General features: G+C 38.2%; 4 protein-coding genes across 12 annotated transcripts; 1 reads left to right on the forward strand and 3 right to left on the reverse strand.

Annotated features, from left to right (window-relative positions):
* Window positions 1–13,542: 13,542 nt before the first annotated feature.
* On the reverse strand, window positions 13,543–20,030 carry LOC118804032 (toll-interleukin 1 receptor (TIR) domain containing adaptor protein). Of its 2 annotated transcripts, XM_036564637.1 has the most exons (4): window positions 19,991–20,030; window positions 17,154–17,202; window positions 15,308–15,955; window positions 13,543–13,980 (listed from the first exon to the last, which is right to left on the reverse strand). In XM_036564637.1, coding segments are annotated over exons 2-4 (681 nt in total). In that variant the 5' UTR covers window positions 17,185–17,202; window positions 19,991–20,030; the 3' UTR covers window positions 13,543–13,978. The 2 variants fall into 2 exon arrangements, with proteins under 2 accessions (XP_036420530.1, XP_036420529.1); XM_036564636.1 differs by lacking the exon at window positions 13,543–13,980 and having other exon boundaries at window positions 15,248–15,955.
* Window positions 20,031–24,567: 4,537 nt separating this feature from the next.
* On the forward strand, window positions 24,568–43,511 carry srpra (SRP receptor subunit alpha). Its single transcript, XM_036564623.1, has 14 exons — window positions 24,568–24,864; window positions 25,899–25,982; window positions 26,114–26,277; window positions 26,968–27,125; window positions 29,573–29,732; window positions 29,925–30,075; window positions 30,287–30,417; window positions 32,093–32,208; window positions 32,848–32,934; window positions 34,863–35,035; window positions 35,995–36,208; window positions 41,355–41,518; window positions 42,400–42,498; window positions 42,640–43,511. The coding sequence occupies exons 1-14, from the start codon at window positions 24,742–24,744 to the stop codon at window positions 42,766–42,768; spliced, it is 1,953 nt and encodes a 650-aa protein (XP_036420516.1). The 5' UTR covers window positions 24,568–24,741; the 3' UTR covers window positions 42,769–43,511.
* Window positions 43,512–45,523: 2,012 nt separating this feature from the next.
* fam118b (family with sequence similarity 118 member B) lies at window positions 45,524–69,736 on the reverse strand. 7 transcript variants are annotated; one of them, XM_036564629.1, is made up of 9 exons: window positions 68,549–68,729; window positions 68,330–68,405; window positions 67,023–67,112; window positions 66,199–66,451; window positions 54,975–55,202; window positions 50,787–50,915; window positions 49,396–49,693; window positions 48,243–48,308; window positions 45,524–46,214 (listed from the first exon to the last, which is right to left on the reverse strand). In XM_036564629.1, exons 3-9 carry the CDS (start codon window positions 67,103–67,105, stop codon window positions 46,201–46,203), a joined length of 1,071 nt encoding a protein of 356 aa, XP_036420522.1. In that variant the 5' UTR covers window positions 67,106–67,112; window positions 68,330–68,405; window positions 68,549–68,729; the 3' UTR covers window positions 45,524–46,200. The 7 variants fall into 7 exon arrangements, with proteins under 7 accessions (XP_036420522.1, XP_036420519.1, XP_036420527.1 ...); XM_036564626.1 differs by lacking the exons at window positions 68,330–68,405; window positions 68,549–68,729 and adding an exon at window positions 69,488–69,736; XM_036564634.1 differs by lacking the exons at window positions 68,330–68,405; window positions 68,549–68,729 and adding an exon at window positions 68,736–68,762.
* Window positions 69,737–70,150: 414 nt separating this feature from the next.
* On the reverse strand, window positions 70,151–91,347 carry ilvbl (ilvB (bacterial acetolactate synthase)-like). Of its 2 annotated transcripts, none has more exons than XM_036564624.1 (15): window positions 90,897–91,347; window positions 87,904–88,105; window positions 86,334–86,461; window positions 84,365–84,503; window positions 84,114–84,225; window positions 83,712–83,811; window positions 81,082–81,179; window positions 77,070–77,206; window positions 76,761–76,895; window positions 76,401–76,515; window positions 76,011–76,192; window positions 71,945–72,015; window positions 71,712–71,783; window positions 71,341–71,446; window positions 70,151–70,884 (listed from the first exon to the last, which is right to left on the reverse strand). In XM_036564624.1, the coding sequence occupies exons 1-15, from the start codon at window positions 90,996–90,998 to the stop codon at window positions 70,706–70,708; spliced, it is 1,878 nt and encodes a 625-aa protein (XP_036420517.1). In that variant the 5' UTR covers window positions 90,999–91,347; the 3' UTR covers window positions 70,151–70,705. The 2 variants fall into 2 exon arrangements, with proteins under 2 accessions (XP_036420517.1, XP_036420518.1); XM_036564625.1 differs by having other exon boundaries at window positions 76,023–76,192; window positions 90,897–91,346.
* Window positions 91,348–114,953: the final 23,606 nt, after the last annotated feature.

Here is a 114,953-nt window from a genome sequence, read left to right on the forward strand (position 1 = left end):
TGTAACGAACACTCAGGGAGAATCGGACTCCATTTCCCAGAATACTCTGGGAGATCACGTGACTTCGGACAATGTCTCACGCACCTGTCAACGATCAAAGTCTCCTGAGTATTGACCTGTTTCACCTGTGCTGTATCATGTGATCTGTTAGCTTAGTATTTAAGCCCGGGCTGTAGGTAGAATCAGTGCGAGGTATTGTTTCCCAGCAAACTTACTGAGCGTTTATTCTATATGTGTGTTTCTGATTATCCGACCTTTGCTTCGTCCTTTGATTTGCCTCTTTGCCTGCCCCCTTTGTACCATTGCCCTGTTTTTTTGATCTGTGTTTTTGGAACTTGCTTGCTTGTTTTTTCGACCACGTCTTTTGCCTTGTCCCTTTGGTTCTGTTCGCCTGGTGTTATGATCACCATTGTGATCCTACTCCACTATTTGGTTTTGACCCCTGCATGTGTATTGACAACGAGCCTGCCTAGCGATAATAAAACCTTTTTCACTCCTTCAATCCGCATGCGTCTGGATACTGCTGTTTGGTTACAGAATACCTCGCCTTTCATGCAGATGGCGGATTCGGAAGCCTTTCAAAAGGCTCTGAGTGAACAAGGACAGCTACTCGGTCGACACCAGCATGTTCTGTCTGGAGTGACTCAATCCCTTGAGTCACTCGCTCATCAACAAGCTGAACAGCAGGCGATGTTGGCCCAGTTGGTTGAGAGTGTAAAGGGCTTGACTGGGCAAATACAAGCCATGAACCTCACGGAAGCAGCAACTAACGCCGGACTGTTAACCACTACTGAGGACACTACCATGGCCGTATTTCCGGTTAGTAAGCCTGATAAATCGGTGGAGACCCAGATAAATGTCGAGGCTTTTTACTTCAATGCTCTGTTTATTTTGACAATTCACCACCTAGCTCTGATCAAGCTAAGATTTCGTTTATAGTGTCAAGATTAGCTGATAAAGCTCTTGAATGGGCCACTGCCAGCTGGAGTCAGATACACCGCCTGTCGTATGCTCAGTTCATTAAAGAATTTAAAACTGTGTTTGATCACCCCTACGAGGGTAAGATAAGCGGAGAATTGCTATCTAAGTTACGTCAAGGAAATCGGTCAGTGGTTGAATACTCCCTTGAATTTCGCACTCTCGCGGCAAGCAGTGGATGGAATGAGGCAGCTCTACTGGTAACTTTTCGCCAGGGACTGAACGCCGAGATCTTGAGTGAACTAGCCAGTAAAGACGATGATTTAACTCTCGATCAACTAATCACCCTAGCTATAAAGTTAGACCATCTCCTGCACCACCGTGTTAAGCTTAAAGGAGAGAGAACCAGCCGAAGACCGATCTCTCGACTCCGCCTCACGCCAGAGACTGTAGAATCGACTGAGCCTATGCAGTGTGATTCATCCAGGCTGTCACAAGAGGAAAGAATGCACCGAATGACCAATCACCTCTGCTTGTACTGTGGGAAGGCGGGACATCAAGTACGCGAGTGTCGAGCCAGACCACAACAAAGCAAGGCGCCGACCCCTGGACAGCACGTGGAGTGCCCACAAAGGGGTTGGTTTCTAAATCTGTTCTGTTACCCATCATTATATACTGTCATCCCGAATCTCTTGTTGTTTCAGCGTTGATCAATTCCGGGGCAGAAGGAAATTTTATTAACGCTAAACTGGTGGAGCAGATGAAGATTCCGGTGGAGAGGCTCCAGAACGCACTTAAAGTGGCCGCGTTAGACGGAGGACCAGTGGGCGTCGGCTCCATCTCCCAGGTCACCACACCTCTTCAAGTGCAGACAAATGCCCTCCATAAGGAGAACTTATCTTTCCTGGTTTTAGAACAATCCGAATTCGAAGTAATACTAGGTCTCCCGTGGTTAGAGAGGCATAACCTGACCATTTCATGGCTTGAACACACCATTACTAAATGGTCAGATTACTGTAAACACTCCTGCATGACACCCCCTTCTCTGTCTGTTTTATCCACCTCAATTGAAAGCCCCAACGCAGATGACACCTTTGTCATTCCCCCTGAGTATTTAGACCTTAAAGAGGTATTTAACAAACAGAAAGCTACTGAGCTACCCCCTCATAGACCCTATGATTGTGCAATTGAACTTATAGAAGATCCTGTTTTCCCAAAATCCCGAGTCTACCCTTTGACCCAAGAAGAGCAGAAGGCTCTCGACGTGTATATTCAGGAAGCCCTTGACCAAGGGTTTATTCGGCCCTCTACTTCCCCTATTGCCTCTAGTTTTTTCTTTATTAAAAAGAAAGATGGTGGACTCCGCCCTTGCATCGACTACAGAGCCCTTAATCAGATTTCTAAGCCCTACCCCTTTCCACTTCCTTTGGTTCCGGTAGCATTAGAACAACTCCAAGGGGCCAAGTTTTTCTCTAAACTAGACCTGCGCAGTGCATATAATCTTATAAGGATAAAAGAGGGAGATGAGTGGAAGACGGCCTTCGTGACCACCAGGGGGCACTACGAATATCAAGTGATGCCATTCGGACTCTCTATCGCCCCCTCGGTGTTCCAAGCATTCATTAATGATGTACTGAGAGACATGCTGGGACAGTACGTTATCGCGTACCTCGACGATATTCTTGTGTATTCCCCCAACTTTGAGAGTCATGTCATACATGTCTGCTCAGTTCTTCAGTGCCTTCTGGACAATAATTTGTTTTTGAAAGGTGAAAAATGTGAATTCCATTTACAATCGATATCATTCTTGGGGTATATCATAAGTCAGCAAGGGGTTATCATGGATGATCATAAAGTCGATGCAGTAGTTCAGTGGCCCACACCCAATTCGGTGAAAGAACTCCAAAGATTTTTGGGTTTCGCCAACTTTTATTGGCGTTTCATTAGAAACTTCAGTAGCATCGCAACCCCTCTGACGTCACTGTTGAAAGGAACACCCAAAAAGATCACCTGGAACGCACAGGCAGAGAAAGCCTTCCAGGAACTCAAAGAAGCATTTACTACTGCTCCCATTCTGCAACACCCTGATCCAACCCAACCATTTATAGTTGAAGTGGATGCCTCAGAAACCGGGGTGGGAGCAGTCCTGTCACAGAGAACTGGGTTGCCTCAAAAGCTCTATCCCATAGCATTTTAATCGCATAAACTGTCACCAGCAGAGAAAAATTATGGTATAGGGGACAGAGAACTACTGGCTGTTAAATTGGCTTTAGAGGAATGGCGACATTGGTTAGAGGGAGCGAACTACCCTTTCACGGTGTTAACAGATCATAAGAATCTTGAATACCTTCGTAATGCGAAAAGGCTAAATGCGCGACAAGCCAGATGGTCCTTGTTTTTCTCACGCTTCCATTTTAACATCACCTATAGACCTGGCTCTCGAAACACCAAGGCGGACGCCCTATCCAGAATTCACCAAGAGGATAGCTCCTCAGCAGAATCAAAGGTCCCGGAACGCATTCTGCCCCCAGAGGTTGTGGTGTCCTCGATTCGATGGGAGGTGGATGAAGAGAGAGAGCACTGACAGGTATAGAGGTCCCCAGCCAATGCCCTCCACAGAAATTATATGTACCAGAGTCCTTCCGTGACCAACTCATAACCTGGGCTCATTCAGCACTAACCTCTGGACATCCAGGTGAGACTCGAACTCACAATCTACTTGCACAATGTTATTGGTGGGAAACTATAGTTAAGGATATTTATACATTTGTGTCCTCATGTTCAGTCTGCTCTCAATGCAAGACACCTAAGACTTTGCCAGCAGGAAAATTAATGCCCTTACCTGTACCTAATAGACCCTGGTCCCACATAGCCGTAGACTTTGTCACAGATTTACCCGAATCACAAGGACATACCACAATTCTCACGGTGGTAGATAGATTCTCACGAGGAGTGAGATTTGTACCATTCACTGCACTCCCAAGTGCTTTTCAGACTGCTCAAGCGCTATTCCAACACGTATTTCGTATTTTCGGGATACCTGAGGATATCGTGTCTGACAGGGGGCCCCAATTCACATCCCAAGTCTGGGCAGCATTCTTTGAGCACATCGGGGTTTCCGTTAGTCTCTCATCCGGGTACCATCCGCAATCCAACGGTCAGTGTGAACGCGTAAATCAAGAACTAGGCAAATTCTTAAGACTGTTTTGTCATGAGAACCCTTCGGACTGGTACAAGTATTTAGTATGGGTGGAAATAGCCCAGAACTCTCTAACTAGTTCTGTCACAGGTATGACTCCATTCCAGTGCACACTAGGTTATCAACCACCCCTAGCTCCCTGGACAGGCGTTCAGACGGATGTGCCTTCAGTGGATGACTAGATGACCAGGAGTGAGCAGGTGTGGGAGGGGACACACCAGCGCATCGAGACTGCACTACAACGTCACAAGGAACAAGCCGACAGACATCGAGGTCCAACCCCTGAATATCAGCCTGGAGACCGAGTGTGGCTGGCTACTAAGGATTTTCGCATCAATGAGGGAAGTTGTAGAAAACTCCAGCCCAAGTATATTGGGACATTTAAGATAGTCAAGAGAATAAATGATGTTACATACAGACTAGAATTACCCCCACGTTTTCGTGTATCGCGCTCATTCCATGTCTCTCTCCTTAAACCCGTTATTACAGGACCTCTGGACGAGGCCACACCAGACGTTCCTCACACCCCACCGGTGGAGATAGATGGGGCACCAGTATATGCTGTTCGTCGGTTGCTGGACTCCAGAAGACGCAGTGGGCTTCTGCAATACCTGGTGGATTGGGAGGGATATGACCCAGAGGAGCAATGTTGGGTGTCGGCTCAAGATGTGCTGGATCCAGCGCTTGTAGCAGACTTTCACAGTCGACACCCGGAGAAGCCTGCTCCTCGCCCCAGGGGTCGGCCATGTAAGAGGCTGACCAGTTCCCTACCAGTCCGACTGCAAGGGTCCCAGGAGGAGGGTTCCTTGGTCCAGCGCCGCGAAGATTCTGGTTCAGCCCCTGTTCGCAGATCCGGTGGTGGTCGTAGAGGTCGTCCTGGTCGTCCTCGTACCGAGGCCCACCCGGACTCTTTGGGGGGAGGTACTGTCACGCATGTAACGAACACTCAGGGAGAATCGGACTCCATTTCCCAGAATACTCTGGGAGATCACGTGACTTCGGACAATGTCTCACGCACCTGTCAACGATCAAAGTCTCCTGAGTATTGACCTGTTTCACCTGTGCTGTATCATGTGATCTGTTAGCTTAGTATTTAAGCCCGGGCTGTAGGTAGAATCAGTGCGAGGTATTGTTTCCCAGCAAACTTACTGAGCGTTTATTCTATATGTGTGTTTCTGATTATCCGACCTTTGCTTCGTCCTTTGATTTGCCTCTTTGCACCATTGCCCTGTTTTTTTGATCTGTGTTTTTGGAACTTGCTTGCTTGTTTTTTCGACCACGTCTTTTGCCTTGTCCCTTTGGTTCTGTTCGCCTGGTGTTATGATCACCATTGTGATCCTACTCCACTATTTGGTTTTGACCCCTGCATGTGTATTGACAACGAGCCTGCCTAGCGATAATAAAACCTTTTTCACTCCTTCAATCCGCATGCGTCTGGATACTGCTGTTTGGTTACAGAATACCTCGCCTTTCGTGCAGATGGCGGATTCGGAAGCCTTTCAAAAGGCTCTGAGTGAACAAGGACAGCTACTCGGTCGACACCAGCATGTTCTGTCTGGAGTGACTCAATCCCTTGAGTCACTCGCTCATCAACAAGCTGAACAGCAGGCGATGTTGGCCCAGTTGGTTGAGAGTGTAAAGGGCTTGACTGGGCAAATACAAGCCATGAACCTCACGGAAGCAGCAACTAACGCCGGACTGTTAACCACTACTGAGGACACTACCATGGCCGTATTTCCGGTTAGTAAGCCTGATAAATCGGTGGAGACCCAGATAAATGTCGAGGCTTTTTACTTCAATGCTCTGTTTATTTTGACAATTCACCACCTAGCTCTGATCAAGCTAAGATTTCGTTTATAGTGTCAAGATTAGCTGATAAAGCTCTTGAATGGGCCACTGCCAGCTGGAGTCAGATACACCGCCTGTCGTATGCTCAGTTCATTAAAGAATTTAAAACTGTGTTTGATCACCCTTACGAGGGTAAGATAAGCGGAGAATTGCTATCTAAGTTACGTCAAGGAAATCGGTCAGTGGTTGAATACTCCCTTGAATTTCGCACTCTCGCGGCAAGCAGTGGATGGAATGAGGCAGCTCTACTGGTAACTTTTCGCCAGGGACTGAACGCCGAGATCTTGAGTGAACTAGCCAGTAAAGACGATGATTTAACTCTCGATCAACTAATCACCCTAGCTATAAAGTTAGACCATCTCCTGCACCACCGTGTTAAGCTTAAAGGAGAGAGAACCAGCCGAAGACCGATCTCTCGACTCCGCCTCACGCCAGAGACTGTAGAATCGACTGAGCCTATGCAGTGTGATTCATCCAGGCTGTCACAAGAGGAAAGAATGCACCGAATGACCAATCACCTCTGCTTGTACTGTGGGAAGGCGGGACATCAAGTACGCGAGTGTCGAGCCAGACCACAACAAAGCAAGGCGCCGACCCCTGGACAGCACGTGGAGTGCCCACAAAGGGGTTGGTTTCTAAATCTGTTCTGTTACCCATCATTATATACTGTCATCCCGAATCTCTTGTTGTTTCAGCGTTGATCAATTCCAGGGCAGAAGGAAATTTTATTAACGCTAAACTGGTGGAGCAGATGAAGATTCCGGTGGAGAGGCTCCAGAACGCACTTAAAGTGGCCGCGTTAGACGGAGGACCAGTGGGCGTCGGCTCCATCTCCCAGGTCACCACACCTCTTCAAGTGCAGACAAATGCCCTCCATAAGGAGAACTTATCTTTCCTGGTTTTAGAACAATCCGAATTCGAAGTAATACTAGGTCTCCCGTGGTTAGAGAAGCATAACCCGACCATTTCATGGCTTGAACACACCATTACTAAATGGTCAGATTACTGTAAACACTCCTGCATGACACCCCCTTCTCTGTCTGTTTTATCCACCTCAATTGAAAGCCCCAACGCAGATGACACCTTTGTCATTCCCCCTGAGTATTTAGACCTTAAAGAGGTATTTAACAAACAGAAAGCTACTGAGCTACCCCCTCATAGACCCTATGATTGTGCAATTGAACTTATAGAAGATCCTGTTTTCCCAAAATCCCGAGTCTACCCTTTGACCCAAGAAGAGCAGAAGGCTCTCGACGTGTATATTCAGGAAGCCCTTGACCAAGGGTTTATTCGGCCCTCTACTTCCCCTATTGCCTCTAGTTTTTTCTTTATTAAAAAGAAAGATGGTGGACTCCGCCCTTGCATCGACTACAGAGCCCTTAATCAGATTTCTAAGCCCTACCCCTTTCCACTTCCTTTGGTTCCGGTAGCATTAGAACAACTCCAAGGGGCCAAGTTTTTCTCTAAACTAGACCTGCGCAGTGCATATAATCTTATAAGGATAAAAGAGGGAGATGAGTGGAAGACGGCCTTCGTGACCACCAGGGGGCACTACGAATATCAAGTGATGCCATTCAGACTCTCTATCGCCCCCTCGGTGTTCCAAGCATTCATTAATGATGTACTGAGAGACATGCTGGGACAGTACATTATCGCATACCTCGACGATATTCTTGTGTATTCCCCCAACTTTGAGAGTCATGTCATACATGTCCGCTCAGTTCTTCAGTGCCTTCTGGACAATAATTTGTTTTTAAAAGGCGAAAAATGTGAATTCCATTTACAATCGATATCATTCTTGGGGTATATCATAAGTCAGCAAGGGGTTATCATGGATGATCATAAAGTCGATGCAGTAGTTCAGTGGCCCACACCCAATTCGGTGAAAGAACTCCAAAGATTTTTGGGTTTCGCCAACTTTTATTGGCGTTTCATTAGAAACTTCAGTAGCATCGCAACCCCTCTGACGTCACTGTTGAAAGGAACACCCAAAAAGATCACCTGGAACGCACAGGCAGAGAAAGCCTTCCAGGAACTCAAAGAAGCATTTACTACTGCTCCCATTCTGCAACACCCTGATCCAACCCAACCATTTATAGTCGAAGTGGATGCCTCAGAAACCGGGGTGGGAGCAGTCCTGTCACAGAGAACTGGGTCACCTCAAAAGCTCTATCCCATAGCATTTTATTCGCATAAACTGTCACCAGCAGAGAAAAATTATGGTATAGGGGACAGAGAACTACTGGCTGTTAAATTGGCTTTAGAGGAATGGCGACATTGGTTAGAGGAAGCGAACTACCCTTTCACGGTGTTAACAGATCATAAGAATCTTGAATACCTTCGTAATGTGAAAAGGCTAAATGCACGACAACCCAGATGGTCCTTGTTTTTCTCACGCTTCCATTTTAACATCACCTATAGACCTGGCTCTCGAAACACCAAGGCGGACGCCCTATCCAGAATTCACCAAGAGGATAGCTCCTCAGCAGAATCAAAGGTCCCAGAACGCATTCTGCCCCCAGAGGTTGTGGTGTCCTCGATTCGATGGGAGGTGGATGAAGAGATAGAAAGAGCACTGACAGGTATAGAGGTCCCCAGCCAATGCCCTCCACAGAAATTATATGTACCAGAGTCCTTCCGTGACCAACTCATAACCTGGGCTCATTCAGCACTAACCTCTGGACATCCAGGTGAGACTCGAACTCACAATCTACTTGCACAATGTTATTGGTGGGAAACTATAGTTAAGGATATTTATACATTTGTGTCCTCATGTTCAGTCTGCTCTCAATGCAAGACACCTAAGACTTTGCCAGCAGGAAAATTAATGCCCTTACCTGTACCTAATAGACCCTGGTCCCACATAGCCGTAGACTTTGTCACAGATTTACCCGAATCACAAGGACATACCACAATTCTCACGGTGGTAGATAGATTCTCACGAGGAGTGAGATTTGTACCATTCACTGCACTCCCAAGTGCTTTTCAGACTGCTCAAGCGCTATTCCAACACGTATTTCGTATTTTCGGGATACCTGAGGATATCGTGTCTGACAGGGGGCCCCAATTCACATCCCAAGTCTGGGCAGCATTCTTTGAGCACATCGGGGTTTCCGTTAGTCTCTCATCCGGGTACCATCCGCAATCCAACGGTCAGTGTGAACGCGTAAATCAAGAACTAGGCAAATTCTTAAGACTGTTTTGTCATGAGAACCCTTCGGACTGGTACAAGTATTTAGTATGGGTGGAAATAGCCCAGAACTCTCTAACTAGTTCTGTCACAGGTATGACTCCATTCCAGTGCACACTAGGTTATCAACCACCCCTAGCTCCCTGGACAGGCGTTCAGACGGATGTGCCTTCAGTGGATGACTAGATGACCAGGAGTGAGCAGGTGTGGGAGGGGACACACCAGCGCATCGAGACTGCACTACAACGTCACAAGGAACAAGCCGACAGACATCGAGGTCCAACCCCTGAATATCAGCCTGGAGACCGAGTGTGGCTGGCTACTAAGGATTTTCGCATCAATGAGGGAAGTTGTAGAAAACTCCAGCCCAAGTATATTGGGACATTTAAGATAGTCAAGAGAATAAATGATGTTACATACAGACTAGAATTACCCCCACGTTTTCGTGTATCGCGCTCATTCCATGTCTCTCTCCTTAAACCCGTTATTACAGGACCTCTGGACGAGGCCACACCAGACGTTCCTCACACCCCACCGGTGGAGATAGATGGGGCACCAGTATATGCTGTTCGTCGGTTGCTGGACTCCAGAAGACGCAGTGGGCTTCTGCAATACCTGGTGGATTGGGAGGGATATGACCCAGAGGAGCAATGTTGGGTGTCGGCTCAAGATGTGCTGGATCCAGCGCTTGTAGCAGACTTTCACAGTCGACACCCGGAGAAGCCTGCTCCTCGCCCCAGGGGTCGGCCATGTAAGAGGCTGACCAGTTCCCTACCAGTCCGACTGCAAGGGTCCCAGGAGGAGGGTTCCTTGGTCCAGCGCCGCGAAGATTCTGGTTCAGCCCCTGTTCGCAGATCCGGTGGTGGTCGTAGAGGTCGTCCTGGTCGTCCTCGTACCGAGGCCCACCCGGACTCTTTGGGGGGAGGTACTGTCACGCATGTAACGAACACTCAGGGAGAATCGGACTCCATTTCCCAGAATACTCTGGGAGATCACGTGACTTCGGACAATGTCTCACGCACCTGTCAACGATCAAAGTCTCCTGAGTATTGACCTGTTTCACCTGTGCTGTATCATGTGATCTGTTAGCTTAGTATTTAAGCCCGGGCTGTAGGTAGAATCAGTGCGAGGTATTGTTTCCCAGCAAACTTACTGAGCGTTTATTCTATATGTGTGTTTCTGATTATCCGACCTTTGCTTCGTCCTTTGATTTGCCTCTTTGCCTGCCCCCTTTGTACCGTTGCCCTGTCTTTTTGATCTGTGTTTTTGGAACTTGCTTGCTTGTTTTTTCGACCACATCTTTTGCCTTGTCCCTTTGGTTCTGTTCGCCTGGTGTTATGATCAGGTGCTGGAATGTAACTGCTGCAGTATTTAAGATAGAACAGAAAATCTGAATGAGAAGCAAATCTCAGCTTTGTGGGGAGGTATAGATTGATAGTAGCACTACCAGTCAACAAGCTTCAATTGGTTTTATGAATTGATGTTATTGTTCTATTGAAAATAACTAGGATTGATATATAATTACTTACCATCAGGTCAGTAAGTCCTGCACCATAGGTGGCCATTATGATTTCTGAGCAGGCTGACTAAACAATGACAGATAACCTGAACCCCATCATGTGACCTACATACTAATACCAGACAAGACTTTTGATAAATGCTAACTTTATTGGGAGAAAACCTTCAATCATGTCCCCCACAGGATGTTAAAAATTTTGTATCTTCTGGTGCATGTTGCCTGTTTTATAGTTAAACAGGTCGATTATTTAGACAGTACAGGGCTGACGAGCACTAAGAAAAGCATGTTCTGATGTTGAACTCCTTTGGTCTTTGGTTCAGACCATCATAAAAATGCGCACCCAGAAGTGAACTGAATCACAGAGATCGATTTTTTGCGGACTATAGTTAATTTGTTTGGTGCGGACCTGAAGTACAGGTGGAGTGCTCACCAGTCAAACTAAAGAAAAAGTTTGATTGGTCTGCACAAAGTAAAGTAGGCCTAGTGGTAAAATGCAAGTGAAAGAAAACCTTGTGTGTCCTTGAATACTGAATTAGGGCACCGAGTGAAGTAGGTGTGGACATGTTGAACTTTTTCATTGGTTCAGTCAGTTTTGACAGGTGTGCAACAAATGAACAGTGGTCCAGTTCACTTCCAAATGAACCCTGCTTCAGTTCACTGCAGTGTATGTATTGCATCATCGACCTATTTGGTTACGTGTCAAATGAACAAATGAACAAACCAATCATAAAGAAGCCGATATCATGTAAGGTTTATTATTACTGCTTTGATTGTGATGCACATAGACTTTAGGTATGAAGTTAATTTTGTGCCAAAAGTTTCAAATAAAATAATACATCCACAAGCAAAATATTATGTATCAAAATGTCCACAATATGTTGCAGATATAAATAACAAAACTTAAATTCATTTTTTTTTAATTACTGCTCATTTTGACTCATTCAAATGAATTTATTTATTTTTGCCAGTCTTTGCTTTAATTTTTTATTTGCTTATTGTGCTGATATATTTTTTGCTTGTGGACTCGCTCTTTTGCTTCTATGTTTTTCTTACTTTTGAATTTTGATATTTTTTAACAGGGAGAAGCTCTTAGAAGAGGATGTTCACCTGCACTCTCTATTGGTCAACTGAGTGACAGGTCTTCTGAACATGTTGCCACGCCATCAGTGTTTATTAGCCCTGCTTCTTGCGACCTACCGCTCCAAATAGTCTCAACTATTCCTTACCTTAAAACACCTGCTTGAGTTCATCAACTGATCAGGAGCCCTGATCAAGCCCTACATGAGCCAAACAGGTGCGCTAGGTCATGGAAGTCTGCGTTGCTGTGGGTCAAGAGAAATAAAGTAGCACTGGCATAAACACAGTGAAGAATGGAGAAAACCACTGATAACTGCCAGCTATGAGTTATTGCTGCTGTGAGATAGCTGATAGACGGTAGTGTTTAATTACTACAAAAGGGAAATAAGTCGATATGCCATGGTTGGCCGTTGTGTTCTGAGGGTTATAAAGGCTGCTCAGTCAGTCTTTTTTTGTTTCTACCCAACAAAGTGCCCTGTGTCAATCAATGAAACAGGCTTTCCCTGATCAGAGTGCTGCTGCTCCAAATCACTGTCTTCATATTAATGCTGTAAACTAACTTTAGATACACTATATTGCCAAAAGTATTCACTCACCCATCCAAATCATTGAATTCAGGTGTTCCAATCACTTCCATGGCCACAGGTATATAAAACCAAGCACCTAGGCATGCAGACTGCATCAACAAACATTTGTGAAAGAATGGGTCATTCTCAGGAGCTCAGTGAATTCCAGCGTGGTACTGTGATAGGATGCCACCTTTACAACAAGTCCAGTCATGAAAAATTATAACAAAGTGGAAGCCATTGGGAACGACAGCAACTCAGCCACGAAGTAGTAGACCACGTAAAATGACAGAGCGGGGTCAACGGATGCTGAGGCGCATAGTGCGCAGAGGTCGCCAACTTTCTGCAGAGTCAATCGCTACAGACCTCCAAACTTCATATGGCCTTCAGATTAGCTCAAGAACAGTGCATAGAGAGCTTCATGGATTGGGTTTCCATGGCCGAGCAGCTGCATCCAAGCCTTACATCACCAAGCGCAATGCAAATCATCAAATGCAGTGGTGTAAAGCACGCCGCCACTGGACTCTAGAGCAGTAGAGACGTGTTCTCTGGAGTGACAAATCACGCTTCTCCGTCTGGCAATCCGGTGAACGAGTCTGGGTTTGGCAGTTGCCAGGAGAACTTGTCTGATTGCCGGTACTTGTCTGATTGCATTGTGTCAAGTGTAAAGTTTGGTGGAGGGGGGATTATGGTGTGGGGGTGTTTTTCAGGAGTTTGGGCTCGGCCCCTTAGTTCCGGTGAAAGGAACTCTTAATGCTTCAGCAGACCAAGAGATTTTGGACAATTTCATGCTCCCAACTTAGTGGGAACAGTTTGGGGATGGCCCCTTCCTGTTCCAGCATGACTGCGCACCAGTGCACAAAGCAAGGTCCATAAAGACATGGATGAGCGAGTTTGGTGTGAAAGAACTTGACTGGCCTGCACAGAGTCCTGAGCTCAACCTGATAGAACACCTTTGGGATGAATTAGAGCGGAGACTGCGAGCCAGGCCTTCTTGTCCAACATCAGTGTCTGACCTCACAAATGCACTTCTGGAGGAATGGTCAAAAATTCCCATAAACACACTCCTAAACCTTGTGGAAAGCCTTCCCAGAAGAGTTGAAGCTGTTATAGCTGCAAAGCCCATATTAAACCCTATGGATTAAGAATGGGATTTCACTCAAGTTCAAATGCATGTGAAGGCAGATGAGCAAATACTTTTGGCAATATAGTGTATTTAAGCAGTTTAGTTTCATTACCAGTATGGCAAGTCTAGTTAGCCCTTTAGTGAGCACTGCCAGGCTAGCTAGTGCTAGCATCTGCAAACTGACAAACATTGTTTATTCATAAACAACTAAGTTTAAATTCTTCAAGCCCAAAATAACAGTTATATAATTTTACAAAGGTCAACACAGGCCCCATAAACCTGTGTTACATTAATAGCTTAAAAGGGATATGACATACAGTGTTCATAACATTCAAAATGGCAGTACAATGCTGGACCTAAACAGAGACATTATAAATGAGTCCCATAAGCACTTTGACCTGAAGCAGCATTCAGTACAACGTGTTCCACCATGCTGAGGTTTATGCTGAATGGCAACGTGTTCAGAAGACCTGTCACTCCAAATCGGTTGACCAATAGAAAGTGCAGGTGATCGCCCTCCTCCAAGACCCACTCCTTCTAAAAAGGGTGAAAAGTCAGAACCAATAGAAAAATTTCAGAAGCAAAATAAATGTTTCAGCAAAATCAGCAAATAGAAACAAATTAAGCAAAAGTGACACAATGAGTAATACATTTATATCAGAATGGGTGAAATGAGTAGAAATCTTTTTAAAAAAATAAGTCTGATTTAACTTTCACTATTTGTATTTGCAACAAATGTGGACATTTTAATACTCCATATTTTGCTTGTGCATTTTATAATTTTATTTGAAACTTTTGGTACAAAATTAACTCCATAGTTAAACATCTCATTTTTATGCAAAGTATTGGAGCTCAAATGTTGGGCAGTAACAGAGCACTTGTGTCCCTGCAAACATCCTTATTCATACGAATAAACAAACACCGGTGTGTAATTTGGTGCACTTCAGTCACTGCCGTGTGAAACCAACCAAACCAAATCAAAAAGAATAATAAAAAAAACTTAATTTCAGACTTTAGCAAATGAACTAGGTGTGAAAAGAGACTTGATATTCAATCTTATTCGCACTGAATTGAGCGTGTAGCTAGACTATGGGTCAGGGACTGTTACCACCAACCCCAGCCCCTCTCTAACCCCCGGTGTTCACATATTGTCACTGCAACAGCACTGTGAAAAAGTCCTATGCAACATTGGTGCAGCATTCAAGAGATCTCTCACGAGAACTGCGTAAGGCTTTTACAGCCCCACGTCACACACCAACAACTATGGGTCTGCAGCCAACTATCACAATGATTAAATATGCTCTCTGCTATAAGACACAGCTAGCTCTGTGTTCCCAGCATGGACATCATGGCAAGGGCTGCAAAAGGACTGAAGAAGACGTTGTCAGAGGAAGCAAGGGAGAGAAAAAGAGAGATTGACTGGGCAAAAGACCAGACAAGTGTAAATCTCAGACAGCTGGCTTACATGTCTTGTGTTGTGGCGCTTGCTTGATGTTTTGCTGAGCAAGCTACGTTAGCCCATTTTGACAGAGGGTTAACCGCTAACAAGACATCTCAATGTGATGTTAGCAAACTTGCTAGAAAAACTTTCACTTCTGATCTTTTCCTGTTCTTTATCCATCAGCTTGTCAACAAATGCACATGTAAAGCTGTCCATGAAGAGGGCTCAAAGCGCATTTTATGTTTATAACTGGTTTAAAAGTGAATTACACTCCACAATTGTAGGGGGACCCCAGTAGCAAAAAATACCAATTCTTGCATAAAGCTGCTTTAAGCCATACACCAGCTGCGAACAAAGGAGGTGGTAGTGAACAACTATCAAATAAATAACTGCCACTCTAATAAAAAAAAAAAGAATTCTTACACTGAAGAACCGTTCTGTACACCTGAGCGTAGCCAGCCTCATGGTTCCTGTTCAGGTCCACAGTGTAGAAGAATCGCAGTTCGTGTGGAATCTCTGAAATGTGCATGTCCAAGACAGCAGGGATGATCCTCTGAGACATAAGCCCTTCACAGATGACCTGATGCATCTGGTACAAGCACCAGTCATCCTGCAGGAAGTTTGGACTGATTAGCAGCACCCAGCAGTGGCTGGACTGGACAGCCTTACAAAGTTCAGTGGAAACAGCACCACCCAGTGGACAGTCACGTGTTTGCAAGTAACAGCGAAGCCCCCTGGAAGGAGACTCCAGGAAAGAGACCAAAGCGTGTGCCTGGGAAATGTTTTTTTCACTGTGGCACACACACACATCATATCTGCAGGTCAAACGAAATGGAGCCTTGAGAGCAGGAGGGAATGGCTTCGCTGAACCCTGAGAGGAACATGTACAATAGGAGAGGGAATGCACACTCAGTGCAGTGGAGTTGCAGTCTGTATGTGTAACAGCGTCATAGGATGAATTTACACTGGATGATTTCACACCGGAAGAGGACTCATTGTTCTGGACGTGTTTTCCTCTGTGATCTGAAATAGACTCATTTTTCGGTTTTGTAAAGTACTGATGAAACCAGCCTAAATGTGAGAAGAAAAGTAAACACATAGTAAGCAAATACATAGGATACATAGATGAATAAGATGAATTTTAGACTATGACATCACACAGAAAACTGACACACTAACTCAAGAATGCTACCACATGCACACAGCGTTCAGTGCTGCTATGTTGCTATGAGTGTTGCTATGTATATAAGGAGAGTACACTCAGTGGCCTCTTTATTAGGTACAAAACATCCAGTATTTGGCCAAATGTATGTGGACACTCGTCCTAATGATTGAGTTCAGGTGTTTCAGCTACACCCATTGCTAAGTGGTGTAAAAAAAAAAAATCGAACATCAGCAGCTCAGCCACAAAGCAGCAGACTACGCAAACTCACAGAGCAGGGCTGCTGAGTGCTGAAGCATGTAGCGCATATCCCTATCACCTACCCTCTGTTGCATCACGCATTACAGTGTTTGAATTTGCCTCTGGAAGTTACATCCAATTGTGTGTCGGAAGTTAATAAAATGGATTTCCATGGCCAAGCAGCTGCAGACAAGCCAAAGTTCACTATGTGCAATGGCAAACATTGGCTGGAGTGGTGTAAACATACTTCCACTGGATTCTGGAGCAGTGGAAATGTGTTCTGCGAAGTGATGAATCACACTTCACTAACTGGCAGACTGACTTATGAATCTGGGTTTGGCAGATGCCAGGAAAACTCTACCTGCTAGAATGCATAGTGCCTACAGTAAAGTTTGGTGGAGGAGGCATAATAGTCTGGGGCTGTTTTTCATTGTTTTTTTTTCACTAGTGCTTGTTTGACTGAATGGGCACAAATACACATACACACTCCAAAATCTCATGGAAGGACTGGAGGCTGTTAGAGCCACAAAAAAGTGGGGGAACACCTCCATATTAATGCTCATGATCTTGGAATGGGATATCCAATAAACTCATATAGGTGTGATGGTCAGGTGTCTACATGCACTTGGCCAAAACAAGCAGGGAATAAAGTTGATGGTCTAAAATACAGTATCAGTTGATATCTGTGTAGTAAAGTGCATCAAATTTCACACATGTTAATGTCTGAAATGTACTACATTTCTCAAATAGATTGAATGGGTAAAAATATTTAAGAACATTAATATTGATATTTTTTTATATCCATGTCACATGTGTAATAAAGACGAATCTATAAATTGCATAGTATGTAATAGAACAATAACTTACCAAAAATCCTACTACCATTTTTTGTCTCCATCCTCCCCAGTTCTTTCCTCTGTAAAGAACAATTGTGGCTTGTATTAGCATTGACTTCACATCAGATCTATCAGGAGATCTAGGAGATTCTAGCACTAATCTTTGCTTGGAAACTCATTAGTTCAACTGATAAACAGTCTTTGGACAAAATGTGAGTTTGAAAGGAATATCTATACTAAGTTGATGTTTTTTCTCTGCATTTCCTATATTTTCTCTGCAATACCTATCCATCGCCTTAACTACTCAACACAAACAGACTGATTTATTATTCGTTTTCAGTTAAAAAAAAAAAAAATCACCTAAAAGTACTCCCAGAGTGTTACATAGAGGATGTGTTCATGTTTTCTCGTTAGATAAGATGTCTCTGATCTCCCTACATCCATTCCAACAATTTTTGCCATACTTGATTAGTTTGCCTTTATATCAGGCTATAAATTGAATTTTAATAAAAGAGACCAATATCCCTTATTGCACTGGCGAGTTCTCTTATTAAAATCTCTTTGCTTGTTTTCGTTAAAAAATATTTTGAGAATATGGCATAAATTCCAATGATATTTTGGGTTGCAAGCATTCCCTACCATGGCCCCAGTCCTCCCCAGGTTTTTGTTTATTTGTTTCAATGCAAACCAATCTTTCTGCCCCAGAATCATTCTGCCCTTTTTCATAAGCTTGATTTTTTAATTTTGAAATTCATGTGGGATAAAAAAAACTCCAAGAATACATAGACAGCTTTTACAAAGACCAATACGATACAAAATTGGTTGCAACACAACCCCCATTCAACATCCCCTGCTTGGCTTTGGCTTCTAGACCAATATCCCTTATTGCACTGGCGAGTTCTCTTATTAAAATCTCTTTGCTTGTTTTCGTTAAAAAATATTTTGAGAATATGGAATAAATTCCAATGATATTTTGGGCTGCAAGCATTCCCTACCATGGCCCCAGTAGTAGCAAATCTTATATGTCCTTCTTCCCTGGCAGATGGTGCATTTACTGTTTGGTACAATTTGGGTAGACATTTAAAGATTTATATATTGAAAATACATTTGCATCCTTTTAACAGCTAGTTGCTAAATTCTCTCTCTCCCTTAGAACCATTTCTTCAGATATTTACAAATTTGCAGTTTTTTCACAGTTTCCTAATTTACCCACTGACAATCCTTTGGACATATTCTAAATACAATTAATTTCTACAAAGGGTTTAATTTTGTCTCTTTATTAACAGGTCCATTCTTTACGATTAGTTTCTCTTCAGACTATTACATTTCTTTGGCAAGCACTGCTAGGAGAGGACATTCCAAATTACTCTGGGATGGTGCACTTGAGAAGGTCCATCAATCTTCTATTTGTACAAAGCATGGTCTCATGCAATGTAAAATAATACATCGATTTCATTTTACTAAAGTCAGACTCCAATATCTACAACAATATAGATTCTACATATGATAGATGTCACCAAGCTCCAGCAACCCATTGCATACATCTTGGTCCTGCCCCTCTTTCTATTCATACCGGACAGAAATATTCAAATTGTTAGGAGATATAATAGGAAAACCCATTATGCCAAATGCCATGATTGTCTTGTTTGGTGTGATTCCCCTATTAGTATTCCTGTCATCTTTGGAAGCTTCAAATAAATAAATAAACAAAAATTAAAAAATGAGACAAACAGTCTTCCAGTATAAGTAATACACAGATCATGCCCAAATGTGCAGACATTCAATAAGATGTCAATATCAACCATGGAAGCGAGTTGAGTTGAAGTCCCCTCATCAATTTTATATGTTTGCAGTCCTGTGGCCTCACAGATCAGACATGATGATGTTAATCACTTGACTAAATTCAGTAAAGATTGCGGATCCAAAGTCTGTGAGACTGGAGGCCACAGGTCTGGATATTTGGATTGGACATGGTCAATTAGTTAAAGTTGTGCAAAGATTCTTGCTCAACTTTGGGTTGTTTTGCTTGCTATCTTGCTGATGAATGCCCAACTAGCCATGATCGTGATGGAATGGGATGGCTCTAAAGTAAGCTATAATAGCCACAGCTAAGATTGCCATGAACTAGGTTAAAATATATCACTAACTTTATGACCAGTAATGCCACAATCACCTCAATCACCTCATTGCATTCCTAGCTCATTTTTATACCTTAGCACTTTAATACAAGTCTGATGTCAATATTGTTTTTAATAAATAATAAGTTTTTGCTCTTGCTGCATTCTAGAAGTAAATGGTACTTGGATCCAAATATTTCATATTTTGACTCATCATTCCATAGTTTTTGTGGCCCAGGTAAGTCTCTTTCTTCAAGCTAGTAAACTAGGGAACCTCAAACTTTTATCATTTTTAAAACTTTTAAACCCAATTAAATGAAACCCCATCTTTGGGTGACCACTTAAATTGACAAGTTTTCCATTTGCACATAAATTGAAAGTTTTTATGCAATTCACTTTTTATTATTTCATTACAGAAGAGAAGTTTACCCAAATTGAAGCATGGAAACCCTTGGTTTCAACTATTCGACTTGCACTGTTTCTAAAAGTCTCAAATTATGGCTAGGGAAAAATATTAACACCAAAACACTCTTAAGAAGTGAGTTTTTACTCGTGCCATTTTACTCGTGCCCGCGCATGACTGCACATGTTAAACGTATCAGTTGAAGACTCCATTTACACAACATCACACTAAAACAACCACAACACGACACGCAACATATGACATATGACCTGACATTACATGATACACAAATACAAAATGAGTAAACGACAACAACTATGAAACTCAACACAGTTGCTGAGTACTTACACTTGCAGATTGCAGTGATATGAAATCAAGGAAGAGACTGAAATATTTCACGGAAACCTAAATATAAAAGCAGAAGTGACGTTACAGTATCATGACTTCTCCTTTCTATTTGTCAGTTCTCTTCTATAGACACATGGGAAACCAACTCACTAATATATTAAACATTTATTTGCTCATTTAAAGACGCAGTCAGAATGTTTCACAGTTGTCAAAGAATAGTCATGGCTAACCAGATCTATTCTTGGAAGTGAGAGCCCAGAATGAAAAACATAAATTAAAAACATGTAGTCACAGCAACTTAACATTCAACAAATGGAATTTCCCCATTCTTTCCATGACAACACAGGCCTGGTGAGTGTTGCACAAACATGTTGACTTGTGCATTACAGGGGTCGTTTTCTGTTTAAACTGAATGGTTAATGTTAAGGAAAGCAAATAATTAAATTAAGACATTGCCAGCAACCACTTCTACTACAACACTGCTTTAAAAAAACAGAACAGCTTCCAAGTTATGAAGGACAGGTTTAAAGTAACTCCTATAGAAATGTTCCATTAGCACATGCATGCCCTTGAGATGTGATGGTTTGCATGATTTGCACTGTCCTTGTTCACTAAAACCTTGCAGCTTTTATAAAATTAAATCTTAAAATGAAAAGATGCTTTACATAAAAGGAAAATGTATGTATGTTGTATAAATGTATTCTGTTTGGATTCTTTCCTTTATATTAATGAAGAAGTATTATATATTTTCAAGTCCAATGTATGTGTAGGGTAAATTGTTGACATAATGCAAATGTACACTCTATGTACGTGGGATGTGTCATTGCATAATAATATGATTTCATTTTAAACGAGCTTGGGCCCAGAGAAGGTGGCAGCGTTTCTGGATAACGTGTATATACGGTTTCTTCTTTGCATTTTAGACTTTTAACTACAACAAACTTTCATAGACCTTCATTTCCACTATAGAATCATATCTGTTTTTAATGCAGTGCCACTAGAGGGCTCAAAGATCATGGCAAGCAAATACTGGTTCTTGTCCCTTGCATCTTTTAATGTTATTATGTACTATAGATGATGAAAATCAGAAGTTCTTTGCCATTTTACATTGAGAAGTGTTATTCTTGAATTGTTGCACTATTTGCTCACACAGTCTTTCACAGAGTGATGAATTCCTCCTCATCTTTACTTCTAAAAGACTCGCGTCTCTGGGATGCTCTTTTTATACCCAGTCGTGTTACTGACCTGTTGCCAATTAACCCCTAGATGTTTTTTAAGCTTTACACAACTTTACCAGCCTTTTTTGCTCCCGTCCCAACTTTTTTGGAACGTGTTTTTGGCATCAAATTCAAAATGGGCATATATTTCTCAGTTTTAACATTTGATATGTCGTCGTTGTACTATTTTCAATGAAATATACGCTTTACCTGATTGCATTTAATTTTTATTTACATTTTGCACAGCGTCCCAACTTTTTTGGAAATGGGGTAGTATATATATAACAATATATATACCCCATTTCCATATGTGTATATATATATATATATATATATATACAAATTATACCTACAAATTAATTATATAATATTCTTTAATCTTATTTTTATTATGACTAAAGCAAAACTATACATTATCCATGCAGAGATTCAGGGTCAGTACAATCCATGATAAATCTATATACATCCTTTCAGAACTTTTTTGCGTAGATGCAGTGCTTGAACAAGTGTAGAAGAGTTTCTGGGTTACAGAAAGAACAGCTGACATCCTTTCCTTTATTTTATTGGTTGTCAGATATTTTGAAGATTAATGTCTATATATTTTTCCAATCAAGATTTTTCACAACACAATTCCCTTATGTAACTGCATAAGGATTAGAAATGATATCTTTCTGAAACAGCCTATAAATATCCCTATGAAACCCACGCAAACTCAGGGAGAACGTGCAAACTCCACACAGAAAGGACCTAATATATTAAACAGTCAAACCCAGGCCCTTCTTGCTGTGAGGCGACAGCACTACCCGCGGTGCCACCGTGCAGCCCCATTTACTTTACTACTTTGTTAAACTTTCTAACACAAATCTACTAATACATACTGTTAATACAATCTACTAATACATACTGAGTTGACTAACACAAATCTACTAGTACATACTGTTAATACAATCTACTAATACATACTGAGTCTACTAACACAAATCTACTAATACATACTGTTAATACAATCTACTAATACATACTGAGTCTTGTGCCCAAGAAGCTTCCCAGCATTCTTAGTGGTTTTGTTAATTTCTATTAACTACCTCTCAGTCTGTCTCATCACCTAAGCTGCTTATACTCCTGGGTTGGGGGGGTGCTGGAGCCTATCCCAGCGCTCATTTGGGAGAAGGCAAGAAACACCCTGGACAGGTTGCCAGTCCATCAAAGGGCATTAATTAACTCTTAATATTCTTATTTACAAGTATAATTCTCTTTACAAAATGTTATTCTTGTATTATACTATACTCTCATGTTAAATGTGAAGTTTGAATGCACTGTACATGTAAATGAAACTTCTGATTCACTTCATGACCGTAAATGGTTCCAGCACATCTGCTAAAATAGCTGATAGATGAGAATAGCAGGTTCTTATGTCAGAGTGTCTTGCTCAAGCAACATAACACAAGCCTCACAGAGACACAAAAGCCAAAGAACTATTATTTCTAGGTGTTAGGAATATATTCTTAAGCAAAATTAAAAAGATTCAAATTTGATTATTGGAAGTCTATCTGTATCCCTTTAATCATTTCATCACAACTCAGTGGTTGGAATTGGCCACTGAATAGAGGCTAAACTTGCAGACAGAGCAGTGGGGTGTTAATCTCTAATCTTACAGTTCTCTTATTGCAAAAAAAAAGCAAAACGTTTACTGAAATGCCTTCTCTTTTCCCCTCTGTGCTTATTTGTCTTATGTGTGAATTACAGTTGATTTCAGTCTGAGCTGTGTCCTACCTCAAAAACGCTTTAAATCAACTTACCCATTCTACTTTTTACAGTGTTGTTTACATAAGCCAAAGAAAATAATCACAATGCAAAAAAACTACAGAGCAAATAACTTTTACTATTCATAGATTTACATAAAGTAGTGGATTTTAAATGTAATGTAAAAATGTAATCACTATATTTTAGAAAATTGTAAGTTCACTACTGTGTAAATAGATACTTTGGTTCAACTTTTGAGAGATTGAGACAACACAGTGTAGTGTTGAGTCTACAGTGAGACACTACGTGTGATCTTGCACATCTGGTCACTACTCCACACCTAGTCACTTTACTTCAGTACCAATATATGGACATATTTATTCAGTATTGCTGTTACCTGTGCCTCCTTGTACATTCATTATTGCACTGCCTTTTTTTTTATCTCAGGATAGATTTTATTGCATGTTTTTGTATATTTCTACTTGTATATATGTCTGTAGATAGGTTTTTTGTATATATTCTTCTTTTTATATTGCATCACCCTTATTATTATAACTGTCCTGTGTTGTGTGCCAGTAGAAGCTAAATTTCCTCCGGGATCAACAAAGTATCTATGTATCTATGTATCTATCTATTCATCTATCTATCTATCTATCTATCTATGTATCTATCTATCTATATGAACTAGAGATTATCATGAACACAGACAGAGATCCTTCTTCATATATATAAAGAATAATACAAGCATATATGAACACAGTGAAGTCATTTATTAAGAAATTTTCTAGGCTGTCAGACCACTTTTTTTTTGTTTTTAGAAGACGTTAAATATATAACAATAGAAATTATGACATTTCATACTGATTCTTCTGTAGCCTACCTTTTTCAATTCTTGGAAATCAGAAAAATAATCAATATAATTTAGCACGTTTTTTGTGCATTATTGAGCAAAACGCCACTAAGTATTTAAGACATTTTTTGTCAGATTTTATCAGTAATTTCAAACATGTTTTTGAAACGGCATCTTTACCTTAAGTTTCAAGTATTTTGATCTCTCCCCATTCAAAGAGAAACACATGAAATTTAGGATTTGTAAAACAAAGCCAAATCATTTTGGACTGCTAACCAACTGGGAGTTTTTCTGCATTTATGTATGTTCAGTACTTTGATAATAACGTTTGTGCATAAGATTGTGCATGTATAAGTGTATGGGCGAACAGTGGTTCATTTCCTGTCCTGCGTCAGCCGCTACGTGGTGTATTATGCAGTGTATTTGGTTTTGAACGCACCCCTTCTGTGACGTTCTGAATCGTACAAATGATTAACAATTAAGCCATCAGTGCTAGAAAAAATGTAAGCGAAATAAGAAAAAACGTATGGGGTATCATATATAAATGACGACTAAGAGGTAGAAATCTATAGACTTTGCAATATTTAAGGCTTTACAGTTCACAATTAGTTTTCTTGAGTCATGTCAGTGAATGTATATAACGAACCATTTCTATTTTAAACTGTAAACAATAGGTTTAGTTTTTACTTATTTGTATTTATGAATATGAAATTTTCGCCTTTCTCTGATACGGTAGTGGCTTCGCAGGAAGAGCAGGAAGAGAACGTCATTTCCTGGTTTTGCTACTGACGTGTATAACGTAGAGTTGTGGCAGCTGCTGCCGCTGGTAGTGGTTTGAATAGACCTATAAAGTTTAGGGCACGTTTATTTTGTACTACTTTTTGCCATTTTTAGTGTTTGCTTCGCTTTTGAAAGTATTAAGCTAAGTCTGGGATTGGGAGATGTTGGACTTCTTCGCCATCTTTAGTAAGGGGGGCATAGTGTTGTGGTGTTTTCAGGGCGCTGGGGTTTCTGAGTCTTTCGCAGGCCCTGTGAACGCTCTCATCCGCTCAGTAATTCTTCAGGTAAGAAAGACCGTCACATGCGATTAAAGTGGATAAATGATGTCATTGTTATCTGGTAAATAAGTACTGCTTCCCTCATCTCTTTGTCATAGCTAGCATATTAGACAAGCGTGTCTTTTAAATAGAATTTCTTCAATTAGCTGATCAATGAACAGAAGGCTCTGCATTAATTCGTTTAGGAAATTCAAGTTTAAATATTAAATTCTTTGTTCTGATTGCCACGTGTCGCTAGCAGAGAGAAAATTAACCTTCTTGGTCGGTTAGCCATCACTTGCCTTGTGACGTAAGTAGTAGTAGTGAGCTGCAAGGGGTGGGCAATATGGAAAAATGTAATCCACACTTAAAGACATTTTCACAATGTGCGATGTGCATCAAATTTGATTTTTTCTAAGGTTTGGTAAGTTGGAATAGACAAAAAAAGTAGTGTCACGTTGCTGTCATAAAGTGTTTTACATTCAGAACTGCACTAAATCCCAATTAAACAGGCCTAATATTGCTCTCTTTATAAACATATAAACAGGCGGTTAGTCAATGTTCTTTAAGTCCTGACGACATACACGATATGCTCAGAAAAGCATACTGTAAAAGTAACGTGACGCATTTATTATGATACAGGTAAATGTTGTCATGCTGCCCACCCTTACTGATAGCTTACAATTTCAGTTTATTACAAAGAGGTGTAGGTGCTTGTTGCAATAAAAGAACTGGCGGCCGATGTCTTTAATGTTTATATCTGCCGATGATAATACTTAAACAAGATCAGCAAATTAAGTATGAGTATTTTTTTCACAATTTAAGGGACTGGTTAAAATGATTTTTTTCTTTACAAAAATGGAAATATATAAAAAAGGAAGAGCTGTATATGCAGTACATAAACTAAGAATGTTAGTCTTACTGTGTAGCTGTTTGAGTGCACACGTAGATTCTTTTTCCATAGTGACTTGAATGGTTTAGATTCAACACTGTTGGTTATCTTATGTCCAAGTTTAGGATGTGATGGTCTTCTAATGTACAGTTAATGTTTCCACTTGCAGGAGCGCACTGGAAACAGTTCCTTCACTCATAATGCTCTGAGTCTTAAGTACAAGCTGGACAACGAGTTTGAGCTTGTGTTTGTAGTAAGTGTTTTATTGCCTGGCAAGGGATTTACAGCATTACAGTAATATGAAAGCTATGTCTGTCTGCAATTGTATCCATTATTTTAGAGCTTCGCGCTTTAAAACTTGGTCTTGTGGTTCTCCTAATTTAGGTGGGATTTCAAAAAATCCTGACACTCACATATGTGGACAAGTTCATAGATGATGTTCAGCTTCACTTCAGAGATCGCTATAAAAATGAGTTGGGGCAGAAGGGTGCGCTTAAGTTCTTGATCAATCATTTTGAGTTTGAGGATGACTTCAACAGGCTTCTACGGTAAGTCTCTTTTGAGGATTAGAAAGCATGCAGGTTGGTCATCATCATTAATATAATTCAGCTGGCACTTCAGGGGCGGTATTACAAAAACATCCTAACTTTGAAATCTTATCTGTGTAGTCACCATGATCATTTAAGTTAGAACTGAATTTAGGACAATAGCTATTACAGAAGTACGTTTCCCAAGTTCATTATCTTATCCTAATTCCAGTTTTACAAAAGTATCCTAACTTGACAATTTCCTAAATACTCCCCTAACTTTAGGCTAACACCAAAGATGTCCTAACATCAGTTTTAAACTTCCGTTTCTATTATTTGATGTTCTCTTGAAAATGCAGTGTTATCGTATTTAGGACACAGTGACAAATAGCATAATGATCATTAGCAAATTTGTGTAATAGTGTTATTCATATAGCAAACTTTGTGTTAGTAACTTACATTTTAATTACATTTTAGGATTTGTTTCCATAATATAAATTTGTGAAATATCTGGAGCTGGTTAGATATTTAACTTGACAATAGGATTGGTGTTAGGAAGTTTCTGTAATATGGCTACAAGACACAATTAATTTTGTTCATTTTAATTATTTTAATTGAACTGGAGAATTGCTCACGGAAAATTTTAAGATGCCTTTGAAAATACATGATATTATTGTCAATGATCTAATTTATTTGAGTGTTTGTGTGTAGTGAGGCAGAAGGTGGAAGCATAGCTAGACCTCAAAAGCCAATGAGGACTTACAATGAGTCCCAGAAGTCTCAGAAAACTGTGAAGTCTATGATTGAAACAAAAGGAGGAGATAAAGGCAAAGACCAGACTGGCAAGAAGAATAAACAAGCAAAAAAAGGTGAGGTTAACATCCAGTATTTGCACATACTTCACTGACCTGTGCTGTGCTGCAGCAGTGTTACTTCCACAGTAAGAATCTGATTTTTGTATAGTGTAGCCCATAAAGGACCAGTTTACATAAAGTTGCTAATTTTGTCTTATGAAGAAAGGTAGTTAGGAAGTTAGAATTAGAATAAGAATTATTTTTATTTGGCAGTACATGTTGTGTATGTGGAATTATCTTTGACACATGATTGTACAAAGACACAGTACGTCAGGGTTCACAAACAAATAGATTTGGAATAATAACAATACGTAATTGATTGTTGAACTATTAATTGAATGTTGAGCTACTGTTTGGAACTAGTGTAGATGAGTGTTCTGCAGAGTGCTTCAGCACAGGAGAATGTGGATGGGCCCATCTGTCTTCACTGTTCATGTATTTATTAATTGTTTAAAGTGACTGTAAAATATGGAGGCGCATCCAATCAGGGGTATTGTTTAAAACCACAATCATCCAAAAATCTTTGCCCAGTTCCACTGTTCAACTCAGCTCAGGATCAATGGCCAGGAGAGACAGGACTATTTCACAGGCTGAAGAAAAATGCACAGTAAACAATAGGGATGCATCAAATAACAGTTTTTTCAGACTGACTACACATTTATAGTACTCACCAATACTATGCCCAGTACCATAATGAATTACCTATTCATTTATTAAGTATTTGTTTCTTTAAATGAGTGGAACGTATCTTAGTTAAATCCTTAAAATTGATCTGATTTTAAATGACATGCATTAGCTAGCTATGCTACATTAGTTACGTTGGATCGAGTTGCGTTGCAGTGGAGAAGAGTGGGTTTTGTTCCACTCCAGAAAAACACTTCTGTACTTCAGCACTACTTCTGTAACACAGTGAGAGCATCATTAGAGGTTTATGGATAGGGGTGGGTAAACCTGTACTAGGGGAGTCTGAGGGCGAGACAGAAAATGTATCAAAAAATGGGCATTTGGTCAAATTGGCACACAGTAGATCTGTCTCTTCATAGTTTGTATAAAGCGCTGAGTGAGTATGACTTAAACAGTGATATTCATCCACTTACAGCAGACACAGATCAAGCAAAGTTCTAAAGTCAAGCAGCGACCTTCAACGGAGCTGCTGCTTCTTAATTTCCATATACAGGTTGAGGAATTGAGGGATCTAAAATTGTGTTATGATGACACTATTTGACCTTTTCACTGACAATAACTTACTGTAAAGCAATGTGTGGCAAATACTGTTGTCATTGTTACCAAATACTGAAGAGACATACAAAAACAGAGAATATAAACAGCTGTCAATTATGCTTTTGCCATAAAGACATTTTCAGGGTTGGGATAGCTACTGAAAAATTAGTAGTTAGCTACTTTGTAGCTACTTTTCCAGTATTTGTAGCTAGCTACAATTTAGCTACTTTTCCAGAAAAAGTAGTGGCTACTTTTTAGCTACTTTTTGAAAAGTAGTGCGCTACTTTTTAGCTATTTTCAAAACGCAATTGTCAGAATGTTTGTGAATCTCCACCTGACACACCAAACAAGCCCAACTAAAAGTGTGAACAAGGAACTGCATTTAATCCTGTGCCAGAAAGAAACAATTGAAAAGCTGCAAATATACAAAAAGATCACCAAAAAGTAAGTTTAAGTGTAACCAACAATAAAACTTACACAACCAAAGGTGTGATATCCAACAAAAATTTTGACTAAGTAAAGGCAAAGTCAATCATTCCAGGTTTTTTCTAGCAAAAATCAACAAAAATAACAGCATACAAACTAAACAATTTTGTGCAAAGCGTTGTCAACTGCTCCAATTTGAACATTTCAGCAAGATGTACAGACATGATATTCAGTCCTTTGTTAAACTTCAGCAACACTTTAGCCTCAAAGTTCTCATCAGTGACCCTGGCTTTGGGGTGAGAATCAGGCCTGTGCAACTAAATAATCTCTCCACTGCTGCAGAGCTGTTGCAGCTCCACAGCAGAACTAGATTTTTAGGTAAAATAACATAATCCTCCTTTGCTGTAAAATTGTTATAGCACAGTTCTAACACAGTTTTCACAATAAATGGTCTTAAATGCTGGAGTTAATTAAACAACCTTTAACGCTGAAAACTGATGCGGAGACTGCTGGTCACGCAGCAACGCAGATAACACAATGGCAAAGAGAAAGATTTAAGACGAACATCAGTAATTTGGAGATGATTGGACTTGCTATAGTAGTTCAACACAGTGAGGGCTTGAAGAACTTAGCCATGGTTCCAAAACAGAACGGCAAATTGAGAAAGCAGGCCTTGTTTGTGAGCACTTGAGCATGTTAGCCATGATAACACACTTAAGTGATTCTGTTGTGTGTGTATGTGTGCGTGTTTGTGCGCGCATGTTTTATTTTTATTATTATTATTATTATTATTATTTTTTTTTTTAATTAATAAGCTGAAGCAGGTGATGGGGAACAGGCCAAGTCTAGTTCTCAGAGCATCTCTAAGAAAGCTGTGGAGAATGGGAACCAGAGCCTGTCACAAGAGGAGATCATTCAGAGAAGGAAAGATGAGTTCATCCGCAGGCAAACGAGTGGAAGAGCAGAAAAGACTAAGTGCATATTTTAAGTTTATTTGGAACATAAATGACTGCATATTGTTGCTCTTTTTTTTTTAAAAAAAAGTCAACATGGCTCTATTCTCTAATGTGTTACAGGTTCTCTGGAAGTGATTGTTAAACCATACATAAAGCATGTAAAGAACTCTGTAAAGAAATATGCTCAGTTTTACTGTGTTATTGTTGACAGTAAGTCCCCTAAGCCTCAGAAGCCAAAGAAAAAGGAGAATAGAGTTTGGGAGATGGGTGGTACCAGCAGCAAGAATCTAGACTACAGTGAAAACAATAGCAATGGTTCCCATAGCAGCCAGGGCCAAGATAATGAGGCTCCAGCTGAACCAGTACGTATACATTTTTATCTAGAAAATAAAATGCTCTTTTAAACTCTTTTAATAAAAAAATTCTTATTTGTGCTTTAGACTTGATTTGCCCCTGATGTTTTGAATGTGAATATGTCTTGTTACGTGACTGATTTGACACTTTCCCCAAAGAAAAGGCAGATGAGTGCTCGGTGTACATTTAATTTAATTCAGAGATCATGTTCTTTTCCAGCAAATTCAGGTTGACTCTATGAAGGGCGACCTGCGTGATGTGGATTATGACTCCTCAGAGGAAGTGGAAGAGGAAGAGGAAGAAGAAGAAGTGGAGGAGAGAGTAGTAGCTGCTAATATCAGCAGGAAAGGGTGAGACATTCTGGTTAGAGAACCTGTCTGTTTGAAAAAGGTGGCATTCGATAGCTGAAGCCTCAGTAAAGCCATTGTTGTGGTTTTTTTTTTATTTTTTTATTTATTTATTTTTTTTATAAATAAATGTGTTAATGGACATATACTACATTTTTTTCCTTCAAATTTATATAACCAATGGAAAAGCAGTAGGAGTTCCATTTAACTCAGAGATCATGTTCTTTCCCAGCAAATCCAGGTTTGGTATCAGTAGATCTTCACAGCCAGGATATGTTTTGAATATTGACGGTTTCTTCTGCCAAAGAAGTAATTCCACTCGAAGTGGTGTGTTACTGCTGTTTAGCAAGTAGTGACCAACAGAATGAAAAGGGGGGTTGTTAAAAAAAAAAAAGAAGAAAACAAAAAAACATGCTGTTTTCAGATACAACATGTAGAATGCTTTAGGCAACATTTTATGGCCTATTTTGGTTTTGAGGGGCTAAAAATCTGATAACCAACAATCTAAAAGTCATTGGGTCTGGATGCATTATTTCACAGGAAAAAATCATAATGAAAACTAAGCATTGTTGTGCACTCTGAGACTATATATGTGAGATATGAGATAATATGATTGAGCCAAGTAAATGAGAACCTGCTTAAGATCTTCAGGAAGACAGTGCAGATGTTAACCTCCTAAAATCTACATGATTCACATGAAAGACGTTTTGTATTGAGATTAACCACTTTAGCCTGTATTATTATTATATAGTTACACAGAGAGTGTCTCATATTGAGCAGTGGTGTAACTGTTTAGGGTTTTGCTCTATCATCGGCAGATTGCGAGATCAAATCCCAGCATTGCGGCCACCAAATAAAATCATTAATGGAACAGAGCATCAGTACTTTAGGTTGCTAATATTAGACAGGTAATTTTCTTGAAACCGCCTCAAAGAAGTTTTAAATATTTGAGTGTCATAAGCGTCCCACAAAATAAAAATGTTTGTATTATTTAGTAGATCAGTTAGCGCACTGTATGGTATGGCAAAAAATTTGTGGAGGTCATTTTTGTTGTATAAGTTAAAAAAAAAAACAACAGCTGTCAGTGTGTTGGGGTAATAAGATAAAATTGCAAAACACTATTTTGCGAAACATACTTTTTAAATAATTGCCTTTAAAACACTTAGGTTGGCAACAGTATGCAAATTGTGATAAGTCCAAAAAAAAAAAAAATTATTTATATCATTATTTATATCATTATTTACAGAGATATCATCAAACCTTACTTTGTTGCGGTAGTGAATGTGGTCACGTAAATTGGAAAATATTACTAAAACATATTTAAAACCAATGAAATATTGAAGTTTATTATTAATTATTCAACCAGACATCATTGTTTGGATATCCAAAAAGATAGAAAAGTTTTAGTCATTTTACATGTTTTCAAGTTTAGTGTCAGTATTTGTCATGCTCGTGAGAATAACCCAGGCTTTATAAGCAACCAATCCTATATATCAGTCAGGCCTAATTGTTGTATAAAGAGACAGAAATTTCTTGTGGCAAAAGTCACAGAGGGCACCTTTTTTGTTTTGATTTTGATTTGTTGCAGGCCCAGTCAGAGTAGCTATAGAATGCATGTGAGTATTTGTTGAAGCTCGACAAAACCAAGGGTTTTAATGTGTGTATTATGCTTTCACAGAGGCAGAAAGGGTTTTGGTGGCATGTTTGGAATGCTGAAAGGGCTAGTTGGCTCCAAGACTCTAACTCAGCAGGATATGGAGCCAATCCTAGAGAAGATGAAGGATCACCTGATTGGTACACCAACTCTTCTTCACTACACAACACATGACTTTAAAAACTATCACGTACTCAGTAATGCATTGAAAGAGGTGTAATGCGACAGTATGTTTATGTAGTTCCTTTGTCTTAACAGCCATTGTCAGCAGTTTTGTGTGTTAGTGATGATGGACCAAAATCCTTCCAGCAGAATTTTCATAATAAGATAGTGGAGTGATTATCAGTTTGAACCCTTCTTCTAATAGTTAAAAAAATCATTTTGGTCAGCTGGATGAAGATTCTACCTTTAAATGTAATGGCCTTAATGCCTTACAGCAAAAACCCTCTGAATAAAACATAGAAATGTCACCATATAAACACAGAAATTTATGTAATTTTTATTAACATATATATGTATATATAAACCAAATTTCTTTACAAATGCATATACATTTTATATACATTCTTAAAAATATCATTTTCATTCAAATTTCATCACATTCCTACCAGTTTTCATAATACAAGTTGTATCTTGGTTTGGGTTTGCTTTGAGTCTTGGTTTGAGCGTTGTTTTATACAAAGAGCATAATTTTTTCTTGTAAAAAGAGCATCAAATTTTATTTGCAAGCAGGGTCAACACTTTTTTAATGCAAGATATTTACAAATTTTATTTTTAAGCTAAGAATGTAGCAGCCGACATTGCCTCTCAGCTGTGTGATTCTGTGGCCAAGAAACTGGAAGGGAAGGTCATGGGCACTTTCACCAGTGAGTACACCTACAAGATTTGTCTGTTCCTATTCTGCTAAATACGACAAACATAATCCATTTCACTTGCATGCACAGTTGCATAATGTACATAATGGTCCATTTTTCTAGGGATTCATTGATACCGTTTTTTCATTTTGTGTACATAATTTTTAGTACTCATCTATACCGAGCCCAATACCATGCTGAGTAACCTACTTAGAATTAAGTAGTTGTGTATTAAGTAGAGTGTAAATGTGTGCAATCTTAACGGTTAAATCGTTAAATTTTGCTAATTTTAAATTAGGTGCATTAGCTAGCTGTGCTATATTATTTAACATTATCTTGGATCGAGTAGTGCTGTAGTGGAGATGAGTGGGTTTTGTTCCACATCAGAAAAGCACATCTGTACAGTGGTAGTTCTGTAGATTTAATCTGTATCTTACAACAACAGTCTCTGTAGCTCGGTGACAGCAGGAGTCACATCCAAGGAGTGCACATGTGGAGTTTTGGGTGTTCTCGGAGTCCTGGCTGGTTGAGCTGTAGCTAAATGCCCTCTAAAACCAGACATACACTGTGTGATTTTAGAAATCTTCTTCAGTGAGCCTGTATGTTTGAATGTTGTTGACCACGTAGGGACAAAGCCTACGATTTATATACTCAGACTGTACTAAACGTATGTGCACAATTTCAAATAAAGTTGTTTCTTTCAAAATAACTCGGTGTGCGCCGAGGACTGCTGAAGAACTGAGCAGCTTCTAACACTGTGCGCTGAAACTAAACGGTAATGTAGAGGTGATGTAGCTACACAGTAGAACAATACGGTCTCTCTGTGTGTAAGTGTTTATACTTAACAATTCTGTTCGGTCAAACGGAGTATTGTCGGCATAAAAGGATTTTGGTAGCAAGTGTCGACTTTTTTCCGTCTCTGTTTCGCTAGCTTTTGTGTATCCACTTGTACTGGGGATCTGGGGAACCAGCTGTGATTTTGTGTTTAAAACAGTCTAAAATCACCTAGTTATGTCTGGTGCGAATAGACCAAGGCGGAATGTTTGAAGTGATTGATGGCTTTGTATCCGACTCTCACAGAGTCAGTAACACTTATACATATACATATACATAAGCTGCAATCCATTCCACAGGGTCCCTAAGCAGTACTGTTATGTTCCCTACACACTTCAGTGCTGGTTGTCGGTTAAGGGAACTGGAGTTGATAAATATCTTCATTCGGAATGTCCTGAAGCGTCATAATCTTCAGGAGACCTGCATTAACTGTTGCGTAAACTTTTCTGCAGCTTCCTGCGAAGTGATAAACCGTTGTTTACTACTCACTATACAGTTTGAAGGTCCATCAATGTGTGAATCACTTCTGATCTTTATGCACATAAAAATGAAATAAACCCTCCACAACACAGTGAGAGGGATGAGGCTGAAGTCAGCTTCCTATAGCCAGCTTCTTGTTTAAATTTTCCTGTTCCACCTTAATTGGTGCAGCAGTTCTAGTGTGGTGCCCAAGGTTGCCCCATTTAAGGTGGAATATGCAAATTCAAATAAGCGTTCTCTCCGTTATATAACCCTATCCCAGGATTTTTGAAATTGTGTAATTTTTGACAGTATTTTGCTGCCGCTCTGTAATGGTACTGAATGCAGTCCAGCAGCAATGTTGACTGCCCCAAAACTGCAGCGCTGTTGACGTGCCTGGCTGAACCGAATGCAGAGTCTATGTATGTACATCTAAGGGGTATGCTTGTGTAACGTCACACGGTATCAGCGGGTATCAGAATGTTGGTATTGGTGTGTTTTATAAGTACAAGTAAATGAGCACGATATCGGCCCGATAGTATCGGTATCGATGTATCCCTACTCCCTAGTCTCTCTTTCAATCTTTCTCCTCATTTCTGTTTTGTTTCTCTTTCTATCTCTCTCCTTTACTGCCACTCTCTCTTTAGCTGTGGCCTCTACAGTGAAACAGGCTCTGCAGGAATCTCTGGTGCAGATCTTACAGCCAAAGCGGCGAGTAGACATTCTGAGAGATGTACTAGAGGCGCGTGCTCAGCTCAAGCCCTTTGTCATTACCTTCTGTGGGGTCAATGGAGTCGGCAAATCCACCAACCTCGCTAAGGTCAGACCATCATGGCTACTGTTTCAGCAGGGCTGTTCTTGTCTTTATTTCATCACATTAATTCAAGACAAAGCAGATGAGATTTGTTTTGGCCAGTAACATTACCGCAAGGAAATGTCTCAGTATACGCATCTGAACATCAGAGCCTTTTTTTCAGCAAACAAAGGACAAAGGTGCTATGAATATTGATTGAAAGGCTCTATTTAACCCTAAAACTTAACCTACATGCTGAGCTCCAGACTTGAGTCTACAAGCTAAAAAGCCTCAGTCCATATGGCACCTTTCTCTAGAAACTCATTTCAGTGCAACTAACTAAAGAATTACCAAACCATAGCAAGAAAAAAAGCACTTAGCTTGCAAATGTTTTATTATTCATGCTATGGTTTGGTAATATTTTCTAAAGGTTAAATAAAACACACTTTACCAGCCTATGAAAGGTTAAAGCTGTATTGGACATGGACTATAAAAGAAAACACAAATTACAAGACATATGATTTACTTTTGTGCATGGAATCTTATCTGCAATTCCCAATCCAAATTCTGATCTCCTCGTTCACAGTAAGTCAAAAATCGGATATGTGCCACTTTAACCTGATAATGTGCATGTCGCCAAAGTTGTTACACTAGATTGACACAGATAAAGACAGTATACACTTTTCCCAGCTGACAAAAACTTTGTCTTACAGGATCTTACCAGAAATAAATGCCCATTTGGGTTTTAAACATAAACCATCTGCTTTGTTCATAGGGTTTTAAGCAAAATATGTGCTGATTGGAAGCTAAAACATTGCTTTCCTGCTTTTAGTGAAGTGGCCTCAAGATTGGTGGGTTATCAAACTCGTGGTTTAGCAGAAAATTACCTTAATCTTAAGATAAATAAAAATCACTGAACTGGACAGTTTGATTGTACCGATAAAACAAATTTTCTGTGAACACAATTACATGTGATATCTGTACAGATTTCCTACTGGCTGATTGAGAATGGCTTCACTGTGCTGATTGCTGCATGTGATACGTTTCGCGCGGGTGCAGTGGAGCAGCTGCGGACGCACCAGCGACGGCTCAACTCGCTGCACCCACCAGAACAGCATGGAGGTCGCCCTGTTGTCCAGCTGTTTGAAAAAGGTTATGGCAAGGACGCTGCTGGCATTGCAATGGAGGCTATTGCCTATGGTAACACTTCACTACACACTTTTGGTAAATTGAGTGTCACAGTAGATTGTAGTGGATAGTAGATATTGACATAAAGGAATATTGCTTTTCTTTTTTAGCGATATAAATTGAACACAATGAGCTTCTATGATAATGCCCATTAAATATCGATGATGCCAAGATGTTTGTTTTTAGGTTTCAGATTGTATTCTGTGCACTTTACTCATGGTATCCAGGACCTAACAGTTAACTGCAGTACTGTGGAAAAGTCAGAGACTTGAAGAAAGTCATTGGGAGGAAAATGTGAAAAAACAAACCTGAATTTTTTGAGTTCAAAAAATTAAAAGATGTAGAGGAAAATGGGATCCGGTCCGTGAATCATTAGGTCAACTGATTTTCATTCAAAAGCAGTATTGAAACCATGGGTCAATTGTTGTTTTTGGTTGTTATGGTCAGTGGAAAAATCAAGAAATAGCTTCACAGACTAATCGTAAAATCAAATAACAAACTAACAACAATTGAATAAATGGTTGTATTTTACTTATCCAAATGTAAAAATTTCTATCACTTTAACCGGAAATGAATGTGCAGAGCACACATATGGTTGCAGAAGCTTGGGAATCAGGCAGTCACGCTTAAAATTTATAAAGGCAGGAAAGATCTGGCAGGAGTGTTGAGAAGATAAGCCTAGTTCTGACAATTTGGGAGGCTGTATGACGTTTTTATAGGTGTTTGTATATTTGATGTAGCTTTGTTCTTTCAGCAAAATAATGACAGACCCCTCCCCACTCCAGGACCCTGCCATTAAACAGTGAAATGAAACAGAAATGAAAGTCACGTTGTGATGTCATAAATTAGTACTGTAGTGTTACGTCATCGGAGGTAAACGGAAAGGAGGTGCGTTATGCTTTGCCACTCACCTCACCTGTATGTGCCTTTTCTGCTGGTGTAAATAAAAAGCACTTCTTGTAGCAGAATTATGGCCTAGTGTCCATATGCGTGTGACATGTGCGTGATATTTATGTGCATGGAAAGGGGAGTCGGGATTCTGCACAACACCATCAAAATAATTCTTAAATTTGAGTGGCCCAGCAGCTGGTGTGGCAAGCACAAAGCCCGCAGTTAAATTTTGGGTGTCCAGTTTCTTCTCCATTTTTTAATTGTTTCATTGTTTTGCAGATGGACCATAGCTATGCACGTCAAATATACATACACTTACACAAAACGTAATAGCCCATAGCCTACCAATATGACAGAACATTTTGAATCTTTGAATCTTCGCTTTCAGGCTTGAATTTCAGAAATGTATAAACTAACTTTGTACTTGCTATGATGTTTTGGTTGCTTTTGCTGTAGGTAATAAAACAGAGCGTTTACAGCCTATAAATGGCTTCTTATTAAAACAATAACATGGCTAAGGCTTAAAAACCTACTTTTGCGAACTAGTCCTACAGTTTTCACCCTATCCTCATGTTTTTGGTGTCAAAAAATTCAGGAAAGCCTGAACCTCAATAATTGTCGAGCACATTTTTAATTTTGTAAACAATATGGCTGCCATATGCAAATGAATCCTTCTGGAAAAATCAAAATAATTCTTATTTAATTGAAAAATCTATAACTCGAGAATCCTTCAGCCAAAAAATTTGAAACTTGACATTATTCCTAATGAGACTCTGAGGACGCCTATCAATTTTTGTGCGCATAGGTCATTAGGGGGCGCTGTAAATGCTACATAGCTGTTTCTCAGCATCCGTACATCCGATCAAGTTGAAACTTTGCAAGTACTGTCTATTCCAAAGACTATAAGTGAATCTTTAAGGACACTTCGAAATAGTTAAATTTATGGCCGCCATCAGCCAATAAGCTTTCAGCAGACTTTTGACAGGCTTACCACTGGCCAATCCTCATGATAATTAACAGCTATCTCTATCTCACCACCTTCTAACAACCTGTGAAGTTTAAAAATATTTGGCCACTGGGGGGGCGCTATTAATGAAAATCACATATCTTGTACAGATTTTCATTTTTGGTCAAAAACCTTAGATGACCTCGTGTAGTGCAGTGCTCCAAACAATTTTGTCATTACAAGTGTATTAAAAAAGTGCATAGTTTTTTTCAATCGTTAACTGTTTGAAAATAGCACTTTTCGAACTAGTCCGTGGACTTTTAAGCTACCTTCTCAAAACTGGTCTAGAAATACTCTGTAGCCTCTGTAGGTAAATAATTATCCAGCACATTTTCAGTTTTTTGCTCATTGTGGTCTCCCTCCAGCAGTTAATCATTGCGGCCATGGCACTGCTAGCTTAAATTGCTATAGCTCATCAGTCATTGGTCCGATCATCTCAAAATTGTAAAGGTTTCTATAAATTGAGACTCTGATGGGATTTTGATCGAATTTGATCCTGATTGGCCCATAGGGGAGTGCTTTAGCACTCAAAAACTCCTAAAATCTTTAAAAATGTTAGTACAACAATACTACAAAGTTTACAGATAAATAAGAGGTGTCGTTTGATTCAATTCACTCATTTGAATAAATTTATAATTACATGTTATGTCATCAATGTGACTCCTTCTTTGTTATTTTGAATTATTCATTCAAAGACTACAGCTTATTATCCCAAGGTCAAAAGGTCAATCTGAACAAAACTCAGTGAACATCTTTGATGAAGGTCCCTGATCAATTTTCATAACATGTGGAGACCTTGTGACCAATTCTGACCCACTTTCACGGAGGTCCTTTTTGCTAAAAGTTCCCTTATGAGTGCATTGGGTCTCATTATGTCATGCTTATCAAAGGCTTTAACATGGAGAAACAAAATACTTTGCAAACACAACAAAGACAGAAATTTTACCATTACTCATGTATTTCTTCAAACCTTTGTAGATCAGTAAATTGAAGTGTAAACATATATTAGGTTTAAAACCCCCTGATCATTGTTCATGACAAATGAAGGCCTGTTGATAAACTCAGACTTCTTTTCAGCCTCTCTGCCTCGAGGGCCCCTTATTAGGCCTATTTGGCTCAAAGTGTATGAGAGCTTCTTGTGCTTATGCGTTTTTGGACCCGCTCGCGGCTATATTTCTTCTTCTTCTTCTTCTTATTATTATTATTATTATTGTTGTTTTTTTATTATTATTTTTATTACTAGGCTATTAATGATAATAATAATAGTAGGCTTTATTTTAAAATTTTTATTAACTTTCATGTAACCACAATATCAAAACCATTTACACTTTCATTCAGAAGGCACTGCAGCAAGGCTTCTTTTGTTTAACAAGCAAAACCACAGTGGGGGGGTTTTGCTTGTTAAACATTTCATGATACATTGAATATTTTCCCAAGGAATCATAGTTTGTTCATTCTGAGGTTGGACCTTGACACTCTCTATTTGGATTGGATTCGTTTTACATGAGGAAGCAGGGAAATGCCAGTTTACTTCAGGACATCTGTAATGTTTATGACCGATTCACACAGGATTAGAAATCTGGGTATAAATGACAGAAATGGGAGTGGCTTCTTGATGTATGCACCACCTTTACTCCAAAAAGAGTAGAAAATGTGTTAAAACATTTAAATTAGCCATTATTTTGTTTACTCTAATCTTTTAATAAAGATGCACTGGTACCACTATTTCACTTCCGATACGGACACCTGATCCTTAAGTATCGGCCAATATCGAGTACCGATACTGATACTAACTCTATCTAACCTAACTTACCTGTAGTCCTAATATTTATACAATTACATTTTTAAAATATTTTATTTTGGTAAAATCTATGTTCGCATCACAAATAAAACACACTCAGCTTGTCTACATGCCATTTACTTGTTAATTTATATTTATTAGGTGCTTAACTTATTTTGGTTTATTTACTGCCTATATTTAGTATATAGTTAATAATAAGAACCATGTCTCACAACTTGGGTAAATGTAAAATATTGTGCAAAACAGTTAAAAACAGAACTGCATAGTATAAATGTTGTTTGACATCCAAATTTCTCAAGTCATTTGTCTTTTACGTGCGTTTTGTTCTGAGTGTCAATTCAGTAAATATCACCGTCATTCACGCTGTCAGTATTAGTGACTTTCAGAGTTTTTTCTGGCTTGGTTGAAGTGACGGGTAACGAGACACCGCTGCAGAGTGATACATCTGGCGAACAGAGGCGCACCGCAGGCGGGGTTAGTGGACGCCCAGGCCCAGCTTGCAGGCTTCTATGCTAAAGGCTAAATCGAGGCTAAAGGCTATCATTACACCAAGAGTCCGGTGGTTCTTTCCACTCCCTCAGTAACATTAACTCAGACTGTAAGTGACCACACAGCGGCAGATGAGCAATTCTTGAAAGAAGCAGCTCCACTAGTGTGTTTTTCTCACTAAATGCTGCCATTATAGGTTTTGCCATGAGCAATTTTACTGCTGCTTGTTGTCCCACTTTGCCGACATGGTGTTATGTTTTGTCTACTGCCATACATGCACACATCGGAAGTTGTTTCAGTCATAGGTATCGGTATCCACATCAGCATCATATACTGTGTTTAAGTGTAGTATACAGTATTAGTAGTAGTAGTATCGGTGCAACACTACTATTTAACTTGCTGTCTGAAGTGAATGCTCATTAGCTTGGAAATTCACAAAAGTCAACTTTACCACATAAAATCAAACTTCTTTCTACCTATTCGGAGTTGTACACGTGTACAGTAATGTTACATATCGGCTTAATTGTAGCCACAGAGAACACAAATAAATGCTTCTTTGAGTGCCTCCATACTTAAGAAACTCCTTTTCTGCAGAATACAATAGCATTTTCAACACTGACATGTTGATTCACATTGGATAAATATAACCTGAGGTTCTTTCTACTGTTCATTTTATAAGATAAAAGGCGCTGGAATCTTGACTGAAGTGGGAGCATGCAGTCTGCAAAACATGACTGATGTAACGTTTGGATAGAATCACTGAGGAACTCACTGGGTGCATTACCCCACTTCCTCATGTAAAACTAATCCTGTCCAAAAAGGGCTTTAGTATTTTGTGTCAGACGTATTGCCACAGACAAGACAAAATCCCAAGGAGCCACTTACCAACTTAACTCAGTATTTTGAACGGCAGTAAAATTTTAAATATACCCTTTAACATTTATATTTATGATTCTCTTTGTCTCTCTCAGCCCGTAACCAGTGTTTTGATGTTGTGCTGGTTGACACGGCTGGACGTATGCAGGATAACGCCCCACTGATGACTGCTTTGGCTAAGCTTATTGCTGTCAATACCCCAGACCTGGTGCTTTTTGTAGGAGAGGCCCTGGTGGGCAATGAGGCTGTGGATCAGCTGGTAAGCTCTGCATTCTTTCCATGATGAATTTGTATGTGTAATTGCAAGAGGTTGCTTTTCAGAACATAGTCCGGGTATTGCCAGTAGAAAGGACCGTCTTATAGAACAGTCGTTTTCTGTCCCAATACTGGGAACTCACTGCCCTTTACAGTTTCAGGTGTCCTGTGTCAAAGTCATGGAGAGCTTCATAATTACCAGATCAGGTGTTTGGGGCAAGAAATAGTTGAAACTGCAGGGCAGTGTAGCCCCCTCACCCCCTGGTGGTGGTGGTGTCAGTAGATGCCTTAATGCCTTTCCACATCTGACGTAGGTTACTGTTATTAAATGATCCTCAATGAGCTGTTTATATGTGCACTTCACATCCTTGAAGCTCACGAATGGCATAGCTGTCTGTTTGGTCTGTTGTTTAGGAAATTGAATCCTTATGCTGCTGGGAGTCTTTACTTAAAGGGCCCCTATTCTACATTCTTCTTGTATGTTTTTTTTTTATGAAAACAATATATGACCACTTATGTCTGTGGGCTTATATACTAAAACAGTAGACAATGATTTTTACATGACCGTTTACCAGCCTCGCTTTACAAACAGGCTGTTTGTTACTAGGCCTTTAATACTGATGTATCGTCGTCATTGGAACAAAACCTTGTTTCTCCATTTTGGTTGTTATTTTTTTTTTTTTCCATCACATAACTTGAAAATGCCAGCTGATGTTCACATTGTCTTGGAATTTTATGGCAAACAGACCAACAGTAATGGTCCAAAATGAGACAGAATAAAATTGTTACACAAAGTTGAAAAAATTACAATTCAGAAATTCAGATTTGTGTTTAAAATGTTAAATCTTGTTAGTGAATAATTTGTGTTCTAAAATGTGTCTGTAGGTTAAATTTAACCAGGCACTGGCTGATCATTCCATGTCTGATCACCCAAGGCTCATCGACGGCATTGTTCTCACCAAGTTTGACACCATTGATGACAAGGTAGGAGCTTTCCTTATATTACTACATATATATATGTCTGCGCATTTATTTGCTCACTTTATAATCTTAATATGTTTGCATGTGAACAAAAGATTTTGTGAGGGAACAGACTGATGCCTTTTATTTGTATGTTCTCTGTAGGTTGGTGCTGCAATTTCCATGACCTACATCACAGGTCAGCCTATTGTTTTCGTGGGTACTGGACAGACATACAGTGACTTGCGCAGCCTCAACGCCCGAGCTGTAGTGAACGCACTTATGAAGGCCTGAATGCCCACTGACTCAAGCCAAAGTCCTCACTTGGATCTGGTTCTGGATAGCCAATATTGTCCTCCTATTTGTCCTCCCAACCATGGAACAAATCTTTTGAAATGATCAAAGTTTCAACCTTCGTTGCTGAATTGCCTGCAAAATGCTATTTAGTATAGTTTGGCACATAATTCAGTTGAAGTCATTGATAGACTTGTGACTGAAAAGGCACAACTCTTACCTAGACTCTGTACAGGTATTACTATTAATGAATCAGTTGTTTCCTCTAAAAACTCGAATATAACCATTCTTTCAGATTAGGTAAATTCAAGTTACATTTAAGATTTTTGTTCACTAGGGGAAAATAATGAATTGTTTTCGGAAGTTTAAATGTGACCGATGTGATGAGTTACAGGGTCATTTGACATTGCATTGCTCCAGGACCAGACCCAGTGTAAGCAGTGTAGTGCCTGACATGCTTACATAGCCAACAGAAACCAGTGCTTATGAAAATCCCACCACTGCTAATTGCCTGCCTCCATTCCATTCTGTTAATTACAACATTCAAGTCTTGACTCTCTTGCACACAGATGAGCTTTATTCAGTATGCAAAAGGAAACTCTCGATTTTTATCAAGTTTATCAGAAAGATCATTATTTCTGTGGGCAGGGCAGCCGAAGTGTTTCCCTCGTTATGTGGTCTGTCCCAAACGTAGAGATATGGATCAAATATAAAGGAATAATAAAGGAAATCTAATATATTAAGTGTTTTTTCTGTTGCTCTTCATTTGTTACATTTTCAGTCTGATGTTATTACTGCACAATTATACTTTGTATTTTTGGTTTAGTTGCTGAGATTGTTGAAGGGTATGATGGTAATTTTTGTGCCCTTGGAAAACTGCCCCCAGAGACCTCAGCTAAAAGTAAACTTCTGTTACCATAGTGCCTATGCCATATTCAGTAACTTGTCGCATTGCAATGTGGTGGGTGTGTTATGCTTTCTGGTACATTGCAATTGGGCTTGTAAACATGGGAAAACCTGCCATACATTTCAGCCCTCTTGCTCTAAATGCCATCTTCCCTCTCCAACTCCTAGTAAAGCACAAGTGATCCACGTGAGTGTCTAGCCTGAAAGAGCCCTTTAGGTGGAATTTGAAAGGTGATCTCCAGCAAAAATGTTATGTTTTCAAAGGACAGAGCTGCTACTATTATTCATATACTTATTTTCATATTATAGTAAGAAAAATTCAGGCATATTAGAGAATTTGACAGAAAGATGGAACGGTTTGCTGTACAAAGTGACCAGACAAGGTGTCAAACATTTATTTCTGGATAAATGCACAGAGCTTTGTAGCTGCTGTTTAACTGTGGAAGATGACACTTGCTATAGATTGCCCTCCCTTCGGTGCATCTCTTAACAGGCCCACATCATGGAAATTTTAAGTTTAATAAAGTTATTAGTTTGTTATAAACAAAAGTTTGATTTAGTATGTAAACACTGAGTTTCAAATGTATCCTTCACTCCCTGGTCCGTATGGTCCATGTATGGAAACTAAGCTGCAAAAGTCATGAAAACCATTTGCATGAATCCACCCATTCATTCTACATTGGTTAGCCCTGAGGAGTGTTTCAGCCTGGACTGCTTTTTCTGTGAGACACAAAATCAGGCAATCAGAACAAATCTTATTTACATATAAACTCTTAAAAGCATGGTAACAAAAAATAGTACTTAATTCTAAGAGACAGGTTGAAAATGGAAGTGTAGGAATTATGACTTTTTGGTAAATATAATACACGTTATTGGTGGACCTTGGGGGATACAAAAGAAATGTAGCATATGGGCCTTTTAAGATTTGTAGACAGAGTCACAACCCTAGTTATTTTTCTGTCTCTATTCATAATTTGCCAAATTACAGTGGAAGGACTAGAGAGCAACACAACACAGAAATGAGAATGTGTAACATTTCCTAAATAAAGCTGCTAAGAATGTTTAATGACTACTTGTTTTCAATTCCATTAACATTTTTTGTGACTTCAGTCACACCTTCAACATGTGGTTGAAGTATGAAATTATTAGTATTTGACTATATGACTGCAGGAAGGGAGAAAGCTTGATAACTGGGTGGTTTGCTCCATAAAGAGTGACTCACACTTCAACTGAACATAACATGGCCTGTAATTCAGGCTTCTCGGAGCAAGAGTGCTGATCTTGGAATAGATTTTTCTCCTACCACTTTACTGACTGATGGAAAGAGATCCAAGATCAGCATTCTTACCCTCAGAAGCCGCATGAGCACAAGCTGTGAGGCTTGTAAAATGCAAATTTACGTGCTTCACTTTTCTGCTAGTTTAAAGTCAACCTGAAATCAAAACTGAACTCTCTTACCTTGTTACTCCAAGTCTGTTCATATCATTTAAAAGATGACATTTGTTTTTCTGTAATCTTCCATCAAATGTATCAACTTTAAAACGCTCTTACGATTATGTCATTATGCACCCAGCAGATGGGGAAAAATGATATGCTGTGATAGCATGTTTTACTTCCTCCTCCCAATATTCCTACTTACCCATTATCAAAGAAAAACACATATTAGCTCAGTGACCCTTTCAGTGTGTCACTGTACACAAGGAAAATGCATTAGGATTTCAGATTCACATAACTAACCACATATAACCTTGTTTGGACCAATGCTGTTTTCCCCAAATAATCATTCAGTATTGTGTGGTACCAAACAAAAGACTTTATTTTAAAACAGCGCTTATAAATAACTAAAATCAACAAAAACAACAAAGACATAGTAAAAATACAAAAGATTTATGAAGAACTCTTTACAACTTCTTTCTTTCATCCCTAAAGGAGTGGTCTAGCACTTGGTTGTCATAAAATAATTTGTTTAATGATCACAATGACTCAGCTGTCAGTGATGAATTTTTGAAGTTTTTTTTTTTCTTCTTTTTTTTTAACTCTCACTTTATCTCATGAAGTTTACGTGATCTTCTGTTATGTGATCAAGTTAAGGCCTGAGAACCATATACATTCAGTTATACTGCTCATTTAATTCAGCCAAACACAAACAATTTCAAGATTTTCCATGGGTGTGTGAGAAACATGTATGGATACGTTTTCAAGGTATTTGTTATGAGAAGAAAATTCTGGATTTCAAAGTATATTGTGAAACTACTTTAATTACTCTCACTCTTGCCTTCTAGGTGGGCAGGGATTGCTAAATGATACTGAACAGGATCTTCCACCTCTCATCCCATCTCTGCTTCTTTTACATCAAAACTCAGTGCACAGAGGGTCGTGGCATCTTTTCCTTTTTACCTGACAACAAGCAGTATAGCTAGTGAGTCTGAAGTCTGTTGTTGATGAGGAACCAGCAACACCAGACAAGACTGGAGGGGTCAGCTGAACTCTGTGACATTGCTGTGTCTTGACTGAGATCCTAGGCTGTCATGAGTTGTAATCTAGACAGAGAAAAAGGTAAAGCCACATTTAGAGAGCCACATCCAGTAAAACCTCAGTTCACTGCAAGCCACAATACAAAAAGTATTATCCTAAAGGGAAGAAGCCTTTATGTTTAAACAGTTTAAAGAATAAAAAAAGAAAACAAAGACGTTTTGGTGTATTCAAGTGGTTCTGCAGGCAACAAAGGGAGCAAATACAGTAAACCAAAAGAGCAGAAAATTATTTTAGAATATATACTACCATTCAAAAGTTTGGAACCACTTGTCATATTAATCATTTTTCTTATTTTATTCAATAATATCACATGTTGAATGAAATACTATAAGCTAGACACCAAATGGCATTTTAAGATGTTTTATTCAATATTTTTGGGAACATCAAAAACTTTTAGATACTTTTATATATAGTAATACACTGTAATATCCACTGTAATAAAATCCATTAGTATTGTCCATTATTGGTCAAATTAGTTGAATGGTTAAACTAACAAATAATATTTATACATAAAATATACAAAATAATCAAATTAGTTAAAGCTTATAAAGCTGTAGTGCAGCATTATATTACTAGAGACAGGAGAAAATCAGCTCCACTCTTGTTTCAGATCTGAAAAAAAGAATCCACCGGCGTTTTTCCATCCTTCTGCTATGAGAAGACAACTCAACACTGCTGGTCTGAAAGGATATGCAGCTGTCAAGAAACCATTACCGAGAAAAGGAAATTTACTAAAAAGAAGAACATTTGCAAATCAAACAAATAACCTGCTCGCATTGTCAGAACAATGGACTGGCCAGCAAAAAGCCTAACATCACTGAATATTTTGGGGGTTACTAGGGGTAGAAAATTCAAACAACTTTGAAGACTGAACTAACAAATAGTGGACACACTAAATACCGAAAAAAATTATATTTAGCTGTTCAGGCTTCTGTGCCTCAATTCTTCATGGCAAGGATTCCACAAATTGTTGGAAACCTTCCTTTGAGATTCTCTGGTCCATACAGACATGACTGTATGGACCAGATTTAAGATTTTTCAGTTGCACTTTAATGCTGTGAATCTCCTGTTCTTCCACATCATTCAGGCATTCTGTTGGATTCAGATCTGGTGACTGGGAAGGCCACTGAAGAACACTGAACTCATTGTCATGTTCACGACAGGGATGCACATGGTCACCACCTCCATATTCCTAGACTGTTCACTGTTGGGTCAATGGATTCATGCTGTTGGCACCAAATTCTAACACTACCATCTGTGTGCCTCTGAAATCAAGAATCTTCAGAGCAGGCAATGTTTTTTCAGTTTTGGTGTGCCCAGTGCAGCCTCAGCTTTCTGTTCTTAGCTGACAGAAGTGGAACTCGATGTGGTTTTCTGCTGTTGTAGTCTATCCACCTCAAGGTTTGACGTGTTATCCATTCTGTGATGCTTTTCTGCTTACCATAATTGTACAGAGTGGTTATTTGGGTTACCATAGCCTTTTTGTCAGCTCAAACCAGTCTGGCCATTCTCCATTGACCTCACATCAAGGCGTTTCCATCTGCAGATCTGCCATTCACTTGATGTTCTATATTGCACAATTATGTGTAAACTCTAGGGGCTGTTGTGCGTGAAAATTCCAGGAGATCAGCAGTTATAAAAATACTCAAACCAGTCTGTCTGGCACCATCCATCATGCCATGGACAAAAATCACTGAGATCACATTTTTCCCTGTTCTGATACCAGATGTGAACATTATCTGAAGCTACTGGCCCATATCTGCATGATTTTATGCACTGCACTGCTGTCACACGACTGGCTGATTAGATAATTGCATGAAAGAGCAGTGTTCCTAATAAAGTGCCTTATATATAATAAATGAATATTGTTACTTAATGGTAATTTTAATTGGATGTGAAATAAATGAAGGGCTGTCTGTGACTTTTGCACAATACTAGTTTTATATTATTGAAAACAATGATTCCAAATTTTTGAACTGCAAATCCGAGCCTCTGAATGGTAGTGAACATCAGATAACATAAAAAACCCTAACCTTGTAGGAAATTTTTCTGTGTACTAAAGCCATTTTGGTTTTCCTCTAGGTCTCGTATTGGAGATCCTGTGAGAATCAGAACATAGTTAATCTACCAGCACACAACATAATCATGTTCACTCAATTTCTAAAACACTGGTGTACATGTTCAGGTCTGGCATTTTCCTTCTCTAACACATCTGATTGAATTCAAGAACTTAATTAGGTGTGTTAATTAGAAGAGTTTTTACCATAGATAAGTGTGTTGCTAGACATGACACAAAGCAGGCTGAACTTACTATAATGCAGGGCTTTGAACGACTCATCGCTTTTATAAAATGGTGATAAAATACATTATGATAAAATATACCAACATTTAATAAATATTATTAATAATGTATTCATGTTAATAGCAATAACCAATTATTCTGCTAAGCAATGTCATTTGTTAAAAGGCCCATATCCTACATTTTTCTAGTATTTTATTCTTTTCCCCTGGAACCTATTTATAACATTTGTGTAGGTTTTTGTACCAAAAACAGTCTTCGTTCATTTTTACATGACCATGCTTTCTTTATCCCTATGAAGAGAGTTTTTGTTACTGTGCATTTAAGAATTATATATGTAAATGAGCTATGCTCTGATTGGTCACCCTGTGCTGGGCTTCATTCAAGAAGCAGTCCAGGCTGAAATACCCCTTCTAACTAACATTAAGGGGTGGAGCTAAACTGCTACAGGCTGAATAGGTGGACAGGGTGACAAAAACATGAATTCTTATTAGTCTGAACAGTCATTTTCCATACAGATTGAATGGACTGTGAAGTGAATGGTTTGTTTTGAAACTTTAACAATGTCTACATACTACATCAAGTATTTTATTTAAAAATGACAAGGAATATTTGGTTTCCTATTAAATTGATGATTTTACAATATACTATGTTTGCATAACTTTTCTTGATATATCTACATCATTCTTTGTGATTTTTAATAATTTTAATTAAATCAACTGATGCGTGCAAGCAAGTCTGTGTGTGTGTGTGTACATATTATTTGACTCAGTCAGTCAGATTTTAGAAAAAGGACTATTCATTTTATAACATTTTGCACCAATGTCGTTCTAATGTGACTTTTACATCTTGCTTTAGCAAAGCAGAAACATATCATTTGTGCTCACCACAGCCATTGGTCACCACGTCCCTGTTGCAGATCTCATTGGCCAAACGCTCAAAGTATTCGGGCAGGTCGGCATACTCATTACCATAAGAGATGACCTTAATGCCCTTGTCAAGCATATTGTCACGGAGCTTTTTGAACTCTCCAACATCCTCTCTGCGCACCAGCATGAAATGCTCCAGATCAGACTTGTGTTTGACTGCCTCTAGAAACAGTGCCTGGAAGGTGGTGTCATCAACTGTCCGTCCACAGCCCAAGAATACAAATGATTTAGTTTCATACAGCTTCTGGATCTCCCTCTTTAGGACAAAAAACAATACAGTTATTGCTGACCAAAAGTGACCATAACCTCAGTAAAATCGTCCAAAATGACCTTCTAAATAGGGTGACCAGACCATAACTGTTCAGTCACAAGACAGCAGAACTGTGTTTGTGCAACAAGACACCCCACAAGGGGCATAAATTAGTTTGTCCAATCATGTTGATTTAATATTAGACAGCATTTGCATCATTATAGAATATGTATGTTGAGTTCCCTGAAAGAAATCTAATGCATTACTTTAACTTAAGCTTCTAGCAAATTGCACACAGCAAATAGCACACAGTGAAAACATTTCAGTGCAAAAATGTCTATTTCTCTTAGCTACGTTTAACGTTTTTGGGGAAAAAAAAACAACAAAAAAAACACAAAATGTACCATAATGTTTGCACAGGCCACATTTATTTTTATATTTTCCTTATATATAAAAGGATATCATCTAGAAGGCAGCACATGTTGCTGCAAAATGAGTTTTTATCTTTCACTGTTAATGCCTTCACAGATGTTAAAAGTTACCTGTGCAATGGGCACTAATACATCCCCATACCATGACAGACCAGGACAGTATTCCTGGGCCTGTATGGTTCATCTAACAAGCACGCCGGTTTTGCCATTTTTAGCGGAGTGATAAGCCTCAACCCATCATTCCTCATAAAGCACTAGGCCTTTGACAGATGCACCTTTTATATCCAAGCATAATTGCATCACCTGTTTAATGCTTTTTTAACATTTCCCTACATTCCTATTAAAACTGTCCCTCACAACTCTATGTGTTGAATGTCTTGAATGCGTTGCAGACATTAATTTCAGAACAAGTCTCTAACCAAACAGGTCAAAGTGGATCACTGCTTACTGTCACATACTGTCCCCAACAAAGCAAATGCTCCGTGTTCAAACCAAACCTGCCAAATATACATATGCCTTAAGACACTGATGTAAAAATATTGAATCATATAAAAATCTTAGTGAGCTTTAAGCTCTTATAGCCTTGGGGACTATCCAAAGCTGTCTGGTGGTTACTGTCAATTCTAGAACTAGAGATAAGGAAGAGGCCAAAAAAAAAATCTACTCACCATGACTTCAGTATTTCTCAGAACATTCTGATAACCAGCTGGATGCAGCACAATGCCACTGGGGTTTGTGTAAACGCCATGGATATGGAGCACACTCAGCCGCCTTTTCTCTTGAGCCCACTCCAGGACCTACATTCACAGACACAGGCACAATTACACACGTTTAACTGGGCATCCAACTGTCTTTCCAATGAAATGGATTGTCTTTTCCACTTATTGAAAGGCAATGAAAACATTTCAACTCATTAAATTACCTCATAGGACACTGCAACTGAATGATGCACGCTGCAGTTTTGTTTTTTTGACTACACTGAAGTAGCCGATTGTAGAAGACGTAGACTGTAGCAGATCTAGGTAATGTGCTGATTCTAATTTAAGCAAACATGTCCAGCCACCACACAGCATTTAGGCAATCTGGCAAGGGCACACTGGCCCTTGTCATGAAAGACAAACTTCCTCTGAAGGTAGAGAGGCTAAACAATGACTCACTTTTTCTTCTTTGAATCCACAATGGTTTAATAAAGAAAATATCTGTTTTATACATAACTGTTGACAGGGAAGATTTGGATGGAAGATGTTTGATTGGATAAAGTTTATGTGCTTTGAGCGGGAACCAAAAGTTTAAATCATAAGTCGCTCTCAGGATACTTGTTAAGGTAGGTAGCCTGCAAGTGAGACTGAACGAGCTAACTTTCTAGTTTGTGTGGACAACTGATATACTCTCAAAATAAAATAGATAAGTCTGTAGTCCCATTGCAAGCATCTGTGTAACATTAAAACAAATAGGAAACAGAAAATAGTCTGTGTTTAATTTGGGTTCCTTCATTTCCATAAAACAAATGCAAGAGAATTGGCCACGATGAGCAAGCAGAGGGATCCAGCACAGCGGAAAGTGGCAAGAAAAAGTGGATGGGTGGACTTTAAGCCTGGAGCACCCTCTATAGTGAAAATGTCATGTCTTAAAACACAAAGTTTTGTCTTGGATGCAAAGGGTGATAAACCAGGATGGGCATTTATGTACCTATGGCAGCTTTCCAGCATCCTAACATATGACTGGCAGTGACACAGTTTGGTTATGCAGTGTGACAAGATCCTCTAGTCAATCGTTCTAGGACAAGTCAGAGATTATATCTGTAATGTAGACCATACATTCAACATGTAGAGTTTCGACAATAAAATTTTACCCAGAGTTCCTCATAGAGTGTGACATCATAAACAACTCCTTCTCTGGCACAAAGTAAACTCACTCTTAAATCATTCAAACATGCTTAATTTCAACAGACATTACCAAACACAGATGACAGATTCAGCAAAGGCAGTCCATAAGGAAAGTTTTCAGATAGGATGATGTCTAAATTATAAATAAATGCAACCTGGCAGTTGTCAGCAGCTAGGGTTGTAAGACAAGAGCTCGATCGGAAGTGACTGATGGCACAGATGATCTAATAGTGTGAGAGGTGAAACGAGTGAATGTTTAGTCCTGTAATCGAACTCTGATGTGATTGGAGGCCCTTCGATATTATCAAGCATGTTTGATATTTACGACTCAAAACTTTCACGAACACCACCTCCACCTGAACAGCGGAACGTGGCAGATTAGAGCCATTATGATGTTTATAATGTATGGAACCAGACATCAAAGCATTCTTTTTACAATTTCAAGTCAGCTGCCAGTTTGTAGTGAAATACAGCTCTCACTGTATCAGCATTTCTCAACCTCACATTAATCTGCAGTTTGCGCTTTCACTGCGCATTAAGCACAAACAGGTCCGGGTCCAGTAAGTTTAGCTTTATTTGTGCCGTGATATCTGAGGAGATCTGGGATTCTGAGTTCTCATTCATAGCCAAAACTCATTAAATGTGTTATACTCTCTCTTCGCCTTGTCGTCTAGTGTGAGCTCCCTCATGACGAAAAGACAATAAATTCTGTGACAACTTGACGTTAAGTTTGTGATGCTCTTCATCTTAGAAATCTGTTAAGATTTTAAAAGTTGTGTAGTGTACGCCCAGCCTAAGAAACATTTCAAGATCACAGCTACACTGACTATTCTCATTAACAGAGAACGGCCAAAAAACAGCAAAATACACTGGCTCTTATTCATCAAAGTTGTGTAGAAAGAAATGCAGATTTGACCACCCTGAATAACAATATGAAATACTCATGAGCCAATGATTGTGCCCATAAGCAGAGTCTCTCTACTAGCCAGAGGTTAAATAGCTTTAAATTACACCAGTTGAAAAGAATAAAATGTTAACTGTTCAAAACACTGTACCTTTTATCCAGATCGAAGAGTGATGTGACTGTCTGATTATTTTCAAAAAACACTGTTTTTAGTAGTATTACTGTGACTTTCTATTTTTAGTGTTATTGCTGATATTGATAGTATTAATAATTTTGATTATCCAACAGCAAATTTTATGCAAATTCAAAATGCATATTACGCTCAAATATGCACACACATCATGAGACATGTGTTTGATCATGCATATATGCCAAAAAAAGAAACTGATGAATAACAAAACTCTGTAAAATTTGCATGCGCTCATTTTATCTGTTAGATTTGACAATCCTGAAAAATAAGGGCACTACAGTTATTAACTGACTTTTGATTAATAGTGAAGTAAATATTAAGTCCTCTTTTGTCTTTTTTAGCACCTTTTTTGGCAAAAGGGAATAACGTTGCTTAATTTGCAGGTTGATTTTGGTTGGTCAATTTATGTATCAGTGGCGGCTCTAGGTTGTGAGCCGCCTTTCTCCTATCAGAAGGTAATATGGAGTTCTTTCAATATTTACTTTGAGAGTTTCAGTTGTAACACTGTTAAAATTAACTCCACCATGTGGAGGCTGTACTTTAACCTGGCTAACGCTCACTGCGAGGTGATTATATGCTTCAAAACAGTTGTATATTACATGCACCAAAAGGGTATTTACAATAACATAGTTTTCTCCCTTAATAGGATCAAAGTGCTTGGGAACGTGAGCTGGGCTCTATTTTGACAGAGCAATGGTAGGACAAAGCCATATATAAAGTATGTTCAAGTGTTCTGTGCGCAAGGCTTCAGTTGATGCAAGTTAAGGTATTACACAGAGTTCATAGATCCAAGTCCCACTTATCAAAATTTTATCCAAACGTCAGTGATCAGTGTGATAAATGTGATGCTACCCCATGTAATCCAAGTCATATGTATTTTTTTGCCCTTCTCTGCATAAATTTTGGTTTGACTATTTTCAGATAATGACTAAGGTTTTAGGTTTTAAAGTTAGTATGAATCCCTCTGTTGCAATATTTGGACTTTCCACTGATCTGCCCCCACCCACTGGAGTTCAGTCCGATATCCTAGCATTCACATCCTTATGACCAAAATGTCATATTTTATTATTGTGGAAGTCCTCAAAACCATCTTCAATTGCATTATGGCTCCGTGATGTTATGCATTTTCTTAAATTGGAGAAGATTAGATTCACGATAAAAGGCAACACTGCTGCATTTTATGCTAAATGGAATTCTTTTCTTTTGTATTTTGAAGGTTATGCCGGCAGATTGATTTTTTTTTTTTTATTTTCCTTCTTCCCCCCTTCAAAGGTAAGGTTGTTTTTATTGTTGTATTGTTTGGAAAGTCTTGGTGTGTCGGTGTGTGTACGAGTGTATGTGGTGCTGTAGGGTATATGTAATCAAAAGATGTCGCCAGTGAACTGAGCTATTGGAGGCTTTTCACTGTTTTGTCTACTGTTTATCATCCTGTTTTTCTCCACTTGTCTGATGTATCTGTTTGGTTCCTCAAATTAAAATAAAAGAAAAAAAGAAAAAGACAAAGAAAATTATTAATTTCGTTGAACAAAAGCAGACTTCACGGCAATTCGAAAAATATCTGATTACTTGTGGAAAATCACAGATGATGCTGCTATGGGAATACAAGATCATGACCAAAAGCACCTTCTACGGAGACCTGTTTAACAACATAAAATAGGTTGTGTCCCACACCCCCCTACTTATTTCTCACACATATGTCACACAATACCGTCATAAAAAATACATTTATATGTAATCATAAATTTAAATAAATTCCTATATAAATAATAGCCTCTTTAAAAACTGCTCAGACTTGCTCTGAAACACAGACAATGGCTATCAACAAGCCACAAAAATGCTACAAAACACAATGCATCAGTACCAAGGTGTTCTGTACCTTCTTTTCATCTGTGAGGTCCAGGGATTCTAACTTAGTGCCTTGGTGAGCTGCGTAGATTTCCAGCAGATTGTCGAAGTTTGTGGTGAGGACCAGCGCCCCGCTTTCCATTAGCTGGAGCACGGACCGCAGCAGGTGCTTCCCTGCATGCTCCATCTTACACTCCAAATCATCAAACACTTCATACAGGCAGTCCTTAAAGAAGGTGGAACGCACATTTCCTGTCCGCTATACACAATCAGAAACAAAATTGCGTGAGTGTGCTTAGGGAAACAACAAAGATTAAGAAGTCTAAATAATGTTCTAGAACAATTTAAAGCAGTGATCTCCAACTCTGGCCCTGAAAAGCTACTTTCCTGCAGAGTTTAGCTCCAACCTGTATCCACTAATCTGCCCCACCCTTTACTTAACTCTAATACATCTGATCCAACCAATAGGTAAGACGATGAGCTGGAACAGGTGTGGCAAACTGTGATTGGAACTAGGCTCTGCAGGAAGGTAGTTCTACAGGATCATGGTTGGAAATCGCTGAATTAAAGAAATACTCTAGCACAATCTCAATTCTACAGTAGGCAAAAAGTAAATAAAAACAGGCTTGAGTGACAAGTTATTTAATGTTTCAACTAATTAAAATTATTGTTTTTTGTTTATATATGCTTATTCTAAATTGACGCCTATAACATGCTCCAAAAACTTTGGGACAGAGGCATGTTGTTGATATATGGCTTCTGCTTTGCATAGCAGAATCTTAATTTGCATTTGTATGTGTTTAATGACAAGGGGTGACAAGGTTTAGTCAAGACGTGGTTATATTCATTACAGAAGCAAGTCAGTTTTTAATGCAGTGACATCGGAAAGATCAAAGGTCACTGGCATTTAGTGCTGATTTTCATCCTTGCCCTTTATGCACAGAGATGTCTCAGAATTCTCTGATTTTTTTTATAAATGATTCTGTACATGCAATCTACACATTTCTTGTAATTGTGTGTTGAGAAGAGTTGTTATCAAACTGTAACTGTTCTTAAACTGTAGACACACCTTTTGGCAAAGTGGTGAGCCTGGATCCATCCTTGCTCATAAAGGACTAGGCCTTTCCTGGATGCTTTTATACCCAAGCATGACAAAAAGATGGTTTCTGGAACATTTCACAGTGTTCCTAGACTTAAATTGCCTGGATTTGAAACGTGCTGGAGGCAGTTTCAGAGTATGCATATATTAACATAAAAAAAGACAGTGAAATTGATAAAACATTTTGCCTTTATACTTCATACTGTGTTCATTAAAGTAAAAGAAAAGTAAAATGAAGTGCTTTTCTTAAAAATTTCACATTCTGTCAAAGCTTTTTTGAAATTGGGTTTGTACTAAAATATACCAAAAAGCCAACTCTGTGAATAAATATTTATAGTACATGACTATATATTGCAAAGGTGAAAACTGACAATTAGTGAGACAATGAGACAGACATAAGAGAATGTCTTACCAAAGCTGTTCATATTAAGTTTTATCCAACTATCAAAGACTACAGAAAAAGAAAGTTTAAAAGCAGTTTTGGTTATCTTTAAGGTTTTTTGTTATACACGGTGATCAGGTGGAGTGTGTGGAGTGTGGAGCATGCAAACTCCTCCCTCTGGAAAACTAGTCTTATCTCGGAAAGAACAAACTACACAGATTTACAGCTTAATTTGCAAATCCCTTTGGCTGAAGAATTCATGAAAATGTTCTGAAAAACTGTTTCACAAAGAGTATTCCTTTCAATATGACATTTAAAGCTGTATTATACTTTGAAACACAGACCCCCTTATTTGCACTTTAACCAACACCACTCACAATCAGGTGCGAATAGCTATGGTGTGAAGATGAATCCAACATTTTTTTGAAAGATCAGATTGTGATTTTTAGAGCACAGAGAAATTATCCCACCCTTGTGTGCTCCCAGCTAATCCTTAGAGCAAAGCACAAAAGAAGAACAAACAGAATATTTCTGAGAACAGATCTGTCCATTTGCTTTGTGGTTTCTTAATTCATCTTGTCAATGGCTTCTATTAAAAGTGAACAGGCATTCTGTACTTTCAGAGCTATTTTTACATGTGTTTGATAACAGGTAAGGTGTGAAACAACATAACAAAATGTTGGGAGGGAAATACATCTTTTCTCATTGTTTCCCACACACAGGTTATACTTCGTGGTATGCTGGTATTATGGAAGCATATCAGTAGCATTAATATGTAAAATGGCAGAGTATTCTTATGTTTGAATTTAAATATCCCACACACATATGCAATTAAGGACTCAGAATGAAAATTCACCAGCCTCCAGCTATCCAGTCTGAGACAGGATATTGAGCACTGGGAGCCCCATCCCTCTCTCTGAACGGACAAATTACTTTTTAACAGTTCTTTCTTTCAATAAATCACCCCAAATTAAAAGAAGTGTACTGCAGAAATCTCATACAATGGGAGAGATGGCGCTCCCAAATTTCTTGTATTATTACCGGGCAGGAACATTGCTATACTGGGTTAAGAACAATGTCACAATACCTGAATTGTCAATTCTGGAGGGGGCATCCATTGGGTCTACTTCTCTAGGTGCTTTATTGTGTTCTACCATTCACACAGCCTATTTCTAGCTTCACCTCTAACCAGGTTATTATTCACTCAATTAAAATTTGGAACCTGTTTAGAAGATCCTTCTCCCTTGGGGGCCTGTCACAAGCAGCAACAATTGCATAAAATCACAAGTTTGTCCCATCATTAATGGACGAGACTTTTTGCTACCTAGTCTAAAAGGGCTGTGGTCAGTTTTGCTTTTAAACAGAAATGCCAAAATACCCAAATCACACTTTTATGGGTACTTGCAGCTCCGTAACTTTGTAGCTTCAAACTTGGATTGTTTTCTGTTATGCCCTCCCACTTCTCTGTTAGAGTTTTTAACTGCAAAGTGGTTAAAATCAGTCTATATTGTATAATTTATGAACTACTCAACACATACAATTCGACTTCTTTAGACCTCCTTAAAAGTATATGGGAAACCGACTAAGACAAACTAATATCAGAGCACAAAATAATACAGAGAATGTTCTCCTGTTCCATATGTATAGGGCATGCTGTTATTCAATTTAAAAGTGTCAGTCAGACATTGTAAAATCAATGCCGACATAGACCCCACATGTGATCAACGCAGGCAGGCCCCAGCCTCTCTCTTGCACATGTATTGGACATGTCCAAAGCTCTACTTTCTAGCAAACCATCTTTTGAGGGCTTTTCGAGAATATTTGGAAAAGTCTCATTGCATTTTTGGTGTGGCCCCTGTGGATACCCCTCTTAGTAGGTGGGAAATCAACATGACGGCCTTCTGCTCTCTCTTGGCCAGGAGACTAATATTGTTTAAATGGAAAGACCCTATTCCACTGACAAACACTCAGGATCAGAGAAGTCAAGTGTCATCTCAAATTGGAGAAGATTACATACACTGTCAGAGGGTCTACTAGGAATTCTAAGGCATTGTAATAACTGCCAAGTGTAACAGAAAAATTTGAACAAGAAGCTGGTGAATAAGAAGCTTTGTAGTTTTAATGCTGGAAGTAATTATTGATAAGCGGATTTAAGCTATCAAAATATCATATCCAGAGGTTTTATGTAAGGAGTTACCTATAAATATGTGCTACAGCAGGACATTTTGACAAGCCTTATTTCATGTAGCTTAGTGACGCAAACTGAAGCACAGTAGCATTAGCTTGCATGCAGGAGTATTAGTATTACGACTCAAACAACCTTGTAATTCAGGCAATTCAGAGGATCCAGTGATATACAGGAGAGAAGTATGCACAGGAAAAAGCGCAACAGGATCTGAATATTTTTATGTACCACAGGGCACAAGAGAGCAGATTTTTGAAAACCTCATTCTATTTGACCAAAGAGCATTCGAGCTTAGACCTGGAGCCCGAAATATGCGCATAACATGAACTACAGAATGACAAACAATACCTAAACGCACCCAATGGTACAGCAACACAGTTCAAGGTGGAATTAACTAAAAGCGGTGGCTGAAAGACTTCATAAAAAGAAGAATGGGGAGGCCTGTCATACAGATTCCAGTTGATGCTATATAAGGATATCTTCTACAAAAGATGCGGATATATTGCTCTGTCATCACCTCACCAGAAAATATGCTCAGAGAATTGTAAAGGGCTGCAGAATCAAGTTAGCTAAAAGCTACTGGTAATGCTAGCTAACACTACATTCCCAAACAAGGCCCCAATCTGCTGTTTTCTCCAGCTGGCTAACATGAACCAGCTCACTGTCACACATACCAGTGACTTTTGTAATATTTATTGTTAGAATACCAAACCCCTTGCTGCTTTCAATTGAAATAGAACATTGTTGCCTACTCAGCCAATATGACTAGAAGGCTGTGTCATCTACATATGCCTATGTGTACCAGTACAATTACAATGAAATAATTTTCAGTACATTTTTGGTAGCAGATAACGTGGAGCACAGCAATACATACACAACTGATGCTCACTTTTGACATCAGAAGATCAACAGCCCTCGATTCTGTAGTAAACTACATCTGTAGCCTACAATCATGTAATTAACCACTTTTAAAGTATCTTCTGTAATTCAAACACTTCAGTTTACTGTGACGGGTGGAAGGGGGTGGTACATCTTGTTTTATAGCACTAACAAAGATATCAGATAAGAACTGAGCAGCAGGTCAAACCATCCGTTTTGTCATTTACATGACAGTTTGTTGACAGAAAGAAACATGAGCATACTGACATTTACTCATTAGCCCAATATAGTTTCACAGGGTAGAAAATACTCATGCTCAAAGAACAACGCCGCAGGAGTGTTTTTAAACAGTGGTCAACTATGGAGTTAGATTTATGCCAAAACATATCATATTTGTAAATTGTGATTTGAAGGTGTACATCAGCTTTTGATTGTGAATTTATTAAAGTACAACAAATACAAGTTATTTTGGGGTCTTAGCCTATTCAGTTCCATTTTCACATGTGCAAATTTGCATTTTGCCTACATTTTGTACTACTTTACATTATTCAGATCAACTTGTACAATTTTGCGTTTCAGTTTACTATGTGCAAACCTTTGGCAGTTTTGTTGCACTGCTACCTGAACCACAACTGTACAGTGTACCATGAAATCTGCATATTACTTGTAAATGATGGATGTATTACAGTATGAGAATATGAAATTAAAAAGGCAGATTTGAACTTTACCCACAATCTTTGTGATATGTCCATTTGGTTTAACTTGCATCTCATTTCTTTACATGAAAGCTTTTGACAGTGTTGTTGCACCACTCTCAGAATCGTTATCATACAGCCAGAGAATTTGTAGAGAGGAGAACTGCCACTGTAATGGTTTCCGAAGTACACAAATCATGTACTTGAATTAAAGTAGCGATACCCAAGGTAAAATATTACTCCAGTAAAAGTAGAAGTCCTCCCTTTAGACCTCCACTTGAGTAAAAGTGCGAAAGTATTTGCCTTCAAATGTACTTAAGTATCAAAAGTAAAAGATCAATTATGACTTTAATGTCCTATTACCATTTTTGTAACAAGACTCTTGCTTCACTAACTCATTTTAGGTGAAAATACTCTAGTGTCACTCTTGGTAAACCAATCTTTTAATAGAATGTCATTAATTAGTCTGTCACTGATGTCTATTAAAATTATCATTAGCACAAAACTGAAGGCAAACAAATTCCATTAGGTAGAACCAAGTAGCTATAAAATAACATTTTTCAAACAAGCAAAGTTTCAGTTTAAGATTATTTGCAACTTAGTTACAAGTTTAATAAAAACTTGCTTTAAACACAGGTTCACAAATGAGTTTTTCTTTATTATATTCCATCTGCTGGAATATAGTAATTTACTATAACATGAAATTGTGTTTGTATAAATTCAGAAAAACGGCACATGCCAGTCACAAGTGCATTTGTGTACATAATTCTATATTCCATCATATTTCATATCGTTCCATCATTTATGTTGGTATAGGCACTCCCAAAATTTTACGCGGCTGTGCAGGAAACTGTTTATTTGGAAAAAAGAACCAAATGGACTCGGAGGAAACTGTCTGTCTGTTTTGTTGAAGGAGAATCACAGGCAGGGTCGCCTACACAGCTATCGGGGGCTACATCTCTGTGCCATTCAAAGAGAGCATGAAGTTTCACAGACAATGAGAACGATAATCAAAATGATTGATCCACAAAGAGACGAGTGTGTGGAGCTCCGGCGCGCCAGTACAGCAACTGAGACACCAACGCGTTATGGCAGCCCCCCTACAGTTAGCCCACTTTATCCTCCAAATATTACGACTTTTTTCTCGCAATATTCCGACTTTGTTCTTGAAGTCTACTATTTCTATTCTTAAACCAGTGGCCCTAAAATGCCATCGTAGAACTGTATGCTTGCACTGGGTAGGTATGTCCAGCTGGTAAAAACAAGCTCAAAACAAAGTGTGCGCTGTACCCTGATTGGTGTGCTTGCTTTGCGCTTCTTTTGTTTTGACTTTGAAAAATGTCACGTTTTTATACACACATAAGCCAAAAGGAGAGACAGAATTTGCATAATGTAGTGGAGTAAAAAATAAGATATTTGACTTTGAAATGTAGTGGAGTGAAAGTAAAAAGTCACCCAAAATGGAAATACTTAGCTAGAAAAAAACTTAAGTACTTAAGTACAGTAGCGAATTACATTTACTTTGTTATTGTCCACTACTGCTATATAGTGATCCAGATTTTTGAATGTAAGGTATGGTTTTTATGGGACTATTTCAAACACAGTACCTTTCTTTACAGATTTTTTTGAAGTTGCTTCATTAAAGGATTTAGTACAAGCTTGCTAGTAATTACACAGAACCAGAGCCAAAGAGCCAAACCACCACCTGCCCTTTTACTTGTCCACAAAATGTAATACATCTACAATTTAGACTTTACAAGTAAGATACAGATTGCATTGCACAATGTGCACTTATGTTTTTGGTAGCAGTGCAACAATATTGCCAAAAGTTTGCAAGTAGCAAACAGAAACGCAAGCTTCTTTCATTCATTCAGTTGATCCGAACGAATGAAAAGTACAAAATGTAGGCAAATGCAAACAGCCTATCTAAAAATGGAACTGCATGCACTAAGACCCCAAAATGACTTATGGAACGCACTTTAATAAATTTAAATTCAATTGCTGATGTACAACTTTAAATCACAATTCACCAATTGACCAACTCTGTACAGTCTAGTTCCAATCACAATTGGACATATCTGCTCCAGCTAATTAACTATTTTAGAAGTAGTCAGCAGTTTTGGACGCAGCCTTTGATTGGCTGTATTAGATGCAATAGTGTTAGGTAAGGGAACATTAGATGCAGCACCAGGAGGAGGTTTGAAGAACACTGCTTTAAAAGACATAAATTAAGTCTGTAAATATACAAAAAGAAGTTCTTTATTTGTGCTTTAGAGTCTGTGTCTCCTCTTGCTCCCTACCTCCTGCTCACACTTCCCAAGTATATTACAAATCTGTGAGAAACACTGCTTTTACACCAGCTGCACATATATCTGGCAACAAATGTTAAAAGAAATTTGTTAATGAAAAAAAGTTAATGCTGAGTTAATCTTTAGTTACAATTTGATCTGTGCAATCTGTGTTGTTAGTTATTCCTATGCCTATATAAACTTCTGATATTAGTGGCAGCTCAAGCCAAATGTCTTGGCAAGAGGAAGAAGCTACTTGGGCTTTCACAATTACTTAAAAAGTAAATTAATTAAAATGTTCTCTGAGAATCAGCTTATTATTTTTGCAATCGTATTATTTTTTGTAAACTTAATAGATTATATATTAAGTGGAAGTTAAATTGATGTTTTATGAAATAAAACATTTTGTTTAACTAGGTCTAGGCTGAACTGCTCAGTAGCCGGTTAACAGGCTAGCAGAGTACTCCAATAATAAATGTTAGGCTTTACAGGTCGTAGCCATTCTTTATTTTTATTTACATTTTCAATACTTCTTCTGCTCTTTCGCTAATTAAGACACGGAGCTTGATTTACACAATCATGTATATGTATTTTTCCTCATATTTGTGTATTGACAGACTTCCTTTTATCTTTTTAGTGAAGTATTTCAGAATCTTTGAAAGGTTCTGCACATTATGTTACAGTTCAGTCCTGCTCATTTTTAATTATTTGGCCCTACAAACACACACACACACACACACACGTACACATGCACACACGCACACATTGAATCAATCATCAAAATAACTGGTAGACTAGTCAACAGTGACAGCCCTAGAAGCTATTAAGATGACTGAGAGATTACACAAATTCTCAGCCAAAGGGAGGCTGTGTTTCACCAGAAAGAACATCCATGTCTCTGAAATCCTCTGACATCAACTGATGGTCTTTACATTGGCTATGTGTACTTTGAACCTGACCTGATTTTTTTTTCCAATGGCAAAGCTAAAACCTTTCCAGTTGATTTTGAACTTTAAGACTTAAGAGTCATAAAGAAAACAAAAAGATTTTGCCACACCAAACAACTTACATTTACCTCCACAAACAAAATTACAGTAGACAGCTTGACAAATTTATCACTTTCTGCTTTAAAAGGCAAATCTGAGGTGTTCTAAGATTAGCCTCCTTCTTCCCTGTCCTCACTTTTCACAGCACTCATGAAACTAGGTTAACCTGCTGACATTCTGTGGGATTTCAAAACTTTACACCAGAAAACTGCATCCAAAACATACTCAATGTCTCAAAACTTGGACACTTATTGAGTGCTGAGTATGATCAGACAAGCCAAGTTCAGGGCAGTTTTAAGGTTGTTCTTTGTTGTTTTTTGTACTACTAATCCATATTAATATGGGATTATAATAATAAAGTATTAACTAGTATGGAATTATAATAATACAATATTATTACACAGACATGCTTAAATGTCACTGCAAAACTAAAATGTAGAATTGTTTGTCTACTTTGTCACAACACAGCAAACAGCTGAAGTAAAGCATGTTTTAGCTGTGTGCCACAGCACTGAAGAGCATCAGTAACACAGAAGGCACATGGTCCATTCTGGCCCAGAGATCAGCAGGGCAACATTGGAAAAAAAAGGCTGCACATTGTGTGGCCTAGAGACAACGATGCATATGTTCACATAATCACAAACAAGGTTCAGATCTAACTGATTTCAGTTACTGAAATGACAGGCAGTTTATCCTGTCACAGGATAACAAAATGAATAGGCTTGATTTTCCCAGAGGGTTTCAAACCTATTAGCCCATATGCAGAAAGACAAGTTTGTTTGATTAGCACCATAGAAACCACAAGAAAATAGAACTTGTCAAAAGAGATTACCACATAGTTATGTCTGCAGCAAATAGCAACATAACACCTCATATATAATATCTGAAGACTGGCATCTACCTATAAATTGCGTATTTATGTCAGCCATGCTTGGACTCAAAACAGTCTGAACAAAGACTGTTTTATTTCAGTCAAATCACTGTGGCAGAAAGCCAAAGGATTTCACATAGTATCGGTGTGGCCATGGCTAATACCTGATCTATGATTGTCCTTCAAAACTCAACAGATAAAATAAGCGCCAATGCTCTGCATTTTGGAGGTTCGTGCTGGAGGTTCGTGCTGGAGTTCCATTTCACTGAGAAAGTACAATGAAGCATTAGTCACGCACACAAAACAAAAACCAGTGTTCAACAATCTCCTTGCAAAAAACAAAGGAGATCACTTTAGGGAAAGTTAATATTATTTATGCATTTATTTAATTAATAAAGCCAGTGTGAGTCCCTTCCTTCATAAACCTAACAGAGTGTCAACTTCACATACAAAATGAACCAAAAAAAAGAAGGACAGAAAAATAAACAAATCTGGGACGTGGGAAGACGAGGGTGCTGAAGGAGCTGTAGCATCTCAAGATTTCAAGATTGTTTAACTGCAAAAAAGAATTTTAAAATAGTAACCCGAGTGTAGTAAAGGCATATGTATGCTTGATTTATGATGGAGTTAGTATTTTTTACATTATGCTTTATTTATATATTATTATTTTCAAACCAGGAGTAGTTATGGTGTGTTAACAAGTTAACACGTATTATTATTACAGTGAGTCAAATCGTTTCCCCTGCCAAATGTTGACTGCTTTAGGGGGCATGCCACTAAAAGACTACCAAGTCCAGAGTGAATGTTTACGTAAAGTTGCAGACTAGTTCTGAGCCCCTAGTATTGTTTTGCAAACTTTTGTAAAAATCTACTATGTCTCATGTTTTGAATACATTTTTTTCAATTATTATATCTCCCACATTCAAGTATTGAATCTCACTATGCAGTTTGACTATGGGCACGACACAATCATTTTCAATCGTTCTCATATCGACAATCTGATTGGTTGCCGCGTAACTCATTTGTATAAAGTTTACAACGAGAGAGAACAGGATGTGCATCAGTGGTTTAATGTGTCAGTTGTACCTGTATATTGTCATCTCTTGCCATTTTATAGCATGTTATGTTCTTTTTGACGTCAATTCTAAATCTAATTTGAATGAAAAAAAATGACATTTGATGGCACATACATGCTGCTTAAAATTTTGACGCCTTTAACTCAAAAAACATTCCCACTTCCCTGACACTAATAATTTTCTAATCACTGATAAGTCCCTTCAACCCATGTGTAAAATAAATGTCAGTCTACTAAGAACAAAACAGCTCTCAAACAGCTTTTATGCTTGTGGTATCTCTTATCGGAGAGAGTTTCTGAATGAGATCATGAGCATTCAAAATTACTTAACACACATTAAATTGATTTTGCTGATACCCACACATACCGTGATAACACTTGTTTCAAATCGCCTTCTACTCTCTCACACTAAGAAACAAAGCATTATTTACACAACCATTTTTATGCATATTTGCCACATATATGTGTATTTATGTGTGTGCTTTCTAAGACATCCTTTCTGTCTTTTTAGTAAAGTATGTTGGAATCTTTGAAAGTTTCTGTACAGTATGTTATAATTCTGTTATGTTCATTTGAATTATTTAGTCCTAAAACACACACACACACACACACACACACACACACACACACACACACACACAGAATACTCAATTAATCATCAAAATAAATCCCAATCTACTAAGAACAAGTCCGTTCTTCATAAAAAGCCTTTATGTAGCATGGTATGTCTCTTACCGGAGAGAGTTTCTGAATGAGGTCATGAGCAACATGCACCAGGTTCTTGTCCTCCTGTAGACTCTTCTGGAAGCGCCTGCTTTCCTCCTCCTCCAGCAGGTCAAAATCATTGGCAGCATCCAGTAATGCTTGAATCAGGCCTTTCCAGGAGCGCAGTGCTGGGACCTGGGGAGCCACGGCCGAGCTTACTCCAGTGCCAATCACCAGGACCAACTCTGGAGCACGTTTGGTTTTTAGGCTGGGTAATAACTTTCTGTAAGGAAAAGTCAGAAAATGACAGATGGGTTGGTTGGACAGGAATAAATATGTGAGAACAGTTGTGATCATGCAAAAAAAAAAGTGCACAAAGAAAACAAAACTTTAGACCTTTAGGTCTGAGTAGGTTATGTACAAACAATATCAATACCACAGAACCAACAACATTTTCTTCCTCACACCATAACATAAGCATATTGTTTTCTATGTAATTACTAATTACTACTAATAATCCTAGGACGTAATAAAAGTCTCTTAGTTTAAGAAGTTAAGCAAGACAAAAGTTATCTTTAGCCTACTAATACTGAGATCATAACCACTACTAAGCATAATGTAAGCTGATTATGAGAAACCACGTGGGAGCTTTTGGCTGAGGCAAACGCCTTGTCAAAGTTAGTTAATGAGCCATTGGACTGATTTCTTGCGGGAGGATTAACAGATCTAAACTAGTTCTTGGAATGTACGCTACTGCCACCAAAACAACATGCAGGCCTCTGCCCCAGAAATAATAATAATGCCTCAGAATAGTACAAACACCAGACCATTTCACCGCTGGCAAATATTATTACCTGGCTTTTTTAGCCACCGTTTCACCATCCTCAGAATCAGGAGCAGGTCGCTTCTCTGTCTTGACCGTCACAACAGAGGCCATTCGACTCCTACAGCAGAAATGTGTTCCAACACGTTACTAAAGAACACAAACCCTGACGTGTTCAGTACTTCTTGATGGTTAAGCCATCAAGTGCTTAAACGCTGTTACAGTTTTAGGCTGCTGCACACAAGGTTTTTGGCATGTTTTGGCAAGAATTCAATCCTACATCTATCTCAGCAGTTTAACCAGATAGCTATAGGTAAACCTAATTGCTCTTTTTCGTCAAGCCACAGAACGGAAAGAGATTACGGGAATTACGTCATCAGAGCCTTTACATCCAATCATTCCTGGAACAAGCCAGGGAAAAAAATCCAGCTGCTCCTAATGTATCAGTGTCCAGTCTAACTACGTCTACCTTACTTCTCCATGAAAAGGTGATAGAAAAACTTCTGTCTTTTCCAAATTACAGTACAGCAAGAAGTCTTTCTGTGGCAAAAATGTTACACCGGAGCTCTTGGCAGAGTATATTTGAAACCTACTCTTTATCAGCGCCCACTGTGATTTATATTATTTGGTGACGTGTACTTTCTGCGAGAATTATTCCCATACAAATAATCGGGCTCCGTTATGTCATGCAGGATTCCATGCAACTTCTACCTTAGATGTGGTTGACTTGTGGTCGTAATAAGAAGCTAGGTAGCGTGGTTTTAATTTAAGTAGTTAAGATACACGGGCTTAAGTAGCTTTATAGTTATCTAGCTAATTAACAGGTTACCACTTGAGTTACGCTCTTGAATCTTGCAAATGAAATAAAGAGCAGCGAACTCTTAGACACACTTTAGGCTGTTAAGTTAGCCACCCGTTAACAGATCTCCGGAGACAGTGGCTAAGCTATCTAATAACCAAGCTAATGTCATCCAACGTAGCTGACAAACCACCTGTTGTGGGCTTGTACTGACCCTGAGCTACGTGGAAAAAGTCAACGCAGTTAGCCTTACTGCCTCTACCACATGAATCAATAATCTAAGTGACTACGCCCTATCACTGGCAAACAATTACAGCAAGTGTTACATAGTTATATAGTTAGCCAGACGAAGGCAAGGGAGCTAATAAGCTAACAAAACCATGCTAGCTAAAAGACAATAGGTAACTTAGAGACACAGCTGGCCGCAAAGAGGAGAGGTTGGCATCATTTGTTTACAGACAACACCAAAGATGATTAATTAGGTAGCTAATGTAACGTTACTTTTCTGAAACTTTAAGCAAGTGTCAAGCTTCGCTTACCCAGATGAAAAAAACTTAATTCCCGTATTCTTTGAACTTCAGTTGAATAAAAATCCTTATCTGATATATGAGTCAGCTGAAGAAAAAACACATTTTGTCGTTCAACACGGAATTGTGCTCGCATTACGTTTGCATTATTGGTGCGACTCTCAACAAACGCTGATTTTGGGTCCTGCCTAGCTAGCTACTAAAGGATAACTTGCCAGCGAATCCTCGTACCTGTTCGCTTATATCTGCCCACGCATTGTATGGGAATAACCGTTTTGAAGTCACGTTAACTTAAGCGTAACGGATTTGTCTAACTAAATTAAAATAAGATGATTAAATCACCCCACTGTAAATTCTAGCTGCATCATCTGTTTCCTAGTCACACTCAGTTATTAAGCGAACAGCGACTTAAACAGACCCTAAATTTTAAACTCCACCTTCCTTCCTTGGACAAGCTCTCGTGGTTTAGAAAGAGAGGAGGGAGGGGAATACATTGGTTAGAAGTGTTATTTAGTAATTATACCAGAGCTCATATCGTTCAAAAGCGATTTGTGATACACAGTTCCAGTCAACGCAAAATAAGTCTTTTTTGCAGACAGATCAAAGCAAGAGACAGGAAAAATCAACAGATGGTGAGATTCAAATCTGAAAACCAGACTTTGCAAATGTTCACATGCTCCTTATATAACAGGACAGCGTCACTAAAGCCAGACAATGTCCCCATTTAACTGGCAAGACGTAATGTTGCCCCCCGCCACCCCCCAATAAACTAGTTAATAGTAGGCAGTAGACCATTTTGGACATGACACGGTGTACCCATGTGAAATGAGGCAGCAGTAGGTTTATGGCTCCCTTACATGCTGACAGTTGTGCATACCTGGGGATCTAGTCAGTTTGTTAGGCTGATTTAACCCGTTGTTCAAACAGGATAAGGTTGACGGCTCTGCAAATTGCACATCATTAAGTACCCTGTTTTGCCACCGAACTAAAATGGCACCTAGTTTCCCCTTGAGTGGACAGAATCCACAAGTCTAGAAATGTCGGACTCCTAAAAACTCTTAAAACCTCTTTCCACCCCTCCTCTAGCACCACTGTAGTGCTTCATCCTCGATGACCTTTATGGCTAAAATATTCCTACACGTCCATCATATATCATAACAGCTTGCTTACATTGTCTTCTGTCTCCTCCCCTCCTGTCTTGCCAGACGAACAGAGATCCCAGTCATATTTATTAAACGTTTTCAGAGTTCAGACTGCTCACTCAGGATCTTGAATATAGACATGGAGCCTATAGGTGGAGCTGCTTTTTGACGGCTACTCAAATATCTTTGATTTTAAAATACAGAGCAGTAGTGTCTAATTAGTTGTGAGTAAAATGCAATGCAAGAAAATATGTCAATGATAGTCATTTACTCAGTCCATCAGTTTTGGGTCATGCATTTCCTTAGAACACTTCATTTAAATATCCTCTTACATCCTTTCAGAGGTTATCAGTTGGGAGACACCATGAGTATAATCATGTAAAATTCTGTCCACAAATTTACCATGCACACATTCAAGAAAAGAATGCAGTAACAATAGGTCTTCCATGTTCCACTGATAAACACTGATAAACATTTCTCAAAAAAATACTTTTTTAATGATTCCCCAAATTAAAGATTAGTGTCAAACAGGTTTATACAGGTTTCTTGCATCAATAAATGTTAAGGCATCTGCCCATCTCTTGTTTCAACTGTGAAAGCGATTTTAATCAAATTTGAATAAAGGAAGATCTATATCCATGTTTGTAGAAGACTAATGCTTGTTTTAAAAATGTGACAGCCAGGTGGTGTATTGCAACAGGAAAGATTTAATTAGTGAGTAGTGCAATCTTCAGATATCCAACTTCAACAAAACTTTAGTAATGTACTGTTTTCTAAACAAGATGAGTTTTTTCATTTAGCAATTAGGAGCTCCCTATTTTAGATACAGAATTCAGTTCCACTCCTTGTCAACATATTTTTAAAAATGTGACCAATCATAGCTACAGGTTTAATATTTTGATTATGCTGGTTTAATAATTTATTACAGATCCCTTCACAATGAAGTGCTGAAAAGTGTACTCTTGTAGTCATTAGTCATCAGGATACAGCAGGCAACTTTTACCACTTTCAGGTCATTTAAACATAAAGGTAAAAAGTAACCATTCAAGTACTTTTTCCTTCACAAAAGCTCCAAAACAATAATAAAAAAATAGAAAAAAAGGCAAGAAAAAGTATTATTTTTAGGACCTTGGTTTTGATTTGCGCTGAGAACTGAGCAGACTTTGCAACCTCCATCATCTTCCCTGTCTATTCATGCCTTTAACACTTTAAGGCTTTGGGGATTCTAGGAAGAGCACTGCACTCTCTACACAGATATTGAACCATCCCTGAAGTTGGTTTTCCCTATGAGAACATTAAGCAGCACTGCCTTGCCCCCTCTACATTCCCTCTGTGCCTGTTTTACAATTTTATCAAACTGCGACTCATCCTCACGCCCAATGAGGTGACCTTTGCCACCAAAGCCATCAGCAACAATGTGGTAATCTGTACAGAAAAGCAAAAACAAAACAGAAAACACTTTCAGATAATTCCTTCCATAAACAATGTCTGTACACAGTGTACTACTAACCTTATTAAAATCAAAAGGTTCAAAGAAAGATTTGCGATTACTTTTTACTAGATTTCTCCAATATGTGCCTACCCCAAGAGAACTGGATTACTGGGCTGGCTATAGTTTGTGTGCTTTTCTAATGAAAATAATCATCTGAACTAATAAGTACTGGCAGGCCAGACCAAATACACTTTTTTAAGGTTGTAATAAGGAAACATTTTTTTAAAGAACTTTTTTTACAACTTGTTGAGCAATCATAATGTGACATGTTTATGTTTTACTGAATCACTACAGTGAAAATAACACTGTAGAGGCACTGTACTGGTATAATCATCCACTCATAAAAAAGTCAGATAATAAATAATGTAACTTTTAATAAAACATTTCACCTGTAAAGGCAAGACCACAGGCTACATTGCTGCCCAGAAGGGGGACTTGTTCCCTGGAGATCTGACTCCAACAAGCATCATTTCCAACTAGTGCAATTACAGGTGTCTGGCAAGGGAGAGCAAGACAGTTATGTTGTAAAAATAGCATTCATAGTCTATTGTTATTATGAAATGGACCAATGTCTGCATAAAGATGTGGCAAGTATCAGTGTCATATTACTTAAAAGCCTACGTTTACTGAACTTTTAGCAGTCAGTTCTGAATTGTTAAGTAGTTTATTTATCTATTAAATTTCTTAAGTAGATAAAAGCTTTTTTTGAGCAAATGTGTGGTTTGTGTTGTTGCTAACAGTGTAATGCTGTGGTTCATACCTTGTGTCTGGTGAAAGTATCAAATTCTGCCACGGTGTAACCTAAGGAACCATCACCATAAACAATCCATACCTGTGGATGAGACAGTGTTAGTTTCTGAAAAAGAACGTTTGAAAACACAATAAAGTAGGTTTCACATTATCAAGAATCATAGATCATGGAGGAAGTCAGTGAGGATCAATATTGAAAACTGCTGAAACGCTGAAGTGAGTTTAGTATTGTTTATGTGTTACCTCTGAATCAGGACGACAAAGCTTTGCTCCGAGGGCAAACCCTCCTCCAACGCCTAGAGTTCCAAAAGCCCCTGTAAAAGACAGTAGCCTGTGTTCATGCAAGAAAAAGAAATTCTGTTTTCATGCTATAAGCATGTGAGCAACTGTAATTGTAATGGGTTCGCGACAATGAAAACATGCCATGATAAGTGATGCGTTTGCAATCAGTGATATTACAAACTTCAATTCCAAAAAAGCTGGGACAGTATATGAAATGCTTACAGTAACAAAAGGCACCTTTCCTTTAACAACATCTAATATTCATTTGGGGCAGAAGACGCCAATTGGTCCAGTTATACAAGTCTTAAGCTGTGCAACTGTATGGGGCCTTTGATAATGCATTTTGCGCTTCATAATGTGCTGTAGGTTTTCAGTGGGAGAGAAGGCTGGACTGCAGTCAGTCCAGTCTAGCACCCGCACTATCGAATTTCACAACCACGCTGTTGTAACACACGCATAATATGGCTTGGCGTTGTCATGCTGAAATAAGCATGTCCCTGAAAAAGATGTTCTCTGGAAGTTAGCATATAATGCTCCAAAATATTAAGATCTTTCAGCATTAATGGTGCCTTTACAGATGTGGCAGTTTCCCATGCCATAGGCCCTAATACATCTCCATACCATGACACCATGACACATGACGCTTTTGAATTTTACACTGGGAACAATCTGGTGGTCTTTATCTTCTTTGGCCAGAAGAACATCCATTATTTCCATGAACATCTGAAAGTTTGACTTGTTAGACCACAATACACATTTCCACTGTGCATCAGTCCATTTCAGATGAGCTTGAGTCCAGAGAAGTCGGTAGCGTTTCTGGACAGTTGAAATACCCCAAATCCTTCCTATTGTTTCTTGCTTGTTGAGGAATGTTGTTCTTAAACTGCTGGATTATTCACTGACGCATTTTTTGACAAAGTGGCAAGCCTCGACCCATCCATGCTCATAAAAGAATAGGCCTTTCCTGGATATTCCTTTTATGCAATATAATCTTTGAACATTCCTCATTTTAACCTGCCCCTGGGACAAACTTTTCTGGAATGAGTTGCATGCTTCAATTTCAGAATAATTCAATTTGAGAATGTATTTACAAAAATCAATTACGTCAATAAGGTGACATAAAATGTCTTTTTTTGCTTAAACACAGGTCAAAGTGGATTTAGAAATCACTGCTTTCTGTTTTTGTGCCAACTTTTTAAGAAGTTGAGGTTTTCTATGTTACTAAGAAAATATTTAAATGCAATTACTTACAGCCGTGCTTTGCAGCCCTGGTCATGGAACACCCCCTGCCCTGCACATTTTACTATTTTTGTTTTTACTCCCAACCAAGGTTGGGTAGTAATGGAAAAGCTGTAATGGCAATACGTATTCAGAATACAAAAAAAATAAATAAATAACTGCAATCTGTTACAGTTACAGCAAAAAAGACAAATGCCAACTTGTTGTCTTTCACCAAAATTCATTGTGTTAATGATAAATAAGTCACATGAGTCTTGTAAATTTTCAGTTTTTAATTTGGGGGAAGGGGGAGTCAGGGCTGCTGTCAGGAGGGAATTCTGAAGACTTCCCCATCCAGCAGCATTTCATGGTGTTTTATTCAGCCAGTCTATAGACTTTTTATAAGTATTTTTTTCTCTTGGCAGAACTGATCTGCAGCATTTTCCTGAAGATATTTATTTTATTCTCATTTGTTGCTCTGTAAAATTTTGAAAACCTTAACCTAACAGGTTTTACCTAACAGTCTGTAAGGTAAGAAGAGAGTGAATTAAGTCTTGTAAGTGGCAAAGTTGGTTTCATTTTCACTTGTATGATTTCTTTCATTGGTAGTTTTCGAATGATCTATGAAAATATTAACATGTGTAAATTAATTATTTGTAACCAAGACGATCAACTCCCACTTAATTCCTATTTTAATGCATATTTAAACTCATAGGATTTCTGTGGACTGAAACCACAGAGAGCTGATTAAGTAGCGTCTAAAAATTACGATCATCAAAGTCCGAGCATGACGTACCAACATGAAACCTAATGAGCCAGTACTGCCATTTAGCAGACAGAACACAAATGATGGCCAGTCAGGGTTTTTAGAATGGCCTTTATTTACGGTTACTGTTGATGAAGGTTCTATTTTGCATTTGATCCAATGTACTGGATCATTCTACATCAATTACTTCTTCCCCTGTGTTTTAGTCTCAGAGCTTTTAGTCTAAGTGTACTGATGTAAAATTTTCCCAAGCGAAGCTTGTTTTCTGATCTTCAAGGTTTGAGTATTCATGTCTACAAATTGTAGTTATTCAGATCTCTAATCAGTTATCTTTATATTTTAAACATTTTCATATATTAGGTTTGGCCGTTTCACTAAAAGCGAGATCAGTAATCAGATAACATTTTTTTAATATAGTAATCCTTTGGATTAGGTTACAGTTAGGGTTTTTAACACGCAATCAGTAATCTGTAACAGTATACACACCGGATCCCACTAATCTGCTAATTAACAAGCCCTTCCTGAGATGAAGTTGGTGTGTCAGAGCTAGAGAACCAACAAAAATGTGCAAAGCAGGTGGGGTACTCGAGTATCAGGGTACAGAAGCTGTAACAAAACATATTGGTAAACACCTTATAGTTAATTATTGGCACAATTGGTAGATATGAGTAAAGAAGGCTCTCAAGATGGCTTTCACTAAAAATATTAAAGAAATCAACTTTCACTGAGCCACAATAATTCAAAGGTGGAAAAATCAATTTAAAAAAGGCATTAGAATCCGTGGCACCCCTGCATTCAGTACTCTGCGCATCTTCACTTTGTCAAGATAACAGCACTAAATCCGATCAAGTGAGATGAAGAAGGAGAACATAAACATGAATCTTAGATACTACACATACCATTGAGACACAACAACTCCATACGATTCAAAGTCTAATAGTTTTCAAGCAGGTTTAGGTCAGGGGACTGAAATGACCTTGTCAAAAGCTTGATTCTGTGGTTAATGAATTTGGAGGTATGCTTTGCATTACTGTCCTCCAAGAAGATTCAACCATGACCCAATCTGGGCCTCCTGGTAGTGGCAGCTGGATTTCGATAAAAATGAGTCCACAATGCATGTATAGCCAGTACCAAAGTTGACGATGGGACTTCCCAAATCTAAAGTCTTATGTTTGAGGTCTGATTACAGCACAGGCTTTCAGATAGTTTGTTCGCATGGCAGTGGTGTCTAATTGAAGTTCTGAAGTTTCCCTGATCTTTTATATGTTGATAAATGACACAGACCCTATCCCTGTGAAAATCTTCCAAAAGTCAGAAGCAAATGAGGTATTATAGAAGCAAAAAAAATATAATCAGCAAAAGTGGCAAAAATTGAAAAAAATGAAAGCAAAGACTGGCAAAATTATTTTATATCAAAATGAGTGAAAATGAGTAATAATGAGTAGTTTAACTCACATTATGTGTATTTGCAACATATGTTGGACATTCTGATACTTAACATTGTGCTTGTGAATTGCACTGAGAAGAAGAAAATGGATCACTGGCAGAAGTCTCTCCATTCACATTTTAATGTTGCCCAGTGCCTTTAGTCATTAGCCTATGTATGCAGTGCTAAAAAAAGGTATTACTGGTGAACTGCTAGGCTTGTCACGGTAGTAAAGCCCCAGAATCAGTTTGAACTACATAAGTTGGTGGGCTGAACAAAGGCAGCCTCAGTCCACACATTCTACAACAGACTACAGGACAATGCGGTTTAAAATCACACCTTTTATGTATATTCATACGGATGTAGAATTATGCATGTCCAGTTCTATCTAATGTAAAAATCTAACGTATTCATTTGCAGCACATAGAAGTATTTCTTTATTTTTATCCACTGTGCTAACACTACAGGTGGATGATTTAGGTCCAGCAACCTGTAGAGCATATAATATACTGAGGTAAACCATGAGGTATTATGAAGTCCACTTTATCATACAGGTTCCAAGGGTTGACAAATTATCAAACCTATTCTGTTATTATAGTATGTTATGTCACTGTTACCCCTTTTCTGACCTGGGTCCAGCCAGCGGAGTGGCCCTCGTGGTTTCAAGATGTAGGCAGCACTGCCTACAAAGTCTCCTCCATCTGCAACAATGATGCTGTCCTCTGACATTAGCTCATCTACACGGTGCAGGACTTTCAAAGGGTTCAGGTGCCTCTCAGTCTTTTCTTCTGCCTTAGCTCTACCACAGATATACAAGTGAACATCATGAAAAATAAACAGACAAATAGTAGATGGACAGGTTTGACAAACAAAACAAATGACTATGACAAGAGCAGAGAACTGAGGCAGTTTCAGAATAACAAATTTAACTGACTGTGAACATCTATGACAGATAATATAAATGTGGGAACTAGATCATATAGCGATTCTTTTTTTTTTTGTTTTACCTGTTAGCCTTCTCTTTGACCTTGTCACCATCTTTCAGATTCTGAGGCCAATCCTCAGAAAACCTATGTCCTGCCAAGCCCCTTGACAGACGGCCCAAGAAGGAACCAACGTCACCTGAACAAGTGGTGAGTGAATGTCATTTATCTATGATATCACATAACAAATAGAACAAACTATCAGTTTGTTAAAACACTGAGTTATATGCTTATCGGTTAAGGTAAACGTAGGTTTTGCAGGCATGCTTAACAAAGGTAATTTATTTATTTTTTTATTATTATTATATTTTTTTTCTACAGTTTTTCCATTCCAATCAATTAGGGATGGTGGTGGGTTGATCCAAAGTGTTGTGTTAACATTACCCTGAATAGACACTGTGGGTTTCCAGAAGATGTCAGAGTTTTTCAGTAGCTGAGTCTTGTCCCGGTTGACTGCAATAATTATACTGCGCCTGTTTAGCACCCTGCCGTAACTCAATCTGAAGTCACACACTGTGCCTATCAAACAAGCAAATTCAACGAATTCAAAGTAGGCTCATAAGTACCAAGGATTCAAATAACTGTGGAAGGCAACATACATGTACAAATTCATAGTTCAATGCACTGAATTCTGGACATTCCACAAATTAAGTCTTAAAACACTCCCTGTGTCTCTTACTTGGTGTTACTTACCTGCTAGCAGCACCAAATCAGCCTCTTTGAGGGCATCTCTTCTGTTCTGTCTGATATGCAGAGGACTGTCCTTACCAAGCATCCCTCGAGACATCCCACCCAGAAAGCAAGGAATGCTTAGAGACTCCAGGGCTTTCCTGGCAAAGAAACCCATTTAACACAGATTTTAACTACCTTTTTAACCAATGCCTTATCTCCAACTTCCCAAATGATCCCATACTGCACAAACATTGTGTCTTGCATGCTTTCATTAAGTGCATCATTTTGTGCATGTTATTTAGCATCTCAAAAGCTGACCGTCAATGACTGAAGGAGATAGCTATAGCCATCTCTTACAGCCTCTGAAACTAGCTAACATCAACTTGGGTAGTTAGCCTAGTTAATGATATAGCAACACTATTTATGCCTTCTCAGTCACATTTTTAACAACGCGCTCGTGTTTCATAGTAGCAAAGTATAACACAACATACTTACTTGCAAATTCTAGCAACACTGTCACAGTTCACTGAATTGTTAGCTTGTGACTTTTTTCTGTCTTCTCGCAGTGAAACAACTACTTGAAAAATGATGTCAGTATTTAAATACTAGTACCTTAAACTGTTAACCAAGTACTTGTGTTCACTAAAACTATGAATGATAGGAACTATTAATGCAATGTCATTGGTTAATTTGTGTGTGTGTGTGTTCAGTGGATGGTGATGTTTACCTCACAGACAAATCCAAAGCTGATATTCTTTATTATTTGTTTTAGCCTTTGGAAATGGGTTGAAAACAACACGCTCTACTCGGTCTGCATATTGAGTGTCTTTAAAAAGTTTGTGTAGAGACACTGCTTGCAATATCATTCACAGGAAACACTGGTGCACTGCAAGGAGGGCTATGAAATTAGACATGGCTCAGAACTGCCCTGAAGAAGGAGAGGCAATTATGCATTGATGATATGAGAAGCCAAAGGAATTAAGTACATACCCAGACATTACAGCGCAATTTTGCAAGACCTGTAATTTTTTCTTATAGCTTACTTTATTAACAATGTTGGCAAATTTTAAGGTAGGGAAATTTAACCTTGTAGCACTAAGCTTGCAAAGTATGGTAGCATATTAGTATCAAAATTAAAATTAAACTGTAATATGTAAATTGGCAATGTATCTGTATGTTTGCATTTAAATTTCTACTCATACATGCAATGTTAAGCTCAAAATGAAATTTCAAATTTCATACTGCGATTTTAATTTGCCATTTGGTGCACTAGTATTGACATTACATTTACACAAAGATTTGTACGATGTATGTGAAGCTTTATTTAAATTAAATTTCCAGAACTGTAATAATGCATTTAAATTGCATTATCAAAGAAAACACCAAGCTAGAAAAAGGGCAGAATTCAAATGTAAACGAGAAACAGCGCCTATCCTCTTTGCAATTACATATTCTCGCCTACTGCGCTCATTTTGTGTCAAAATGCCTTTGAAAATGCATTAAACTGTATTTTCATTTTCACGGTTTTCCCAACCTGTCAATCATACGGGCAGGGCTGGGCCAACAGCGTGCTCAGAGAACAAGGCTTTATCTAAAAACATGGCGGCCAAAAAGTTTATAGCTACTCTTAAGTTAGCAGAAGAGATGAAGAGGAGAAATATAGCCACTTGTGATGCTTAGGCTACATTAACATTACAAGCCGCATTGATCAAACCTGATTTTTTGCTTAAATCCGATCTCTCTGACACGATGGTTTATACTCGTTTATATAAGTGATTCAAATCTGTCAATAATGTGAACGAATCGGCATCCTGAAAGGACCCGCATGCACAAATCCTACTCAGCTGCCATGGTAACGCTGAATGATGGCGTACGCACAGTGGAAAAAAGCACATGAATTCCGATCTGAGCATTCACATTAAGGTCGCATGTCCGTGAATCAGATACGTATCCGATCTAGGATCACATATGAAAGTGGCTCAGGTTGGATTTGAAAAGATCAGATTTGCGTGTGCACACAGCCCTGAAAACATTAGATCTGAGTCACATCAGGGCAAAAAATCGTATTTGGGCCACTTCAACCTGGTAATGTAAACGTAGCCTTGGCTTCCTTCTCGCCAGCTTCTTTTTCAGATTTTCTGGTTCGTCTTAAAGAGTGTGGCAGTTACATTCTGGTGCCTCAATGTGGCCAAATGTTGCAACAGCACTATTTTAGGTGGATTGGAAACTTCAAAAAAGAAGCCAACTTGAGCCTAGTTTCATAAACTGAGAACAGTGGCTGAAACTGAGGCTGGACATAGAGATTCCAGCTGATGTCATGCAGGAATATCATCTACAAAGTAAACATCAGAGGTGGATACATTGCCTTCACTGGTAAAGTGCTACGTGAATTGTTGAGGAATGTAAAATTAAGCTAGCTAAAAGCATTGTTAATGCTAGCTAATGCCACATTCCCAGACAAAGCCCCCATCTGCTGATTTTTACCAGCTGGCTAACATGATCCAGCTTACTGTGCCACACACATATACCTGCAATTTGTGTGATATTAATTTGTAAATAAGGAAAGCAGGACATCAGAGACCCCCTAGCTGATTTAGGCTAAAATATGACATGGTACCGACACCGTACAGCGGCTGTGGCCAACTCAGCCACTGTGACAAGGTGGTTGTGTGATTTACACATGTCTATGAATACCAGAACAATTACAACTAAATAATTTTATGATACATTTTTGGTATCAGATAAAGTGGAACACAGCAATACATCCACATCTGATGCTCACAATGTAAGTTAAGTTAGAAAATAGCCCACAGTGCTGGAGTCATCACTATCTGCTGCATCTGTAGCCTATAGGGTCGGCTAACATGGACAATAATATTGACCAGCTGATTAAAGAATATGTAATTACAGAGAGGAGAACCGTTGTTTCCCATTTACATTTAAATTTTTGCCATCTTTCTAGCTTGGTGTTCTCTTTGATAATGCATTTAAATTCATTACTAAACAGAGAAAATGCATATAAGATAAATTACATTTTAATTATCATTTTGACACAATTATTGCATAATCACACTAACCAGAAACAATCTAAAGCTTTGTGTAAATGCAATACTAGTGCACCAAATGGCAAATTAAAGTATTAAAGTACTGAATTTTAATTTTCCTTTTGCGTTCAACATTGCATAAATGAGTGGGAAATTTAAATGCCTACAAGTACATTGCCATTTTACATATTACATTTTCATTTTAATTTCGATAGTGACATGCTTCCATAGTGAACAGCCTGTAAATAAGTTCATCCAATCTGAAGCAACTAAACACCCATGTGGCACTCAAGTCTCAAAGTAGAAAAAGTAAATATGTTGGTCTTCTTGGCCTGCATATTGCAATTTAAAGTGGAGTTACACTAACCTTACCCTAGCTGTTATAACTTCTTGTAGGTAAACTGACAGCTATATTCTAGAGCTATTAAATAACAGACAAAAAACAGTAAAAATCCAGAGCCTGTGTGTGTGTGTGTGTGTGTCTGTGTGTGTGTGTGTGTGTGTGAGAGAGAGAGAGAGAAGGAGAGAGAGAGAGAGGGAGGGAGGGAGAGAGGGAGAGAGGGAGAGAGAGAGAAATTGTGTCACAAACACAGCTGCCAGTTAGAACAGCTTTTCAAACCTGCTATTTTGTTGCTGTTTATGCTTAGAGTGAATTGATTTGTATTTTTATTCCATTTCTGAGCCTTGGTGAAAATAACATTATTGATTCTTCACAGTGAAAACTTTGTGTGAAACACTGAATACCACTGTATTCGTATTTTTGATGGCATTTTTTAAATGTGGACCTAATGTTCTTTTTTGCCTGTTCCACCATCTCAAACCTCTAATAAATTAAATATCATGGTAGATATTGTGGATTATAAAAACATCTTGAAGTATTGCGATGTTCTATTTTTGCCATATTTGACCACCCCTGATTGAAACAATAAACTAAGTAACATTTGCCACCGGAGTTGTTTCAACATGGCCTTAACTCCACAAAAACCTACCTGATGTCATCAGCAGATGTTGGAGGTAATGTCACCTGGCTACCTAACAGGATCAGTGGCTTCTTAGCCCTGCTCACCAGCTCCACACACCTTTGAACCTGAGGAAGGGAGAAATGTCAAAGGGTCAGTGCACTGAATAAATGCATTAGATGAAGTGTTCAGCTGTATTCAGTTAACAGTCACTGAATACATTAAAGAATAAATGCCTTCTGTCACCTCAGTGTTGCTTCAGTTCTGCACATGTGCAAAAGAAAATAACTTTTCAAACAAGAAGGTAGCAGTAATCTGTACTGGTACTCAAAAAAAGTGTAACATGACCCTTCCATTTCAACACTTTTTTTAACAAGGAAACTTTAAGGTTCATTTCATTATTATATTAGCATACTTGAGGTTTATTAGATCAGGTCCAGGGAACACAAGTGTCAACTTCAGCAGCAGAACTTGCCCAGAAATCATTGCAACCTGATGCCCTTCCATTTTCAAACCCCCAAAAAATAGGACAAGCAGTTTATCAACCATAGCATAAACACCATATCACATTTCATGTAATTTACAAGGTTCTATGGTAAGCTTTTGCCAAGTAGCACTGGTGATCCATATTTGAAATAGACACATATTTGAAAGAGCACCTAGAAAAGTCTGTGAGCACAAACGAAAAACAGAAGAGAGTAAGAAACTACAGAACCACCCCCCTACCCCATCCCACTAACAACAAGAGACAGCTTGCTAGACATAATGGTGGACATTCTAGACATTCCATTCAAAAACAAACACATATAAAAACTTTTTTTTTTTTTATTCCTTCTATCATTCAGACAGGATATTTAATTCAGCAATCACATTTTCCCTAGTACACTGTCCAAGCCCTTACCTTTACAATGCCTGAGCAGCATTAGGCGCTATCATTTTCAGTAATTCAGTATTTATTATGTTCTTTTCTTGCAGTTTCATTCATTCCATTTGTCTTCCTCTCTTTTATCTAATGTCATTGTACCAGCACTTATTGTTATTTAGGCCTGCAAACCTATTTGCTGGACAGCTATTTCTTATAGTCTTGATACTTTCACATTTACTTAAATTATAATATAACGCAATTTTTGGTTAATTAGAGCCTAGTTAGTTAATAAGAATCTGCTATTATTGGTGAACTGAGCTAACTGATCTGATCCTGCACTAGTGTAAAGGCTGCTTTCCACTGTATTTTATATTGACTAATAATGCTGACAAGTAAGTAGTAAATACTGTAAAATACTGTACTCAAGTAAATACTGGCTGATGCCCCTGCTGAAAAAAAAAAAATCATAGAAAAGACAAAGTTTCTGTTGGTTCCTGATCATCGTCATTAATGGCATAATGGTTTTCCTGATGGGTTGATATTCCTAAAGGTATTCTAATGGTTTAACATGTGTTCTGGAACTGATTCCAGATGTATTTAATGGCTTCCTAAGGGGATCTAAAAGTATCCTACAGGTAAATAATAGTTTCTAATGGTAATCATTAAGATCTATTCACATTAAAAAGCAAAACCATCAGACTTTAATCCTAATGGTTCTAATGGTCTATTTTTCAGCAGTGGCAACTGTGTGATGCAGAGTAAAATTCTTAAGTAAAACTTTATAACTCCTGAGATTTACATTCACTGCTGCGAGACCACAGCAATGGCAAAATGCACAAGTGTTATGGAAAAACAGTCGTTCTTAACTAAACTGTGAGACTGGACGGCTATGCAGGTAAGTTATTTGGCAGGTTAGTCTGGCTTCCTGTGACACGTGCAATGAGCCAGTGAGTTAATTTTCTTGTCATGCCCAGTAAATATAGTAGTATCTGAGGCCAGTGGCATGCAACACTGAAAAAAACTGTTTATATTGAAGCACAATGTAGACTATTGAGGTCAAAATCTCACACAACAGCACATAATTAAATTTAAGAGCAATCACAAGTATTTTACTCACACTGTAGAATGCTGAACATATTTCTTAATATATCAAAACCATAACATATAATTAGCTATGTTCAGAATGGGGTTTAGGTAGCAAACTACTCCATCTGTTAAACGTAACTGCTGATATAACTTCATTACTTCACTCCAGGGTACATGTCTAGCAACAGCAAAAAAGAAAGACAATACATCATGGTTCTAAACCAAAGTTTATAGCTAAACAAAGCAGTTACTCACAAGTTTTATGTATGTTATGTTCCGACTTCTCAAAAAACATTTTGCGTGGCTAGTTAATTAGCTCACTGGGGCTGACACACTTCTGAGTGGCAAGGTGAAGGTAGTGAGGGAATGTTAAATAAAACTATTGAAACAGGACCCCAGTATTTTGGCACCATGTGCACTGATTTGCTAGACTTCACAGCCAATCAGAGAATGCTCTCTTAATGCCAGCCTTTAACACGGATTCAATATGGTCAGATGAACAAGCGCTAACAAAGGCAGACTAGTGCCAAAGATGCACCGCAAAAATTACAGGCAAGAGATGGCCAAAGACACTTAATGACAGATTGATTATAGGCTTGCTTAGTCAGGGCTCCTATATATTCTACACTATCAATGACTTATGATGTGCATTAAATTTTGTTGAAAACATCCCCTCTGAAACATAAAGCTTTGAAGAGGCTAGCCTCACCTCTTGGTCTGTGGCTTGAGGTACATGAACAGGCAAAGGGGAAATGTCCCTCACTTCCCACGCTCCAGCAAACAGGTTTGTTAGATGGTTGTGAAGATACCTATGAGGAGACAAAATTCAAGTGGTTCACTCTAGGAAGTATGTTGTCGGATTTACATTAATCAATAAATCTATCATTCCAAACACTGGATTAAACAAAATAAAAAACTAAGAGGCAGAGGAGCTATTTTGTCAGAACAGGAATGAAAGTAGGCTTAAAACATTTCAGCATTTAAAAAAGATGCTTTAAAATCACATTAAACTGTTCAGTTTTTCAAATTTTACATTATTTTATTTATTTATTTGTTTATTTATTGATTGATTGACCAGTAATGCTGTGTAATGTTTTAGATGTTCTCTTACCATGCAGTAATTTTTCCCATTATTCCTTTTGGAGTGCCTTTAGGAGAAAACTCTTTCTCCACCACATGATAAGGAAAGAGAGTGTCTATAGGAAACTCAATAAATACAGGGCCTAAAAAAAATCAATTCCGTTTCAGGTCATCTTGCACAATGCTGTACATCACATGCACACAAAAACAACACCCCATGTATTTACCTTCCGCCATAATAGAATGTAATTTCAAGGTTATTATAGTCCAGTTGCTGCTTACCTGGGGTGCCAGACTGGGCAATGGCCAAAGCTTTTCTTAAAGTAGGAACAATCTCCCTCACACTCCTCACAGATGCACAGAATTTACAGAGTGGCTTGAAAAGAGACAACTGGTCAATATCCTGCAGAGCACCCCGACCCTGCACACAAACAACACACTACAACACTGAAACAGAACTTAGTGCCTCTAACATATTCCATTCTCTCTCATCTCAAACTCAAAATATTAATATTCCATTTATTTTCACTGTAATAATGTTTAAAATAAGCAAAGGCAGAAGGTAGGTAGTAGGTAGGTTGCGTTGCAGTATTTAACAAAACAAAACGATAATCAGATTTCCGCTAACATCTCTATGTAAACAACCAGTGTTGAGGTAGTTACTTAAAAAAAAAAGTAATCCATTACAAGGTACTAATTGCTTCTCTCAAAATGTAAATGTATAACTTTATTCTCTACTGAATTATTTTTACCCAAAAAGTCATAACTTCTGAGTTACTTACAAACCCATAAACATTTATGCCAACCTGAAAGTACGAAGGTCGCCAAATAGTCCTTTCAGTAACTATCACAGTAAATATCATTCTTGCTTATGAACAGCACACCAGAGAAAGTGTAGAGGGGAACTGCCACTCAGTAATGTCTTATGGGTTTGTCAAATGCCAGAGGTCGTTTATGAGCAAGTCCAAAATATGGAGCGTTTGCTTAAAATCAGTTTGTAAATGCCTAAACATTTTTTTAAATAGAAGAATGCATTCATTTCCTGAACACAGAACAGCATAAGACCTTTGAACACTGCTATTATATTCTTGAGTGCTTTTGAACTCAATTTATCGGACTTTAAAACTGTGCCTCATGCATATTCATGAGGTCAGTGAGCACAAACCGCTTCAATCAGCCAATGAGCTGATCAGCTTGCCAATCAGCTCTTAGCAGCAGAAATGCTAGTTTTAGTGAAATATGTTTTAGTGAAATGCATCTTTCTACTTTCCAATATTAAAAGAAGTTCCAGATTAAACAGTATTATTTTAAACTCATTTTTTACGGTTTTAGCCGCTTAGTTCCATTCACCCCCATGCTATTTAAAATCTAGCCAATAGAAATGGTCCAAAAACAGCTGCCTCGAAATAAAATCTTCATGAATGAAAAGTATAGCTTACTTACCTTTTGAATGAAAATCAAGTATGGCCTAAGAGGAGAACTCTCTTCTTCAGCATAGGGATCTTTATCAATCAGTTGCATATTAACATGACTAGATGCTTTAACAAACTACTCTTTGAGTTTCGCTTCCCATCCTTGCGCTACTCATATACACAACCAAAGTCACATAGTCAGCTGTTGCAGGAAGTGCATGAGTACATGAGGATTACATGACAGGCACAGGTAAGCTACATAGTTGAAATATGTTTTAAATGCATTGTGCATAATTAATATTGCTCTGTAAAGAACATATGAGTAACACAAGTGATTTTAATCTTTGAATTTAGGAAACTGGAATCTATTGTACCACTTCATTACAGGAAAATGTAATAACATTGCTGTAATGTTTTACATTGCACCATGTCCCCCACAACACTAAAAAAAAAGTAAAAATAATATCTACGTGAGCATCTGAAAAATTATTTTGTTGGACTGTGAATTTCATTATTCCTGTCAGTAGGGGTATAACAATATACAAAATTCATAATCTGATTCACTGCCATGCAGTGATGTCTCAATTCGATACATTTTCCAATACAGCAAAAATAAAGACTGGATGAAAATGTGCCTCATATTAATATGTTAATGTTTCCATTTTCAGTTTATTAGAGCATTTAACATTAAAAAAATACAATATTTGAAACATTGTCTGTGTTTTATAGTGTCCTGATCTAATGCTCTAGCAACAAGCTAATATGTTACCCTCAAAATAACGCACAAACTAACATGCTAATCATGATACAACGATCCTGCACTTTCTGCAGCTCCTGACCTGGAGTAAAGTGGCAGCTGCTCCACCAATCAAAAGCAAAGGTGATTCAGCCATCTGGGCATTCTTCACTGCAGTAACTGTATTAGTGAGGCCTGGTCCTGCTGTTACTGCAGCCACACCTACTGTTCCTGCATGGAAAGTAGAAAATGCAATTTTAATCAGCATGCAATGGGGGTGGAGGGTAGGTCAAACCTGAATGTAGATGAATATGGATTTACACCATTAAACAGACACTGTAAAACGTTTTTTGATAATTACCCAGTTTTTCTCACTATTTTAGTCAATTCCCACCTGATAGCTTAGTCCCCCCAGCACATAATGCCACCATCCCGAGAGGATGAAAACTAGCTTCCTCTGAGACCTGTGTAGCGCCACCACATCTTTTTTAACTGCCACTAATGGACAGCTCAACAGACTTGAAAGAGAATATAGGCCCAAAAATTCTGTTACATCATTAACAGACATTCACACTGACTAGCATCGTGCTGAGTGATGGGGGAGAGAGGGGGCAATCCTACCCATCCAGATAGGGCAAGGCCAATTATGCTCTCTTGGACTGTTGGCCTCACCCTATCTGAGCCAGGCCTAGTTCAAACTTCCAAGAATAGGACCAATTGTTACACGGTTGTGCCACTAGGAAGCCCATATTGCAACAATTTTTATCAAAAGATTATGTTTTAAAGGAATGCAAATGTAGTGTTAGGCTTCTTTCCAAAAGCAGCATAAATGCTAGCATATCTCCTCTAGTGGGGAATTAAACCCCTGTCTCCAGCATACATGTTTGTGGTGTTAATGACTACCCTAACTGCTATGAATAAGTTATAGCTCTAAGTTGTAACTATAAAGTTTACAGTGCCTCTTACTGCCATGATTGTGTTTAGCTGATGTTCAAACTGTTTAAATATTGAAATGTAATGCTTTTTAAAAGGGACATTATCAGTGTTTATCCCAGGGAATTTGCTATGGTGATGTGTGTGTCTGTTATAGTCAGAGCAGATCGAGAAGCAATCTGAACTGACAGACAGAACTAAATCAGAGGAGGCACCCAAGAGTGATGAAGCCTGTGGAACCCAAACTGACCTATGAGTTGTATTATGGGGTGAGGTCAGAGCTGAGCAGAAATGGTTGACCAATGGCAGAGGCAGTATAAAACACAACGATTATACACAACAACTAAGAGGGCACTTGCACAGAGTAAGGACAAAATGGTAGAGTCTCAAGCCCGTCCCTCAGACTCTATCTGTGCATGTGCCTCCTTACAGATAATAACAGCAGCAATGAGGCTGATGAAACAACTTTGACTGAAGGTCTAAAGGGCACATCAAAGGGAACACCGTGTTATTAGCTGAGGTCAAAACCATAAAATGTTGTTTCTTATCCAAGTGCACAGCAAAAACAGTTTCACAACACTGTTTTTAGAAAGAAAAATGACCTGCTGGGAAATGCTGGGCACCACTCACCCCTGAAGTTGACAGTTCTCCAGAAGGTAGGTTTGGCCTTCTGGAAAATTTAGCTAAACATACTTATTTCAACTGCAGCTCCTGATGGAAACACATTCATTCAGGCTTACCGGAGAGTCTTGCAACAGCGTCAGCAGCAAACACAGCTGTGGCTTCATGGCGAGTGTCCACAATACGAATACCCAGTTTCTCACATGCAACCAGAATGGGCGAGATGTGTCCACCAACTAGCGTGAAAACAAACTTGATGCCATGAGCACGCAGAACCTCTGCCACACTCTCGCCTCCATGCCGAGAGCTCTTCGTCTCTGCCTGAGATAGGTTGCAAGAGTTAACAAATTGAAATCAATTTGTCAGTCACTGTTAAATGCTACATCCAAAACACAAACATTGCATGAAAGCTAGACTAGAATGGGCCAGCTGGCCACTCAGTGGTATAATGGTAATTAGTAATTGGTTCCCATTGATCATTACTGTTGGTTAGCATTTTGCGTGAAGCATAGAAGCTGTCATCAGAAAGTCTTCTATCTTCTAACAGTAACTTTACAGAAGAACGAAATGTCTGTTAATGTAAGTTAAAAAAAATTCAAAATTAATTTTCCCCATTCATGATAAAATGTTCAGACAATTAAAAGGGAGGCCAGCATTCTGACAGTGTAAATGTAAAAACACTGTTCCTTGTAATGTCATTTTCATTCCTCTTGAGCCTACAGTTCCACAGTGACTCTTCATACCACAGCCACAGACTGAAGGTGTGATCTGCACATGCAAGACCAAAATGAGTCATGCACTCTAAAAGAGCTTGTTTTGATATTAGATCTTTTTTCTTTCATAGTACAAAAAATACTAGCTTAATTATAATTTCTCAACTACAATACTGCAAACATATTACTATGTTACATTTGATACAGCCTTCACCAATTTTAATAATTTTAATGATTAATTCATTAAGATTAAAACAAAGTAATCACAAAGTCCAAGTCTTTAAAAGCTACCTATAAAAAAAAACTAGTATATTAAATAGTCATACAGGGTCTGATGCCTGAGACATTGTTTTTACTATATATTTTTTTAATATATGCAGGTTGTTGTAAGGCTGAATTTATTTTATTCTACAGGGGTTCAGTCCCAGAGCGGCATCTGGCAGCAGGAAGTGGCAACTCCGCCGTCCGGCAATGGCACCTACTGGCATGTGCCACTTAGCGAATGGCACCTGACACTGACAAATGGCAACGAGTGGCACATGCCGCTCATGCCACTCGGTTAGTGGCACTCGCCAGTGGCCACTGCCACACAAAAACGGCGTGTGCCTCTCAGAACAGGCACATACCAACAGCTCCTGTGAGTAAAGCAAAGACTCTGGACAGCGGCTACTCGGCTGGGCTAACTAGCGGCATATCATAGCTCCAGCATCGGCCATCAGAATCTGGGAAAAGTCATGGAGGAATGTTGACCTAAAGACTCTGTGCAGATAGTCTGTCATTTTGGACTTTTGTTGTGGCACGGAGAGCTGAAGAAAGCAGCTCGTGTTACAGATGTACTCGAACTAGCAGTAGCAGTACTAGCTACTCATCACACAGTGGACAAAGTTCCAAGGTTTGAAAATAGTAAAATAGTTCTTGATTGGCCTGCATCACACAGGTAAATGCCCCAGTTGAAAGTTTGATCTCAAACGTAAGCAATATTGGTCAATAACTGTATTCAGTAATTCTTGTGAAATGTGTTTCTGTTACTAATTTCGGAGTTCCTGAGCTATTGCGTAACATTTACGGTTACAAAGCTACCTCGCCACATTTGCAAGTATTGTACAGTGTTGTTCTCATGGTATATGGGGTATTTAAAGTTTTAATTATGTGAGTAATCTTAAAGCACGTGCAATGTAAAATAAAAGGAAATGTACTGGTACATTTTTTTTTTTAGGTACAATGTAAATTTAACCAAATGTGTACCTTAAATATGCTTTTCCCAGGTAAAGGTTATATATTTGTTCATTTGCATAATCTAAAACAGAACAATAAAATAAAAAAAGCATGGAGACAAGACTGGGTATGTTCAGTCAATATAGTTGCAATAGATTACGCTCCCCAAATAAAAGGTACTCAAGATGTACCTTGAGGGTACCACCCCTGTGACAGTTCAGTATAAATCCCTGTGTGTTTAAAACATTAAGTTATCCCCACTTTAACTGATGTAACATTGAGAGCTCTTGACAGTATGGATGAATATAGGTCAAGGGGGCAATCAATCAATTTTTTGTCACGTTTTGTGATAGTTTCCACTACTGACTCCCTTATGAACAGCATGGCGCGCTATTTTCAAAACTTAGCACTTGGTAACATGTAAATATAATTATCTCCCCCACCACCCAGCAAAATGCTGGCCAACAGTAAATGGCTAGTGCCACTCCTGAGCGGCACATGCCAGTGCCTTTACCCTCAGTAAATGGCTAGTGCCACTCCTGAAAAAATGATCAATAAAAACAAGAGCACAAGCCTGCGTTCCTCTTGTCCTGTTTAATAAATACGCTGATAAATAGTCTATACATACTTTAGATTTAGCATGAATAACACCACAATGAATTTCGTAATTAGTTCGAGTACATCTGTAACACGAGCTGCTTTCTTTAGCTCTCCGTGCCACAACAAAAGCCCAAAATGACAGACTATCTGCACAGAGTCTTTAGGTCAACATTCCTCCATGACTTTTCCCAGGTTCTGATGGCCGATGGTGGAGCTATGATGTGCCGCTAGTTAGCCCAGCCGAGTAGCCGCTGTCCAGAGTCTTTGCTTTACTCACAGGAGCTGTTGGTAGTGGCACCTGCCACACAAAAACGGCGTGTGCCTCTCATTACCAGTTTTCGTGTGTCCAGAACTTTTTAAAGTCAGAAACACGTCAGCTAGCAAACGAACAATACAACAGACAACAATACGATCTACAAAGCATGAGAAGCAGAGTAAACCATCACTTTTTACACTGTTCCCCGTTGTTCTTGCAACCATCACGGGCCTGCTTCGATAAAGCGATCAGCTAAAAACTAAAACGTGTCTGTTAGTTGGCTGTTGACGTCTCATTACATAATTGATTAACTTATATTAATACGTACCTTGTGGAACAACCGGTAGAGCAAGCCAAGTTTATAAGCAGCAAACAGAACCACTCCAAAAACAGCACCGAGAGAGCAACCTACGACCGTGCCGACGTCCATTTGTAGGTAACAATGTCTAACTAAGGAGCTAAACGATATTCAGTTTCTGAAGTCAAAACGACAAATTAAACTAATCGACAAAATAAACAAAAAAATGATGGTTACTATGTTAAGTCAATAAGCAAGTTTACTTTTCAGCACATTCAACAATTTTAAATAATACTTCTTTGTCGAACAGTATCGTATACAACATGTTATATCAGACCTCTGGTTCAACAACTTCTTAACCTTAATCTTATCACCTGCCTTTCCTGCACTACTGTTCTGTCAGTTCTACGTTTGTGTTTCAACCAAACATGACCAATGAGCAGGATACGTTTGTGCTGTCCCTTCGTTCCGCTATTTGCGCAGGGCTTAAACATTCAAGGCAACGTCTCCCTCTAGTTGTTCTTTGAGAATTCCAGTCATACTGGATCGTGTAAAGAACTTGTAGAGAGGAGAATTACCACTCTGCAATGTCTTCCGGGTTTCTCAAACGCTAGGGGGCGCTCCCGAGCGAGTCCAAAATGAATGGGTTGATATGGAGCATTTGAGCAAAATCATAGTTTATAAATGCTTAAACATTTTTAATGTAAATGAATGCAACAATTTCCTGAGCACTGAATAGCATAAAACATTTTAACACTGCTCTTATATTTTTAAGAGCCTTTAAACTCGAGCTATAGGAGTTTAAAACGGCGCCTCATGTATATCCATGACGTCAGTGAGCGCGAACAGCCAATGAGCTGCTCCGCTCGCCAATCAATCATCACGCTCTAGCAGTAATGCCCGCCTTCTGCTGCCCAAAACCCGTTTGCATACATCCATCCTTTTACTTTCTAAAATAAAAAAAAACGTTCTGGTCAAGTGATTAGAAACTATTTTAACTTTTCGTTTTTAGCCGTTGAGCTCCATTTACTCCCATTCATTGAGGACTCGCTCGCAGGCGCTCTTTGCTGTTTAGCAGTCCTGTTTTTGATATAACGGGGAGGAATAGGAAGTGGCCAGGCTCCTCATAAACCGGCTCTGTAGCTATGCCTTAGAGCCCATTCAGCCAATGAAAACACAGCGGCAACTGCGTGGCAAGCTTCTCTCCCGTTACTGCCAGCCATTGGGAGCCATTGACAGTTGGCTGTGCCAGAAGCAGTCCTAGAAGGAAGAGTTTTATTTGCAGTTCAGCCAAACTCAATTCACGGTTCGCCCCTCCTATTGTCCTCAAACAACCGCATAAAAATATATGAAATTACATTTTCTTAATCGTGGTAAAACAGAACAAACCACAATCTTTTTATTTCGTTAATATACCAGATATTTCCATTTCGCCAAGTATATTTGATCAAAATGACAGGAATAGCTACAGCAGGCGCCGAAGATGGTAGAGACTGTCTTTAAAGTGGCAGAACGATATCATACCTTGTTAAAACATTACTGCTACTTTTACAAAGTTATGCGAAAAAATACAGACATACAGTGAAAAAAGACTTAACTCAAACCTGCTATAACTTTGCAAAACTGCAAAAATGCTACTGATACATCCATATGACATAGAGATCTAAAACACATACCTACTACAACCTTTAGTTTGTTACAATATGTCTTAGTTGAATCTGAGTCATTTCTGTGACACAACTATTGGTGTTGCTAAGCCAATGTTACTTAGAAAGAAGATGACTTCAGCTTTGTATGAAAAGGTCATCACAACAGTTTGATGTCACTCAATTCTTCAATCTGTAGAAGGAAATTAAGAGGCAGCAGCTCCGTCGAAGGCCAGCCAGATGAGATTTTCACCAGTTACAACAACAAAAAAAATAAATAAATTGATTGATCATTGTTTCTTTGAGTTCTCATAAATCTGAGTTTAATAAAATTAATGTATTAGTAAACACAGGAAGAGAGGGAGAGAAAGAAGCTGAAGGAGACTGACAGGCCTGAAGGAACAGATCTGATGGAGGTTAGAGATCAAGAAGAAAGCGAGAGGAGAGTTAACATTAATACTGAATTTAACTTAACTGAGAAAATATAATATTTGTCACTATGACCATGAAATTCTGTCACCTAGCTTATTAAACAGGCCTGCAAAGCAAAAACACGCTCTTTCGGATTGCACCAACTGATGGAACTGATCTTTAATCTATGTATTTGAATAATATATTTAGGACCTTGAAGCTTATAAGAGAGAGGAGATTGCATTGCTTGACTTCAGTACCTTTGCTTGATCTGTGCCTGCTGTAGGTGGATGAATACAGTGTTTGTTATTCTAGCTCTGTGGTCAAGTCAAAGTCAAGTCAAGTCAAAGTTTATTTATATAGTGTTTTTTTATAACAGGTGCTGTCACAAAGCAGCTTTACAGAAAAATCCGGGTCCAAGCCCCCATGAGCAAGCCAATGGTGACAGTGGCAAGGAAAAGCTCCCTAAAAGCAAGAGGAAGAAACCTTGAGAGGAACCAAGACTCAAAAGGGGAACCCATCCTCCTCTGGTCAACACCGGATAGCAAACAGCATTAGTATAAAATGTTATAATACAAAACAGGGAAAACAGGTGGAGCAAAGGTTAATTAGATTAGTTTTAGTTTATGCAGCAGCAGCAGCATCATCAGGAGGGTCAGTTCATGAGGGTGAGGTTTGCGCAGCGTTGTACAGCATGAAGCTCTATGGTGGTCAAACCAGTCCAGAAGGCTGGCGAGCAGTGGGCACCTGATCAAGGCAGAAGAAGCAACAGCATCAGACCTCACAGGATGGGCAGTTGTTCAACTCGGCAAAGAAAAGGAAAACACACAGAGAATTAGTTCTATAAAGAGTGACTGATCACAGATTACAGTATTGACGGAGTGCAGCACAGACTCCGGAAGGTCTAGTTATTACAGCCTAACTAAAAGGGAGAAACCAGAAAGGTAACAGAGACATGAGGGCTCCCTGAGATGTCAGCACCCCTCCGCTCCACCGTCAGCAAACTTGAGTGAACGCGTGACAGCAGCGGGACAACAGCACCAACACTCCCAGTTTACCATAACACTCTGTGTACATGAACCCCCAGATCTGCACCTTTTACCTAACAGGGAAAACTAATTACCAAAGCAAGTCCGTTTAGAGCTTTATATGTCAGTAAAAGAATTTTGTAATCGATGCGAAATTTAACTGGCAACCAGTGTAGGTTTGAAAAAACTGGGCTGATATGGTCAAACTTTTTGGTTCTTGTGAGGACTCTGGCTGCAGTGTTCTGGACTAGCTGAAGCTTGTTAAGGCTTTTGCTGGAACAACCAGACAGCAGGGCATTACAGTAATGTAGCCTTGAGGTAATAAATGCATGAGATGCGGAGATGCAGGAAGGCTATTCTAGTAATATTCGTTATATGTGCGTCAAAGGACAGATCAGGATCTATCGTGACACCAAGATTTTTTACAGATGAACCTGACGCAACTGAGAAACTATTACATTTAAGTGTTAAATTAGACAGTTTGTTTCTAGCAGCTTTTGGACCAAGAAGCAGAACCTGTTTTATCTGAGTTAAGTAGGAAAAAATTACTTAACATACAGTCTTTTATACAGCCCTCAATCTTGCTAAGTTGAATTTTATCATCTGGTTTGCTTGATATATATAACTGTCATCGGCACAGCAATGGAAATTGATGCCGTGTTTACTGATAATGGTGCCCAGTGGTAGCATATACAATGTGAATAATATAGGTCCTAAAACAGAGCCTTGTGGAACACCATACTTTACCTTTGCGAGGACAGATGATCCACCGTTTACATTAACAAACTGATAGCAATCGGTGAGGTAAGATCTGAATGAGAAAAGAGCTATTCCTATTACCCCTACAAGGTTTTCTAGTCTACCTAGTAATATAGAGCAGTCTATCATGTCAAATGCTGCACTATGATCAAGGAGGACTAGCAAAGACACATTTCCTTGGTCAGAGAATAATAAAAGATCGTTTACCATTTTCACTAATGCTGTCTCTGTACTATTATGTGGCCTAAACCAGACTGACATTTTTCATGTATATGATTGCTATGCAAATAGGAACATAATTGTTTTGCCACAACTTTTTACAAGATCTTTGATATAAAGGGGAGATTCAAGATCTAATTATAAGTATAATTTGATAGTTCGCAGGAATCAAGGTTAATTAAGGTCTAATTACTGCTAGTTTAGGAGTTTTTGGGATATAGCCAAGGCTAAGAGAGGAGTTTATTATTGACAGAATAGGCTTGGTTATTTCTGGCAAAATTTCTTTGAGTAAACCTGTAGGAATCGGATCTAACATTCAAGTAGAAGATTTCACGGAGGAAACAATTTTAACTAGTACATTTTGTTGAAGTAAGGTAAACAATTCCAGCCCCTCTTCAGTGGTTACAATATTCTCAAGATCTAGACTGGCATTATAAGGCAGCAAGTTTGTAGAGTTTAACTGTGCATTCTGAATTTTCTGCCTAATTTTTTCAATTTTATCACTAAAGAAATTCATAAAATCATTGCTGCTATGGGCTAATGGCATCTAGGGTTTAGTAACTGTTTGGTTCTTGGTTATTTTAGAAATTGTGCTAAATAATCTAGGATTATTCTTATTGTTCTTAATGTCATTAGTACCTACATGAAGGACTATCCTCGAATATCTACGGCCAGCTACCAGCTTCAGGTTCCCTCTAATGTCTGGAGCCCTGGCTACCGGTATACAGTTAACTGCTACTGGTGCCCCTAAGGGAGAAGCTATTTTCACATGCCGTAAAAAAGAATCACCTATAACCAGAGCTCTTTCAACAGGCGTCTCAGAGGGTGTCTCACTGAGTGGGGCAGACCTGTTGGACACATGAATGGGAGATGAGTGGTGCTCGCATGGGGTAGCTTTAGCTTTAGTTTTGCGGTTATGCCGCCGAGACGCCACCCAATCGCCGTGCTGTGAGGGCTCTGCTGCCGGAGTCGAGGGCATGCTAGCTCTCCCTGAGGCACCCGGAGCATCTAAAAGCGAGCCAATTTGACCAAATAATCATTTTTGATATACTTATCACGGCTGATGTATTTGATATTTTCTGGCTATTGCTACTCTAAAAGTGCATTATAAACATTTTGGGGCCATTAAAAAAATCTTCCCCCCATTGAATATTTCAATGGAGAAACAGAAGTCCAGATAATTACAGTGAAGCTGTTAAATTTTTGAAAAATCACCCAGGTGTACTTCTGCATGAAGGTATGATGGTACTAACCAAGCGCCAGTGGCTCTTGACATTTACTTATAAAAGCTGTCAACATCTGCCTCTCAAAGCTATAACAATGCAAAGTTTTGATACCACCTTAAGCTGTTTATAAGTGGCACCCACTGTTTAAGAAGTGACCTTTATCTGCACTGTTTATAGTGGATTCCACTGACACTACTGCTCGTTCTCTTAAACTATGTACAGTTGAGGTATAAAAATTTCCTTAACCTATGTGAATGTTCAACAGTGTTACTGTTATTGGAATATGTCAGCTATCTGGAACTGACCATATGGAAAAATATATATAACGGCATGTATTTTTTATATATATATACATACACAACCCCATTTCCAAAATAGTTGGGACGCTGTGCAAAATGTGAATAAAAACAAAATTCAATGATGTGCAAATCATTTAAATATTTATATTTCTTTGAAAATAGTACAAAGGTAACTAAAATTTTATTGTTGTTTGAAAAATATATGCCCATTTTGAATTTAATGCCAGAAACATGCTTCAAAAAAGTTGGAACAGGGGCATGTTTACCACTGTGTTTCATCACCTCTTCTTTTCTCAACACTCTGTAAGTATTTGGGAACTGAGGAGACCAATTGCTGTAGTTTTGAAAGTGAAATGTTTTCTCATTCTGGTTTGATATACGATTTCAGCTGCTTAACAGTTCAGAATCTCCTTTGTCGTATTTTTCATTTTATAATGTGCCAAATGTTATCAGTGGATGCAGGCAGGCCAGTTTAGCACCCGGTTAATACAGAGCCATGCTGTTGTAATACATGTAGAATGTGGTTTGCCATTGTCTTGCTAAAATAAACAAGGCCTTCCCTGAATAAGTCATTGTCTGGATGGCAGCATATGTTGCTAAAACATGTATACATCATTCAGCATTAATGGTGCCTTCACAGATGTGCCAGTCATCCACGCCATGCACACTAATGCACCCTTATACCATCATGAATACTGGCTTTTGAACTGTGCACTGATAACAAGCAGAGTGGTCTTAAGCCCAGAGGACACAATGTCCATGATTTCCAAAAAGAAATTCAAATTTTGATTTGTCGGGCCACAGGATACTTTTCCACTTCCCCTCAGTTCATTTTAAATGAGCTTGGGCCCATAGAAGTTGGCAGCATTTCTGGATCCTGTTTATATGTTTTTTTCTTTGCGTTCAAGAGTTTTAACTAGGATTTGTGGATGCAGTGCCAAACTGTTTTCACAGACAGTGGTTTTAGGAAGTGTTTCTGAGCCCATGTAGTGATTTCCTCTACAGAATCATATCTGTTTTTAATGCAGTGCTGCCTGAAGGCCCAAAGATCACGGCCAGCAAATACTGGTTTTTAGCCTTGTCCCTTGCATACAGAGATTTCTTCAGATTTTCTGAATTTTTTAATGTTATTATGTACCGTAGATGAAAAATAAAAGTTCTATGCTATTTTATGTTGAAAAACGTTATTCTTGAATTGTTGTACTATTTACCTGTGCAGTCTTTCACAGAGTGGTGAACCCCTCCTCATCTTCACCTCTGAAAGATTCAACCTCACTGGGATGCTCATTTTATACCCAATCATGTTATTGACCTGTTGCCAATTAACCACCAGGTGTTGTTTTAAGCATTACACAACTTTCCCAGCCTTTTGTTGCCCCCGTCCCAACTTTTTTTGGAATGTGTTACTGGCATCAAATTCAAATTGGGCATATATTTTTCAACATTTGATATGTTGTCTTCAAAGCATTTTCAAAGAAATATAGGGTTTAAATGATGTGCACATCATTGCACTGTTTTTATTCGCATTTTTCACAGCGTCCCAACTTTTTTGGTAATGGGGCTGTATATGAGATACATTTCAAATACAATTCCACACACAACTACCTGGGTGACTGTCTTTATTACCAAGTTATTACCTATTTATTCGTGAATTTTAATCAGCCCGGTAATTTATTCCATTTTTTCATTCAAAGCTCACACATCCATCTCACACATTCTCTGTACTGTACACTGATGTAGCAACTGTTATATAGGCAATAATTAATTTGGCTGGTAACTGTTTTGGGTTGGACGTGTAGCCTCCACTACCAAACTGTCCAGGGTCTTGTTAAAGGTGGTCTGCCATGGCACAGGAAATATGTTCTGATCCTTGCTGTACCACTTTTTGACAGAAGCTGCAATGACAAAAAAAAGAAAGAAAAACTAATCAGTCTTTGTCTAATGATGATTACAGACTACAATCAGAGGAGCCAATTAAAAATAAAAAAACATTGTAATGGACCATGACATAGGGTGCAGGTAAGTAATTAGCCTAAGCTTATATGCAATGCAGAAAATTAGGATTATTAACGGCCTATTAAGATGGTACTCCTAACTACACACTCAAATGCTCTTAAAGTTGAATTGGAAATCAAAACGCTTTTTTTTTTCTTAACGTGACATATTTCTGAGTGAAACAGACTACTTGGGTGGGAAATAACTGTGGGGAAACTGTTGTCATTTCTGAAATATGATTCATTAACTGCTGAAAGATTTATTTTAACGTTTTTTTTTTTTACTTTCAAATACATAGACCCATTTTGCTCTCGCTTTTGTTAGACTTTCATGACAAAAGCAAAAGAAAATAAATTGACATCTTTTTCCTGAAGTTTAACAATTCCATATATGAATGCAATCGCCTAACATTTGAGCAAGAGATGGACTGTGTATGTCTGTGTAACTGTGCATGTCACTCCTTTACCAGCTAATTTATATATTTATATCACCAGTTAAAATATATAAATATATATATCACTGATATACATCACATATTGCAAGAGCAGCCCCCCACATAGCACTGTATTGAAAATTTCCCAAACATTAGAGTATCTGAGAAAACCTCTGCAGTAATTTTTATTTCACACTGTTCCTTAGTCTTACTGGTTGGCAGTAAATGTAATTCTTATGTTAATGTTCCATGAAAAAATTTAATTATTCAAATGAATGCAAAAATGATTACAAAATTCCCAACATTATTTTGGCTCTCATGGCCTGTTTCCGTCCACTATCGCTCTTATAATCATGCTACCCTTTCACCAAACATTTGCCATATCCCAATAACAAAATCTATTGTATTGCTAATTTGACAGTAACGTGGGTAGCTGTATGATTTTTAGTTAATAATGTTATATGTAACATGGCCAAATGCATGCAGAAGTCCAGCACAACACTATCGCTTATCACTTGTGAACATTTAAACTATGGAGAAGACTGTTCAGTTTAATCATCCCTCAAAGCAGTTCAGTAACACTGAACTGAGTCAGTAACTGACTCATCACACTGATTTATCAGTATACACCAGTTATGTATTAGACTATATTAGACAGTCTCATTTGTTCCATATACTAATAATAATTATGCAACATTTGGTTCCGACCTTACAAGCTGATTGGTTGAGAAGTGTTGTAATCGTGCTGATATTTGTGACAACAGCACTGTTTTTTCCACACCAAAACTGTATCACTCCGCTGACGTATTGCCAAGTAACAAGTTTACAAGCTTTATGCATGCAAACCTTAGTTGTTTTGTATTTGTGCTCATACAAAATGAGACATTGATAAGATGGATGATTTTAAGATAACATTTGACCTGCAACCCTTTAGGACAGAAGAGTGTGACTGCAGACGCACATCAAATTCTGAACCTTGATATTTCTACAGTTCTATGGCTCTATCTGTACCACAAAAGGTGAGCTTTATAGTATCAACAGTTATCTTGGGCTGTGCACAGGGCACAACAAGCTGCGGCAGGGGTCGGCAACCCAAATGCTGAGAAAAGCCAATTTGGCCTTTCGACAAAAATCAAACCACCTTGGGAGCCACAACAAATTGTCAATTTTACCATCTTGGCTGTAAATATGTCTCAGTACGTGCTAATGTCCTAGTATAGGCTAAAAAATATAATATAAACGAAAACACATGCTTAATTTGCTCTGCTTTAAGCTTTAGCTCAGCTATAGCCGCTTTTCTCACATCTCTAGCAGGAAAGTTTTCCTCAAAAGGAATAGTTTTTGAAAAATGTCTCTAAATATTTGATTTTTAATCAGGCTGAAGTCGCTTCTCATTCGCCAGCTTCATGTTCAAATTTTCATATTCCACCTTAAATGATGCCTGAGGTACCAGAATGTAACTGCTGCATCATTTAAGGTGGAACGGGAAAATGTGAATGAGAAACTGACTTCAGCTTTGCAACTTTAGTGTTTGGCAGTTTCTTGTTACAGATTAAACGTATCAGGAAACCAGCTGGAGTGTTTGTAATTGCAAGTAAGTCCATTCATCTCCAAATTATCAATGTTCGTCTTAAATCTCTCTCTCTGCCGTTTCGTTAGCTATTAGCTGGGTGAGGTTGTTGTGTGTTGATATGGTGACCAGCAGTCTGTGTGCCAATCTTCAGAGTGAAAGGGTGAATTAGCAATTATACATTAACTCCAGTATTTAAGACCATTTATTGTTAAACTGTGTTGAATGATCAGCAGAGCTTTATTTTCCTGCAAATAAGTATTATTTTATTTTTACCTAAAAATCTAATTCTGCTGTGGGGTTGCAACAGGGCAGTAAAAGAGCCACGTTGCCAACCCCTGGTCTAGGGAATTATTACAACTCATTTGTTGTAGAACTACTTTTTGGCAGAAGGTATTGTCAGTATTAAAGCATATTCAGTATGAAACTCTTTGATTTATTTTGTTTGTTTATTTTGTAGAAACTGTTGTATAAAAGCAATAGAACACTCAAGGTTGTGTGTTATAGTGAATAACATCACGGCTGTGATAATGTAATCGTATATCAAATCATAGCCGTGACGTTACTATGCAATAACACACGATCTTGAGTGTTCTATTGCCTACATAGCCATCAAACAGAACTAGAATTCATGCCTTATGATAATAAGCCACCCCACTGTGCATCAGAACTCGGAACATGCAACTTGTAACCATACCTGTAATGTTACAAATGAAAACAAATACAGCTGATACTGATAATCACAACTTTTGGAGGTCAGTGCCGCCGCTCACTTCTAAGATAATCCAAACAATAGTGTTGAACGGCAATGAAAGGCGTTTCCATAAAATGAGAACGCCCACATCAGGAACACCCCCTTAACTTTCATTGGCTGATATGTCTGCAGAATGGCTTCTCTCATTGATGGATATGACTCAATGGTGAAAATACACCAGTATTTGTAAAGACGTTACGCATTCTAAATTAATTTGTTTTTACATGTTTACTTAATGAGCATTTAAAAATATGCACGAATGTACAGATTTTTATGATTTGTATAGAGTACTGTCTCACGGTTTTGTGATCCCGGACTTGAACTTGCAGTCTGAATGCCTATCATTGTTAATGGTAGCTATCAGCAGCGTTTTCAGCAGTACTACATAATCTGCTCCACACCAAGCATTATTTAATGTGCAATAATGGATTATAATGTGGATTATAATGTCCCTGATGAATAAAAAAAAACATCAAACCCATTAAGAGTTTCTGTTGGTTCTTGGGGGTTTGTAATGTGTTTTGGCTTTTCTAGATGGGTTGATAATGTAAAGGATCCTAACGGTTTAACAGGTGATCTAGTGACAGATTCCAGATACATTTCTAATTCTTCACTTGGAAAATATTGGTCTCTATTGGTAACCATTAAGCTAATTCCCATTAGGGGGCAAAAACCATTAGGTTTTAATCCTAATGGTTCTAATGGTCTTTATTCAGCAGGGGTTACTGTTGTGCTGCCAGCTTGCACAACGTAACTGAAAGTTGAGTATTGCTGACTTTCAAGCAACCATGTGCTTAATTTCCACAAGTTTTAAGGACCTGATAAAATGTTAATGTAACAATAAACTTACCGACATCACAATCTAATGAAGGCACTCATTAATCTTGACCTTATTGATCTTTTTCATGCTGTTCTGTTCACTCTGGAACATTACTGTGGCTTTTACTTCAAGCCCACCTGCCCGTGACATCACGTGAGGGGCGTTCCTGGGGGGCATAGATCACAGAAATGCACACAAGTGGGCTGCATTACCAATACTACTACTACCACTACTACAAAAAAAATTTAATAAAAAAAGAAGAGAAACGTTTTCAGTCCGTGTATCTTTTGGTTATTCGATTGTCATTTCAAAACCAGCATTGAAAAATGGGAAAATGGGTCAATTCTCGTTTTTGGTTTTGTTATTGTCAGTGCAAACACTAAAAATTTGCTTTGTTTTACAGTTTCACAAACTAATCATAAAATCAAAAAACAAACAAAAAAAAACCACAAACAAACAACAATTCTTCACAACAAACAGCACAACAGGACCTAAAGCCCAACACAGAGTCTCCTCTCTCAGTGAGAGTTTAGTTTAATGTAAGGAAGGCGCTGGTTGTCGGTGCTGCACTCGGAGGACTAAATGGCTTTCTGTCGTAATCAAGGTGTCTTGATAAAGAAGGAGACACAGGAGAGGCTACAGAATAACACACAACACATACATACATTTTAGACTAACAGAACAACATTAACATCATTAAACCACGACAACGTCCCTTTTTATGGGTGCGGAGCCACAGCACAGCTCTGCATAACGCGTCTCTAAAGCTCCCTCCTAAAACCAGAGCCAGTGGCAGCTGCCACAGTATTATAAGAACAATCTGCACACAAGACAGCTCACAGCTTTAATTCTTAAGTCTGGAGCTGCTGACATCTGACAAGGTGACATCACAGTATTAATTTTTCTCATCATTACTGGGCAGCGTGACCCATTTTTTCTCTTTGATTTCGCTGTTAAATGGCAGGAGTTCGGTAGAGTACCACGGTAAAGTTAGTTTTATTTTCGATATTCGTCTTTTCGGCGCTAATAACATTTGATCGGACTACGGTAGTCAGTAAAGACTTACACATTCATGACAGTACGACCACAGAGAGTGATGCACACCTGTTCTTTTGCAGTTTGGGTGACTTTTAACATACCGCTATTTTGTGTTAATACCATAGAACTGAGACAAGTTTTTCAGTCGGGAGGGAAAATCATGCACTTCTAGACCACACCTACATCCATGCACACGCCTCAGTTTTCCTCCGAAGCGTTTCAGTGCATTTAAATACATATTTTAATTGTTCATGCTAACAGTAGACACCACCAGACAATAAAACGTCAATAGCTCCATAAACACTGTGTCCATGCACATCTGATTAATTGTGTTACTTGTTCTAAATTATGGTTAGAAATACACACCACTTTTAATTTAGAAAAAGGACTTTGAATTAACCTGTAACTAAAATGTACTTGCCAATACGTGTCCTAACAGTACTGAGCATACCTTACCTGTAAAAACTGATATTACCTGTATACTGATATAGCTAGTTAGCTTGATGACGGAGGTTCAGTAATCGATTAGCAGTCTTGAAGGTTCAATAGATCCTTAACCATCTAAAATATTAGTTTAAAAAATGAGAGTGTAGAAAAGAAAACGTCTTATTTAAGTGGATCAAATTGCAACTCAAAACGTTTTTAAATCCATCAAACACTGAGTCAGATGTAAGTTTTAAATCTTGTACATTTTTTTCATTTTGAATTTCGATAACATTTTAGACATTGAACATTTAAATCAGCAGTGTTTGGTGCAGATAAGTTTCAGTAATGACACACAAACTTTGAATTTTACTTGAGGATATAATGTAGCTAAAATATTGCTTAGATTCAAAATGCAGCATTCACTGCAATTAATGCAGCTGAAATGCTTTTGAAGGTTAAAATACAAATATTTATATAAAGTAATTATTGCAGTACATTCAAAATTCAAAAGTTGTGTGTGATTCCTGTAACTTACCTGCACCATACACAACTGTTTGTAGTGTTGGGTGTATTACAGCTGAAATGCTAATGAAATTCAAAATTGATAAAAGTTAAATCAATATATACAAAATTTAAAGATGGTGCATCATTGCTGACACCTCACTGCACTACAGACAGCTGTTTTTAATGTTATATACAATTCATCTGAAATATTATTGAAATTCAAAATACATAAAATTAATAAAAAGTAGTCACAGCAACATATCCAAAATCCAAAGGCTGTGTATCATTGCTGACACCTTGCTGCACCATATACAGCTGTTTTTAATGTTGTATATAATTTAGCTGAAATATTATTGAAATTCAAAATACTGAAAAAATGATAAAAAGTAATTACAGTAATATATCAAAATTCCAAAAGCTGTGCATCATTGCTGACACGTCACTGCACTATAGTCAACTGTTTTTAATGTTGTAAATAATGCAGCTGAAATATTATTGAAATTCAAAATACATAAAATTAATAAAAGGTAGTTACAGCAATATATCCAAAATCCAAAGGCTGTACATCATTGCTGACACCTCAATGCACCATACACAACTGTTTTCAATGTTGTAAACAATGCAGCTGGAATATTATTGAAATTCAAAATACATAAAATTAATAAAAAGTAATTACAGTAATATATCCAAAATCCAAAGACTGTGCATCATTGCTGACACCTCACTGCACTATACTCAACTGTGTTTAATGTTGTATATAATTTAACTGAAATATTAATAAAATTCAAAATACATACAAATTAATAAAAGGTAGTTACAGCAATATATCCAAAATCCAAAGGCTGTACATCATTGCTGACACCACACTGCACCATACACAGCTGTTTTTAAAGTTGTATATAATTTAGCAGAAATATTATTGAAATTCAAAATACATAAAAATTAATAAAAAGTAGTTACAGCAATATATCAAAAATCCAAAGGCTGTGCATCATTGCTGACACCTCACTGCACCATACACAACTGTTTTTAATGTTGTAAATAATGCAGCTGAAATATTATTGAAGTTCAAAATACACAGAAATTAATAAAAAGTAGTTACAGCAATATATCCAAAATCCAAAGGCTTAGCATCATTGACACTGCACTGCACCATAGACAGTAGTTTTTAGTGTTGTATGTAATATGGGCAAAATACTATTGAAGTTCAAATTAAATAAAAAAAAAAAAACATATTTATTGCATTAGATCCAAAATCCTAAAAGGTGTGTATGACTGCTGACACTTTACTGCACTGTACACAATTCTTTGTAGTGCTGTATGTAATGTTACTGGAATATAATTGAAATTCAAAATATATAAAAAATTATTTAAATGAGATATTGCATTAGATCCAAAATCCAAAAAATGTGTATGATTGGTGATACCTAGCTGCACCATACACAGTTATTTTTGGTGTTGTATGTAATGTGGCTGAATTATTGAAGTTCAAAATAAATACAAATTTATATAAAGCAGTTATATATAGTTATATATAAAAATTATTCAAATGAGATGTTGCATTACATCCAAAATCCAAAACTTGTGAATGATTGCTGACATCTTGCTGAACCATATACAATGGTCTTAGTGATGTATGTAATGTGGTTGAAATTCTATTGAAATTCAAAATACATAAACATTAATATGAAGTATAAAGCTATTTCTGCTAAATTATAAACAACATTAAAAACAGCTGTGTATGGTGCAGTGTAGTGTCAGCAATGATGCACAGTGTTTAAATTTTGGATATACTGCTGTAACTAATTTTTATTCATTTTTATGTATTTTGAATTTCAATCATATTTTAGCTGTATTATTTACAACATTAAAAACAGTTGTGTATGGTGCAGTGAGGTGTCAACAATGATGCACAGCCTTTGGATCTTTTGATATATTGCTGTAACTACTTTTTATTCATTTCTGTGTATTTTGAATTTCAATAATATTTCAGCTAAATTATATACAACATTAAAATCAGCTGTGTATGGTCCAGTGAGGTGTCAGCAATGATGCACAGCTTTTGAGTTTTGGATATATTGCTGTGACTACTTTTTATTAATTTATATATATTTTGAATTTCAATAATATTTCAGCTGCATTATTTACAACATTAAAAACAGCTGTATATGGTGCACCAAGGTGTCAGCAATGATGCACAGCTTTTGGATTTTGGATATGTTGCTGTGACTACTTTTTATTAATTTTTATATATTTTGAATTTTAATAATATTTCAGCTGTATTACACCCGACACTAAAACAATTGTGTATGGTGCAGTGAGGTTTCAGCAATCATACACAACTTTTGAATTTTGAATGTACTGCAATAATTACTTTATATTAATATTTGTATTTTAACCTTCAAAAGCATTTCAGCTGTATTAATTGCAGTGAATGCTGCACTTTGAATCTAAGCAGTATTTTAAATGTTCAATATCTAAAATGTCGAAACTGAAAATGGAAAAAATAACTTAAGTCTGACTCACTGAGTTTTTGATGGATTTAAAAAAATTTTGAGTTGCAATTTGATCCACTTAAATAAGACGTTTTTCTTTTCTACACTCTCATTTTTTTTTACTAATATTTTAGATGGTTAAGGATCTATTGAACCTTCAAGACTGCTAATCGATTACTGAACCTCCGTCATCAAGCTAACTAGCTATATCAGTATACAGGTAATATCAGTTTTTACAGGTAAGGTATGCTCAGTACTGTTAGGACACGTATTGGCAAGTACATTTTAGTTACAGGTTAATTCAAAGTCCTTTTTCTAAATTAAAGTGGTGTGTATTTCTAACCATAATTTAGAACAAATAACACAATTAATCAGATGTGCATGGACACAGTGTTTATGGAGCTATTGACGTTTTATTGTCTGGTGGTGTCTACTGTTAGCATGAACAATTAAAATATGTATTTAAATGCACTGAAACGCTTTGGAGGAAAACAGAGGCATGTGCATGTAGGTGTGGTCTAGAAGTGCATGATTTTCCTTCCGACTGAAAAACTTGTCTCAGTTCTATGGTATTAACACAAAATAGCGGTATGTTAAATGTCACCCAAACTGCAAAAGAACAGGTGTGCATCTCTCTCCGTGGTCGTACTGTCATGAATGTCTAAGTCTTTACTGACTACCGTAGTCCGATCAAATGTTATTAGCACCGAAAAGACGAATATCGAAAATAAAACTAAGTTTACCGTGGTCTGTAGAGTCTCTTCCCCAGATCACTTAAGATTTCTTCCTGATAGGATATATTTTAATTATTTATTGTTTAAGTGATAGAAAATGTTAAAATTAAATACATAAAATACGACCCCTTATTCCTCTTCTGTTTTTTTATTATTATTTTATGATACGTTTGTATAAAAAAAAAATTCTTGATTTTCCACTGACAATAACAGAACCAAAAACAACAGCTGACCCGTTTTCCTGTTCTTCAAAACTCGATTCGAAATCAAAATCGAATGACGAAAAGATACACGAAAACTTTTCCCTGAGACATAAACGCACCTTGCAAACATGCTCTCAAAATAACTTACTCAAGAAAGAGCGGAGGTGTATCTCTGAGCGAGTGTCTCTCTGTCTGAAATAAACACCAGCTGCCAACCGGTCAGTAAAAACGGGTCAGATGCTGCAGGCACGTCAATGACTTTTAAAAACGGTGCAAACAACCTGCCTGCCTGGCTGGCTGCGCTCCATCCAAATGGACCAGCTTCACACTACAAACCCCGCATCACAAATCCAGTTTTCCCTCCAATGCTCCGATACAGGATGCTGGCTAGGCTGACACTGACAAGCTGATATGGCGCTAGCATTAGCCGCTAACGGAAACCTAGCTAGCTTCAGCTTACACTGCCACAAACAACACGCGCCACCTGCCTGTCTGCGCTTCATTCAAACCGTCTGACTTCACACTACAAACCCACCTGAGCCTCAAAAACACAGTTTGACTCAGTACAGTGCGGTAGCTATGCTAACACTGCCGGGCTAATTTGGCGCTAGCATTAGCTGGTAACAGAAACCTAGCTTCTGGCTGTCGATCTAACCTTAGGTTAGTCGATCTAAACTTATTAGCTCGAGTAAACGTTAGTAAAGCACACATTTCTGTACAACCCAAATAAATTATAATTACTTAATACTTACCCAGTGTATGTGTCAGTGTGTCTGTCTCCATCGCTCTCGGTTCCAATCTTCAGTCTCGTCCGCGGTTTTTCAAACGGCGCCCCGCCCTTCTCCTCCTCCTCAACCAATCACCTGCAACTATTGTGACTTTTGAATTTTGAGTGACCAATCAGTCAAAACATGCCACTCTGTCGCTCTGTAGCGCTGCCACCGAAATTCGTATCCTGTGGTTGTGTGCGTGTCATGCAGCAGGAAAATACATTAGATAAATTTATTAAAAGAGCAGTAACATCACAGTTTATTGGTATGACATATTTTACCATATTTATGTTTGTATAAATATATTTAAGTTTTTGAGCAGTATGTGTATGAATTTGGTATGAGACATTTTGACAGACTGATTTTGTTTACCCAACACCACAACTGACATCCCACAAAATACCAAGGTCTAAAGTTGTCTGTATTCCACATTAGAAGGACTTTAGCACTGTGACGTTCAGCAGATGTTAGGTTTTGGTTAGTTAACACTGTGACCTCCCAGTTAGCAAAATTTATCTCATCTTTAGTTTTGTTTTGGCCCAGATTTGGTCCATATACTGTAACACAAGAAGAACTAATTGATGTGGCCCAGATGAGGCCAACACACTATAAAATTAGTACAACTAACAGATGTAGCCCAACTCTGGCCCATGTACTGTAAAGTGAGTAGAACTAATAAATGTGGTCCAGATCTGGCCAACATACTGTAAAGTGTGTAGAACTAAGGGCTCTGGTCCAGCTCTGGCCCATATACTGTAGTATATATAAAGGTGTGGGCCAGATTTGGCTACCCACTTTGGTCCCCAGCCAGGTGTGGCCCTGCAGGATGCCACATTCATTTATTGCAGATCATACAAAATATTAGTAATATCTGTGATTGGTATTAGTAATATTTCTTCTTAATAATCAATAGGTGTCAAAAGCCATTTTAGAATGACAACTCCATGTTGATTCTGGTTAAATAAATAAAAACAGTAAATGAATGAAGGAACAAAGGCTTCACCTTTGTGACAGGTCGTTCTTGAGCAAAGTGGAGAGGCCACTGAAATACAAGTTAAATCTGACATCTACCTTGGAGCACTGTTCAAATGTAATTTCACAGACATTTTATTTTAAATCAGAGATGGCAAACATGTCTGAAAAAATATCATACTTAAGCAGTCTGTGGAATAAAAAACATTTGTGTATGTCCCTGAAGTGTAGGTGTCAACCCATTCAATGTGCCTTCATAAAATACATGCACACATGAGATCAAGCCAACTGTGTATGAGCCACTGTTTCGCGGTTTAATTTGATAAACAGCTATGTTTTCTGATTCTGTCTGCAATAATTCATATGATTACTGGAGGATTTTTTCCACAGTAAACAAATACAAAGCTGGATAAATCAAAATCTGTCCACTTTCTGATACCTAAGAAAAGAGGAAATGCATTCAACTATTATTTACTCATTTAATTTCCAGATAACATAGTTTTTGTGCCAAACTGTACAACAAATCCCTTTACCTAGCAATCTGGAATAACACCACAATCAGCATTTCCAACAGATCCCTCTACAGACTGAATATGCTCAGTCACTTTGGTAGTTTGGTACAGTTTCACTGTAAGCAGTCACAGAGCTCAGCTTGTCTGGAAGGCATGGGTTTTACTTTGGAAACTGAATAATGAGGCAAGAACTCCACAACTGTAAGATCTGTAACAAAAAGAAAGTTTTTGTTCTAACAAACATTAAGGAACCCATAATCAAAATTAAGCTACTTACAGGTCGAACTAATGTAAAGCACTCCTGGCAGTGAACTCTCATATGAACCAGGAGATATTGCCTCATTTTAACAATGACAGCATCCATTTTTAAACAGTTTTCTAGTTCTACTGACTTACACAGAAGGATGATGTGTGTGCAAACGTGAGAACCTGCTACTGCTGTCACAAGACAACGTGCTAGCCCAGAGTAAACGCTCTAGACCCAAGCTAACGTGCTAACTTTGAGCTAATGTCCTAACCGCAAACTAAAGCGCTGTACCATTATGGCATTACACTCAAAAAGCACAGGTATTCCTTTTAAATGCTCAGAGTAGTTAGTTAATGTTAGCTAAGGAATAAGTTAACATTGGCCATGATGAATTAGCAATTGAGGGTAATGTAGCTAAACCTTGTACTGATTTTACATTAACCTAGCTACCCTGTGCTTTTCAAGTGTTATGCTAAAATGGTACTGTTATAAAGTTAGTTAGAACTTTTCATTTTCTATACTGGAACCTTATAATTTGAAATTATTCAATTATTACTCTTCCATTTGCCTTCTTTTCAAACCTAGCTGCCAGCTTGTCCATATGAAAATGGTGAATTTGTGCTGGAAAATTCATTAAATGAGGGTCTTAACCTTCAAAAGGTGAACTCTGGTTGCACTTATGACATGCCAGACCAGGGTCAAAGGTACTGAGGTGTAAATCAGCCAATCTGCTGCAGCATAAAGGTGTGGCCCTCTTCCTTCATCCACATTGTTGGGCCACAACATTCATGTCAGAATTGGCCCTTAAACGTAGATACAAGTTAAGACCATGCACAGCTGTCCAGCATCTGGCCCACTTCTGGCCCACACGTGGGTATGCAAGCCAGAATTGGCCCAGAACTGTCTGCTATTTGGGTGAGCTACTTATGACATGTCAGACATAGGTCAAAAGTACTAAGGTGTAAATCAACTGAGCACAAATCTGCTGCAACTTAATTGTGCTGTGGCCCTCTTCCTTCATCCACATTGATCGGCCATAACATTCACGCTAGAATTGGCCCTTAAACGTAAATGTGACTTAAAACCATACACAGTTGTCCAGCATCTGGCTAATATCTATCTGGAAGTCAACGAACACTCACGAATGTAAGCCAGAATCGGCCCAGAACAGTCTGCTGAATGAGTTAGAGCCAACAACATGTCATAGTCTATTGATGTTGGAATTTTGTTTCATGCAGGTTAAAATTCTGACACCATGGCCTAAAACCAACATTGGCATAAGATGTGTGGAAGACGTTGGATTTTGGTAACATGGCACCACAGTTTTAAACCAACAAAATATCAACTTCTATTAATGTTAGAATGTCATGTCGAATTCACCATACTCATGACTGCATGTCAGTATTCTATGTCAATATGCGGTTGGCATGTGATGTTTGAAAGATGTTGGATTTTGGTTACCTGACACCACAATTTTAAACCAACAAAATATTAACGTCTAATGATGTTAGAATATCACGTCAAATTAACATTAAGATTATGGCGTTAAATAGACGTTGGGTTTTAGTTACCATACCTCACGACTGCATGTCAGTATTCTACGTCAATATGACGTTGGGATGTGATGTTTGGAAGACGTTAGATTTTGGTTACTATACATCATAACTTAAAACCAACAAAATATCAACGTCTAATGATGTTAGGATGTAATGTCATTTTGACGTTAAGGTTATGACGTTAAATGGATGTTGGGTTTTGGTCACCATACCTCACGACTGCAAGTCAGTATTCTACGTCAATATGATGTTGAGATGTGACGTTTGGAAGACGCTGGATTTTTCTTATTTTACATCACAACTTAAAACCAACAAAATATCAACGTCAGCTGTTGTCATTATTCTACGTCAAATTGACGTTGGGATGCAATGCATGTCAGGATGTAATGCATGTCAGTATTCTATGTCAATATAAGGTTGGGATGTGATGTTTGGAAGATGTTAGATTTTGGTTACTTTACATCACAACTTAAAACCAATAAAAAATCAGTGTCTAATGATGTGAGAATGTTACGTCAATCTGACATTAAGGTTATGACGTTAAATAGATTCTACGTCAATGTGATGTGTTACCATACCTCACGACTGCATGTCAGTATTCTACGTCAATATGACGTTGGGATGTGATGTTTGGAAGACGTTGGATTTTGGTTAGTGAACATCACAGCTTAAAACCAACAAAATATCAACATCTAATGATGTTAGAATGTTACGTCAATCGGACGTTAACGTTATGACGTTAAATAGATGTTGGGTTTTAGTTACCATACCTCACGACTGCATGTCAGTATTCTACGTCAATATGACGTTGGGATGTGACGTTTGGAAGACGCTGGATTTTTCTTATTTTACATCACAACTTAAAACCAACAAAATATCAATGTCTACTGTTGTCATTATTCTACGTCAATTGACGTTGGGATGTAATGCATGTCAGGATGTAATGCATGTCAGTATTCTATGTCAATATAAGGTTGGGATGTGATGTTTGGAAGATGTTAGATTTTGGTTACTTTACATCACAACTTAAAACCAATAAAATATCAGTGTCTAATGATGTGAGAATGTTACGTCAATCTGACATTAAGGTTATGACGTTAAATAGATGTTGGGTTTTAGTTACCATACCTCACGACTGCATGTCAGTATTCTACGTCAATATGACGTTGGGATGTGATGTTTGGAAGACGTTAGATTTTGGTTACTATGCATCATAACTTAAAACCAACAAAATATCAACGTCTAATGATGTTAGAATATGATGTCATTTTGACGTTAAGGTTATGACGTTAAATGGATGTTGGGTTTTGGTCACCATACCTCATGACTGCAAGTCAGTATTCTACGTCAATATGACGTTGGGATGTGACGTTTGGAAGACGCTGGATTTTTCTTATTTTACATCACAACTTAAAACCAACAAAATATCAACGTCAGCTGTTGTCATTATTCTACGTCAAATTGACGTTGGGATGTAATGCATGTCAGGATGTAATGCATGTCAGTATTCTATGTCAATATACGTTGGGATGTGATGTTTGGAAGATGTTAGATTTTGGTTACTTTACATCACAACTTAAAACCAATAAAATATCAGTGTCTAATGATGTGAGAATGTTACGTCAATCTGACGTTAAGGTTATGACGTTAAATAGATTCTACGTCAATGTGATGTGTTACCATACCTCACGACTGCATGTCAGTATTCTACGTCAATATGACGTTGGGATGTGATGTTTGGAAGACGTTGGATTTTGGTTAGTGAACATCACAGCTTAAAACCAACAAAATATCAACATCTAATGATGTTAGAATGTTACGTCAATCTGACGTTAACGTTATGACGTTAAATACACGTTGGGTTTTAGTTACCATACCTCACGACTGCATGTCAGAATTCTATGTCAATATGAGGTTGGGATGTGATGTTTGGAAGATGTTGGATTTTGGTTACTATACATCACAACTTAAAACCAACAAAATATCAATGTCTAATGATGTGAGAATGTTATGTCAATGTGACGTTAAGGTTATGGCGTTAAATAGACGTTGGGTTTTGGTCACCATACCTCACAACTGCAAGTCAGTATTCTACGTCAATATGACGTTGGGATGTGATGTTTGGAAAACGTTAGATTTTGGTTACAATACATCACAACTTAAAACCAACGTTATAACGTTAAATAGACGTTGGGTTTTGGTCACCATACCTCATGACTACATGTCAGTATTCAAAATCAATATGATGTTGGGATGTGACGTTTGAAAGATGTTGGATCTTGGTTTGTGAACATCACACCTTAAAACCAACAAAATATCAACATCTAACGATGTTAGAATGTTACGTCAATCTGACATTAAGGTTGTGGTGTTAAATAGACGTTGGGTTTTGGTCACCATACCTTACGACTGCATGTCAGTTTTCTACGTCAGTATGACATTGGGATGTGATGTTTGGAAGATGCTAGATTTTGGTTACTTTACATCACAACTTAAAACCAATAAAATATCAACGTCTACTGATGTTAGAATGTTACGGCAATGTGACGTTAAGGTTATGACGTTAAATAGACGTTGGGTTTTGGTCACCAAACCTTACGACTGCGTGTCAGTATTCTACGTCAATATGAAGTTGGGATGTGATGTTTGGAAGATGTTAGATTTTGGTTACTTACATCACAACTTAAAACCCAAAAAAATCAACGTCTAATGATGTTAGAATGTTACGTCAATCTGACGTTAAGGTTATGACGTTAAGTAGACATGAGGATTTGGTCACCATACCTCATGACTGCATGTCAATATTCTATGTCAATATGAGGTTGGGATGTGATGTTTGGAAGATGTTGGATTTTGGTTACTTTACATCACAACTTAAAACTAACAATATATCAATGTCTAATGATGTGAGAATGTTATGTCAATGTGACGTTAAGGTTATGGCGTTAAATAGATGTTGGGTTTTGGTCACCATACCTCACAACTGCAAGTCAGTATTCTACGTCAATATGACGTTGGGATGTGATGTTTGGAAAACGTTAGATTTTGGTTACAATACATCACAACTTAAAACCAACATTATAACGTTAAATAGACGTTGGGTTTTGGTCACCATACCTCATGACTACATGTCAGTATTCAAAATCAATATGATGTTGGCATGTGACGTTTGGAAGATGTAGGATCTTGGTTTGTGAACATCACACCTTAAAACCAACAAAATATCAACGTCTAATGATGTTAGAATGTTATGGCATTATGACGTTAAGGTTATGACATTAAATAGACGTTGGGTTTTGGTCACCATACCTCACGACTGCATGTCAGTATTCTACGTCTGTATGACGTTGGGATGTGACGTTTAGAAGACGTTGGATCTTGGTTAGTGAATATCACACCTTAAAAACAACAAAATATCAACATCTAACAATGTTAGAATGTTACATCAATTTGATGTTAAGGTTATGACG

The sequence above is a fragment of the Colossoma macropomum genome, unplaced genomic scaffold (assembly GCF_904425465.1).
Source record: "Colossoma macropomum unplaced genomic scaffold, Colossoma_macropomum, whole genome shotgun sequence".
Taxonomy (NCBI): Eukaryota; Metazoa; Chordata; class Actinopteri; order Characiformes; family Serrasalmidae; genus Colossoma; species Colossoma macropomum.

Coding starts and splice junctions, on each gene's coding strand:
- LOC118804032 (XM_036564636.1), bottom strand. CDS start 17,184: ATGGAGACAAAAAATGGTAGTAGGATTTTTG. Junction 15,956..17,153: donor AAATGGTAGTAGGATTTTTG/GTAAGTTATTGT, acceptor TCTCACATTTAG/GCTGGTTTCATCAGTACTTT.
- srpra (XM_036564623.1), top strand. CDS start 24,742: ATGTTGGACTTCTTCGCCATCTTTAGTAAGGGGGGCATAGTGTTGTGG. Junction 30,418..32,092: donor GCTAATATCAGCAGGAAAGG/GTGAGACATTCT, acceptor ATGCTTTCACAG/AGGCAGAAAGGGTTTTGGTG. Junction 32,935..34,862: donor GGTCATGGGCACTTTCACCA/GTGAGTACACCT, acceptor CTCTCTCTTTAG/CTGTGGCCTCTACAGTGAAA.
- fam118b (XM_036564626.1), bottom strand. CDS start 69,543: ATGACTGGGATCTCTGTTCGTCTGGCAAGACAGGAGGGGAGGAGACAG. Junction 55,203..66,198: donor TCATTCAGAAACTCTCTCCG/GTAAGAGACATA, acceptor GATTGTGTATAG/CGGACAGGAAATGTGCGTTC. Junction 50,916..54,974: donor ACCTCACAGATGAAAAGAAG/GTACAGAACACC, acceptor CTGTGAATGTAG/GTCCTGGAGTGGGCTCAAGA.
- ilvbl (XM_036564624.1), bottom strand. CDS start 90,998: ATGGACGTCGGCACGGTCGTAGGTTGCTCTCTCGGTGCTGTTTTTGGA. Junction 84,226..84,364: donor TGCCCAGTCTGGCACCCCAG/GTAAGCAGCAAC, acceptor GATTTTTTTTAG/GCCCTGTATTTATTGAGTTT. Junction 81,180..83,711: donor CTCAAGCCACAGACCAAGAG/GTGAGGCTAGCC, acceptor TCCCTTCCTCAG/GTTCAAAGGTGTGTGGAGCT.